The following is a 110090-nucleotide window of genomic DNA, read 5'->3' as shown; positions in this document are numbered from 1 at the left end:
TGTTTCCAAAAAAAAATATTGATACTATACGTAAAACTTCATTTCGGCTCCAATTGTGAAATAAAGCTTCAGTCTGTATTCTGTAACAATCTTTATCGTAATCTATGCTACTCGTAGCTCGATGCTAGTACTTTTTTTATAACAAACCATCCATTTATAAAAAAAGAACGGAAACTAGCAGCGGGAAACGTGGAAATTTTTACATCCGCTTCCGTTAACAGAATCGGGAATGTTTTATATTTAAAATATTTAATTTTATCAAAGTAATGAATTTTACAACATTCTTTTCTAAATTATACATACATTATAAATACTTTTGGTTATTTTTGCGAACAAAAAACGATGAATTTACTGTATAAAATTATTAACAGTACAACATTTCGATATCATTTTCTATATATGTAAGGGAATTCAGCCCTTATTAGATACAACATAAGCATGAGCATATTCGCAAATATCATAATTGTGTCATAATGTTGTTTGTGTGCATAGCAACAATGTCAAAGATAGAACAGAAAATATTATTCTATTTAAGTGCTCTTTGGACTACAATACTGAAATAAAGTATAGAAATAACATCCATCATATTAGACAAATCAAATTATGGTATACTTATCCACTTGGACTTTGCTGTGTAGTAGAGTTGAAAATAATTATAAACTTAACACTTGACTTTTTTAGCTGAATAATCGGGCGCGAAAGCTTCGTCATTAAAATACTGCATTGTGATTGGACGAAAATTTTGTAAGTACCAACATAACGAATATGTACAACGTTTTGGCAATGTTGTCAGATTTATTACCAGTTGTTCTGGGCAGGTAAATATCGTCGCTTTACTGAATGTATTTTATTTTTCTTTAATGGTTTTCAACACGATAGCGATGTTGTAACAGTTCAAGTGATACATGAAGACATTTTCTACATATCGGATAAGAGAAATGTAAGTAATAAGTTACGATTTAGGTGTTTTATGAACTTTTAGTAGAAGGTTGTGGATACGTAAAAGTAGCTGCACAATTGATAGAGTGCGACAGTCTTCGGAAAGAAAAATGTATTCAACGAATTCCATGCAACCAATTCGGATGTGTTTACATTATTTTAAATGGGGCACCGTAGTATGACAGTGGTTGAAAAGTTTTTCACCACAAGGACGTTGCGCACTAATAGTGCGTTGATGATTTTTCACTTGGCGATATTTTATTTTTAAATGCATTGCAGGTCATCAATTATGGATTGTAAAAGATAACCGAGCGTCTGTAATGTACTCGCTGTCGTTGACTGTGCGGAGAAATGGACGCACAGCAATGCAATTCACTTCAAAACTTTGATGATCCGAAAACGGAAATTTTGAAAAAAAGATTATTAAAATCCGTGAACACGTCGCTCGGCGCCAACCTAACGCACAATAACTCGCATCATAATGTGCTGTTGAATACATTACGCGTGAGTTGAGCTGCATTCGTTGTCACGTACGTCGCGTGTGGTTGCGACTGGTGGTGTAACGCGCCGCTGTGTTTCAGGCGCCAATACCGAGCAGCATGATCGTGTCGTCGGTGCAGGCGCCGCAGAGCTCCATGCCCATCACCCACAACTTAGTCACGCACTCCATCGCGCCAGTCAAGATACACACCAACAACGCGCCGTACGCGCCTCTCCAGTTGTCCACTGTTCATGTTCCTGTACAAATTCCCGGCTCTACATCCAATATTAATGTGCCTGTTCAATTATCGGGCCCCACAAATACAGTCCCTCTCCAAATAGCACCTGTTAGTCTCCCCCTTCAGGTTTCAGGAACTACCAGTGTCCCTGTACAGTTATCAGCTGGTGACACAATAAATGTCCCACTTCAGATTCCCACAGCAAGTCAAAATATACAGCTGACTGGTCCAACATTGCCTTCTATGCCATTGATTCAAAACCATAATCAATCTCTCCACAGTTCAATAATTCATGTACACATGGGTTCTAATCCAAGACCACCTAACCTAGATGGGACTTCGGACCTGACAGTGTCCACTTCATCCCAACTCCAACTATCAGATTCATCTGGTGTTCAAGTTAAAATGAACAATGCACCCACAGTGTCACAAGTTCAAATGGGGCCTAACTCCGTGGTGCAAATTCCTAACTCGTCCAATAATTCAATACAACTGCGAGGGGCTGCAAGAGCGATGCAGCACATGGTGTACATACAGACTCCGAACGGGCTGAAACCGGTGACCAGCACAGATGTCATCAGCCAAGCCAGCAGCAGCGGAAACCCACCACAAATCATAGTAAGAAGGCCTGTGAGTAAATAATAGTGTAACAATCCTAATATTAGTGTGTGATCACTAATATTATTGATTATCAGTTCGTCTGTTGCATGATAACATTAACAAATAACCATAGCTAATGTACAGCTTCTGTCTACAAGGTGGATAAAGTCATTTCCAAAGTATATTGCTATTTGTGAGTAAATGTTTATGAAAAAATAGCAAACTAATTTTGATGTGCAGTTTGAAGTTAAAATGCAAAACATTTCCCTATTACATTCATTAACATTAGCATTTTGTTAAAAAAAAAATAGTGTAGTGTTAAATAATAATTGAAAATATCACTTAATATTTTGAAAAATTTATTACATTATTGCATTAGTTTTGTTAATAAATAGCTCTGGTAATTGATGGTGTGTGTAATTTTAAAATTTCAGAGGTTATATTATTCCAATATCGAGAAATATATTAGTAAGCATATTTATAGTATGGTGTATATGTTACATTGATATTTAAATAATTTTATCTTTTCCTATAAAAATAAAATTATATACACAAATAATTTTTCTAAAACTAAGTATAAATCATACAATTTTTTTATTTTCAACCGACTTCGAAAAAAGTAGGAGGTTTTAATTCATGTTTGTATTTTTTTATTGAAATGCAATTGCAACATATTTTGCCAATATTTTTATCTAAAATCGTATAGGTGATAATGTTTGTTTATCTTTGGTATTACTTGCTTCATATGATATTTTAATCAATTTGCTAATGGTAAATAGGACAAATAAACTTATTAAAAACTTTAAAATGCAATTAAAAAATTTCAATAGCCTAATCACAAAACATTATGCATATAATGAGACCTATAAATATTCAATTTAAATTGGTTGCCGATCTGGTTGTTCATTTAAACTTAATTTGGTTACCCAACATGTAGCTTATTGATTATTTGGAAAATATTAATTAAACTTGAGCGACCATTTTTTTGGTTTAACCTGATGATGACACTCAAATAGTTAATATTTAAAGTAACATATTTTCGTAACATGTACTACACTTATGGCAGTAAAAGTATTAATACTACATTTTGATAAACCCACCATGGATTTTTAAATTATCAATATTTTTGACAAATACATATGCGACACAAAATTAAATTATTATTTGTGATCTTTTTTTATGTTTATGATTTTAACAGTCTGTTTGGTTAAGTAAGGCAGCAGTGAGTTGCACAATATATGTGTTCCATTTAAAAGGTAATATTTTTATATGGAAACAGCATAGTGACTCGGTGATATAGCCATTTTAATTTCTGGGCATTATGATCTATGGACACTTCTCAGGTTGTTAAGCTAGAGTAGCGCTGTTAAATGCTTTGTTTTACAATGTTCTGCTTTTTTATTTTACTGGGTATTGGGCATGACGGCTTCAAAGGGCCAAAGAAATAGATAGTGTCTAAAATTATATGAAACACTTCTCGTTTAGTTTTAAAAAGCAGCATATTATATTTCCTCATGCAGCTGCAATTAGTTTTTCCCACGGTAACTCGAAAACAAGCCATAAATTTTCCTGGAATCTTATTAATCAATACGTATCCTTACAAAAATAGTAGCTTTCGCTAGAAGGAGCGTTCGGAACCTATTTTTTCTGATATTAGTCATTCAAAAATAGTACTTGTTTATATTTTGTATATGTTTATATTTTTATTGGTCTCGCCATCAGACTACGTTTATGCAAAATATCATGTCGATCCTTATTTGCTTTTGCTCTGTTGCTGTGTAGAAGTTGGATAGCGACGATTGTATTTACGTTAATGAATAAGAATATTTCTGCCAAATAATTAACAAAGTTAAACTCATAAATTTTTCCCGTAATATTTTTGGCGCGAAAAATAAAATCACAGCAACATGGAGGAGATACACTTTTGCGGCACTTATCGGCCTTCTGATTCAGTAAGCAAAATATTATGTGTAACTGCATTGACTTTATACAAACCTTTGTCAATGTACCAATTTAAATAACCTTTTAGGCTTCTTCAGTGTATGTGTGATCGTTCGAGGGAGTCGTGTATTTATTTGGATATTCCCTGCTACTTATCAGTCAATTCGCTCGTCTACCGGCATCTATCATGTAAAATGAATTGTATTGACAATTCAATAGCCAACTCAGAAGCCTCCAGACAAATTATACCAGCTTCTTACGAGATGAATATTTGCTGACCCGGAACGCTTTCGATTTTAGAAAGTTCCACTATTACAGGTCCCCTAGTATTTCCATCAGTGCAGTACCATGTATATGCATCTCTACCTAAACAAAAACAAAAGGGGAACCCCTCGTTAACAAATCTCGGTAATTTGTGAGTAGTTCAATTGATATAGCATTTTATATGCATACTTATAATTTTAACACCAATTATAAATTAAGGATGCTTGTTGATTCTATTATTAATATCGGTCAGAACTTATTAATTATTTCGAAATATGATAAGAAAATTACCGAGTTATTTTAGTATACATATAATAACATAAATCGACCCATTAGCAGAAGTACCACAAGTGTAGTAGTAAAATGAACTTTACCACTGCTTGACACCGCTCATTATCGAAGTACCCGGACTCTTACTTTGTACTATCGTGTGAACCCCATTTTTATGTTGGCGAAATGATTAGTTGTGTCAATATGCCTATCTAGGCCCTTGTTTCAACCTGCCCTTATCATGTTATACTTTTTTTACGTAAAAAATGTACGCAGAAACGATTAGGTTTTAGAAATGGCTGCTTCCTGGATGTAAAAATTTAAACCACGCAGGGAAATAAAATTGTGCGTTATTCAAATGATGTATCTGGTAACATTATATTGGGTTTTGGGGTTAAAAGATATTTAATAATAACTAAAAATAACAATTCAAATTACATTATTGTATGCAAATTACAGTTCACGAAAACTATGATAAAATAAAATGATCGTAACATTAATTATAATCGTTGAACTGTTTTGTGGACTTCGTATCGTATTTTTATTCGTCTTGTCTTTTTCCTAAGCAAAGTGTTTTATTAAATAATTTACTTCTTGTTTCAGGTAACTAGCAATTCCAACATACATCTCATATCAAATGTGAATAATAAGCCTACGATAGCTCCTAAAATGCCGAATCCGAACAAATCCTCTATTCTGGCTCCAGTGAACACGAGCCAACCCATCGTTATACAGAAACCAAAGACCAACGACAAAATGATGGTGCCAGTGAGCATAGCACCGGGAACACCGTCCAAACAGGCCATAGCTTACCTAGGCCAAGTCAAAAAACCTACCAAAAGTATGTCAGAAAACCAATCAATACTCATATCAAATAACCAGGCAAACATGAATACAAACAATCAAAAGTTGTTTATAACTCCAATGCCAAAAATTCAGAATACAAAGTTTATTCTACCTGTAACTCTACCGGCCACTATGGCGTCGAAAGGACCAATAATAAATCTGCAAATTGCTAACGGGCAGATACAGAACGATCCTCAAGGGAACATCACGGTGATGCGGGATACGGGACCCATGGATGCCAACGAAATGCCTCCCTTACAGCCATTGGCCAAAATTGTCAATATAAATGGCAAAGATAACACAATACCCCAAAGCCCTAAGAATGAGAAGTCATTTACGATATCTATTCCAGGATCAAGAGCAGAACCGACTGGAGAACAAGGAGAATATACTCTGTCAATACCAGAGACAAACGCTTCTATGAACGATGACATATACACGGTGTCCATAGCTAATGAAGATGGCGGACAAGGCAGAGAGAAGTCCTTTACCTTAGCGATCCCAGAGAAAGGCAAAAGCCTTTTAAACAGAAATATGATTGATAGACATGAAATGGGGACGGTCACTATAGCTGCCCCCGCCATTCTAAGACGTTCTAATTCTGATAACAGTGAGAGAAAAACTGCAAACGCAAATATGAAAAGACGTATATCCCTCTGTGCTGAGAATTTTTCGAATAAGAACTCTAGGATTGGTTTCACACAGCACAGAGTCCCTGAGAAATCTGAAGAGGTAGAGAATAACGATGATCATCGCGTGCCGTCTCTGTTTTGCGACGAAAAACTAGAAAAAGATCTAGATCCCAAAAACCTTGGTGATTCAGACCAAGAAGAATATAAAGTCAAGGTGGAATCTGGTAAGAACGACGGGTACTTCCCTTCTATTGACACTAATAGAATAAAAAAAGAGGAACCTTCGGAAGAAGATCCTCCTGGATTGATATGGAGTAATGGAGTCGCACTGTTGCAAGGCAGCGAACTCCAGTTTCAGACAAATGAGTTCGGGCTCATAGACTTAATTGACAGTGTCGACGAGGCGGAGATGTTGATGACTCAGTCATCTAAGTATCACACTCCTCTGAAGCAACGCATGGTCCGGGGTAGAGATAAGAAACCAACTTCCCCCGAAGATATGTACCGGTGCGACGGATGCGGATGTCACGGAATGGCAGCCGAGTTCATCACGCCGAACTTCTGCAGTCTCACGTGTCAAAACGACGTGGAAAAGGTAATGCAGAAGAAGAGAGATCGGGAACGGACTGAACTGATGAAGAAACGGAATAAGATGAAGAAGTTGCTCATGAGGAAACAGCTGTCTGACTCCGACATCAAGCTCGATAGCAAAGAGGAGAAGTTGTTGAAGCATTTTGATACAATGCCGGTGGAGACGCAGCTAACGGAGACAAGTTTACTCAAAATGAGCGAGGATTTGATAGAGAACGAGAAGTACCCGTGGATGTGTGGGAAGAACGGGTTCTCGTGGATGCGGTACCTCGACATCTGCAAGGCTAAGGACGCGCCGGTGAAGCTATTCAAAAACCCGTTCCCTTACAATAAAAATGGGTTCAAAGTGGGCATGCGGTTGGAAGCCATCGACCCGCAGCACCCGTCCCTGTTCTGTGTGGTTTCCGTGGCGGAGGTTCAGGGATACCGAATGAGGTTACACTTTGACGAGCACCCGGATATTTACGATTTCTGGGTGAACGCGGACTCGATCGACATCTTCCCGCCGGGCTGGTGCGAGAAGAACGGGCGCGCGCTGAAGCCGCCCGCGACCTACTCCGCCACCAACTTCACCTGGCCGCTCTATCTCAAGCAGATCAGGGCCGTCGCCGCGCCCAAACATCTCTTCCCGCATGTCACTACCACTGTAAGCAAATTACAAATCATTTAAAATATTAATTAAATTTGTAAACTGCTAATAGGTTGAATTTTCTCATTCTTTTTGTTTATTAATATTTACAAGCAAGTGAAATATGTGGTCAATATCACCAGTGTTGAAAAATACATTTCTATAGAAATTGTTGGGATGACACACGTTTGCCTTTGGACATGCAGATGTTCGAACTGTCATCATTTAAAACCGCACGAGACTCAACATAGTTATTACCTACTATAATGTCGTGTTATTTGTAATTCAAAGTTCTTTATGCCTGTCCGATTGTTTACGAGCACGCGTATCAGTATTCATATTATTTTTTTTTTCTGTATGGACCGCTGTTATGCCTTCCCCCCATACCTGCTAATAATTTACAAATAAATACTCTCCGGTTTAATAACTGCAGGGAGAAAAGTTACGGAGACAAGGGAAGACGAGGATAAAAGAGATATACTATTAGTCCCATATAAATTATACCTGTGTTGATAGGAAGACATTCCATATTGAATAAATAATTAATTCATACGTTTGGTCGTTTTCTAGATATACACTCATTTTGTCAGAGGAAAAGGGAAGGAAAATGTACTTAAGCTGGTCTCCATTGTTAAGACTATAGACTGCATTGTATACGTAGGCTTGCAGTAAATGCAATTTATGGGCATATATAAACTATGTAGAATATACAAATAAATTAACATGTATTTCCAACAGATGTTCAAGCCGATTTGCTTCCGCATCGGCATGAAGTTAGAAGCAGAAGACAGGAACAACGACTTGGTGTGCGTCGCGACCATCGCGGACACGCTCGACAACAGGATGCTGATCAACTTCGACAGCTGGGACGAGATGTACGACTATTGGGTCGACCCCACGTCGCCGTACATACACCCCGTGGGGTGGGCAGAGGAGCACGGACACTCGTTGACACCGCCTAACTGTGAGTGTGGATTTTCATTGTTGATTGTTTTATTACTGCTTTATAGGATATGTTTTATATCCACCCGGATTGCGATCACTGTATACAAGGTGTTAAAATCTGCCATACTGGCGCAGACTGTGTCGCGTTCCGGGATCACACATTCTGACAGTGCGTATCAAGCGTGTAAGGCACTGCGTCGCGTTTAAGACAATAGATATTGGCATACAGAGTACCTTTGCATGCTAATTTCACGAAGATACCGAAACACGGCCGTGTTACGAGTTTTCACTGACATAGAGAAGAAGCCCCTAGATTCAAATAAATATGCTATTGGCTCAGTCTTGCGCGAAAACCGAACTGTAAGTGTCTCGTTCGCCAGCTACTGCACATGGAAATAGTTAAGTTGTGCATATCGAACTATTAAAAAAATATGAAGAGAAATTATAAGGTTTCAAACACAAACCAAGAAATATACTTATGCAGTCCAAATATTTAAACGTGCTGTAGTCAGACGACCCATGTCTACTCTTGGCACGCAAGCATACCGCCAACTACCCTGAAATATCTTTATCTAATTTATTTTTTTAAATCTGGGCCAACCCGAAAAAAACTTATTCATACTTCCTAATAAACACAAAAAGAATCTCAAAATTTCCTGAAAATATTCATTCTGCCACGTGTTTTTAAGCGAAGTTAACTCGGACAATTTTAATTGAGCTTAATTGAGTCTGCATTCATACTTAGCCTTCAAAAGGTGAGACAAGGGCGCGGTGAAAGTGGTACATTCCGAGGCTGGGAGTTATACAGCCTATTTTTAAAACGCCTCATTTGACGGCGCCCTAGTTTCATAGCAAAACACATTTGTCCCCAAACGGTACGTTTTATTATTCACTTATAAAAACTTTGCGGTGGAGATGCGATGCAGTTATCATCATGAAGCTTATGTGGGTTTTAGAAATGTGGTGGTGGTTTGGACTTTGGTAGATATGAGCGTTTATAGAAGCTATTCGTCGAATAATAGATTTTGAAATAATTATAGCAGTTTGCATGTCTGTGCCGTAGTTGTTCATAATTAATTCAGTCCGTCGAGTGGGTTGAGCCGAGATGTAGTGAATAGACATATTACTTAAATTAATTACTCGATTATATTAATTATACAGAGCGGACGTATGGAACGACATGTCGTGAGCATACGACAAAGTGATCCAGTATCAAGAAATACTGGTGGTAGCTCTCTTATATGTGAGAGTTCGCCTGGGTAGGTACAACCGCAATGTCTATTTCTGCTGTCTAGGAGCTGCGTGTAGTCACTGTTGTGTTCCGGTTTGAAAGCCATTGTAACCAGTGTAACTATTGGACATAATAAAACTAAACATCTCATGTCTCATGCGAGCGTAGTGGAATACCAAACAATACTTTGTAATTCAAGGTGTTTTATGGTCTTTCTATTGTTTATGGGCGATCGTATGGCTCACCATCAGGCGAACGGCAAGCTCGTCTCGTCATTCAAAGTAATAAAAAAAAATAGATATGTAATCATTTAAAATTAATAATTAAGTTTTAACATTATTCGTTGTAATAATTGGCTCTAATTTTTGCGCGACTTGGAAATAGATAAATTTTATAACGCAGTACTTGAATTCTTACTAAAGAGAAATACTATTTTATCAGACTTAACAATTAACAATGCATTGAATACTACGCAACAACGATATAATGTCCCTATTTACCGTGTTTGATTAATATCAAAGTATACGTATACAACTAAACCGATTTATTGTATAATTAAAACAAAGTAAACAGTTCGGAATTCGTTCGACACTAACACTGCAGGATAACAGGCGAGTTATCTGTACTGTAATATAAATGCACTGGCAATTAGTCGGTGTCGTCAGTCGATAGCACGGCGGGTGCGCGCGCGCCGATATGACACACGTCAACGGCGGTACGTGTTTATTTATTGCGCTACGAAGGAGCTAGTGGATCATCTGATGGTGAGAGATTTTGAACGCCCGTATCCCCCCTACGACCCCCACAATTCTTTAGGAATTGTTGATATACTACTACTACTGCCTACTGGTCATAGCGGGGTTTGAATTAGAAAGAAAAAAAAGAAGTTATCTTCCACAAGCGATTTTACCGTGTAGTCACGTTAAGCTGGTTTCAACCAATTTTGGACCTTGCATGTTTATAGAATTATTGATTTTTTGAGTAAATGACTGTGCAATAAATTGCTGTATGAATTTGCTAGTCTAAACTAAGTTTTAGGAAATTAATAGGATTAGGGAAGGATGTGGATTTATTTGGGTTCCCAAATACTTACACGAGACGCAAAGAAACTGACTTGATGTCGGTTTTCTGCAAGACAGTGCCACTGTCGCAGTCGAGCTGGCCTGCTCGTGCTGTACACAAATTCATTATGTGTAATGTAGACAAATATGCACATGGTACCCATCTACCATTCTTGTAAAATTTGTTTTACATATATTTTCGTGTTAATATTCTCTACGGCATTATATTTTAGGAGCAAATGAAACAAGTAGCTAAAACCTAAAACTTGTAGTTACATGAAATTCGATATTTTATGTAAGATTTTGTTTTGTTTTTATCTCTATTTATTTAATAACTCTCGTCTACGAATTTTCAAAATTGGGTTGATGTTTGTGAGCAATGCAATAATGTAGTACGTGGTAATTCGGTCAAGTGTCGCCTGAGGTAGATGCCACCACTTCGATTAATATCACTAAGCAGTGTACAAGGACTATTATATTTCAACTAGACATACTGGAACATTATAACATCTAAAACGAAAGTCATTTTTCTGTAGCTTCTTCTGCACCTGATGGTCACGAGACTGTCCTATCTTCATAGTCGCTATTTGGTTATTCCGTATTCAAATAAATGAAAACTGTATTCATAATTAAATCAGTTAACTTTAATTACATTTTGCACATGTCCTACATTGGCAAGTACCGAGAGTTGCATAGAGGAAGTAAGACACAAAAACTGCATCCGGTGCCAAACATAAAAAAAACATAGGCTGTAATGTGACCAGTGTTAAATTGTATAATTTTATGATTTTCTAATAATCTCCACTACAACTCGACTACCTCGGTGGCGTAGTTGTATTGCACGTCCGGTACAATAGCGCTCTGAGGTCCTGGGTTCGAATCCCGGGTCGGGCAAAGTGATATTTGGGTTTTTCTGCTCGGTATCAGCCCGGAGTCTGGAATTTGTGCCCGATATGGCGATAGGCTCGCCCCCTATCACATCATGGGACGGAACATACTTGGCGAAAAGTGGGTGCCCGTTGCGTCTCTGCATACCCCTTCGGGGATAAAATGCGTGATGTTATGTATGTATGTCCACTACAACACCTGAAGGCCTTGATCGGCAGTGGCACGCATGATGACACCAAGCAGTGAAGCTCGGCCGGTGATGGTAAATGGAGTAGGTTCAGATAGTGTCTAATGACGGTGGGTGTTTATCGCTCGCCAGTCGACATAATTATGTTGGCCGGTTTAAGACCTGATTAACCTGATATGGGGGTTTCACTATTTGTAGGCACTGGTAAGTACTATCGGTCAAACAAATAACACTATCGTCATTACAAATGTCTAACAACGCCCGTAAAACCCAAAATTGAAACTGAAGTTACCTATAAAACGCAACAGCAAACCTGTACTTTATCGAGTTTTCACAAGATACATAGGTTAATGTCCTACAGGAGAATCATAAAATTACGAATCGTTTTGTATGAAGACGCAATAAGAATCTAATTTGAATAACGTTTAAAATGTAACTCTACGTGCCTTTATGGATTGGAGGAAACACAAGCTTTGCGTGTTGTGTATTTTTTCCTGGATGACAAAAAGTAAAACTGTGAGATATGTTATTGCGTTGATATGTTTTTGGGAATGTTATCCTTTTTTTTTATTCTGTAGCACCAGCACCCTATTTAAGAGTATAGCGAATATAAAGAGAGACCTGGGAAATGTTAAAATATAACAAAATATGCAAATATAAAATTATCAGAATCCATTATGAACCAGTATTAAAATTTGTAAGATTCTTTTTAAGTTATTGAATCAAGAACTAATATAAACATTAATAAAAGTTATCTTTGAGTAGTGCTGGTTACTTCAACCAATAAACTTACAAATATATTTTTTTATCCGTGTATGGCAGTGACAATCCATGTCGACTGACGAGAGAGATTAACCATCGACAGTCGACACAATTATGCCGGCCTGTTGGAACTGGATATACATAGCCTGATCCCGGAACCAGACATTAAAAATACTTGTTCCCCCGCAGTTTACAAGGACCCCGACTCGTTCTCGTGGGAGAACTACCTGGCGGAGACGGGCGCGTCGGAGGCGCCGCCGCGCGCCTTCAAGCCGCGCCCGCCGATGGGCTTCAAGCCCGGCATGAAGCTCGAAGTGGTTGACAGGAGGGTGAGTAGCATTTCATATTTTGCAAGGTTATGAAATCCTTATCTCAAAAGGAACCCTTATAGGATCGGGACGTCTTTCGTCTGTCAAGACCATCTCAGGAACTCGTAGAGGTATCGAATTATTTCAAATACTCGGTTTATCCCTTTTAGCTGTAAGAGAATCAAACTTCTAACGCAATGGGATCAAAAGATATGACTGTTTATTTCGCAGCAAATTTTGCGATGGCACAAGGGAATCAAAACCTATAGCGTATTTCTCGTTGATCTAGAATGACGAAATTTGGTAAGAAGCAATGTTACAGTACATATAAAGGAAAAAATCTGTAAACCGTAAATAAATGTACTTTAACGAAAATAGGGAATTTATTATTACAAACTTGTTATTTACGATTGCAGTAACCGTGCCTAGGGATGAAATGGCAGTCAAGTTTATCAAGTGTACATGTTTCAAGGGTACCCTGGGATTAGCTTCGACGTACGATATTTTCAGATGTCACTCTGCATAAATCTATAAGAGAGGAACAGACGATAAAGGTCGACAACGTCTCGACTGCGTACTTAATGATTTCCTTCTTAACCAGGGAAGGGTAATTACTAGATTACCTATCTCAAAAAGTTCGATACCTATCTATGACAATATCGGGGGCAATTAATCACATATCAAAGTGATTTTCAGAAGACCTTTACACAAACCCAGAGATCTAGATACCAATTTCATTTATGTTTTACATTCGAAGTGTTGATTTAGATTAAAGAGGAAGTGTATACATATTCACATTTAGTAATTTTCCAAGAGAGGGAGGACTTTACATTTCATTTGACAATTAATCACCACGCACTGAGTATTACTACAGTTGATGACTTTAATCCACAGGTCCCGTTCCTTATAAGAGTGGCGACGATCACCGAGGTGAAGGGGCACCAGGTGCGCGTGTCATTCGACGGGTGGCCGGACGAGTTGTCGTACTGGCTGGAGGACGACTCGCCCGACCTGCACCCCGTCGGCTGGTGTCTGAAGACCGGTCATCCGCTCGAACCGCCGTTGAGTGAGTATCTTCAAGAATACATTATTTTTCTTCTATCCCGGCTCGAACTAAAATATTCGCTCATACTTTTGCCGCGCAATTGAGCTTTGTAGCATTTCAAGGTTCTTCAAGCGGAGCGTGAATAATCAATAGGGTACCGGACTCATTTTTGTTCCCTACTATTATCAAATATTTACATAATATGAATTATAACACAGAAGGAATTATTAAAATCGGGTAAAAAATCAACAAGTTATAAGTCTTTGAATTTCGGTGGAAGGGGTAATTAATAACATGTGACGTCATCGGGAATTACGACGCGTGCGAAAGAAAGAGATGAAGCGATATCGATATCGCGCCCATTTCTGCACATTACAATATTTTAAATATGAATTACTCGCTCATTTTTTAACCAATTTTTATGCAGTTTTCCCAAGAATGCTTGTTTTTTCGTATTATTAACCATTACATATAGAATAATGTACAAAATCAAGCGTAGGCCGGTCCCCTATTGGGCAGGCCGGCATAATTGTGCCGACCGTTCTAGAATGTATTTATCTCTTGCCGGTGGACATTTTCCTTGATTTCACTGGGTTTTTGCTGTGTCTTAATCTGCATCCGTGGTTGCATCAAAATAAGTTATTTGTAGACATGTCAAACAAACATTTTGAATGGGCAAGTTTTGCGATCGATAGAGAAAAAGTATTGGGAGCGTTTATAGAAATCGGTGGTTAGTGGCCATCATTTTAGGTAGGTCACGTTGTAGGATCAGCTTGTGTGTATCTGGGTTCCGAACAGGTTAGCATCGTGTCGACTGGCGAAGGATATTCGTTTCTCATTAGTCTATACTCTAATTAGATTCTATTCCATTTATCTTTGGGTGCAGTGAAGTATCATTGTGGTGCTCACATAAACAATCTTTCCTGCAAAGTTTTGCAAGCCCTCAAGACATCAATATAAGGTTTCATGAACAACAGTTATAAGTTGTCATTTCTTGATTTTCAATAAAATGTTGTCTTACACAATGACAGTCAACAAGGTATTATGAAAGATTCATTAGACGCAATCGTCGTTCCTATAAATAGACTGACTGATATCGAAGTGTGGCCTACGTGGGTGATTCACAATCGTGAGTTTCCTGTATGCTTATGATTTTTTTATAGAGGACCTTACTGTAATTAGTCATCGGGCTTGTTGCTTAGCATAGTGGATGTTCGTGTTTTTGTAGTATTTTTGAATAATTGAATATCGAGATTGTCAAACCATTTATTTTATGGTAAGAATGACGAATGCTTATACCTTGGCTATGTGACATTGAATAAGAATATAAAATTATAAGTGTTTTGGAAATGTTAAACATAACTGTACGCATTACTTAATGTTGTTAAATAACACCATACCAGGTATCATGTCTGATTTGACACCTAAGAGCAGTATATAACTAAGTATGTAATGTGTGGTAGCGGCGGAGGAGCTGCGCGTGCGCGGCCCGTGCGGCGTGGGCGGGTGTCGCGGGCTGGGCTCGCTGCACGGCGGCGCGCACAAGCAGCACGGCGCGGCGAGCGCGTGCCCGTACCGCGCGCGCGCGCCCCCCGCGCGACCGCCTCGCGCCGCACCACCTCGCCGACCGCGCGCCGCCCCGCGAGCGCAGGTACACACTACTCACTACACACTCACGCGCACAAGCAGCACGGCGCGGCGAGCGCGTGCCGCGCGCGCCCGCGACCGCCTCGCGCCGCACCACCTCGCCGACCGCGCGCCGCCCCGCGAGCGCAGGTACACACTACTCACTACACACTCACGCGCACAAGCAGCACGGCGCGGCGAGCGCGTGCCCGCGCCGCGCGCGCGCACCTCGCCGACCGCGCGCCGCCCCGCGAGCGCAGGTACACACTACCACTACACACTCACGCGCACAAGCAGCACGGCGCGGCGAGCGCGTGCCCGTACCGCGCGCGCGCCCGCGCGACCGCCTCGCGCCGCACCACCTCGCCGACCGCGCGCCGCCCCGCGAGCGCAGGTACACACTACCTCACTACACACTCACGCGCACAAGCAGCACGGCGCGGCGAGCGCGTGCCCGTACCGCGCGCGCACGCCCCGCGACCGCCTCGCGCCGCACCACCTCGCCGACCGCGCGCCGCCCCGCGAGCGCAGGTACACACTACTCACTACACACTCACGCGCACAAGCAGCACGGCGCGGCGAGCGCGTGCCCGTACCGCGAGCTCTAGCGCACCCAGCGCGACGGCCTCGCGCCGCACCACCTCGCCGACCGCGCGCCGCCCCGCGAGCGCAGGTACACACTACTCACTACACACTCACGCGCACAAGCAGCACGGCGCGGCGAGCGCGTGCCCGCCGCGCGCGCGCGCCGCGACCGCCTCGCGCCGCACCACCTCGCCGACCGCGCGCCGCCCCGCGAGCGCAGGTACACACTACTCACTACACACTCACGCGCACAAGCAGCACGGCGCGGCGAGCGCGTGCCCGTACCGCGCGCGCGCGCGCCCCCTGCGACCGCGCGCCGCCCCGCGAGCGCAGGTACACACTACTCACTACACACTCGCGCGCGCAAGCAGCACGGCGCGGCGAGCGCGTGCCCGTACCGCGCGCGCGCACACTGCCTCGCGCCGCACCACGCGCACAACTCACGCGCGCAGCGCACGGCGCGGCGAGCCCGTACCGCGCGCGCGCTCCCCTGCGCGACCGCCTCGCGCCGCACCACCTCGCCGACCGCGCGCCGCCCCGCGAGCGCAGGTACACACTACTCACTACACACTCACGCGCACAAGCAGCACGGCGCGGCGAGCGCGTGCCCGTACCGCGCGCGCACCGCGCGACCGCCTCGCGCCGCACCACCTCGCCGACCGCGCGCCGCCCCGCGAGCGCAGGTACACACTACTCACTACACACTCACGCGCACAAGCAGCACGGCGCGGCGAGCGCGTGCCCGTACCGCGCGCGCGCCCTGCGCGACCGCCTCGCGCCGCACCACCTCGCCGACCGCGCGCCGCCCCGCGAGCGCAGGTACACACTACTCACTACACACTCACGCGCACAAGCAGCACGGCGCGGCGAGCGCGTGCCCGTACCGCGCGCGCGCCCTCTGCGCGACCGCCTCGCGCCGCACCACCTCGCCGACCGCGCGCCGCCCCGCGAGCGCAGGTACACACTACTCACTACACACTCACGCGCACAAGCAGCACGGCGCGGCGAGCGCGTGCCCGTACCGCGCGCGCGCGCGCGACCGCGCGACCGCCTCGCGCCGCACCACCTCGCCGACCGCGCGCCGCCCCGCGAGCGCAGGTACACACTACTCACTACACACTCACGCGCACAAGCAGCACGGCGCGGCGAGCGCGTGCCCGTACCGCGCGCGCCCTGCGCGACCGCCTCGCGCCGCACCACCTCGCCGACCGCGCGCCGCCCCGCGAGCGCAGGTACACACTACTCACTACACACTCACGCGCACAAGCAGCACGGCGCGGCGAGCGCGTGCCCGTACCGCGCGCGCGCGCGCCCCCCGCGCGACCGCCTCGCGCCGCACCACCTCGCCGACCGCGCGCCGCCCCGCGAGCGCAGGTACACACTACTCACTACACACTCACGCGCACAAGCAGCACGGCGCGGCGAGCGCGTGCCCGTACCGCGCGCGCGCCCCCTCGCGACCGCCTCGCGCCGCACCACCTCGCCGACCGCGCGCCGCCCCGCGAGCGCAGGTACACACTACTCACTACACACTCACGCGCACAAGCAGCACGGCGCGGCGAGCGCGTGCCCGTACCGCGCGCGCGCGCTCTGCGCGACCGCCTCGCGCCGCACCACCTCGCCGACCGCGCGCCGCCCCGCGAGCGCAGGTACACACTACTCACTACACACTCACGCGCACAAGCAGCACGGCGCGGCGAGCGCGTGCCCGTACCGCGCGCGCGCCCCCCGCGCGACCGCCTCGCGCCGCACCACCTCGCCGACCGCGCGCCGCCCCGCGAGCGCAGGTACACACTACTCACTACACACTCACGCGCACAAGCAGCACGGCGCGGCGAGCGCGTGCCCGTACCGCGCGCGCGCCCCCCGCGCGACCGCCTCGCGCCGCACCACCTCGCCGACCGCGCGCCGCCCCGCGAGCGCAGGTACACACTACTCACTCACACGGGGGCGCACCACCGTACTGTACTCATAGTACAAAATTCTAAATTAAAAAAAAATAGGTGCTCTAAGATCTAACTGGATATATTACACCTAAGAAAAACTAAAATTACTATGGCAACTAATAAACTAAATATCTCTAATGAATCGAAATTACTTGGATTGCACTGGACATCATATCGTTCAAAAAACATTGCTGCAATTGCAGTATATTCGAATTTTAATCCCAAAATACTGTATGTAATAACATGAAACTCATTTAAAATCTTCCCCAATGAATCTTACTGGATAACCAACCTTGTTACAACGAACGCTTTAAACGTTTTACATCGACAGTATCTTAATCAGGCACTCAATTGTCACCTTGAGGCACTGCCGAGGTAACATACCTTATCAAAATATATTCAAACAAATTTATCATCACTCGACATTGTTTTTTCGAACACGCAGCGATGTAAATCATTGTTTACCTTCAATAATTATAATATTTTGACACTTTTATTGCATGTCTATACCACAACAGGTGTCGAGATAAGTTAATACTTGTACACATAGACATAGGGTTTGAAGTCAGTTATGAGTATTGTCGCAATTGTTTATAAAAAACTTAAGTTTGATTGTATCCACACTCATAAGTCGAAAGTTTCAACATCGACACTCGATACTAATAAATCCATACTTTAATAAAAAAAAAATAACGAATTAGGACGAAAGTCTGTATATTGACTGTACTGATTTTTTTACATTCCAGAGTGTTGAGTAAAGCGCCAAAATCTGTGCACACCAGTACGCCTAATAGTGATGCGCCTGCTAAAGACCGGTAAGTTATAAAATACATATATAAAGCTTTTTGTGATCAATTGTTTATTGTATTGTTAATTATAAAAATGCTATATTGTTTCAGTCCATTGCGAGGGAGGCCGCCGAAACATAAGCGAGTTGAAGAGGTTGTGAAAAATGATCCGGTATGTATTACGTTATATTTGTGTACTATGCATATCAAAACTTCGCGGGACGAAAGTTTTTTTATTACTGTAGACTTAATGATAAATGAGTAGATTCTAAGCATGATGTGTATGCACAGGCGTCGGACGAGGAGTCCGTGTGCAGCAGCGCGGGCGGCAAGCGCTGGCGCGGCTCGCAGGAGCCGCAGCTGCGCACCTACTCGCGCGCCTCCGCCGCCGCCGCCTCCTCCACCGCGCCGCCGCCCACCGTCTCCGACGCGCCCGCGCCCGCACTACGGGCGCATCTCGACGCCATCATAGCGGACCTCGACCTGCCTAAAGATCCCACCACTTGGACCCAGGTAAGTCTGTCTATCTCAAACATTTTAGGGGCATCCAGCTACTGCCATGCCAAGTTACTATCTTAAGTTTATTATAGCTTGTAAATTCCTGGTCAAATAACAATTAAAGAAAAATAATGTAATTTACTCTTCAACATTTTATATTTACACCTAATGGCTATTTCAATTGTAGGAAGAAGTAACCGCTCTGGCGAGTCGCGTGGGAGGTGCGACGACGGGCGCAGCGGCGGCGGCAGCTCGGCTCAGTGGCCGGGAGCTGCTGATGGCGTCGCGGGAGGAGCTTGTGGCGTGCCTGCGCCTGCGGCTCGGGCCTGCCGTGAAGCTGTACGCGGCGGTGCGGCGCCTGCGACACCTGTCGCCGCTGCCTGCACCGCCCGCAGCCTCCTGACGGGCCATAGACGTCATCATGTGAATCAAACCAGAGCCGTTGACTGACAGTGACTTGGTGCTTGAAAAGTAAACAGAGGCTAAATGCGTTTAACGCGATTTTGCGGCACGTGTTTACTCGTATTCGAGTGGTGCGCTTTTAAGGCGACAACACATACACTCACCTACATACCATACGGCAAATTCATGTATTAGGTTGTAATGACGTGGGTGCATTGGGATTATACGAGACGACACGCGCTGCAAATAAGGACACCATATATTGCTCTAAATGAAGGCCTGTGACCATCTGCTGATGTTATTAATATTAAATGAACTATATAGTGTACATAGCGAATGGATAGTAAGGAAGTGTGTATGGTGTTAATTTCCTTCCAAAGAACTTATTTATGAACTCATTTCGTTTTTACATGAAGGATTGTTTTCTTAAATGTTGTAGACAATAAAAAGAACAAAGTGCTCAGTGAATTTTCGTTTCCAATAGACCAGGATTATTTGGTGAATCTTCCAGGATGTTTGTGGTGAAATTGCCAGCGTTCCTTTAGTGAAACTGAAGATTTTTTTGATTACACATTTGTGTTGGACAATTTTATTTAGTTTTTACAAATTTATTTTACTTTGATTACCAACTATTCATAGACTGCTTAAGTTTCTTTTAAAATAATATGAACGAGTCATTGTTATTTAAGTTTATGTTCAAAGATTATTAAGAAGAAATGTTTCTTTGTGTATGCAATTGCTTGAAGGCATTATATTTTTTCATAATAAATGACTACAATATAGTTATAAATATTTTATATTCTGTGTCTTGTCTTACAGTATATTAGACAGAAATGTATTATATAGAAACTTCATTTTACCACTTTGTAAGATAGTAGAATGAAATGCTTTCAAAATCAGATGGTGATTTTTCGAAGAGACCAAAGCATTAATATAAAAATTGTATAGAACATCCTAAAGAAATAACATAAAACCCAAACTTTATTTAAAACAGTGAATAATAAAAATCAGCACTATGTATTTAGAAAAACAAATGAAATAAAAATAATTACCATACAGAACAAAAGTTTCGCTTTATCTATTAAGATCTTTTTCGTGGATTTTAGTATTTTTATGTATAAATTGGGAAGCACAAATGGATTGATTGGAAAACACGCTTTAATTGCCGCGGTTGTGAATTATTGTTGTCCAATTTGTGTTTATTGCGCTAATTCATGTCGTGTGGTGTAATGTCACTGATTTAGATAAATATAAATTTGTATTAACATGTTAACTGTTATGATGAGATACTTTACAGTAATTAATTTTATTTTTTAATAATCTGGTAATCTTCTGTGTATTGGAAAAAAGTCAGAAATTTAAATAATAATATTTTATAAAACTTTTTGGCAATGGAGATGTTTAAAACTTAATTTAGTTACATAAATAATTTGATACAAAGTTTAATTTAGATAAAGATTACAGCATAAAGCTTTAGCCACATGTTACAGAATGATTGGACTGTGGCTACAACTGTGTGCCTTTACAGTTAACATGTTACAAACTACACAAAAATATTATTTTCACATATTCTTTATATGTACAGATAATATATTCATATAATATGTAAATAAAGGCCAATGCCACAACTTAGTACCTATATTTGTACAAATAGTTAAATTTACAGGTGTCCATTTTATTGGCATGGTATATGAGTAAGCAACTGACGTCATAACTGTTTTTGTAACTACCCACATTCAAAATTGGAATAGTTAATGTTTTCCTTATTTTAGCTATGTTTCTGCTTGAAATAGGAAATACTTTTAAATTCATAAATAATAGAGAAGTATAAAGATGCTTTCTCTATGTTTGTTACATTTACAATTCCACTGCTGCTATCTATTTCTCTCAGATGGAATATATTCATGGATATTGGGTAGGTATAAAGTAGCTGGTTAGTTTTGTGCCAATGTTTCGACATATTTTTACTAGTATGCCTGCCATAACAATATTTTCCTAATTTCAATGGACACCCTGTTAATATTTAGTGCAATGTAGTTTTGAGGGATTTTGCAAGTCACTTTTTGAATACATCCTCAGATGACTGTTATTTTTTTAAAAGTATAGATGAATGTTAAGGTAGAATAGGTTTGGATAAGTGGCTTCCTATATTTGTATAATTTATGGTTTTTAAAGACTTAGCGTTTCTAACGCTGCAACTACACTGTCGTGCATTATATTTGACAAATATTGCCATAAAAGAAACTGTTCTTAAGACTTTGCTTATGAAATTGCATATCAGTGAATAATTATCTGAAGTCAAGTCTAGGAACAATTGTGGATCCTGCTGAAAGGAAAATATCGATAGTGTAGTTGTTTCGGTGTGCGACATTCGTCGGCAAATGTTTATTTTTAATTAATTTATATTAAAATATATGAACATGTGGTGCACTTTACACATCGGGCAACGTATTCGAAATTAATATTTATTTAAAGGGGAATTTCATAGGGCTCGGCCTCCGAAAGGCCTAAGATCATACAAGTAATGAATACTTAGATAGATTGATTTCTTCAAAATCTTCGACAAACCGATTTACTGTATTTTGCATCTATTGCTTTATGATTTATTAACTCAAAAGGCCAGAATATGATATTTCAGATCCAAGTATAGAGAATGTATAATGTCTTAACAAAATACTTCAAAATTGGGATTTTTTCAACATCAGAACAGTCTGTGTAACATCTAGTGATATATGCGGTATTACATTTGGTTATGAAGCACTGATTTGTATATTTGTGCCGCCAAATAACAGTATAGACGCCAGTGCAATAAATGGGCGTGAGGGAGATCTATAATAAATCTGGGTGACGAGAATGAAATGGTGCCTTGTAGTAACAGTCAAGCTTATCTCATTTATTAAAAAAACTAGATGCCTGGTATTTGTTATATTTTGTTAAGATGTTGTATGAACATTTAATTATTTTCTTACATTGTAAATAAAGGTGTATATGTAGGCTGTCTATATATTTTTACAGCGAACCCCTGTACAGTACATGCTATATGGAGTAAGTTTTTACATGATGCTAGCTATGAAATGTGCCATTGTGTCGGCACAAATACTGTTGTTCGGTAATTTAATAAAAATTTATCTAAAAATATTGTTTATTATTGTCAAAGTATGTCTACATTTATTGCTGGTGGTAGCAGGAGACAGAACGGAGGCTTCAGCTGCAGTGGTTTTGGGTGTTAATCAATTATCACCATTTTCAATAAACGATCCTAATCCCTTTTTCGATCTATCTTAAAATGGACCAATCGGAACAAATGTTTGTTTGACATGCTTATAAGTAAAGTATCTTGATTAGTTCATTCTCGGAATCGGATTGAAGATTGCGATCGGGTTCATTTATTGATAACGGCGGTTACATAGCTGTATTAAATTTTTTTATTTGGCAACAAAAACTTCTTAGCTAAGGTGTCTTAGTCACAACATTAATCCATTGGCACATTTGTGTATAAAAACCTAAATATTTAAAATTTAATATTCAAATAAGAATTCACAATCAACGGAATTAGTTTTTCTTAAAAGATCAAAGTGATCTAAGATAAAGTTTTTTTACTTTTAGTACAATTTTTTGAGTCAATTCAAGAGCTCGTTGAGCCGAATGGGAACACAAGGGAAAGCTCTGCAGGCTACAGTTGAATGAAAGTGACTTATACAATGTTTATAAAGGACGCGGCTTCTATTATCTTTCCTTTCTGCCAAAGTATAAGACCAAATACTCAAGCACACATTCATAAAAATGTTGTAATTGGCAGATTAGATATGCATAAAACAGACAATTTTTTTTTCTGTGCCATCATTACTTCTAAACGATTTAGTGTCTGTTGTTGAATATATGCTGTTGCATTCTATGTACTTGCTTTTAATTTAGTAGTTACATTGAAAGTTATTGATATTTTTGCTGGCGGCGACAAGCTTATAAGGTCAAAAATCTTGATAATTTACATTTTTGTTACCTTCAATCCGTTTCCATCTCACTTTAGCGACATCTGACCTATAAAATTAAATAGAAATTGTGGTAATTTAGAATTGATGCTTAAAAAAGATACAAACTGCTCATGTGCACAAGTCTCCATACAGTGTTGCTTACAATGTAGACTCCACATTGTAAACATGAAGCTAACCTATTTTTGACGTCAAATCAATGCAACGCGATTTTACATTATCTATACATTTGAAACAATTTTTGAGTCTATGGAAAAAATTGTTTGAAGTTTGATTGGTATTCAATGCAATTGCAGTTTTTACGTATTTCTTGCAATTTATATTAATAAAACTGTTCAAAAATGGCTCTGTACTGTGCAAGTAAGTGAGATAATTCATTTTTATGAAATAATATAGTAATATAAACTGTGTATTTCCAAATGACGCGGGTTACTACCGGGCAACAGAGGATCGTTTTGTCGTGAATATATTCTCATTTTTACAATATTCTTTGAGAAACTGTGCATAAATATATCATATTTATATCTTCGTGAAGTGTGTGTGTAGTTTTGTTGCGGAATAAAATCATATTCTTGATATATAACCTAACTTTGATCTTTGTAGTATCGAACGAAGTCCCGGAGGTTCCCGTCGTGTCTCCCACGTCGGGAGCAGTGTTTGAAAAGCGTATCATAGAAAAATATATAATTGAGAATGGCGTGGACCCCATCAACGGCAAGGAGCTGAGGGTTGAGGACCTCATTGAAATAAAAAGTGAGTGTTTTTATAACTCTCTATTGTTGACTGACTGGACCCCTTTATATTTTATTACCCTTAAGAAGACAAAATGTTCCTATCTTTTAATATTTAGTTATAAAATTGAGTTTAAATATTGTTGCTGTTATGAATTGACGGTAACAGAAAGAGTCTGCCAAAATATGCTATTGTCTCTTAAAGTTTTTGCATAGGCATAAAGCATTGCTAGAGTCTCCAACTATAAACAGTATCTTTTATAAACTTTATAAAAAAAAACATTTACACATTGTCTATCCTGTTGCACCTATAATAAAATCCACTTGTGTGATACTATATTCAATAGAAAACATATTTGAAATTTCCAGCTCCAGCAATAGTCAAGCCAAAACCACCGAGTGCCACTTCAATCCCGGCCACTTTGAAGAGCATGCAGGATGAGTGGGATGCCCTGATGCTGCACACCTTCACACAACGGCAGCAGTTGCAGACAGCTAGACAGGTAAAACACTTCTTGGGTTAAGGTTTCTCTTTTTCGCACCACATTGTCATGTCAGCAAAAGAAAAAGGTCAACAAGCACATTTTTAGACAGCATAATTAAAACTACATGCATGTTATATTATGGCATTCTATGTGAGCAATGTTTTAAAGTTGTTTAAATTTTAAAATTAATTTGCAGTTTAAATAAAGCACACAAATATATTATCTCTTATGTTTATGCAAATGTTGGACATTTTATGTCAAATATATTATCATTACTTTTATTTGCATTAAAATTTAATTTTTACACTTTCTTGGGAATGATAAATAATTCGCTTTTCTAGGAAAAGGATAAACATAAAAAAACATGATGAATTGATAACCTCCTCCTTGTTTTGAAGTTGGCTAATTACATAGTATATGTCTAAAATAAATTCATGATGATCTATCCACTAGTCTCAACCCCAGTCTTGTGAAGATTGTGTGAATTGTTCATATTGTTTTTTTTCTCAACTAGGAAATATTAACTTTTATAACACAGTAAAATACACTAAGAAGACAGCTAGAACCTTGGTGGGTGCGAGGTTGTACTAAATATAGTTTTATTTTTAAGCTTTTGATTGTAAATAATTTAATAACTTTCTTTTTCTCTTTAAGATTATTGCCGCATCATTACAGCAGTGATTATGTCAGTACCGAAGAATGACTTAATTTTTTTATTTTCATTACGTGTTTAGGAGCTGAGCCACGCGTTGTACCAACACGACGCGGCGTGTCGAGTAATCGCGCGTCTCACAAAGGAGGTGACGGCCGCGCGTGAGGCCCTCGCTACACTCAAACCGCAGGCCGGCATCGTCGCACCCCAGCCTGCACACCAGGTCACTACAATTCACTCATTTTGTATTAACATATTTGCCTAGTTGAAATGTCCTATGTGCTTACATCATGTTGTGTAACACAGTTTGACCTGTCTTCATTTTGGTGTAGTTGGATTTCTCTGGCCTATAACAAAACTTATTTTAGAATAGTGCTATATTAATAATGAAATCAAATTTGTATATTTTCATATTAGGTCCTTGACCATAGTGCAAACAGAACAGAAAGATTGACAAGCGTTATAATCATCACAAAGTAAAATACTGTTATCTATTTATGTATAATGTTGTGTGTTCTAGGCGGAGGCGGCGTCTGGGTTGTCGTCGGGCGCGGCGCCGGTGGGCATGTCGGCGGAGGTGGTTGCGCGGCTGCAGGATCGCGCCACCGCACTCACGCAAGAGCGCAAGCGGCGCGGCCGCACTGTACCCGAGGGACTCGTCTCTGCCGATCAGATACGAGGCTTCCTCACTCTTGCCTCACATCCTGTTAGTACCATCTCACTTTCATTTGTATTACATATTTTGTGTATTTGGAGTATCACATAATAATAGTAAACTCAGTAGCTTGAAGCTAATCTGTAAAAAAATTCTTTCTTCTTAGGGTCTCCACTCAGCCAGTGTGCCAGGCATTTTATCTCTAGACATCAACCCATCGGACCACAGCAAGCTGCTGACAGGTGGCAACGACCGCAATGCCACTGTCTTCAACAAGGATACAGAGCAAGTGGTAGCCATCCTGAAGGGCCACACCAAGAAGGTGACGCGCGTCATATACCACCCGGACGAGGACACCGTCATCACAGCGTCGCCGGATCACACTATTCGTGTATGGAATGTGCCGACGTGAGTTTTGTGCCTCATTTTAAGGTTTTGATTAAAATTGGCAGAACTTTGTAGAATGTTAAAAGTTGACTTTTTCCAGGAAAATTTACATAAATAATTACTTTGTCATGCTAAGTTAGGCTTTGAGCAACTTTATTAGATGAATAATAATGCTGAAAAACCTACTACAACAATACTCTTTAATGCTTTCTTCTTATCTCACAGATCTCAGACCACGGTGACACTGCGCTCTCACGACGGCCCGGTCACAGGTCTGTCGCTCCATCCAACAGGGGATTATGTGCTGTCCACCTCCACCGACCAACACTGGGCCTTCTCCGACATCCGTACTGGGCAGCTGCTCACTAAGGTCAGCGACTTCTCTGGTGTGAGCCTGACCACAGCGCAGTTCCATCCCGACGGTCTCATCTTCGGTACGGGAACAGAGAACTCGCAAGTGAAGATCTGGGATTTGAAGGAACAAAGCAATGTGGCAAACTTCCCTGGACACGTGGGTCCAGTGACGTCGATATCATTCTCAGAGAACGGTTACTACCTCGCCACTGCGGCTGAGGACGCGTGCGTCAAACTCTGGGACTTGAGGAAACTAAAGAACTTCAAAACAATTCAGCTGGAAGAGAACTACGCCATCAAGGAACTGTGCTTCGACCAGAGCGGCACGTACCTGGCCATCGCGGGTACAGACGTGCGAGTGTACCTGTGCCGCCAGTGGCAGGAGCTGAAGGTGTTCAACGACCACACAGCGTCGGCGACGGGCGTACGGTTCGGCAAAAACGCGCAGTACATCGCCTCTACGAGCATGGACAGGACGCTCAAACTCTACGGCATAGAATAGGAATAGACTTAGGTTTAGGGTTAAGGATGCTCGTGTTTGTGGATGAGTGAGGGACTGCGTGGGTGCTACTAGAAGCTCCCGGAGGATTTTACACGAAATATGTCTATGGCTAGTGGCGTGCTTGCCTCTGAATGTCGATTTATATTGATTTCAGACAGTCAAAATGAATTATAAATATTCTTCATTTTTGCAAAAATAAAAAATAAAAATTATGAGTGAATATTTCATTTGATCATGTATTCTCAATACTTCTCTAGCATATAAGTCGATGCCTATTACAATTGTTGTAAATTTGTAAATCAAGGTGTTTCGATATTTATACATTTCATGACAATTCGACCACGAAAGTGAAGTTTACTCAGAAAATCTGTAGTAACATTTGCATAAAGCATCGGCAAAGTACAATTGAATTAAGATTTTATTTGATATTTAAACTTGGCATTAAAAAAATATTCTCCATATCAGAGTTATCCCATTATCATAATGAGTGTGCCATCCACAGAATTTCATTCATGAACACGAGTAAAATCAAATTTAATAATGACAAAATAATTATAAGCCTAGAGAAGAATAAAAACCCAAGCTAACTTAAGTTGAGGAGATACTGACTCATTCCCGTAATTAAATTTAATAATGCGTCAATTTTAGCGTATTTGCTGGCTTCTATAAACATGTGCTATTACAAATATGATTGTAACTGAATATTCATATCCATTTTGGTCTTATAAAAATTTTGTTTGAGTTATTCTGAGGAGTATACACTTATGTAAAAAAATCTTGATATGCATTCAAAATACTTGGTGCTCTAATAATGTAACTTACATCTACACGTAACGAGACTAACGGTGAATAGAAATATAGTTATGAAAGCTAAGTATAATAGAAAAAAAAAATTAATGTCATGAAATTGGCAAAAAAAAATTGGAGAATTGAATAAATTTAGAATAAATTAATTAAACTTTGGTTAAGACCATATGCGGATTCAGCAAGGTGCCCTTGGGGATATATTATTATAGTTTTAAGTGTGTTTGTATAGGAACCCTTGGCCAATTTTTATATGATTAAATGTGTTTAAATAAAGATATGAACATGCTTGCTATTTTTTTTTAATTATGCTGATATATTATCCCAATCCCTAGTCACGCTATAATGGCAAGAATAAACCAATCAAAATAACTCACCTCTAAAAATGACGAACAAACAATTGTGATTGGTTTATTTTCGCTAAGAAACGGACGGTGGCGGGTAATATTGAGTATATTAGTGTATGTGCAATGAATAGGTATCACTTGCTAACAAATAAGCTATTTATTTGCTCTCATTTATAAAAAAATTCAATAAATTAACAATGATTTCTTATGTTTCGCGAATGATAGACATTAAAATTAAACTATTTTTAGGATTGTACCGCGGTTTTTATATTTTAATTTTCTCCCAATAAAAAAGAAATAAAAAGGGAGAAAATTAAAATATAAAAGCCGCGATAAAACCCAATAAATTCACTTTTTGTCCATATTGGGAGTCCGTATAATTTCCCTCAATTAATTAACTTTGTTAAAAGGTTCTATAAATCTATGAAATAAGACAAGAGTTCAGCGTAACATGTATTTAAATTTACAATTAATCATACCATCCCATCACAATTTATTCCGACGTACAATATATATTATATACACTTATATTAATATTAACAAAATAACGTACCAATTTGTAAGTTCTATATAACGTTACGGCACCGCCGCATTCGGAACAAATAAAATCATGTTTTATTCAGTAATACATGTGAAAAAAAAAAATATTTCGGAGTTGAAACTTCTATTAAATGCTTAACATCATTGGCTCTTTAAGTCTAAGGTGATCCAAGGCTATCAATAGATATTGATACAAGCTGTGACTAGTTGAAGAGACTCTCTACAGACAGAGGTGGCTGTTGGAGGAGGCGAACCGCACAACCGCCTGGGACCGCGCGTTTAAAGAGGCCTCGCGCGCAGCCTTGGAGGACCTTTTTTTACGAGCTTACCGAAGAAACTGTTAAAACCGGAAAACATTTTTTTTGCTCCGCCTGGAGCCTCGCATCATTTTTTTTTGCTTTCGCCTGGATCCTCGCATCGATTAGGGCCGCCATGCCAATGTCCACAGACACTGTATTGTGTAAGATATAATTTAGATGACGTAATTATACATGCCCACAATCTACAACATTCTCCTTCAGCAATATTTTGAATTATGAACAATTAGGTGTTGCCAGCACTTACTGTGTATTTTACAGTACAAAATTTTTCGATGCATGAAGCAATTCCGATCATTTACCGTCTTAATAAATATCTTAAGGAATGAAGGTTATCTCGTGTTTTATTTGTGGTTAGAATTCACATTACCCATTTGTATTGATTCTGTAGGCACAAAATAGGGATGGGATTCGGTCGGTCGAGACTGAACTTTCTCGAAGAAGATTATAAAACAAAGTTACACTTAGAAATTCAGTCAAGAACGTAAAATTTGTTGGCCCTAGCGTGAGATCTTTCAGACTAGATATCCTAGGGACCCGGAAAGTACTTCGTGCCTGCAGAATCAACTTTACTCTCCACGATAGTCTCAAATATATATAATAAAAACATGATCATAAACATTTTTGCATATTTAGTTATGACGACGACGGGTTAAAAGCAGTTATCGGTATGGATGATACGCAGCTCAAGTCTTTATACAAAAACTAAATCCCTATCAAAACCGAGCCATTTAAACAAGTATCTCTAGTTAACATACTTTTAGAATTCTCGGCAGTGGTCGACATAACACTTTCAAGTAAAGTAAAAGTAAAGTATAAGGCGATAATTACACTTCCCAACTAGTTTTTGATTTATTATTCAAATTTGTATACCTGAATTCCTGGATGCAATCGGCAGTTACGGAATAAATTTTAAAAAAATCATAATCTTCTACTCACATATAAATACACCCGCAGTTTGACGGCGAATAAGACAAGGCACAGCTTTGGGGAACCGCGCCCCATTACCTCTAACTGAGTACGTTTTGGCTACGGAAGTAACTCATAAATATTTTAAGGTCAAAAGTGTTGAATACCAATATTTATAACTATTAGTCAATACGGGATTGCATGTTTAATTTGCCTAGACTGAATCGGAACAGACACTTCAGAACTTACGCTGCTTATAACATTTACGTGTTATTTTTTTAACATTATATAATATAAAATTACAGAAGAAAGGTCTAGAAACATAAAGTAAATACTTAGTACAAACAATTATGTAAATGTGATTTTAAGGAGTGGGTTAAATATGTCTTGATATTTTAAAATTATATTAGAACAAGTAGGTATACGTAACGCCAAATTTACAACCGTTCTGAACTTAGTCGTTTTACCCGCCCTATCATCCTATCAGCCGTAGGATTTCTACTGCTGAACATGGGCCTTGCCCTAAAGATTTCCAGATCAACCTATTGGAAGCGACCCCAAAATTAAAGCATTAAAAAAATCCGCCCTCTACCATTATTGAAAATAATGTGTACGCGGCTCGCAACTAACTTCAAATCGGGCACAGAAATTGGCGTCTCGTACTTTACACTCAAACACATCCTGTAACATTAAATATCGGCCCTTGCACCAGTGTTCGTGGCTACTCAACTATACTGAAACTTCATAACACTAAACAAATGTCTTCCTCATAAATAATTTTGGATTCAATACATCGAGGTCACTCCAATATCTCGACTTTTAAATGAGATATTTGAATTACATACAATTTTGACAAAGCTTCATAGTCTCTAATTCTGCCTGTACAGCGACTTTGAGTTTAGACACGAATTTAAAATGGAGGTCATGCTGTATTCAAAATATATGTGTTAGAGAAAACAAAACAATGGATAAAAAGATCTCCTATTGATAACACTAATATATTGTATAATTAATAATACAATTAAAAAAAGATATATTTCCATGACCAATTTAGATATTATTATCAATCAATCGATTGTTGTTTTTCACTCATGGCCATTAATAATTTGGTTATTTGACATAGTTATCTTATTTTCCGTAATGGACATGAACCTGCATAAATCCATGCGCACAAACACTTACATATCAATAAGAAGACAAATTGATAGAAATATACCCCCTTATTCATAGACGTTTTTTATCTAAACATAAGGCCGTTGTAATTGGCTAATATTGTTGTATCTCAATATTAGCCAATCACAACGGCCCTATATCTACGCACTGCGAAGGCTGCCATACCGTCAGCACTAAAAAACTTGTTATCACAGCATTGCTCCGCTCTTAGATAAATAACGTTTATGAATACGGGCGATAATTTCTATTTTGATGGTATTGCATTCTTAAAATAATTTAACGACAAAAACTACATTTCTAAATGATTACAGTTACCGGTAGCAGTAATCAATCAATATTAATAGCAGTAATCAATTAATACTACTAATATTATAAACCTCAGTTTACTATTTCTTACGTTTTATGAACCATCTTGAATACTAATGTATAAAATTAAAAATTTTCAGTATCCTACGTATTTAATGATACTATGTATACTAAATTTGTTTTGTTTTTATTTTGTATTGGCTTGTTAGAGACATTTTTTCAACAGGAGGTATACAAATTTGAAACAAACTAAAACTGCTTTTAAAATACACTGCAGGAAATCTTCGTCGTAATTGATTGAAAACAGATTTTAACACCATCAAAATAGATTTAGTATTCCCCTACAAAGAAAAAAGAAATAGATGTATAAACAATAGTTGCATCAATATTTTACACCCTTAATGTGGTCCAGTGGCAACGTATTTTACTACCCTAAACATATTTTACAGTTGCTCATAAAACCTTTAACTACCGTTAATTATTATAACATTAGGGAAATAGTTAATGTAAACAAAGAATACCTAGTTTTCTAATAAAGTAATTATAAAATGTAGGTAGATATTGTAACTTTGACTTTTCGGACGACCGACACCTTAGCCCCGCATGACCATGAAGGCTGCAGGCTTCGAAACATTGGGAGAAAATAAAAATATTAATAACGGCGAAAAAATCCGTAAATAATTATATTTTTATAAAGTCCTTGTTAGAATCCAACAATAAAATCGAATTCAAAAGACGGTATGATTTGTTTACATTAGTTTATCCCCTGAATCCAATTTACATTTTTTAAGCTATCGAATTATTTATATTAAACAGTGCTGTCTTTAAACAAAATATTTATTATAAGCGAAAGTGCTTTACGTTTTTTATACAAATCAAAATATAATTACACGATATTGTCTTAAAATTTTATTAGGCACATTTAAATAGGGAATAAAAATTGTGAAGCCTGTGCTTGCTTTAGGGGGTCACTGCCCCCGTGACTAATATCTAAGTCCGCTTTTAAACAATTTAGTTTTCGAACTCGCTATCATAATGTGTTATTAAATACAATCTTCCCCAGATATTTGGAAAATGTCCCGGAGTGTTTTGTTGACTCCATTCTACTTGAGAATTCTGCGTCTGCGTTTGTGTATTTTCTGTATCTTGCCCATATTCTTCATCCATAGTACTTAATTAAATTGTACAAATCCAACTTTGATCAACGATGGTAATAACCACTTGCCAGTTACTATGTACTAAAGTTTTTGTAGCGTTATTTTAACCTGTCAGGTGCATTTGCACCGTTTAGAGTTTATAATATGCTCCAGGTAGAATTAGCAGATTACTAGACTCAATAAAGAGGATTTAGAGATTTTGTTATGACCTTTGTTTTTGGAAAATTAAAAGCATTGGAACTGCGTTTCTTATTATTCCTTCAGGGCTTCAGCATTTTTTTTCTGTCGGTAATTCTATTAGGTTTGAGACCATTACAGATTTCTTTTAGAGATACCTCTAATGCCATAATTAAGTGAATTATTAAAATAAATACCTTGTGATAAAACAACGGAGCTAGGAAGTATTTAACATTTTTCAAGCACTAATGGCTGCCATACATGCTACGGTCCATCGGAAAGGTCCACCGGTGCAGGTATGCCTACGCCGGTAGACCGAAATGTGTGTGGGATGGGATGGGATGTGCAGATTTTTGAGCCTGTGCAGGCGACCGGCGTAGGATCGAAAATCAATTCTTTCAATTGATACCTGCGCAGGCATACCTGCACAGATGACCTCTCCGGTAGACCGTAGCGTGTATGGCTTACTATTGTACTTATAAACTAATAATAACTTTTCGCAGTAGTATAACGCTCGTAGATATTATTTTCATTAGTTACAAAAGTCATAGAACAAGTATACACAAGAAATAAAAACTAACCGATTTTAAAGTGGTCTAACGGCAACGAAAAAAAAAGAAACGTACTTCCGATAGGGAGGAAAAAATAGACATCGCGACGTGCCCGCTTTGTCGCGTGCGATAAATATATACAATTTATAGAGACCCGGTGAAGCTCAAACGCCGAACAACACATTTCTATATATTACAAGATTTTGCGGACATTTTAGAATTACCAATGGTTTAGGAAGGCGAAACGTTAATCTGTTGTGACAACTAAGAGTGAAAGAATACGATAAATTTGAGATTGCCGCTGGACTTCATAACTATTCGTTCTCGAATATGGGTACCGCGCCCACAATTCCTCTCATATTTATGGGTATAGGCAATTATATACCATTAGATGATCCAACGTTTTTGTCCAATATTCGACTTATTGGCAAAATTCTGTAATTTTTTTTTATTTTCCCAAAAACCTAGCCACGAAGAAGGCTCACTACCAAACTTATAACATTTTGTACTACATTATAGATGACAGGAAGAGTAACGGTGATTAAATAATCTATGCTGTATTTCAATAATATATGCGGGTAATGAAAAATATTTTGAACCTTAAGAACAGAGTGTTGAATGTTTATAATATTTTAAAATAGCTTTCTATAACAATTGCTAGTCCTAGTTTTTACAAATGGGACCGAAGCTTCCACATTTTATTATCATCCTTAATCTAGTACAAATATCCCTTTACTACAGATTTAATTAAATCTTATTTAAATTCTACATGTATCGTTCTATCTACATTGAAGATGTATAATATGTGCAATGGGCGGACTGTTAGAATCTGTCTCCTGTGAGATACCAGACTATCTGATACATGCAGAGGTTATTGCTATAAGTTACATAAGGCGCTTTTAGGCATTAGCCGTATTTGTTGCGTGTGTAGTCGCATGAGATGTCGTACCAACTAATTTATTCTACACCAGTGCGCATACGATCGGCTCACAAGCGCATATTTGCTACTGCCGGAACGCAGACAAAAAACAGCGCACACGCTCCAGATACGTCGAACTAATAAACGCGGTAATTTAAACAAGATAGAAGAATACAGAAAAAAAATATCCGGTCTAGCCGGCTATGCTATCTTCACCGTCAGTGCTGCAACGCGTGGAGCTTGAACAGTAACACGAGGAACAGGCAGTCGAACAGAGCCAGGTGGGGCAGGCACGGCGGCGCTGCCACGGGTCGAGACAGCTCCACCACCAGTCATGCGAATATCAGCCACAGCACAAACAGGATGGCCACCCACAGGAATATCTTAGATAGGAACTGCTCCTCCTCGTACTGGGCTGTGCCGCGCGGTGCTGAGGACAATATGATAATTTTATATGCATCGCTTGGGCATGGAAAATAAATAAACACCTTTATGCTGAAGAAAAACAACACCATGTTCCTTATGTTTAAGCTTCTATAGTAATTTTATTTAAAATCATTTACTTCACATGTATGTAATTTATTTATTTTGAGAGTTTACAACAGAGAACACACATTACATTATTTTCACATATAGCAGTTTAACGGCAGAAGATAGCTGCGTTTCTCTACTTACAGTAAACTACAGCATGCATCATAACTTACATGATATGTATACGTAATATGTATATCAGTAAAACAAAATATTAAAATTAAATTAGACAAAAAATATTTTTCCACAGAAAAAGTATCTACAAGTTCTTTGTTCAATGCAGATGAAAGAGTTCCCAGTAATTGAATGTGTGGAGAACTGACCTGCGCTTGGTCTCGGATCTCCGAAGTTAAACGTAGACGTGAACACGCCGAAGGGGAAGGCGCCGATACCGAATGACATGTGGAAACCCTCGCCGAATCCGAAGCCCGGGAAACCGCTGTTGTTCTCGGGCTCCGTGCGCTGCCCGGCGGGCCGGGGCGGGACCTGATGGCAAAATATTATAGTATAAACAGAGACACAACGTCACATTATCGCCATTTTCAATAAACGATGCCAATACTTTTTTTTTTCAATTTACCGCAAAAATGTACCAATCAAAATAAAGTTTGTTGACAAATGACTTGTTTTAATTAATTTATTCTCAGGATCGGATCAAAGATTTAAATTGGTATTTTTTATTGAAAACAGCCATTAATGTTTAGTCCAATCAACCAAAAATGTATGTATACTAATTTCAAAATTTATTAAAAGAAGATTAACAATCTTGCATAAATAACTTGATTTAAGGAAAAAGCCATCTGTTAATACAAACTTGAGTAAAATTATGCAGATATTCGCAAACATGTCACATGATGGCAACATTTTTTCATAACATATTTGAACAATAACATGAGCAAGTCATTAACCTAATGTCAACCTCTATTTGGTGCTTGAACTCAAACAGTAGCAACAACATTAAACTACTATGAAGCACAGCACCTTATTATGTCCATCAGACTACAGGCAGTGGTATTGAAAAATTATAGATAGGAAGCAGGAACAAAACTAGCTATCTAGTATTCAACATTCATGAGTAATTTATACAATTGGGATAATTTGAAGTTTTCATAATGCGCATGCTAATGGAGAATCTATAGTTGTTGAACATCATTGTTTGCAGCATTAGATATTAAGATAAAAAATACCTTATTCCTGGGGTCCTCCTGCTTGGTGTTCCCTCGTCCGTAGAGTGGGATCACCTTGTCCCTGCTTATGGCTGCCTTACACACGGGGCACACTTGTCTACTCGGCCGCGTCTCCAGCCATTGGTGAAGGCATGGCCAACTGTTTGCAAAATATTTTATTTAAGACTAACTTCATGTTTATAGAGGTTACAATTGTAATCAAAGGTAACATTGTGGTAAAAAATAATTGATTATAACCCCATTTTGCCAAGAAGAGAACACCATTGTTGTTATTTATAGTATTTCTTTACATTACACCTACTTTCAGTTTCATTGAATCCCAAATTTAACATTTCCTTTCATATGTATAATGTAAACCTACTTACTACACATAGAGATTTGAAATTTATAATAAATAATGAAATTATTATATGCCACAAGTTTAATATCATAGAACTAATACTATCAACTTCTTGTTGTATTCTGCTAACTTTTTGACAAAGACTGCTATTCATTTTAGAAAACTTATAATCACTAAATGTGCAAAACAAGTTAAAAACTTATTTATATATCAACCTTTGTAATGAGGTATAAAACATCACCATTAACCTTGTGGAACAAAAATAAATATAAGTGTTCAAGTATTGTGCTCTGGTAAAAACATGGCTTGTAAGAATCTTATTAAAGGGTATTTATGTATTATACTTTTAATAAAATACATTTTTTAATACAATTTGCTATTTTTTTACAAATAGTTTACCAATACAAAGCCTGTAGAGTTGTGTCTCAAAGGCCAATGACCAATGAGACTTTTTTTTTTTATTTATATAGCATCAAGCAACCAGTTATAAGACACAGATAAATACTTATTATATCATTGGTTTACTGCAAGAACTCACTAATGTCAAAAAATCATAAAACACAGTTTATAACACCCTGAACATAATATAATATTTAACATACTCACTTGATTTTAAGAATAAATATATTCAAGAATATAATTTTTAACATAATTATATCTAAGATGATACAGGGAAAACATTATAACTAAAACTAAAAGTGGCTTAATTCTTACCTTTGTATTTGCCTGTTAATGAGTTCTTGCAGTAAACTGCTGACTGCTGACAATATGCTGTTAATCTATTGGTCTATGCAATATGGGCCTGGAGCCTAGTGAAGTGACCGTCAAACTAATGTAATAATTAAATTGCTGTAATTATTAAGAAATAAGTTGCATATGGCACCATAGATATCATTGTTTGTATTAATCTTTAATTGTTTTTTTGAATTTGTGAACTGAATGTGTGTTATTGAAGTGTGCTTCAACCCCTCTCGAATAGAAATACAATACATTGTATTGTTGGTATTACAATACAGGGATATCATTTATGGTTTAATAACAACAACTTATTTATACTATTGTTTTAATGTTTGACTGACTGACTGCCTCGGTGGCGTAGTTGTATTGCACGTCCGGTACAATAGCGCTCTGAGGTCCTGGGTTCGAATCCCGGGTCGGGCAAAGTGATATTTGGGTTTTTCTGCTCAGTATCAGCCCGGAGTCTGGAATTTGTGCCCGATATGGCGATAGGCTCGCCTCCTATCACATCATGGGACGGAACATACTTGGCGAAAAGTGGGTGCCCTAGTTGCGCCTCTGCATACCCCTTCGGGGATAAAATGCGTGATGTTATGTATGTTATGTTATGTTTTAATGTTTGTAACTTTGTGAATATAATGTTTACATTATACAGTTTTGTTTGTTAAACCATATAGCAGACTAACATAATGTTTGCTACTATTATAGTACACTTTTATTAAGTAGTCTAGGTTAATTGTGGTTTTTAATTAGCAGAAATATTAAACATAATAAATATGTTGTTTTTAGGCAAGAAAACATATTGCAGTCTTAGAAAAATGAATAACAATGACCTTCTCAGTAGTAATACAGTTGTTTAGGTTTTAAATAATGCGTTTTTCAGCAACTTTGTATAATGTTAGCATAAATGAATAGTATTACCATTGGTTTTAATACTATGCTGAAGATATGTAAGCAAGTGGATTTCTCACCAGAAGAGATGTCCGCACATGCTAACGACGGCGTCGCGCGCAGTGTCCAGACAGATGTTACACTCCAGCATTCTCTCATCATGCTTGTCTTCTTCGCCGCCGGCGTCTCCCCCGGGCGCCGACGCGCTTGGTCGCGCTTCGCTCGTCTCTGCCATTACTCCGGCCCTCAAGACACTTTCTTATTTTTAAATTTCTCTACACAAAACACAATTTTTTCACCAAACTTATCACGACAGTCAATGACGTCCGGATTGAAATGACACGACAATAATCCACTTCGTGCGAAACAGTTTCTCAACTTTCTGCGTGTGTAATCAGCGATAAAATCATCTGACACTGTAAATTTTTAATGATAAAGTCTATATTCACGTAGAAATTAGAAAAATAAATAATCACATTCCCAATCCCGTGGTTTGATGAAATGTCAATTTTGTCACCATAGATTATATAGACATGTGCATAAATATAGATTTCGTCTTGCTTACGTGGCTTTAAAATTAAACTTTGTGTCTTATATTTTAAAAACAAGAAATAAATACTTCCTCCACGATAAGGTATGTAGACGTTATTATTTATTTTAGCTTGATACAATTATTATAGACTGGTTTATAAACAAAATATTAATATGTTTTCATTTACAAATCTTGCTTGCCAAAATCGCATTGTGACTGGATGTTTTTTGTATTGCGTCGAGAAACTGAAGTGTGATGGGGGGATTGAAAATGTTCAATATTCGATATCGATTGAAAACGGCAAAGAGAACAATCGCGTTTGTAGATGAATGAAAAATATTTTATCATTTTGTTGTTTCGTGAAATCCTTTGATAAAAGTGATTTTGTGTTACGTATTGATAGTTTGGATTAATAATACGGTGGTGTTGTCGATGCATGTTTGGAGTAATATGTAGAAAAACAACTGTGACGTCACATAACAATCAGCTGAGAAGGCGGCAGGGGGAGGTTGAAGAAGACGATAGAAGAAAACAAACAAAATGGGTGGCGCGGTGAGTTCGGGCCGCGACAACAATGAGTTGATCGACAATCTGATGGGAGGCAATTACATTCGATCATGGTCCGTGGAGCGTGTTTTCCGAGTGCTGGACCGTGCAGACTACATGACGCCCGAGGCACGAGACCAGGCGTACAAAGACATGGCCTGGCGGAACGGCCCACTGCATATGTCTGCGCCATGCATTTACAGGTACTACATTATTTGAGGGTAGATTATAACTTGTGTTGTTGTAAATACATCTAAACGAGTTTGACGATTTTATTGATGTGTAGCGATTTTACACCATATTGTTGGGGTATGACATGTTCAAATGCATTTTGCTCCAAGAAACATCGATGTGGGGTCTGTTCTAGAGTAGAAGACAAGACATAAAAGTTGTTTTATAAAGACATGTAGTAAGGAATACCCTAAAAATAATAAAAAATGGGTCATTTCATTTACTAGGTTGAGGAGTCCACAGGAATATATAAGAATGTGTTTAGACTTATATTTTATTGTAAAATATCCATTTGGTCCTTTATTTACAATCAAAACAGGATACCCGGGATCTTTTATAGATTATCAAAGATTGAATGAAAATTAAAATTACTTTGTGAATTTACTGAGTTTATCTCACCCATTTAGTAAACTGCAAAAATGCTGTATTTTGTAATTGATTTATGATTCTTAAATATGTAAGAAATGGTTAACTAATTAATAATCAGACCACTTTAAAGTCCTGAAATATATCTGCGAATGAAGAGTAATTTCTTTAATTAATCCTGTAATAGAGAATATAAAAAATTAAATACAATGAACTACATACCAATATGTCTAGTCTGTTTAATCAAGAACATAGTTCATCTGTGTGCCAAATTTCACCCAATCTCATTCAGTAGTTTACAAGTTTACTCCTGACATCCAGACCCCATCTCCACACATCTTCACATTTGTAATATAAGTGAATTAAACACTCATAAATTATGATATTGATGAGGAAAAAGATTGTTGTTTTATTATTTGTTTAAAGAATTGATTGTGGTATAAATATTCTCTCAATTCTGTAAAATATGATAATAATTCCTTATTGAAAAGATATTTATACTTATTAAGTTTTCCTTCAGTTAGTATTTATTATAGGACAGCGGGTAGTTATTACCATATTTATTGTACACTAGCTTTTGCCCGCGGCTCCGCCCGCGTTATAAAGTTTTTCAGGCTAAAGTTTTCCGTTATAAAAGTAGTAGTTTCCCGGGAACCTATGTTCTTCCCAAGATCTCAAACTGTCTCCATACCAAAATTCATCTTAATAGGTTGGGTAGTTTTTGAGTGTAACACGTTCAGGCAGACAGATGCAGCGGGGGCCTTTGTTTTATAATATATTTTTTAGAAATTTTTAAGAGGAACAATCCCGTCATACATCGTTGTTGCATAACTTTAACCGTTTACGCAGCGCACGCAACGGAAGCTCTCAAAACTAATAAATTGTCCCCGTTTTTGTAACATGTTTCATTACTGCTCTGCTCCTATTGGTCATAGCGTGATGATATATAGTCTATAGCACTCCAGAAATAAAGGGCTATCCAACACAAAACAATATTTTCAGTTCAAACTGGTAGTTCCTGAGATTAGCCATTACTGCTCCGCTCCTATTGGTCATAGCGTGATGATATATAGCCTATAGCATTCCACGAACAAAGGGCTATCCAACGCAAAAAGAATTTTTCAGTTTGGACCGGTAGTTCCTGAGATTAGCCATTACTGCTCCGCTCCTATTGGGTATAGCGTGATGATATATAGCCTATAGCACTTCACGAACAAAGGGCTATCCAACGCAAAAAAGAAATTTTTCAGTTTGGACCGATAATTCCTGAGATTAGCACGTTCAAACAAACAAACAAACAAACTCTTCAGCTTTATATAATAGTATAGATAACAATGAGATACAATAAAGTAAAACATAACACCTGTTAGTTTTAAAGTAACACCTGTTAAGATGGTCACAACTTACACTATTTGTTAAACATAATCAATTTAATTTTGTAATGGTATCTAACATAAATAAATAATAGAAAATAATATCTAAAATCATTGGAACACAAAATTCTCAGGATAGATAAAACAAACTGTACAAATAATTATAAATCTTAAATACATAATATATAAAAACATAAACTGTGATAAAAAAGAAAAACTAAAAATGCTTACATTGAATCACAAATTTCTTAGGAATAGGTAAAACATAACTGAGATTACTATGGGTAATAAAATACTAATAGTAAAATGTAATACAAATTACTTATAAAATTAGAAAATATTAATATTATGCATTATTTATTTTTTTATTATAGGCAAATTGGCCAAAAACTTAGTACTTAGTATTTTTAATAGCATTAGGAATAAAGTGCAATCTGAATAATAAGCATGGGTAAATACTACATATGTAATGAAAAAAGGTAAATTGAGATTTAAAAAAAATGCAAAGTAAACATTACAATTACTTTCAGTTTTAAGTGTCACCTAAAACAACATATTTTTCACTAGTGCAGCATTTCCCACTGCTGGTTATACAGTGGGAAATGCTGTAAAAATATCCCCAATTATATGTACTGCTAAAGTTTATGAATAAATAAAAAAAAACATGAAAATTAAAGTAAACATTTTGGGGTTTTTATGATTTTTAGAGTTGTTTAAATATGACCATATAATTGAGTCAATTATTTGGTTGTAAAATTCAGATATAGTGATGTCACTACAATTGTATTATTATAATTTATTTACTTTTGAGCATTATGATAATATTATAAATTCCTTAATCCTTATGAGGAATAAAATCATGTTCCTTTTTAAACCAAATATAAATTAAAGAAAGGTATTAGAACACCACATTCACGCCATAATATCAACATCAAGTTACCATGTAGTGTTAATGAGCCCACTTACTGCCATAGTTGGTTAAGGAGACATGTGCTGTATTGCGTGACATAAAGCAGACATTCCAGTTTCAATTGACTACATTTCAAAGATAACACAAATCTTACCATCTCCACAGTGAAGTTATGGAAGGTCTGGAGCTGCGTCCGGGGCTCTCGTTCCTGAACGTAGGCTCGGGCACTGGTTACCTGAGCACGCTGGCCGGGCTGGTGCTTGGCTCCGGCGGGATCAGCCATGGCATAGAGGTCCACCCGATGGTCGTGGAGTACGCCACCAAGAAGCTGGGACAGTTTATCGAGAACTCGCCCACGCTGGACGAGTTTGATTTCTGCGAGCCTAGGTTTTATTGTGGTAAGTTTATGCTTTTTTAACGTTATATAGAATAAAATAAGCAATATTGTCGCGAGATTGACCACGTTCTAGAAAGGGACAAGGCGAAATTGCGGCCAATATATTTTTTTTTATCAATGCCTTTATTAAATGCTTGTACGGATAACAGAACTTATCCTCTTCTGCAAGTCTGTTTCGTGAAGTACTGACAGCATGGTTCTTTTGTCTCATACTCTTACGTCAGTATTGATTTTGCAGTTAGATGGTCAGGAACATTTCATTCTTCATATTATTGTTTCCTAGCTAGTACTTCGAAGTATAGTGATAGAACGATGTGGAAATTAAGCCGTTACTGGATATAGACGGGCTGCAGTCATTTGATACAGCAAGCTTGTATGGCTGCAGCACAATCAGTTCTTGGTATTTATTATTTTATCTCCCTCCCATAAGCTCCTGGTGTTTGTCCCATCAGGTAACGGGCTGTGCCTGGCGCCGCTGCAGGCCGCGTACGACCGCGTGTACTGCGGCGCCGGCTGCCCGGAGGAGTACCAGAACTACTTCAAACAACTCATTAAGGTAACATGTATTTTATTTGGTTAAAAGACATTCCGTCAGTCCGAAGATTTTGTAGGTTGAATATAAATCTATGTGTACGCTGTAGTGTGCTCAAGTTGTTTGCCGACTAATATATTATACAATGTAAGGCGTGTGGCAAACCTCGCATTTTTTATAGCAGTAAGTGGACAATCGAGCAGATCGATCAACTGATGTAAAATCATCATTAACACATATTATAGAATCACTACAATATGATGTTAATTTGCGATCTTTAAGTAAGAGAAATAAGGAATAAAGAACGGCATAAGATTTCTTGAGCTCCAATACTCACGAAGGCTGTAGTATATATGAAAATATTTAACATTTGCTTAGTATCAAAAGCATAACGTTATTTATTTATTTATTTATTTATTTTTAATAAGGTACACCAACAGCACTACATATTACATCAATCAATATTATAAAAAAAAACTATAAGGTACAGCATCTGATATGTGTGCTACTAATAGGTGAACACAGCATTTACCACTAACAACATGTTGAATTAAAATCTAAAACATAATAATAAGAAGTAGAAAATTATACAGTACAAAAAAATATTAAATCAATGAGTAACAATTATATACTAAATAATTTGTCTATAAAAACTATTGTAAACAACGTCATATAATTGGCAACAGAAAAAGTTATTGAGAATATGTAGTTGACAAAATTTATAAAGAGTTACATGTTAATTTTTGAGATATTCCAGCAGTCTTTCTTTGAACACTTTTACAGAATCATTAAATATATCAATATCCACTTTAGTGCCAACTTTATTATATAGAGCACATAATCTAGTTATTGGAGCATTTAGACCTAAGTTAGTTCTGTAAGAAGGTGTTTTAAAAATACTAGTTATTGGGCGTCTGGGTTTGTTGTAAGGAACTGCTATACTGATGTTTTCGAGGAGTTCACTGCATGAAATTTTATTATTAACTAACTTATACAGGAATGACAAGTCCAGAAGCTTTCGACGAATATACAAGCTGTCCATTTCGAAATGGGCCATACGATTTTCATAAGGACACCTGTGCGATATCCCGGGTGAAGTGAAGGCGAGATGACGAGAAAATGATCGCTGTAGATTTTCAATTCGTTGGGAATGCTTGCTGTATAAGGCGTTCCAAACAACACTACCGAATTCCAAATGGCTTCGCACCAAAGAGTTATATAAAATAATTTTAGTGCGGGGCGATTTGAAACCTTTCGAGTTACGTTTAATGAAGCCGACCATACGAGCGGCCTTTTTGATAATCACGTCTACATGAGATGTAAACTTGAGATTACCATCCAGAACTATACCCAGATCACGAACTTCGGTAACTTCCGTTAGGACTTCCGTTCCGAGATTATATTTAGAAGGCAAACATGTTTTCTTTCTGCTAAATTTGATATGGGAACATTTTTTTACATTTAAGCGCATGCCGTTATTCATACACCAACCACTGATACTATCAATATCGTTTTGTAAGAGTACTGAGTCCTCGTCAGTAATAATGACTTTAAATAGTTTTAAATCGTCTGCGAACATAGAAATATTGCTATGCTTGATGGTGCTTGTGATATCGTTAATAAAGACCAAAAAGAGGAGCGGGCCAAGATGGGAACCTTGTGGTACCCCAGATGTCGCGTAGAATACTTTAGATTCGAAACCATTGACTCTAACCAATTGCGACCTGTTTTCTAAATATGATGCAAACCATTTTAATAAGTCACCATTAATACCAGCAATTTCCAGTTTATGCAATAAAATAATATGATTAACTGTATCAAAAGCGCTGGAGAAGTCGGTGTAGACGGCGTCAATTTGTTGGCCCCTATCAATGCACTGAGAGAGGTAGGTAACGTAAGATACCAGATTTGTTTCGACTGAGCGGCCCTGTCTAAAACCATGTTGGAAGTCAGAAATTATGCTGTCAATATGTCTAGAGATTATTGGATGCAATAAGGATTCGAATAACTTTGGTATGCAAGATAAAATTGAAATAGGTCGATAGTTTTTAACATCATCAACATCATTTTTCTTGTGAACAGGTACTATTCTGGCTATCTTCCATTCGCGAGGAAAAGTTCCTTCAATGAGTGATCTATTAAAAATTTTTGTTAAGGGTAATGACAACGCAGCTCCACAACGTTTAATAAATACAGGTGGTATATTGTCAGGTCCAGGCCCTTTTTGACCGCACAACTTTTTAATCTTTTTATGGACCTCTATTTCGGTGAACTGTATTTTAGACAGTGAACTAGATGAGAGACTATGACAATAATTTGGTGAATGATTTGGTGTGTCCATACTGTATACAGAAGAAAAATGACTGGCAAATAAATTTGCAATATCTGGTCCAGCGGTTGCTATTTTGTCGTCTAGTTGCATTTTGTTGGGGATTGTGGAGTAACCCATTTGTTTGTCTTTGATATATTTCCAAAAGGTTTTTGTATTCTTAGGAATAAGTGATTCAATAGTAGATTCATATTCTTTAAAGCATTTATTACTCAGTTTTAAGCACCTACCACGAAGTAACTTATACTCGGATTTATCGCGAGGATTGCCGTATAATTTGTATCTCTGGCGCACTTTGTCTTTTTCTTTTAATCTGTCTATTAATTGTTTAGTAAACCACGGGGGATATAGGTATCTATGTGGCGATCGTATAGGTACATGTTTCTCGATTATAGAATTTAAAATTTTGTAAAATGCTGTTACCATCTCATTTACATTATCACATTTATCTAAGCTATCGTTCCAATCAACATTTTTAAGCTTTCTTATAATACTGTCATAGTCAGCTCTATAAAAGTTATACTGAGTTCTTTTCTTTTCATGGAGGTAGTTGTAAGTATGTAGGGAGGGAAAAGATAATTGCAGATTAGGATGCTTAGTATCTAGTTTACTAATTAAATCTAAGGATTTACTAACTCGTAAACTTGTGATATTACTTAAGACTAAATCAAGCATACGACCATCAATATTAGGAACATTATTAAACTGATGCAGATTATTTAAGGACATGAAATCTGTAAGTGAAAAACCCAGAGGGCAGTTATAGTTATAAGGTGACATATAATCGTTAGTGTCATTCGTCTTCCAATCAATAAAAGGTAAGTTAAAGTCACCCAGTATGATAATGTTCTCTGTTTGTGACATTACAGTATCAACACTATCAAGAAAATTCGTCAGTGTTTCTAGGCGGATAGGAGGTGGGAGGTAGACGGCACATATTGCTAATTTATAATTATTAAATTCAATTACGATCCACAGATCTTCATTCTCACTTTCCCAAGTTTTCATCCGCATAGAAGGTAGGTTACGCGATACAGCAATCATAACACCACCTCCGTCCTTCTTTGAAGCCCTGTCAAACATTCTGTCCCTACGATAAACCGCATATCTAGAATCTATAAATTCATGGTCACTTATATTAGAGTTAAGCCATGTTTCTGTAAAAACAATCACTTGGTAATTACACAATGAAATGTTTTTCAAAACATCATTTGTTTTGGTCCTGAGACCACGGACATTTTGATAATATAAATCGAATGTTTCGACGAAAAATACCATAACTCTTAATGACTAAATGAGGAGTTGTACAGATTATGTAATTAAATTGAGACTGTTGGTATTACGGATAAGCAAGGCTTGTGATGATTCGTTTTTCCTGACATAAATGTGGCCGTTGCGAACCCAAGTAAATTTATAAGACATTTCTTTGGCCTTTATACGTGCTGCAGCATGCAGAGCTTTATTTGATGGCGACAAATGTTCAGAAACGTAGACTGGCGTGCGAGGCCCTCCTATGCCCAGATGTTGTGTATTGAGCTTCTCATGGGAATTGGTTTTGTTGTATTTGATTACAGCATCAAGGACCTCATCTCGTTGTCGAGGACTGCGGAGCTTCACTATGACAGACCGTGGTTTTGGGTTTTCTTTGTTAAATTTGGCAACACGGGATACATATAATATATCATCAGAATTAACTCCACATTTGACCGTTTTTAAAAGTTGACCCATAGTAGTTATTAATTTTTCACTCTTATGTTCCGGTATTCCATTGACTTCTATATTATTTTGCCGCATATGTTGTTCAATCAAATGTAGCTTGCCAGTAAGATCCTTAACTGTTGATTTCAGATTTTCGTTATCTTTTGTAGGTCAGCGATAATTGTATTTGACTGGGTTAAACTGGCTTTTATATCTTCGTAGTGCTGGTTGAAATAGTTCATCGCTTCGCGAAAATCGTGTATTTGGCCTACTATATGTTTCAGTTCATTTGTTACTAATTCTTTAATAGAGACTTTTAGTTCCTGCTTTAAGATTTCCCGTAATCGAGCTTCAGTAACGTAGCCGTCACTTTCAGTAACGGAAGGTCCGAGCTTTTGTTTAGTACGCATAGTAATATTGGCATCAGAATCGTCCTTAATAGTAGGTGTAATAGGTGAAGAGGTGCCGGAACATATAGTTGGATAATCTGTAATTGACTGCTTGTTACGACACTGCATGCATTTCCATGAATTTTTCTGTTGTTTATCCATCAGATGGAATCGCTTAGTAGTTACACTAGCGCAGAGAAGATCATATTTCGCATGACAATTAGAGCACCCCAGCGCGTCTTTTCCTTGTATAGCGAGTTTACATTTCATACATATGCTTGAAGTGGGTGCCATTGTAGAATATACTTTTATTATAAAAATATTCTTAAATTGACTATAAAGGCAGCAGCAAGATGTTTTCGTTGATGAAGAAACTTAGTAATGAGTATTGCGCGCAGCGTTTAGTGCCACGGTAAAGCGATTGAAGCGTTCATGCAGCGATGTATTTTATGGCATGCGCAGTGAGTTGTAGGTGTGTGAGTGAGAAGCGGGCCGCCCGCGGGTTGTCGTAGGTCAGGGAAGCGGCCGTTGCAAAAATATTTTTAAAAGTTTTTCTGTGATTACTCACGATTAGTAGCTTAGTTTGCAAATCCAAAACAACCACTGAATAGCTTGTTCAATTAGCTTTCCTACAGTATAACTCACTTCACTTAAAATTCACTTTTGACGTTATTTTCCTTTAATGTTTACGGAGCAAAATTAAACGGTGTTATTGTCGCCACGGTATTTATATACCTATGACGTTATATAACTGAAAAAACAATCATATTTTCATATTTCTATAGTAGGACCGCTGAAAGCGCAAAGCCGACACGTACCACGCTCAATGCAAAAGAGACAAGTGTCATGTTCCGATTTTCGTAATTGTTATTTGTTACCCGCACTTATGATGAATCCGTTTCTATTAGCTACCCATCCCCTTGCCCTAAAATCGCCTGTCCATGCTTAGTCTCCGGTTAAAATTGTCTAGTTTACCTCCAAGTTTCTTAGTTGTATATCTAGTTTTTGTTTGATATTTAAAGGAGGTCTCAACTCTCATCCTGTGAGACATAGATCTTATCTAGATTTTAATAGTGACATTGCCGGAGCTTCTCCCCTCGCGCCGTGTACCATATTTCTGTAAGTCATTAAGTGTTTGCAGGACTATATTGTGTACACACTATAATTTATCGTTCTTAAAGCTTAAAGTGAATAGAAAAAAGAATATATGCATTCTATGATAATGCGCCGCAGAATTGGCTTGATATTGTTTTTTTTTTGTTTAGAGGCTTTGAATCTCTTGAGAGGCTATGCCAGCCTCATTGTAAAAAAATAGTAGTACAAATAATTTTCACATAAACTACAACTTCGTATATAAAGAATAGCCGCATCAGAGGCTCTGAGAGAATATTTTGGAAGATGCAGATATCCTTAAAGTTTGTTATGAGTTCTCATTGCTTCACAGACATCTCTAAATCTAACACATTCCATCAACAAATGATATACATGTTCAATCAGCTCGATATTTATGTGTACATAAGAATAGTTGTATATATGTGTATACACAAGTACGCCGCGACATAATTGTAGGGTTTACGCGTCGTAGCCGATGTCTGGGTAATCGATCCGCGTATACTACGACGTGGGGTATTGATTTAACTCGTTTTATACGCTCTATACTGCTTTAAACTTACCAAGGGCACGTGCTCCATACAAAAATACTAAATATTTTATGGGTATTAATTAATGGTCTCAGACAACAATGTATGCATTATAAAGTGTCAAAATACCGTATTTTTTTTGTGTATTGGGACTAGGGAATGTAATCTTGTTTACTTGTACGAGACAAGTACAATTTTTGTATGAGATCTTGTGAGGTTATGAGGTTGAGTTGATTTGGAGTCACGTAGCTGATCATTGCCTGTGGTTCATACAAGCGTGGAGGCAAAACGGGCATTTCGGGCGCAGGGTACTTGGCCTACAAAATCAGGACTTATCTAACAGCTGAAACCCTTGATGTGCTGTTATTTGAAAAGGCATTTATAAATATAACTGCTTTCCTTAAAACACATCATTACAAAATTTTCATCATACTTACAAATTTAACCATTTTATTACTTTGATTACTAAAGCAATTCTTATTACTTTCGATTACTTCATTTAAATATTTAATAAATTTTTGACAAAACCAAAACAGGGTTATTGGGTCAAAATATACGTTATTCAACGACGATTTTGGGCATGATGTTAGCAGAGGTGAAAACGACAGAGGTGAAAATGACAATGTCAAAATGACCTTGAAACGTAATGAATCCGTCAACACATCTCAAGTAACAATTGGCATTACACAAAGGTCATATAATTATTTTAAACTTAATTTGAAAGCACTTGTAGTGACTGCCTAAGAGTTATGAATACTTGGTAAGAATGTCTTCCTGTCTTGGCTAAAATCAGGTAGGTATAATAGACTGATTGATAAAGTAATTTAGTGTAAGTGCTAAGCTCAAAAACGGTATCTCAAAAAAATAATAATCCAAATCTTGATTTTTATGTCGTCAGATAGCTTAAAGATATTCCCGTCCAATGAACTGACCTAAACAACGGTATCTTGTTTAGAACTTGTAAAAAAAAATTAAAAGGGTGTCTCTATCTCAGTTTTACATACAAAACTATTAAACTGTATTTTCAAAACTGCCATTACCTCGAAATAAGGTTTCCCTGATATACCGCTTTTGCGCTTAACACGGCAGAATAGGTGTGTAAAATGTAATTCTAAATACAACATTAATGATATATTATTACATCTTTCCCTAATGGTAAGTATCAATAGCGAAGGGGGACATATTCTGAAAAGGAACCCGGCACAACATATAGTTACTATTAATATGCATACATGTGGTTTGCGAATCGTTCCAATGATAGTTATTTTTTATATAAGTTAGGAAAGGCAAGACAGTAGGAATCGGTTTATGTGGACCCTTCGCCACTGGTAAGTATGGTGATCTTGAAAAATAATATCTGTTTATCATATGATAATAATATGCAGTTTTACAGAGTAGAATATTTTTTTATTTTATTTTATTATATTTGGGTAGCTCACAGCTATCGAAAACGAATTTTATCTGTACAATCGGCTTCTCTTTTGTTTTTCACTTAACTCCCTGGCTATGAACAGAATTTTATTTCTATATGCATAATATTTAAAGATGTGTCCGGGGACATAATATATACGGGAAGTTGTGTCTGACCAGCTTATAACACTTCGTCGGTCTTTGTCTCGCTTCAGAGTTCCATAACCGTATTTTCATTTATTAGTGTAGTTTCAAGGCACTTCGTACGATATCTCCAAACCATGATTCGTGTGCAGGTGGGCGGTGTGCTGGTGATGCCGCTGAACGACAACCTGATCCAAGTGCGGCGCATGAGCGAGAACCTGTGGAATTCGCGTAACCTGCTGCACGTGTCCTTCGCCTCGCTGCGAATGCCCACCAAAGAGGAGAGCGCTGACCTGATCAAGCTGGGTGAGTTGATATGGAATACTTGCCAGAACCTAGTCACCAGGCCTAGGAAATAGCTATTTTGAAACCCCTTTATTGGTATAGAAAGTAGCTTATATTTAGATATTTTTGTAAGTAAAAGATCAGAAGAGAATTGGATCGGTGCAGAATGATAATAAAATATATTTATGATACTTTAATCCTTCTAAAGAATGCAGTTTTGATTGATTTCAATATGTTTGTATTGTGTTATAAAATCTTTGAAGTCGCTTCATAGATCCCATTCCAGATGGGCTTGATGGTATACACGCGACTGTTCTTAAAAATTAAAGAAAAAAAGTTTGCGACTTGTGCAGTATACTCGTATTGTTGTTGAGAGTAGTGAGTGTCGTGGGTGTGGCGGTGTGTCGGTGTGTGACGGTGCGGTGGTTGCAGAAGAGCTGGCGCCGCCGCGGCTGCAGGTGCTGGCGCGCGCGGTGGTGCGCGCGGCGATGCGGCGCGGGCTGCAGGACAAGCACCCGTCGCTGCGCGCGCCGCCGCCGCGCACGCCGCCCGCGCGCCCCGCCTGCCCGCGCCGCATCTGCATCCCCATCGAGGACGACAGCGACGTCGGTCAGTACGCGCCACATGGCCTCACGTCATAACATATTGGAACGTTACATCATTATTTAGTCTCATATCTCTATATCCATCTGTCCGTTTGAATGCGATAAACTCAAAAAGTACCGAAAGGATTTCCGTACGGTTTTCACCAATGGCCGGAGTGTAACTACTGAACATAATAAAACTTAACATCTGATGTTAACGTATGGCGAGCGTAGCGGACTACCAAACAATACTTTGTAATTCAAGGTATTGGATGGTGTTTCTGCTGTTTATGCGCGGTCGTATCGCTAAACATCAGGCGAACGACAAGCTCGTCTAGTCATTCAAAGCAATAAAAAAAAATAGATGGAGTAATTCAAGAAGAAGGTTTATGGGTATAATTCTTGTGTTATACTTTACTATGTGTACGGTGCTGGGACTAGTCACTAGTTGGTCTATAATAGTTCTCATAGTTTGAATTTAATTTTATTTGGCAGAAGGTCTTGACGACCTACACGATCTGGACCCCTCAACAGGCGCCAACGAGATGAACGCCCTCCTGAGCCTGGTGCTGAGCATGCGGCAGAACCGCGTCGCCGGCGCACTGCGGTTCGACTCCATGGCCGCGGTGTCTGACTCAGAGTCCTCCTCCTCGGACGACGAGTCTGGAGGCGGCGGGGATGGTGACAATGGCGACGGCGGTGGCGGTAGTGGCGGTAGTGGCGGTAGCGGCCGTGGTAGTGGTATGTCACTTTACATATAATAAATCATGGCGTATTGTGTAAAGAAGTAAAGATAATGATTATAAAATGTGATACTACAAAGCAGCGGCGAAGAGTGAAAGTTTTCAAAAGGTAACCCGGGGCAAAAGAAATTACCTTAATTAACACATCGCGGCCAATTTAACAGAAAACAAAAACTAAGACAAACGTCAGTAAACCTAAAAGGGAAGCCGGTAGGAATCGGGTTGTATGGACGCTTCGCCACTGCTATAAAGTAATTCGGTAATTAAATTTTTTTCCACCGTGGTGAACTAACACTCAAACCCTCTTAGTTGTAAAGAAAACCCATGCTCAGCAGTGCAACACTTTCATCATCTCATTCATATTTTTGAATATAACTCTAAATAATTTCCCACCAGGCGGTGGCGGGGACAACGGTGGCGGTCGCGGCGGCGACGGCAGCGACACGGGCGCCGACGACGCCGGCAGCGCCATCACCATCCCGAGCGGCGCGCTGGCGGCGCACATCCGCTCGCGCCAGCAGGGGCTCGGCGCCGAGCGCACCGGCACGCTCGCGCACTTCTGCCGCGGCATCCTCACGCTCGAGTACCAGAACGACGACCAGCAGCCGGGACACAGTGAGACATTTAAACTAAATTGCACAATATGGAACTTTGTATTCTTACCTTTGTCTCATTTCAATATTGGCGTAAAATACTTTAATATGCTCCAAGAACGAATTGATTTAGTCCTCATCACTCGGCTTCTATCATCCTACTCTAAATAAAATTAATAACGTGTCAATACACTTCAACAGGCAGAACTACATCGACAAGGCCACGCAGCAAGAGGCAGCAGTCGACTGAAACTGTGACACGGATCATGAGCACTCGCAACAGGACCGCCACACAGAGCTCTCAAAACGATGCCACTAGACCCAGGACACAAATCAGCGCTATCAGAGCCAGGATCCGAACTAGAACCGGTACAATGCCCGTGCTCAGGGCCAGGCCGATCACCAGGTCTACTCGCTCCAGGACAGCTGCGTCGAGGTCAAGGACCAGGCCGGCGCCCTCAAAGAGTACTGAAAGGAAGCCGAAGGAAACTAAAAACACAAAAAACAAAAGTACTAAAACTAAGGAAAAAGATGATTCTGAACGAACATTGCCCGCCGAAGTGGAGATCTATCTTGGTTCTGCCAAAAAATCTGCCGGAGGTTCTCAAAGCGGCGGTATGGAGTGGGAGGAAACGGAATCGAAGATTTTGTCCAGTGACGAGGAGAGCAAGGAGGTGAAGAGACAGAAGCTGGACAGCGGCATCGGTGAGGAGACTACTCCCTCGTCGGACTCCTCGCCGGCCAAGACCGAAACCAAGAGCGAGCCATCCGAGGCCGAAGCTGGGCCATCTGATACTATCACTGTCATTGGTAAGACATTTATGTTTATAATAAGTATACAGGGTCATCATGACATTACATTACCAAAAAGTATCTACATGCTCATCTTCTTGAAAGTAAAAACAATATTTTTTTTCGAACTAAATAAATACAAAAAATAAAAATATACGCCATTTTTACAACTCTGAGAGAATTCATCGGAGCGGCAACTCAACACGAACAGTCGGAAATACACCCTAACACACAATATTCGCAATCACAATGTAACAGAAAATCAAGAAACTAAACCGGACTTCTTATCGAAAATATTTGAATAAGTTTTGGCACTATGTTAGCTGAGGTACAAGTATGATGAGTGTGGTATGATTTAGTAACACAATGCTCATCCCCTGCATTTTTGTGTAAGTCGTAAGCCGTGGTTAACATAAGATTATACGCAGGTCGTCGCCGGCTGACGCGCCCCCTGCGCAGCGCGGGCGCGCTGGTGAGCGCGGGCACGAGCACGAGCCCGAGCCCGAGCCCGGCGCGCCGAGTGGCGCCGCGCCGCTCGCGCACGCGCGCGCCGCCGCAGCCGCGCACGCCGCCGGCCGGCCCGGACGCGCGGCGCGTGCGCCTGTCCATCATGATGAAGCGCGGCGTGAAGGAACTGCCGCTGCCCTACGCGCTCAAGAAGTACGTCAACCTGGGCCGCTGCTTCCAGTTCTAAGCGTCAAGAGGCTCGTGTCGGGTGCGTTCGTGTTGCTGTTTTGGCCAACAAGGTTTCTAAAAAAGTTTGTTTAAACATTATTATCAGAACAAACGTACTGGGATATACCATATTTTGATGATAAGTTTAAATGATTTAGGGCCGTGAAGTCTCAGTTCTGTGTTTAATCTCGCGCGATTTCTAAACACAGAATCGGTAATTATACATAGCGTATTAGATTAAGCTATTTCAATTTAGTCACAGTTGTTATGCACGTTATGACACTTAAGAACTTATTGTATGAAATGTATGAACGTTAACACGACGTGGCAACTGTTACATAACACCATACGCGACCTTGACATCTGATTGGCCGAACATATTTAAAAACAAACCCAATACCAAGACGCACCCACTGCATCAAATTATGAAACAATTCAAAGGATCTAGCATAATATACTAGAGTAGGAATATAATTGTCTTACGAATCCCACGAGTACCAACCTTTTAACTATATGCATAACTACTATTTATATAGTAAAATGCTATATACTTCATAAGAGGCCTATGTCCAACAGTGGACTACGTAAAAGTCCATGTAAAAGATCTGGCACCATCCCGGACTCCCGACATCTCATTAAAACCGGGTTCACATAGGATTTAAATTATATGTATTCTTCATAAATAATGCACAAAATTTGATTAATGTGTTATGAGAGAAAAGTCGAATTTTGCAGCGAAAATCATATATTCTTCATTGTTAGTAATCTTTATATTAGTAACAAAATGATACAGATACCTACTGGACTCGGTTTTAAGGCCTTGTCACAACTATAATCTGGCCCTTAAATCTTAGGGCTTGTATGCCTAATTTTACTAGCATTACTTTATCACTTTCAAGATATTTTTGAATATATATTTATGTTGCAATGAAACGCCTTCAAAGCGTGTTTAGGATTCCTTCAATTATGAGAATGTTGGTGATATTAGGGCTTTAAGTCCTTTTACCCGCTGTATCCGTGTTTACCCAAACATACATTATCCCTAAAAGTCTTGGATATCCCTTCTCATCCCCACTGTCATTCTTTCCATGACATCCCATGTTTTAAATCTTTTATTTTCACTTGACATTACTGTCCAGCCTTTTAAATGTTTTTGTTATCGTGGTGACGTCACAATGCGTCACTTTAAGTAATTATGAATGGATTTTTGTTGATATTGATGTGTATTTGTTGATTTCTCGTTATATTTTAACAATGAGTTTATTACGTAAAGATTTTCAGTTTAATTGTCACCGCTGACGGATAGAGTGGACACGCTCGCGACATTTCAAAATCAACTTTATCGACTTTATGTTGTGATTGAGTTTATGATATTTGCATTATGCATGAACACAAGATCTTAAATGTTGTGTATTCAAATTGCATTTTAGTCGTCAGCGCTGACCACAATGTTTCGTCCAATCCGAACGGATTAGACGAATCTCTCTCTTATCTCTATGCATATTTTCTTTATATACCATCATTTCATGATCACTGATTGCAAGGATACGATAAGCCAAGCTGATCTCGATTTTGGAATGACTTAAAATTGTAAATAGGATAGGATTATATAATGATAGTCATCATTTTTATATAAAGGTAGGATGCGTGTATCGGCCGGAGTGCGTCGGTCGCTGATCGCGTCGCCGGCCGGCAATGTACTGCAACTGTAGTTTAGTCACTTTATTATTAAGACTGCAGTGTTGTCGTTTATTGCAGTGGTTGTTTCGATGTGATATAAGAAGTAAATTTAATCCGTTATAAATCGAATACAATGCAATGCACATCTAATTGTCTCCACATAAACATTACTGCGCCTTGAAACACTCTCGGATCATGAACGTTTGTCTTCATACAAAGGTTGTAGTCCTCTCGCCTCGCACGCATCGTCCATAGCGTCACAGAGTGAATGGTTACTAACCGCTAGATTTGGGCACTCTCCTTCGATTTAAATAATTAGGTCTAATTATGTCTTATGAGGCTCTATAAATTTTAGTCGAAATTCTAATGACAAATGAGTGTCCCTTTGCATATTCTAAATAAAAAAGAGGTCTGCTGTATTTTAGGCAAAGAAAAGAAGTCATACTGCCAGATGGGAGACTTTTTAATTAATTTTATGATAAAGATTTTTTTAATAATTTTATAGGCTTTCACGCGCTCTAACATGTTATGGGACGGAATACACACTATGGCGAATAATGGGTCTAGTAAATGCGTAAGTGTCTGTGCTTTTATATAACTTGTATGCGTTGGCCACTATTCATCCGAGTAAACATTGCAACACACGACAACACATATAAAATAATCATATTCATTATGAACACTTGCAATTGAACACCAATAATATTGGCAATGCGTTAGTGCCATTTTTAATAGACGTAAGGTTTATGGCGAAGGATTTTATATTTATAGTGGTAGCTTGTGTGTTGGATTGCATATTACTTACGTGTCCATTATAGAGTTCATCTCATTAGCATTAGAGGATTCAGTCGTCTTCTAACGTCGATGCACAGTGGACAAGTTATACTGGTAAGTTTGGGATCTTTATGTCCATTACCATAATTTTTGAGGTTATGACTGGCATTGGTATTGAGTGCTAAACTTGGTTTCAATGGACAATTTCGAATGCTATGGGTGGTATTTATAGATGTAACCAGTTTCGCTATGAAGTGTGATATAAGCTTAGAGGCTGTCAAATTTAAGTCAACATCTTGTTCACTAAAAAGAGAACATCTCAAAAGATAAGTTAAGTTCAAGCATATTATGACTGATTTGATTTGTGTTTTGGTTATAACAGTGCTATCTTAACTAACAACAGGCGCTTAAGGGGCAGGTCAAGTTGATACGGGTTTATTAACAAACCCTAGGCCCTAAGGATCTTTGAGTAGAGTATTAAGTAGAAGTTTAAGGTGGTGTACTATTTAATAAAAAAAAAAATATTGGTCATTTAAGCACCTGTTTTCAGCTGAGATGGTGCAGTTTAATGAACAAAACTCAATTGCCAAAATCCGATTTTAAAATGTTGACTGTAACTTGACAAAGTCTCGGCTGATATTGCACTTCAAATCAATACTGAGTAGCATCTATTAATACTGCCCTTAACCTTTTGAGAGGTAATAATTTCTGATGCGCACGCGCATCACGCCAAGGATATTAAGTAAGGTGCAAATCAATATCACGTAGTATAACAATATAATCTTAACAATAAGTAGTTCTATATCGTATAACTTTTTACGAGACACTGTTTCGACTTTTAAGGATTTTTAAAACTTTAGCATACCGACGTATACGCAAATGTTTGAATATGTTTCTGATTATGGTAAGATCTTCACTATAACATAAAATAAATGTGCAAGGGCTTCGGCCTCTCGATAAATACCTTTAAAAAGATTGTACCAGAATCCATCGAAATGATATCCATTGCATGATGGTTCATAAACAGTAGCAACAATACAAAATTATTTAGCACTGTACCATGCTCGACACCCTGTAATGGTAAACAGTTACGTTACAAATCGATTTGAATAAACCCAATCGATATAATAATTAAGATATTATATTCAAACATTAACTTGTATTCAGCAATATTAATAACTATCGATATCACTCTAGTTTACCCCCTATCGTAACGTTGCAAGTGTTCGTACTGTGTAAAGCTGGCCGCACACGTCGCGGCGTTGTAGCAACACCGGTGCGTGTGCGGCGAGATTTAGGAGTGTTCCGTAAAATGTGTAATGGATTTAGAGTTTTTTTTTAATGTAAATAATACTGTCATTTGTTTTGTTGCAACAATAGTGATTAATTAAATGATTTATTATGGCATGGTGTTTTATTTGGGTTTGTTTCCTTATGTTATAGTGGGTAATACTTGTTTTGCCTGTAGAATACGACGGAGATAAACCTTAATTATTTTTTTATAGAATTTTACCTACTGTATTTGGCGTATATGACAGGTTTAAAGTAATTGTTTTTGTTTAAAAATAGTATTTATATCATTATGTTTTAAATATCTAGATACATAAAAAGAATCGATAAGTTAATGACAAAAAATCGATAAGTGTGAGTAGAATATTTTTTGCCAACTACTGCCGAATACTCCGTGAGATGTTGCAGCTCCAAGAATATTTTGGCGTTGCGCCATTTTAAAGCATTCATTTTTTAGTTCAATATTTTTGGTTTGTATTTCTTGACTGTTGTAGCAAATTGTGGGATATTTTATGTAAATATAAATACCATGTCCATTATAATTTTTATTCCACTTAAATATCATTATCCTAGTGATACAAACGTCATTATATATTACAATATATAGATGAGTACGGTGGGTGCTTGCAGTGTATCTACAATACTACAGGGTAAACACTGAAGACAAACGAATTGTAGAAAGGTGACGGGTTATAAAACTACATGAAGGTAACATGTAACTATTGTAACCCGCAAATGACAGGAATAAGGTAGTAAGTTATTCTGGTCACATTGTAGGGTAAAGGTCAGGTTGGTTTAGGTGAATCTTGATGAGTTTCTTTCTAATCTAAGACTGGACAAGACCTATTTTCCTTACATTGTGCTAAGAGTCCAATCTTCTCGTATTTCGGGTTGGCTTGTTAACTCACTATGCTAGTCCGATGTAGTCTAACGGGTTCTTGCTGCATGTTTCATTTCTTAGTTACCACGGTGTGATACAAGCAATAATATTTGGGATCAGAGATTGGTTGGAATTCCATACATGACTTCATTCATTGTATAATAAAAGGGTCATCCTGGTTTGAGGAATTTAGCCTCAGTAATTTAAACTTCTTGTTATCAAGGTTTAACATTATTTTTGATACTGACTACATCTTTTTGATCAACAATGCCTCGACTTTCCTCAGTTTTTTTTAAAGAAGAATCACTACTTGAATTACAGGGCTGAGGCTAGTGGCAAGTTTCAGCACCATTTACTACCACGAGTGACCCCGTTTACCCTCAAGGCCATGTGTGAGTCCTCTGGGTACAAGTCATCAGCCGCTGGAGCATCGCGAGCCGTCAGACCATTAAGAATCTTGCGCGTCGGCCTGGGTGTCGCTCGACTGGCATCCCGCATCCTTTCTTTCGCCCATTTATCGCTACCGTATGTTCTCTTTACAGCTCTTTTGTTACACTCCTGGCCGTCCGGTTTGGCTTCCGATGGTGGTCGGCTCGGTGTTTCCGATTCGCTCCCGTTCATTAGGGAGTGAGCGCTACGAGCTTTATGTAGAGACAGGCGCAGCGGCTTCCGCGGAGGTGTCGGTCGTGACTTCACATCGTTCTTAACATCCTCATTTTTCTTGTAGTGGCTCATCCTAGAACAAGTCTCGGAACCACAGTCTATTCGAGGCGAACTACTGTAAATATCTCCGTTGGGAAAATCTGAACATTCTGACTCAAATTCGGAAGATTTGGCGCTCCTCGAGTGCAACTTTGACGTTCTTCTGCTGGATTTATGCGCGTTCTCAAGTATTTTCCCGTCTATTCGATTGTACATGTAGTGCTTCTCGGATTCTAATTGTACATCTTCAGTGCTCTCGTTCTTTTTCATTTTGCGCATGCGTTGTGACCGTTTCAATTGCTCGATGATGGATAAAGTCTTTCTCTCAGCCCAGTTGGTCTTTTTGATGCTTTCCTCTATTCTATCAGCTGCCTTTTTTATATCATAATGCCGAGGGTCACAAGAGGAGTGTGAATCTCTCACGTCCACATCGCTGTCAGATCTGAAGTAGTCTTCCCGGGACCTGCTAAGCCTTTCTGCTTTTATTCGTTGCTTTTCTAAGTGTCTTTGGTTCCTCTCAATCATGCGAATTGCAGCGTCGGTCTCTGCACTGTAATCAATTCCTCCATGGATACAGTGGTGGGAGACAGAGTGGCGCATCCTACCCGCTCTGTGTTCGAGACTGTGGGAGCTGTGTGATCTATGGTTTGGTGGTGGGGATGCTCTGGGGGACAAAGGTGGTCTGGAAGACGCTCCAGAAGCATTTGACCTTGGCCTCATCAACGGCAAGTTAGATTCTGCTCCGTCTAGACCAGGTAATTTAGCGACAATCGCAGTGATATCTGGCCCTTTTTGGAACACCTGCACTTCTGATTTAGGACTTTTACTGTTGCCAGTGGGTTCTGTGGTGATGTTGATGTTGGTTACGTTCTTCTTGGTTTTGTTTACGGTGATACAGCTGTCGTTACTGCTGGCTTGCTGAAGCTATAACAGAAAAGAATATCATTATAATGTAAAATAAAGGTAGTTCAACTTTGTCAGATTAATCGATGCTAGGATAGTTACCGGTGCATGCCTGGCGAGTAATTCAGCGACCTGCTCCTCTAGATAAGATATTCGATGCGTCAGCCTCGTGTTGTCTGTCCTGAGGCCTTCCTTGGCTTTTTCCGCTTCGTCAGCAGCTGACCTTAGCGCTCCAAGTTCTGCTCGTAGTGATGCTGCTTCGTTCTGTATAAGTGATATAAGTGTTGAAACTTTGTAAACAGGACTGATAAAATCTAAGAAAATAATACAATTTCCTTAAAAAAGGAACCTACGGTAGTGAAACTGTCATTGTTGCTTTTTTACGAGTATAAGCCATAAAAACTCAGTAAAATAATTTCTAACAAAAAATATATTTGAAGTCATAATATAAGAAAAAACTTTCTTAAATAACCTGCGTAAAAGTGGAAGGTGGTGCTGGCACCGACTGCTGCGTTTGCGAGGAACTCCGTAACAGCACGAGACGTGCTGGCGACGCCGAGCTGACCGCGCGCTGCAGCTCCTCCTGACTGCGACAGGATACCACCGACGTTCCGTTCACCTCCACCAGCCTGAAATAAGGTGTAACGGTATAAATAATAATTAGAGAAACGAGGGAGATAAGATCAGCGCTGGTTTGTACATACTAGTTATGCAATTTAATGTTATGAGTCTGATATTTTCTTCGTCAAAGATAAAGAGAGAAAGAAAAAGGTACTTAACAATACTTTTCCACAATAGCCAGCGGTTTTTCGGAAAACGTATCTATTTATTCTGATACCCTCCTAAATTATGTTGGTATATAATATATTGTAAAAGTCGTCATATTATATAATATACCTATTACCTAGTGTCTAAAGTCATGCCACATCTCTATTTGCAAAACTAATAATGAACTTAAAATAAAAAGTAGCTATCTATTCAGCACTCGCCTTTTTAAATACATTTCTTAATTCAATATCCGTTTCCCCTAGTCATACCGCAGCGGCCAGTAATTGCGCTATGTCCGATGGGGATGTTTAGCTTTCCTATAAAACGTGGAAGGTATGCGCAGTATGCGAGATTCATTAAGGTAATTGCACTTGATTTTAGCTAGAGCACTCCGCTTGAATAGCTTCAATTGGAGATCGTGAGATCTTTAATTGTGTGTTTTCTGCATTTGTCGGAAGAAAAGAATGTTTATATCTTCCGCGCTGTCACGTCAATTATCATTCTTTACGCACACGGTTACTGTTAATTCGCAATAAGAAATGTGATTTATAAGCTGCTAATTAGGAAATGGTACTATTGACAGCCTTCGTGGTGCAATCTTTTTTGGTTTCATTACTTGGTTAAGGTTTCAAAAAAAATCTTATAATATTAACGAAGTAAGTATTTACTATAACATATCTACATTGCTATAGATTCTTAATTTGTGGAGATAAAATATGTATTTTTCAACTTTATTTTTGTAATACAAGTGAATGAATAAACGAACATGCAGCTCGTTTAAAGGTAAGCGTATCGCTGTGCATTAACAATAGCAGCTCACTTGCCGAACTTTTGATAAATAAAGTTCCAATCATTTTTATTAATTTTTGGTTCTCAAAAGTGAGTCCGTCAATGCACCTATATTTTAAATTTAAAAAAACCATTGCACTAAGGTACGTAAGTATCTACTTATTAGATTTCTGACTTAGATTTAGACGTGTTTTTTCTTTCCTCATTGCGCAATATGGTCTGTACCTTAGAAAGAGTATTCATCTAAGTCGTAAGTAATGATAAAATCGATAAATATCTAAATTAATTGGCCACGTCCATGTCCATTGGGCAGTATCTACCTACGTGAGGCGAGAGAACATGTGGGCCTCATTAGCCGTGCATCGAGTAATGTTGAGTAGGACATACAAGAGGCGGTACATTTGTCCGGGACATGACGTCAAAATGTAAGAGTGGCTCAGAATTATATATTGTACTACTTCAAATTTTATGTCGCGGCAGTCGCGTTACTTATTCTCCGTCTCTGGTAAACTGTTGGACGAAGACAGTGAGGTAGAGAACCGCATGCTACAAATTGCAATAGGACGTTATTTTACAATGGACATTACATTACGGCGTTTCGAGTCGCGAGCGAGAGGGAAATATTTTGAGGGTTAACATTACAAAATACTGTAAGATGCGCATTGAAGCACCGAGCCTCACTACGCCTCGCCTCATTTGAAGTAGGACGTTGTACCGGCTCAATGCTAAAAAGAGGCTACTCTTACAAACTCTTTTTTATGTCATGTCCTACCCAACTCTAGCATCGAGTATCAAGGCGGGCCGCATGCTTTGTGTTGTCCGATACCAAGATTACGTTCCTTTGCATGCAGAATATTAAGGATGTACTATGTTAAGGCTTAAGGATATTTAAGTTCTACTTTGTAATCTTATGTAAGTAGGTAATTATATACTAAGAAATATTTTCATTTAACTTGGTTTTTATTGAATTATCCGATGGAAATGTTCGGTCCCTTAATATATATTTTTAATGGTAGTAGGTCTTAGATCACTTCTGTTATTGCACGTAGGTATTTATGAAAAAAATATATTGTGTGTCCCTGACATAATTCTAATTTTAAAATGTACCTAAGTCGGTTTTAGTACACATGTTGTTTATTGTATTTCCATTTTAGTCTACAGATCGCGTGGAATGTATAATGTGCCCATCGTTATCAGGTGTGCTGTGTTTACATTGTATTGTGCATTTTGGAATATTGTGAGCGACCTTGTATTAAAATAGGAAGAGAATTGTCGCCGCACGCGCTATCGCATCCGATCGCGCGATGTCTTGAAAATATTGAAGCTGGGTACCGGTGAGTCGGCTTAGATTAATTTTCTCATATTAGTAAAATATCTTCAGGAATTCATGTCTAATTATTTTCAAGACAATAATAATACTGTGAAAGACAATTTTAGTTATAAAAAAAGACAATTGGAAAAAAGAACATTAAAAGGAAACGTACAAATAAACCTGCTTGCTTAAAGGCACAATTATATTTTGTTTTTATAATGGTTAAGGATGCAAACTATTCATTTGTGGGATGCACTATTAATCTTAAGTAGTAAAATAAAAATACCCTAACCTAACCATGACTTCATTTAAATCAATTTTATTAAAAAAACTTGCGCTGTGACTATCAAGGAAGGAATTTAATTAACGTATCTCAACATTGTAGGATTGTGATTAAGTTGTTTATTACCAGAGATCGCAGTGGGCGAGGAGTGATACGACAGAGCTCTCTGATATAAATTCAAATCGTGCAAATTACTAGTTTGCACGCGTTAGAAACAGGGCTGGCAATGGTAATTCGATTTTTAAATTATTTAAAAAGTTGTCACCAAAAATTCAGAATATGATATACCTATGTATAACCAATATAGTATGCTAGGGAGTACTTTATACAAATCGCATATTAGATGATAAATCTGTCACAGACGCCTAAGCCGCTATGGCGTTTATGGCAGTGATGTGGGCAGGGGTTTCGGGACAACCAATATTCACATCCATAATTTTTGGTATTTTAACACCGTAACTATAAGTAATTACGTTGTTACGCTATCAGGCGCAGCACAGTCTTTTTGTTGTGCGGGAATAAAAAATTACACTAATCAACAAATATTTGCAACGATATCAAATTGGCAGAGTTATGACCCTAAGCCTTTAATTCTCTGGCAGATGGTGTCAGTTGACTGTGGCATGCCGACCGCGGCCGTCAGATGTGCCAGATAATGGCGGGATGCGACGAGTGCGACCTTTACAACTGCTCAGCGAGGTTTCGTAACGAACCTCTCGTTAACCCACTGCCGTAATCACTATAATTACCGATAATTGTATATTACGGAGACTCATGATTTGTGAGCGTGTGCTAGGTCAATTATACAAGATTTGCGCCGTCGATGAACACTAATGTAAGGTAATAAGGGCTTTAACCAAATAAAAATGTACGCGTAATCTTTATCAATGTGAGACGTTACCAATGAAAATGTTTAATCAGAAAATATCGTTTTATCACTAACTCAAATAAATTATTTATTTAGAGAACGTGACAAAATAGTAATTAGTTAGAATATTGAATAAAACCGTATTTTGTTTAAGAGTTTTGATGTATGGACCTATGGTGCAAACATTCCGTACTTAGGTACTTACAAGTATCTAGTATTAAATTCTAAGCTTAAACAATTTGGAAAAATAGCCCTAATCTCCAATAATGGTGCGTCATAGTGAGATACCTAATAATATTTAGTTTCAATTAACGCTAATGTATTTACTTTAAATTAATCAAAATAGTGTCTGATCATATTAATCAATCATTGTCGTAACAAGCTTACTTTTAAAGGTCAACATTCCAAAATACCTCACAGGCTTTCAATATTATGTTACGCCTCTATTCAGAGTCTTCAATTATAACAGCGAAATTGATATTGTAATAATATATGGTCATACTTTAACTTTTTTCTTAATGTGTAGTAATTTAACAATTCTTTCATATCTAGTATTTTAAGCATTTTCATTACAAATACGTCACTCGTCTTTTCGAGTTATCGAGAAGATTGAAACCAAACATTTACTTTGGCTGGAATTAATCCTCCAAAAATTGCAAAGAACCGTCCTAATATTGCAATTGCAGAAAAGAATCTCCTATACCAAAATTGACTGCAGCTATATCAAAGAGCAACTAAAAAGTGTTAAAGAGCGATAAAGTTTGAAGGTAGGTATTGTAACCAATTGTAACTAGGATAGTGACGGTGAAATGTTGACTGACCTGTCACAAGACCTGATGGCAGGGTTGTCTCCAGTCCACTCGACGGTCATGCCGGCTCCTCTAGGTACTGCGCCCCAGGTACCCTCGCGAGCTTCCGTCGCCACTAACATCGCGCTACCGCCGCATTCTCGCACTGTGCTGTAAAAAAAATACATTGATAAAGTTTTGTCTACCTACTATGTAAAAACAAATTCTATGCTGGGTACACAGTCAAAAATATTATATAACGGGTAAACATAATCTACAAAGCAACACAGAACAAGCCTTCCATAGTGTTCATTTTGCGAATCACAATTATTCGAACTCGAAACCTGAGATTCCAAAGTCGGCTTACAGAACGTTAAGATAATACGTAACGCGGTAACACTGCTATTGTGTATTGATAGTCGTGGCTCCAGCTCATGTCGTCACAAATTTATAAGAACATGTCTGCGCAATTCCCCACACAAAATAATTGATAACATTTGGAATTACCCACCACACTAAAGACATTAAACAGTATAGTTAAAAATTCATTGGCTATTCATAATGCAAATACCTGTAAAATACATAAATAAATTTTATCATCAATAAAAACATCATAAAACCCTCGGAGCCGTCACGCTTGGCTGAACGCGGCTGTATGAACAGAAGCCGTTGCCTTTGCAGGTCCGGGGCACGGCGCGGAGTCACGGCCGAGGGCCTGAGGGCACGCCGCGCCGCGCCGGGGCGGACACTGACCGTGTGGGGAACATGTTGCGATATTTTGCAGGATATGCCAGACTGGAAATATAACTTTTGGATATCCGATCCCTTTGTCTCTGATTATAGGGTCAGTTTAAATTGGTATTGGTTTTGGGAGAGTCATATTAACCGCAAGCGAGAAAGGCTGTTACAAATAAGTATGTATATTATTCGTATTAATAGAATATGTTACGCTATAGATATATCACATTTCCTACAAGACAGGTAGTTGGTTCCCTGAGAAATAAAAAACTTTCGGTCGTTTTTACTATTGTCTGCCTGTTTATCTACCTCCAAATTCCCTGGAAACAATGTTCTTTATCTTTTAAGTACTATTTCCTTTTTACAAGTAGATACCATTACAAGTAGATATCACCTCATATCCACCCTACCGCGAGCCGCGAGGCCTCGCCCGACACCTACGTCCTGCGCCTGCTCCGCACCTTGGCACGGATTGCCCTTTGTTTGTATGGCGAGTGCTCGACGCTTCCTAACTCCCATATACTAGCTTGTATAAAATAAAGTAGTATTGTAATGTTGGTCGTATTTCGAGTTTAATGATAAGTAAGCGAAAACTATATATGGTTAAATATTCTATATGTATGTAAAATGATAGTACATTACAACTCCATAATACTAAACTCCCACACTCCACACACAAATTTAACGCAGTGCAGTCCAAACAAATTCGACTAGTGTGATGTAGCGTATCTGTAATTAATCATAATTATAAAGTTTTGTTTAATTGCTTCTTCATGAACATCTGAATCTATACTACCAGGCTTTCTTATTTTGATCGTTAAAAACCATTTTGAAGGAAGCATTCAGCTCGTTGTCTGATGGTCAAAAATACTTAAAGTGTAGCAATTCAAATCCTCACGAGCATGCCCTATACCGTTAGACGACGTACAAAATACATGTAATTGGACATGAAGATATTGTTTCTCACGGTGCGAGCGTGCATGCAGCGGAGCGAGACTTATACCTAGTGATAGGGGACGGGGAAAAAAACTTCGTTGTGTGGCAGGAAAAAAAGTACTTCCGGTGGGAAAGTGAGAGTCTATTGATGTTCTACATGAGGTTTGCAGTCGGACACCTTCTCCGTGGCAGTGGTGAAGCGTTCATACAACCCGCTTCCTACCGGCTTCCCTTTTAGGTTTCTTTAAGTGTGTCTTCATTTTTGTTTTCTGTTAAATTAGCCGCGATATATTAGCTAAGGCAATTTTTTTTCTCGGGTTACCTTTTGAAGAATATCACTCTTCGCCTCTGCTCCGTCGCATATTATTTACAGAATAGGGGGTAAACAAGCATCTCCAGATGGATCGGTGATCACCCCTACCCATGATCTACGATACAAAAGAATTAAACCTACGTTGCCAACCTATGCTGGAATAAGAATTGGAAAATGGGAATTTATTAGATCTCATTTCATTTTACTGGTGTTCGTAACGTAGCTGCTATATGCCGCTTAAAGTAGTTTTGTTAGAGTTACACGAGCCTTTATTTTTATAGACAAAGAACACGACACTACTTCTATCTAGCATATTCCTAAATCCTTAAGTATTATTCAGAAATACATAACAAATAAAAGCAGACATTTATCGTCAACAATAAGAAATTACGCAGCATTACGCGCTATGTTAATGGAACTATGATGATCCGAGTGCCGCACGCGAGCGGTGACGAGCTAACGCGATAATGACTTGTGAAATGCAATCGCAATGATCTGTACAATAAAAATGAATGATCTATGAATATCGTGCCTTGGTGGCTACCATAAAAAATATATCAATAGATAATAATTTCTTATGTTTACGCGTATGTTATACAAAGAAAAAGACTGGATTTTTATATTACAATTTTCTTTCGACAGTCGACAAAATTATGCCGGCCTGTTGGAACCGGATAGACACTGCGTATTACTTTGAATGTTGCTTTTTCTATCAAGCAGAGTTCAGTCATTTTACGGAGTGATGAAGGTCCTGTGACCCTTAGCACACGTGTTATAATGACTGGTATTACGTTAATTACTATACTATGAGTGTGGAACTGAGAAAGATGCGCCTAATATTACAGAGGAGTTCATAATTCCATTGTTTCGCGCAGTTTCGATGCGGTTCTAACAAAATTTCACTCGCCGTGGGAAATATTAATATCAGATTATTACAATGTGTAGAGCATTATGGAGAAAGTGTATGCCGACGTTTGTGAATGTCGATCGTATCATCCGGTACTACAAATTACAATATTAATGGTCATAATGTTCAGGAAGCGATAAGAGAACGTTGATTCGATTTTGTTCTGAGACAAAACTGTTAATATTTGCTTCTAGGACTATACCGGCGCGGTGTACTTTACTTATATGTTGAGAATATAAGCGGTCGTTGTACTGGCTAAGGCTTCTATGTACAATCGTCGAGTATAATAAACAGATTATATAATTCTATGTTTCAATTAAGACTCACCCCCGCTTACGCCTTCGCTTTGAGTTTGAGTGTTGTGGCAGAGTCTTTTTAGTTGATACTATACAATATAGGTAGATACATTACACTAATAGATCAACGTGAAACTACTTTCTGATGTAAGTAAAATATGGCAATAATAAATGTATTGTTGTTTTAAAAAAATACTCAATATTTGCTCGTTCTAACATGTTCTGTTGTAGGATAATACATTCAAGGAGCCTGGCATTTATATACCCACTAACCAAACATTACAATATATAGATTGCTTTATACTCCTGATTTTGGCAAGCCCAAAAGATAATATTTTAATCGACTTTAAAAAAGAAGGAGGTTATCAATTCGATGTGTATTTTTCATGTTTGTAACCTCAGAACTTAGTTATTTATTAACCAATTTAAAAAGTCTTTTTTATTTCATAGAATATACTTCCAGATTGGTTCCATACATTATTCGATAGCGGAATGCTTGAAGATCCGGCTAATTTTAAAATCGTTTGAAGACAAAATATAAAGAATAATATTTGATTAAATTGCAACTTATCATATTACTAAATTTAATAATAAAAGAACTAAAAAAACTCGTAGTAAGCTAACACAATAATATACCAAGCCTTGTTCGGAACCGAGCTTTCTTCGGCCACACTACCTTATACATACTTCAAACAGCAAAATAATATTCTCAAATCCGCAGCAGAATCTATATCCTGCAAGTGATAAGTGGCCGAGTTAGAAACGTATTTATATCTCAGACGAGGAGGATCGCGTCGTAAATCTAAGTGGTATAAAATTGCGCGGTGCGTGGACGATATAAATCAGTACGAGACGCGATGCCCGAGTTATTGCTGTTGCCGCCCGTAAAGAGCATGCGAGTGAGTAATTTGATATCATAGTGGGGAAAACAATGTGGATTTAGATGTATTTGAAATATGTAGTTGTATCTATTGAGGTCTATTAATAATAAGAACGATAGTAAAGGATGTTATGATTGTATTCGTAGTGGATGTAACGAATCTAATTTATTGGCAACACAAAGGACTCGTTTTTGTCGTTGGCTCCGCCCGCAACAAGGTCCTTCTTAGCACAGATTTTTTTATTAAAGGTAGCCTGTACGTATTTTTGCCGCTTTATCTGTTAATAATACAAGCATGAAATAAATCGGTAATTGGTTCTTTCTCGAGGCGTGCGTAGAGTACACGCATATCACGCACCTTTAGATATGCAAATAAATAACTTTTTTGACTGAAACCATTACTGCAGCAAACAGCACCCACTACAATGCAATATCATGAGAAAATAGATTTGTTCAGCCACACAACACGTATACGCGGCAGTCGGCACTATACCAAACGGTAAAATGTTGAAATATTGCAAAAACAAGCACATCCATAATCGGTTCGCCGCGAGTTAACCGTAACCATAACGCGATACGTACAAACTTTACCTTAGACACGGTGCGTGCTAATTTGGTGCTTTTTACCGATTACATTTCGATTTTTATTTAGTGTCCTCTAAAAGATTCATAGTAAGCTGAAAAAATAATACTCTTTGATTTATAAAAAGTTTATTTTTTAAATACAAATCTTAAGAATGACTCTTTTCATAGATAAAATGAACGTAAAGGTAAAAGTGTCGAAAAATCCCTTATGTACTTATATGGCTATAAAGGTGTTTTTCGATTAAAACGAAATTTAAAAAGATGGATTCATTCACGTAAACGGAATAGAGCCCCCTGATTATGTTTATTTATTACACAGTGCAAGTTTTATAATATGTATTCCATGTTTCGGTGACATAAGTCTACTATTATGAGATATCTAATCGAAAAATAAAAATATACTTGGCGTTGGAATTTTATTATACAGCCATGAAATGTGCGGGTCAATTTGTCACGTGATACGCGTGAACGACACAAAAAGCATCTCGCAGTCGAGAAGTGATGAACGATGGTAAATTACAATATAATTGTCACTTTACAATAAAATCTAATTTAGTCTTAAACATGGATAGTCATTAAGTAGGTAGACAGCTGCAGTAGCGCATCGATCAGTATATCAAATGAATCTCTGATCCCTGCATCAACCTAAATGTCTGAGGGAGAAGTTGCGACCGAATGTCCTCGTAGATATCGGATGCTCTATTATTTAAGTGGATTCAGCAGGTCTTTCTAAGGATATCAGTAAGTTACGATAAATCTAGTGTTATGCGTTACTTTTTTCTAATTCATTATCTACTTCTCATATATCCTTATTTTGCTTTCCGATGTTATGTTGAATACGATGAAAAACATTTACGATCTATTTTTACAATCGAACAAATAGACAACAAACAGACTAATTTTATATTAGTTTCAAGCCCCCTCCCCTTAGTTCCTATCAAAACCGGATCGTATAAAGCGTAGTTTTAGCGCACTCCAGTAGGCGTCGATTAAGCAATTACCTGCGATGTCTCATCTATCATCCACTGATCGTGGGAGCTGGCCCGGCGTCTCCCGTGCGTGTCTCATGCCCTGCTTAGCGTTTAATCTATTATTAATTTGCCTCATGTAGTGAACCGTATATTTTCAACCTTTTTACTAGCAAGGCAAAGGAATACCTAGTTGGTTTTATTAGTTTACTAGGTACTGCGCGGGGCTCCGCCGATGTGAAAAAGTTTTTTCGAGATAAAAGACCGCTTTATAGTTTCTATACTTTAAGTTAAACATCTAGTAATACATCAGTGAAAAGTTTTTAGGTGATGCGTGTACAAACATACAGGCAGACAGACAAAGATCTAAAAACTGTTCTTTTGGCATTTGTGTTCTTGTGAACAATCTTTTTCTTGAGTGAGACCCCGAGAAATATATTAAATTGTGAATGTAATTAGTAAGGTCATTAAGTGACGCCCACACACTGATTTATAATTATTCTAAAGCTATTAAGCAATAGGCTCAGGAAATTTATACACATCATTTAATAAATATACAAATTCTTACAACATTATATGCTTAAGAAATGCTTTATCTCTGCGCAATTTTGAGTTATGTAGTAACTAAATATATATATATGTACATTTTGCTGATTTTTTTATGATTATTTTGTAAAGTTTCTAAAGTCAAAACCAATATATAAAACCCTATATAAAACCTGTCTATCGTTCTAAATAAAATAATTTAAATATTTAACCTATCCTCAAAAACCGTAGAAGGCGTTATGACAAAGCGCGCATCCTTTAAAGGCGATGCGCGAAGATTCCGCGTAAGGAGCGGGGCGTATTTCACGCGATAGCATCTTATCATCGGAGCGTGGCGCGAGCGCATGCGGGATGGCTGATATGCGCGTATTAACCCGCGAACGCAGGGTATGTGGCTTACTTAGCTACCAGAAATCTAATGAATTACTTTTCCTTCTATATTTTTTATTCTTAAAAGTCGGCAACAAATATATTTTCTACATCGTGGGTGTCTATAATACTTTTTGTTATCTCTTAGTGATTTCTCGTAGGTTCAAGAGTGGTAGGTACTATTGGTTACCGCCGGGTAATTTGTTTTTTCAATATAAAAATATTACGTTTTTACACTTTCCTGTCTGGATAAAAATTTTAAAAATATAATATTTATTTTATTAAATGATGTAGTGTGCATTGGCAGGGTTACTTGGCACTTATCTGGTTACAAAATTCCGCAGAAGCTGCATTTTTAAACTACCAGTAGCAGGTGACCTCAGGTGGAATTTGTACAACGTAAAATGTTCCTGATTTATGCTGTAGATAAATATAAAATATTTTATGAATAAAAATTTATAAACAACTCAGTAAGGTTTTTATTTTAAATAGCCACTAATAAGTTCAACAACATTTTCAGGCGCCGGGATCGTTGGCAAAACGATGTTGAATTTATTTGTATTTTTTTTTTCATTTACTTCATCAGAAGGCAGAGGGTGGCAACTGTTTATGAACTTTGACTATGCTACAGGCACCGACTACCACGAAAACCTTATTAAATCTCGCTTGTCCTTTGTTATGTCTTTTATTAAGCTCGTCCTCTGTCTCATTCTGAGTCAATTCAAGTATTAGATAAAATTTTGTTGCAATAGTTATTAGTTACGCTTCTGCCTACCGCTCGTGAATAAAGGCAAGCTTACGTATGTTTTCTATAATCTTATAGTAATCAAGGAAAAGAACGAAGAGTAGGTCAGTATATCACCGTATATATTACCGCGGACCTAACCGCAGACCGCACACCCTACCGACGTTCCACGATTGTTTGCTTTAATGATGTTATTGTTCCACTCCATCGAGGCACCGTGGGAGCCGCAGATTATGCAAATGTGATCGACTTTTTGTTCTACCCGTGGTAGGGGACAAGGGCCCTAATGAACGCCGGGGAAAGTATTGGTATGGCGGAATATCCAGCGATATATTTAGTATTAGTTTATGTTAGAATCTTATAGATGCAGAAACTTAAATTGTCAGGCGAATATTAAATGTAGTTTATTTACTAATATTATTAATGCAAGAGTCTGTAAACATATAAAAAGTGCTAAATGATTCTTAATGAATTTCGTTACATAGACCATGTCCTGAATTATCATGTAGGCCTTTTTTTTTCCAGATTAGTATAAACGGTGTAAGTATATTTTAGGAACTTCTATCAAAAAATTCTTGTTCCAGCTATACATAATTGTGTATTATATTTATTTATTTATTTTATTTATTTATTATTAAAGTTGCATCAACTAAGTAACACCATCAAACCTTAACAAAAGCATAGATTACAACAGCATTTTGTTCAAATGCTACTTATACAATTATAGATGCAAACGACAATTCAAATTATAAGTAACAAAGCATTATTACAATTAAATAAAATGCAACAACATCTAAAAATTAAGCTATACTACAACAAATATAAATAAAAAGAAAAAAATAAATCATTAAAACGAACAAAAATACACTATTAAATTAAATTAAGCCATAATCTATATAAATTACCTTTTTAACATTGTTTTTAAATTTACAAAGGGGATCAGAAAAGATATCAATAAAATAAGGTATATATTATACATACTATACTACAAAGTTTGGAAAAAGTCGTCGAGCGATAAACGTTAACACTCAATGATCGATACAATTATGCCGTGCTATCTAATTGCTCCCGCAGTGGCTTTCCACGCATCTAAAATTGTATCCAATTAAACAGTTAGCGTGATTTACAACAGTTCCGGCTTCCACGACTGCTTAAGTTGTGAGAAACAATTACAAAACACGCGTGTACGCCGCTTGCTTGACGTTTCATATTAAGAAACAAAGATTTGTTGAAGACTATGATTTCGTTTACGATAAGTATTGTTCGCTAATTTGAAATATGTCTTTGTGCAAACGATAAATGTCGAGTAATTCGCCATGTTTGGACAAATTACAATGCGACGTAATTATAATGTTTTTTTTTGTATTTATGTATTAACACAATATTTAGTTTCCTGAACTGAGCATCCTTCACAAGTTCGTTAGCAAGTTGCTAATGAGATGATCTGCATCATCATTATTTTAATGGCTTTTATTCTTGTCTTTTCAACACAAAGAACTAAAAAATATCACATAAAATATATATTTTGAAAGCTATATCAAGAACACATTCTAGCGATACATTCAAGTAACGATCCCAAACAAATTAATGACGACTATCACCGACATAGCGTTTAACAATCGATCGTAAACCACATTAACATGGGAAGATTATCGAAAAAATTACAAACAATATGGTATTAGCCTAGCTTAGCACGTCTAGGTCTAGGCAATATTTAGTCGTAAAAGCTATTAGGAGCGTGCGATCTGTGCCGCGGGAGATCTAGGCGGTAATTCTATGGCAAACTGTGGTTTCCCCGGGGTTTCGAAATAAGGAGTTGCAGACATCAAAGGTGTGGTTTCCTTATTCAGTGTCGTCAGGTATGGACCTATTGCCGCCGAATCACTGGCCCCCCTTTCTCTCCATCACTATACCATTGGTCCTAGAATACGCCTTTTCAAATCTATCGTTGGACCACCCTTTTACACTGTATTTTTGATATGTTATAGTATGTCGGGATAACAATAATTCTTTGTGAATGTATTTTTTTCCATGCGTAAGAGTTGATTGTAGAATCTTCTTTATATAGAATACAGTCTAGAGATCGTTTAGCAACTTATTTAAGCGGAAAGCGGAGGTGCGCTATCAGAGGCGGCCAGACTGCCGGTAATTGTTATGTTTGTTACGCCATGCCCATTGTTCGGCGCTGTCTGCAGCTCTGCCAGCGCTGGTCAATGCTGGCATTATTGCCAAATGGTTCTTACTGTATCCGGGACTTTGTTTTTTAATAGGTTTTGCGTAACGCATTGGAGATGTAGAATTAATGTGTTTTCGGCTTTGGTCTTTTGGTTCTGGTCATTGATTGCTAAACATTTTTATTGATGTTTCGGCAGTCACGAGTGAAATGAAACCCAAGGAAAAGGATAATTAGCAAGGGAATGTCGGTGGTGTAGCTATTGTTCGTGGACAGTTTAGCGCTTGATCAGGCGAACGGATCGCTTCCCTCCACAATCATTAGCATAAAACATTTAACTATAATATGTATAGCGCGCTGAAGTGGCTTGATTTTGGTAACTGTAGTTAGTCGGTAGAACCTAATATAATTAACTAAAGTTTAAACTTCAGTAAAAACAGTTAATTCGTTTTCATTCTCAATTTAAATTATATGAAATATGCAATTTATAGCATTTTAAAGTTCAACTTTTTGTCTAATTTTGGCCAGTATCCGCTACAATTATTATATAAAATATAATCATTAGACTCCTAAAACATAAAATTAACTATCGAATTTTCGAAATAATCGTCCTACGTTACCGCTTAGAATTATACGTTTGATAAATAATAGCATGGGGTTGCAATAATCGGCATTAATATAATGTTAGTGTTTATAGTTTGTAATACTGTGTAATAAGCTGGGCGTAATTACATGAATACATATAAACATTACGAGTAAATAAAGATACCGTTATACTGAACGTAAGGAACACTGTTTCCACAGCATGATATACGGGATTTAATTAATTTCTATAAGACTTCTCTGCGCACAGCAAAGTAACTACACATCTACTGATTGAAAATGTTATATCGTAATTTATGTAAAATTTTGATTTGCGAGGGATGTTGCATGTTATAATAGGTGTTTATGATTGTGGTTGACTAGTTTAATATCAGTTATAAGGAGCAGAAAATTTGGTACAGTTTTCTACTCAACTGTACACTCTTGTTAGGTACTTTTGAGACTATGATATCCCTGCTCGCAATGATAGTAAGTACCTGTAGAGCGTGTACGTGGAGGTTCGGTGTGCGGCGGCGGCTGCGCTGTCGATGAGGTGCTGCAGCGCGCGCGCCTGCTCGCCCAGTGTCAGCAACTCCAGCTCCTCTCGTCCTAGCTTGTACTGCAACTCTGCTTGCTGGATGCGTGTGTCTATGTTGCTGCCGACCGTACAGAAAGTTAACGACCTCGTTCAGATGTTATATTGTTTTGATTAGATGACTAACGAGTTTTACATTTGGATAGATACTATTTAAACCTGGAGTATGAGACTGTTGTCACGACTGATGTCATGTTGCCCGAGAAATTACTGAAGCTTTGAGCTGATTTACTAAAAAGGAAATATATTCTTTCAATGCCAGATTTATGGACTCAAAATTGTAATGAAGAAGGATCGTAAGTCCTTTTAAATTAGTTTTCCTTGCAAAAGACAAAGATAAATATGCTGAGATGACTGCCGTCTTTCACTAGTTAAAGACATATTAGAAAATTGAAGTAGAACTCACTCGGTAACATGCGTGTTATCCAGCCTCCGTCGCAGCTCCTGTATGTTGTTGCGCCTCGTCTCCAGGTCCTTCCTGACGCCCGCGGCTCGCTCCTCGAGTGCGCGCCGCTCGTCCGCCGATAGGGTGGGGCCCTCGTCGTGTGAGCTGGCGCGGGAGGCGGTGGGCGACGCGCTCTGAGCTGCTAGCCTCGCCGCGCTCAACGAAGCGCTCAGCTGTTTCTTGAGGCTAGATAGAAACGAATAATTCTTATTGTAGTTATGTGTTCGGTGTCGAAGTATTGCTTTCTCTATGAATTCGGAATAATAAATAAGATGGTACTGAAGCAATGTTTCGTCTAATGTCTATTTAGAAATATACATAAAGGATGCTAAAATGCATAATAGTTCCACGCTTTGAGTGTTTACAGAGAGAAGCAGACGTTAAGTTTATTATTATTGTTTCTTAAATCATTTATCTACGATATCTTTATTAGGTAAAGGTTAGTCGTACTTCTGTATGAGCGTGTCCTTGTCGCTGAGCGCGCTGCGAAGAGCGTCCAGCTCCCGGGAGACGTCACGTGCGCCTGCGCTGCGTCGGCGAGACCCTGATAGCGACACCTCGATACTCGCCATCTATATACAAAACAAACATGCATTTACATTCTTTATAAACATTAAAATGGCATATTTTGGTTTTCGTTACTAACAAAATTGCCGCTACATTCATTCAGCCTTCGATAACATTATAACATTAAACATTCAGCAACTGAATTTGTAAATATTTCATGTTGGCAGTTGTAGTAATTAATATTTCCCATACTTCACAGTTTATTATATCTTATAAATTTTGAAGAAACTACCCTTTTGACTTGCCTTAACGAGAGCCGTCCGTCAATAATTATTATCATTGGGTTGAGTACTGATAAGGTAACATGTGAGGAATGTCACGTGCAAAATAATATGAAGTTAATATTATATTCTCTATACAATATGCAAATCTTCTTTTAGCAATGCCGCGAACATTGTCTAAAAAAGAAAAAATACGGAATGCCTCAAGTCTTTTTCATTAATTTTCGTTTTACAGTAAATTGATAACTGTCTTGCATTAACGTCAGCCTTAAGGTACAGCTGCAGCATCACCTTGACTATGAGATAAGATTAATGAGACGTCTGATGTACCTTAATATTCCATAGGCGAATAAAAGTGAAGCAATAAACTTTGCGTCTTAATTATTGATGATAGAGAGCAAGTAGTTTCGTTATAGACAACGGGATATAATCGTTTAGAATATAACTTGAGAAATGTAAAACGATAGTTAACTTAGCAATGCAATATACCTGCATAGTTTTATATTCTTGTTATTGCTTTTCGTACTTTTACTAGATTATTTATTATGTAATATATATAGATTTTATAAACTTCTGGGAACTAGTTCTGCTCATGGAAACTGAAAGTTGGTAATTTTAGAGACTATTCATAACAGATAATCATTAAAGTTTTCAAAATAATAAAGAGTCTGATTTATAAAGATTGGTAAATCGTATGGTATTGTTTTGCATCTGTTATGTTGCAAACGCTAACCTTAGAGCTTATATTTTTAAATTACAGCTTAGCATTAACATCCTTGTCTACGACTAATGACATCATTTAATCTGCCGCCACAACGTCACTTGTCAACACATTACCACAGATTAAAAAATCTGCCGCTATTGCCGCGTAATGTGCGCTCACGAGCTGCGCCTGCGCATAAAAACTTAACCATAGACCATGATGCCCGCTGATTTATACGCCACCTGTCGCTCAGTTTCTCACTGGACCCCGCCTCTTATATTCTATTATTTATGATTTAGATAGATTGCTTTCGATCGATTAATTAATGTTGCTATATTACGGGTTGTAAAATTACAGTTTATACGTGATGTTGAGGTAATTACGCGTAATGTAGGTGTTTTAGTTGTTTTAGAGTAATAATGGATTTAGATGTCTGATGGTTTGAGATATGATGGATACGTTAATTTGATATTGTTTATGTAGGTACGTGGGTACTGGTACTGGTAGTTCTCTATAGGAATTTCGAAGGTGTGTGAAGTCTACCAATCCGCACTAGGCCAGCGTGGTGGACTAAGGCCTAATCCCTCTCAGTAGTAGAGGAGGCCCGTGCTCAGCAGTGGGCAATTATATAATACAGGGCTGATATTATTATATTATTATTATTAAAGGGGGGTTCCCTTTACTCTTCAGCAATGGGAATGATTAATACAAGGTTATATTTTTATCTAACGATTTCTACGAGATATTGCAACTTTGATTTTTCGGACGATCAATATCTCAGCTCCCCCCATGACCATGAAAGCTGCAGTCTTCGAAAAGTCGAGAGAAAATTATAATCTAAAAAATCCGCGATAAAATTCGAAAAATAGTTTTATTCCAAGGTTATGTTTTTGGTCTTTGTATCGCTGGCGGTTTATTGGTTAAAGGAAGTAGTTTATGCGCGTTCCTGCGCACGGTCCGTTCCACACCAGTTGTCGCCGCCTTCAACCGTCGGTACCTAGGTTTGACGAAACGACAACCGATTTATGAATTCTTATTACTTTTTACCGGTATGTAGATCCATTGATAACAGGAGTAAAGCGTTGTAATGAAGATTTATATCAGTTTTTTTATATAGAAGGGGAATGACTGCATCACCTGATGGTTAGTTGTCACCGACCTCTTTACACCACCACTATGGTTGGAAGTGTGTTATGCATCGCACCTAAATTATTAAAAATGGTAAGGAACGTTGCACAGAAATGAATATAAAAATTATAAGAGAGCATATTTTGTTAGCGTCTTTAACATTAAATTACTTTTTTATTAAGTGTGGGAAAATAAAAAAAATATTTTATACATTTTTAAAATACATTATAACATACCATAAAAACATAATCAATAAAACACTAATGGCGTAATGTGGGAAATATGTAACGAATTGGAAATTGAATAAATTCTTAAGTCTCGATATAACGCGCGGTACTACGAGCTCGGTTCTCACATGTGTTGCGAACGAAACTCGCATAATCAGCGCCATTATCGAGTTCCCAACTATTGTGTTCTAATTTTTATCTGACGGCTCGGCCCTTTTTTCTCACACACAATCTGATTATAAGAGTGAACATTCAGGAACTTAAAATGGTAGTAACGGCTCGTCCACACTGTAAAGTGGGCAAAGATAAAAGTTTTATCGGGGATTTCTTTTGTCTTTGTGGAGAGTATTCGAGAAAAACAACACGTGTATAAAATATTCAAAGGCGAAGATAATTAGTCGGGATTTCGGAGTGACAACGATAAAAGTGAGAATTTATTTATTTATTACATTTGCAGAAAGGCGAGATTTAAGCTAAAGACATTCTATCGGGCACATTAAGGACAAAGATTCACAGAAATGTATAAGCCGACCAAATATAAAAGTCAGAATAGTATACTCCCTAATAAATCATAATAATATGAGTATTTAATTTTAATATAGTTTAATTGAAACTTGTGAGATTGCTCCTATATCTTATGTTGATTTTACTTGCCATAAGTGCTCATAAGTCAACCTCCGATTATTTTAACGACTAATAAGATATTAATATCATTATACAGGGTCATTTTGAAATTGCGTTAAGTTAAATGAAACCACATACTTAACAACTTGGAAATGACACTTTACAATAAGTTACTTAAGCCGTAGACGTAAAATAAAAAATTGTAAGTTTCAAAAAAAATATATATAATTAAAACGTAGTTTTAATTTTACGCGCTCTAACGCTACTACTACTACTACTCTAAGAGAATTCAACATCATACATTCAGTCAAAAGTACACTCACGCACACGCCATATTCGCATTAAATTACAAAATGATAAAAAAACCAGAAATATAAAACCAGGAATTATGGTGAAAATATTCGTTATTAATGGATGATTTTTGGCAGAATGTCAGCAAAGGTGAAGACGAGTATGTGGTTTTATTTAGTAACGCAATGTCAAAATGACCCTGTATTATACGACACCGACCTAGGAAAATAACTTAAACATTCCGCAATGATAGAGCCATCGGAGTAATATCCATAATGCGATGGCACGACCGTTGACCCTGGCTGCGCGACCTGACCGACAGGTTGCATTCCGCCAATCACTGCGCCTCCAGGAATAGCCACGGACGCCAGATATACATAGCAAATACATTTCATTTTCACACCTCACTGCATTCACTTATTTTTATAGCTATAATAAAATTAATAATATAACTGGCAATACTAAAAATAAAATATAGCTATCTAGCCTCATTCTTTTTTTATACAGGCACGTAATGTGACCCCAGTTCACCTGATAGTAAGTGAAGTGGGGTCTAATTGAATGTTGACTGACGAGCGGTGATTACCCCTCGATAGTCGACATAATTATGCTGGCCTGTTGTAAACGGATACATTCAGGCTGATCCTGGAATGCGACACACTTCGTGGGTCACTAAGTCAGAATTTAAAATCTTGTGTACGTTGGTTGCTGGTCGTGCATTTTATTTAAGGCAGGATATTCTTGAAGTACTAAGTTATATTCCTCGCTATAACTTTCTTGTACAACTGACGGACAAGACGATCAAGCCATTCGCCTGATGAAAAGCGTCACAATGGCTCATAAACAGTAGCAATACAATCTAAATTTTGTATTACGAAGCACTATGTGCATATTACATTGGAATCATTAATGTAAGACGTTAGATGTTAAGTTTAGGACTCGCCCACACATTGCACCAGCTACAATGAAATTTAAATTAAAACACAAAAGCGCTTGGCAGTAAACCTATTTGTATAAAAGTTTATAGTAATCGGACACAGTCCCTTATTGATAAAGTTAAGCATTCTTGTTCAACATGAATTTATAAACAATATTCGTAGAATCGTCTTAAACCGAAGTAATTCAGAGGATTACTTGAAAACGCATAGCAAGTAGTAATTACATGCAGATCCGCCCGACTCTATATTACTTGGCATTAACTTTATCAGATTATTGCAAACTGGTGATGCTCCAGTACGAACGGAGGTAAATTAAATCGAAATTTATTCAAGGTTAATTTAACTCATAGCTTTAACGTAACTCAGATTACTGAGTTATAATTACACTATAGAATTATGTATATATTTGTAGTATGCCATAAGCCAGCTGGTAAGTGACGGACCATATACTTAAAATAACAAAATACTATCCATTGCGTTTACTATTCCGATCCACCCGATGTTACACGCTACGAAGCGCTTACAAGTCCAAAACTTCATAACGTATCAGACCCATTAGTCTAACCGAGTCTTTAAACATAACAGCTATAAATCATAATCTCGAACAACTTAGTGCTCTTTCAAATCATAAGATCAAGTAATTATCCGATATTAGAATCGAATGTTAGATTCCAGTATGCTATTGATGCTAATATCCAGCAATTACAATTACCTACAGAGTCTGACTTGACAGTCGTCCCTTACTTTCTTTACTTCAAACCGCCTTTTATGTAAGTATTTATAAAAAGCTGCACAAGAAGCGCGTCCGATGCGTCGCTGCGAGCGTATAATCGCGCGCTACAAAAAGCAGCAGATCTTGATCATCGCTGCAACAAATTGTATTATTGAAAAGCCACCGCCGGAGCAACGGGTTTGATATACGTAAGTCACAGTGTGGCACTGAGGATGAGTTTCCTTTAAGTATTGCACCGGACTCACATAAAACTAAACACTAGAATTTAATTTTTTATCATTATTTTGGTCACTTGTCTGCCTGATGAATGTAGTTGGGGGCAAGTTATGTTAAAGTGTTAATTTGGATTATAACTCAAAATGTTCATAATATTCGCCGTTGGTCCTGCGCCTGATCTCTCTCCGGTCACGACTGATTGCCGACTCGCCAGACTACGCGAGTGAAGGAACAGAGAGTGCACCAGTGTATTGCGCACACACTTGTACAATTAAAATATCTCCTGCATACCTGGCTGATCTCTGTTTGATTGATTGGTCGCCGTGACTGAAATTCGTCTAGAACGGATTCATTCATCCATTACTTCAATATGCTCACAGAACTAAGAAGACAATTCTACGTTTTAAAAATACTAAACTAAATAACTTGCCATACAATCCTTCTCTATACCACTTACATCATAATATACCTCGGAGATCTCTTATCACTATTGCGACAATTCTCACATCTTCTGTCTCTCTCATACTCTCCTCATACTTCCAAGAGCGAGAAGGACAGGTGAGAGGTACAATCCTCGGGAACTAGCAAAGATACGAGCGAGGGTAGTAAGTCACCCGGTGATTACAGCGAATATAAATATTTTATTTTACGGCGTCCAGTGTGTAAACTATAGGTTGTGTACGACTAAAAATATTCCCGGCACGTAGTATGAACCTTGACGAGGCTGTTATCCTGTGCGAAGCCTTAAAAGGGATTATCGAGCTTTGACTATTATATTTTCAAGCAAAAAGTATGATTTTCTATACGGTTGAATTACGGGACGCGCAGTGCACTTTTCTATAAATAAATAATAACAGAAATTAGATCTTGCAATTACACTGGAAGATTCTTTTTTGTGTTCAAGTTATCCTGTCATATTAGTAAGTCTTATAATACCTTGAATTAAAGATGTTTTTATATTGAGCTACGGGTTTCAAATAAATTAATATTGAGTTAGATTTCTATGCATTTCATGAATGGAGTACAATAAATTCGTTCGTTACATGCTCTTCACAGAGAGAACAAATACACATCTACTCACGATATGAAGAACACTTTCCTGTTTTAAGTTGACCGAATACGGAGGCCATCAACAAACATAAAAACCTCTATTAGACAATTTATTTTCTAACACCTTCAATAGTATTTGCGTTGGTTTTTGACAGAATTTGCTCCAGGGTCAGCCTGCGTATATTTGGTTTAAACAGGCCGGCATAATGGTGTCGACTGGCAAGGGATAATCACCTCTTGTCAGTCGACACGATCAGCATACCATTCCGCTTATCATCAGATGTAGCGGGGTCATTCGCCGGGTCCGTGGCGTAAATATATCGATACTTATTCAGTAGGTTGAAGACGAAAGACCTACCATATAACTTTATACAGTACTTAGTGTATTATAAAACAACATTACCTTATCTTGGTATAAGTAATTAAATTACTATATTCTACAGTTATTAAGATAAGTTTCTCGACCATTATGAGTTTGAATAGATCATGCAATTTATACCTGTCTTGGAGTAGTGAGTATTCGCGCGGAATGACAGTTAACCGTGCGTTGAAATCTTTTGTACGGCGCCACGGTGTTGATAGAGTTATGGCGACAAGGATTATAAAATTACTTATTATATTAAGTGTTATTTATTAAGTAGTTAGATATATTTATGCTTATTGGATAAATTTATTTTATAGTAGAATATAAATGTGATTGCCTATAAATTAACTTATTTATATATTTTTACTAGTTTTTTATTAGTTGGCGTGTGACTAATAAAATTAATCACTGCCGAAATCAACTTATCCTTTTAAATCATTAATTAAGTCATCGTTTCGCTTTTTTTTAATTTAAATATCTTGTATTTTCTGTATGCTTAAAAGTTTTTTTTTTCTTGAAACTGCCTGGGTGGGGTTGTTGTAATGCGTAGGCAGCATGATTACTGCTCTGTCTTGATGTCTCGGGTTCGAATTTGTATTGGGTTTTTCTACTCAGTATCAGCTCGAATCTGGAATTTGTGCCCGATGGGGTGATAGGCTCGGCCCCTTATCATATAATGGGACGGAATACACTCGGCGTAAAGTGGGTGCCCTGGTACCACTGCTAACTACTCCTTCGGACATAAAGACGTGACGGTAGTTTATTTTTGAAAATTTATTTATTACAACCACTTAAGGTAGCATTTTTGAACTTCGTTTAATGCGTTTATTTAGTGCTCTTCATTTCAAATCAATTAATGGTACACCATAATGGTACCATCGCAAAGTAGTAGATTTGTTGTTTTATTTCGTATGCTCAGTAGGGACGCTGGAAACCCAATAATATATTCAAAAGATTTTCTTTCCTTGATTAACACTGCCATGATCACCAAAGAATTACGAGTGGGGAAGTTGTAATAAGGAAATATCTTATTTCCCAAACTTCTTCGAAAAGATCTCGGTACAATCTAAACCGTTTTAATTCGTGCTCTATATTAAGTAATACTTCCTCTGATCTACATATTTGATAAGTTGGTAATGTAAACAGTGTGGCGCGTGCCGGTTCACTGACCTTGGCTTCCAGATTCTCGAGGTTGACGACTCCGCCCCCGCCGCCGCCCGCGCCTCCGCCCGCACCCCCGCCCGCCTCAAGCGTTTGCTGAAACAAAACATCACACTGCAAATATGTTTTGATTATATAATATTATGGTAAGGATAGGCCGTCTACTCTCTGCATAGTAGGGTTCGAAAGATTGTTTTATCAATGTTGTAATGAGTTTAAAACTAGTTCCCAATATTGACTTCAGATAGGTGGATGAAGATAATAACAAAGTCAAATCCTTCCTGCAATATATGGTGAGACACCATTTATCCTTTTGTGGAGATACCGTACAGTTACACTGTATTACAAAATCTAGGGGAAGCGTTGCTCGACCAGGGTACAGAGCTCACTACTTCTAGAGCCACAGTCCCTACTCGTTGCCAATAAGTTCAGCGAAATGCAGTCGCTTCATTTCCATAACTTTACTCAAGAATTATTATAAAACTTGGTTATTCTAATTTCTAATATATCTCATGTTCATACGTCTACTTGAAACTAAATTATATTAATATTTTGTCGGACAAATACTTCCCCACAATTTCTGGTAAAAAGTAAAGTAATTACGTATATATAAATATTCATAAATAAATAATTGGTGTCCCAAAACATAAGGGCCTGAGACCTGAGTGCAAGTCGTAAATGTGAGATAACGGTGTTATTTGCATATAACATGTCCGCAGGGCGCGCGGAGCGGCGCCGTGTCGCGCCCTATCTGATGCGCGTAATTATATGCCTCCAAATATCAGGTTTAAACGGTATTGTGTCATATATAAGCTGTTGTGTACGTGTTCATAGCTTCATTGGTCCAGAGGCGTACTTCAGCTGCGAATTGTGGAGTACAATCTTCGCCTCCTATATCGAGCAATATCAAAGTTGCACGATTTTTTCGATTTATTTTAAGTGGAACGTAAGTAAGATTATAGATATAAGACATATTATGTTTGATAAAATATAGGTTAAACTAGTTGCACCTTTTCTTTGTTAGTTCAGTTGGAATGATAATGTATGTCTTTATACACACATTATCCTCATCACATGTTTCAATTTGATTCTCTGGGACGACCAACTCTTTCACAATTTCGACAAGAGTCATTACTCAAAAGACTCTTTATTAATGTAAAGCGGCATGTCTTCATACCAACAAATCAAACCTTTAATTAAAATCTCTCATTTGTTCGTAAGCTTTTTGCTGTCGCGTGAGCTGCCTCGACGTAAGAAACTAAATATCTGGTAATGAACTAATTTCACATCACACGAATCAACCGATTCTCGCTCCGATGCGCCAACTTTCGACGCAACAAAAACCACGTGCGCGAACACGCTGCGCACGCGCACGCATCAGCTTTCTATACTGATTGTTTATTGAATATGTTTTGATTGGTGACAAAGATAATAACTTAATCTAATAACTCATGTAATAGTTGGCTAAATACCCCTATTTCGAATTCTCTCATGTGATCAGGCTAGCTACCACTATGTCGTCTACTTCTGCAGCCAAGTATGCAAGCATTGTTCTGATCCGAAGACACTCTAGTTGAGCATTATGAGATATAATATTTATAAAATATATTTTCTGTTCGTTATTTTATTACTTACTTTTTATAATTATAGTCCTTAGTTATGAATCAGATTTAAATTGTCGGTTATTACTGTGGTTAGCGGATGTCTGTAATGACATCGTTAGCGTGCATACTCCGTGCGCTTTGTTTATCTACCTCGAGTAATTCTAACAACATATTACAAGTAACTTTGATAAATGTTGTGATTTATAAAGGGGGGACTGTTGAGATGGAACAGAAACTGCAGCTAATGTAACCGTACCTACGCAGCTACAGTTTAACTTTCTTAGGATACAGAAGGGAAATAGGAGGCACATACATTTTTAATTTGAATTACTCATGTTATCATGGTAAATGACGGACACGTTACTAGTCACTATTACAAAAAAAGTCACACTGTTTTACACGCCTAAGGGCCTCTGCCTATTGAAGTGTAAAATAATGATATTCTTGTGAGAATACACTGAAATAGAATATCACGACTATATTCGTGTAAAAAATAGAATATCAATATTCAACTCTTGTAAAAAATAAAGAATCAGTTTTTCAATCTTATAATAAAGAGAACATTACTATTTTACCCTTGAAAAAAAGTAAGGCAGAAATAGATTCTGTGTCCGCTTTGTGCACTAGTTTATTAGACAGTGTCGAGGCGGTAGTCCGTAGAACACGACGAATTTGCACCTTCATGTTCCAATTGTCCCCTTAATCGGCAACCCCGACGAGGACAGTATGAAACATTTTCAGGATAAATATTGCTAGAGTGTACTTTTGCATTGTGTGCTTAACTAACAAGTGACTACAAAAAATGGTAAAAAGCTAGAATGGCTTATTTTGATGGATGTCATGGACAACATTTGTTCATTCATTAACATATTGCCATAATTCTTGCAACCGACAAGGGGTGCCGGTAAACATTGTAATACTTAGACAAACGTCTCTCATTCGTTGATCAGTTTGGCCTACATGTAATACGCATTTAGCCATACCAGGAAAAATAATAACAAAGACGCAAACCAATTATTAATCAATAGTACTCGGATGGTTGTCGATAAATCACAACCCACGAGCGTGTAGGTGCCGGCCCCGCAGCCTCGGAGCACGCCGGTAATAACGCGCTATGACAAGCTTCTTGTTTAGTACATGTTTTAGCATGTAGTTGTTTTAGATATGGGAACAAGTGGTGATGCTGGTCAGGGACTATTGTGAAGGTTGTGACCAAGTGCATCATGCAGATGCTTAGGGCGAGCAGTAAAAAAATCAATAAATACCTATGGAACTGACAATTTGAGTTAAATTCAGAGGCGAATAAAGCCAATTCTTTGTGAGTTGATTTCAGAGGCGAATAAAGCCTTTCTCTAATCACCTGATATTAAAATTGATAGACAACTTAACTTATTTATGTAATAACACATTTCATTATTAATGATCATACATTTCTAAACTACAATGAACCAGATGCAACATCGCTATGCTGTATAATTGCAGTGATAGGACACGGGAGCACCCACCGGGACTCGAACAATGGACCATTACGCATCGCCTTCCGATATTGGCTTTAATTGGGTCGCGCCTACACCAGGATATGTTGGCGTCTTACTGATTTGCAGATACTTATCACTGTCTAGGTGGGTTTGATCGGAGATCGGTTAGTGAATACATTAGTACGAGGATTTGTAAACATCGTCGACTTAGTTATGAATAATTTGTTAGATGTTTCGTTATGTACTTAGTTCAGACTAGGTGCAGCCAATGACGCAATCTATCCGCGAAGAGATAGGCAGAAAGACACCTAGACCGTCTTCAATTCGCAATTATAAACGTACCAAACGTTTTGTAATAGAAATCTTTTGTCAAAACCTGTGTCGGCAACAAATACTTATTTCGGATAAGTTAGGTGCGTTTGTTTAATTCAGTATTATAATTTTAAATTACAGTGGTGAAGGGTCCATATATTGCGATTCTTGCCGGCTTACCTTTCATAATTTATGTAAAATCTTATTAAAATACAACGATTTGCAAATCACTATTGTGCATGTTAGTACCTACATTTATGTTGTTTAGGGTTACCTTTCAGAAAATTTCACTCTTCACGGCTGTTAATTTACCTATCTGGATCAAACCAAGAACGTCACGGTTCGAAGTCCATGTACGCAGCCACTAGACTAATGAGATTGTATGATGTAGTTTAATACGTAGGCCGTGATGTTAGTGTTGCTCACCAGGCTGGCGGAGCGCTGCTGCTTGTTGAGGTCATGGTGCGAGCGCGCGCGGTCCTCGCCCGCGTCCGAGTACTGGCCCGACTTGCGGCTGCTGACAAATAAACTAATTAATATTCATTTGAAATACATATTATATTATACTATACGTATATAAACTCGTATATAAATCTTGTATCGCAGATGCAGGTGATCTAACATATTTAATTAGAAAGGTACCACGAATTCTTCAGCTAATTATAGGATTTAAGCTTTAAGGACATTACAGCATGTTAACATAGTATATTCAGTAAAGTGTAGTGATATGCGACTTTGAATTACGCGGTGATGTTGTTACTGTTAGGTGGGCGCAGAGCTAACCACCAGGCGAACAATGTTAGGTATATGAAATTGTTTAAAAAATATTACTTATATAGATTTTATGTCGAAGATCTTCGTGGTTTTTAATACTATGATACGGGACCACGCTTACTTAAATATTGAGGTATCGGTTACATAGGAATTTGATACAAATACTGTAATGTACACAAAAAAATGCCACCGAGGACCTTGAAACTGACTCGGTGAGTTATTTTGAACAAAGCGGCTCGTGTTACCGACACCCAAGTGCCACCAGCGGTAAAAGACTTTGTCAGAACTCGACACTTACCTCCAGAAACGACCTTGGTAGTTTATTAGAATTCATATACAAAAAATAATGATTTGTCATTTCGTTTCAAAACAACAAAGAATTAAGTGGATATTCGGTGATACTTCAATCGTTTAGTCTCTGTTTATGCTAGCAGTAGGTACTCGCCCTGATATGATGATTTCCTTATTTTATTAATTTCGACTTTAAGATAGGTTTGCCATTGATAGAGAGTAGAGATTAAGCAAGTTTGAGAACCTAATGCCATTAAAATACGTGTTTTTATCGAGGCTAGCTAGCAAGAGTTGTATTAAAGAGCGTGTGGGCAGGATAAACTCTGGGGCTATAAACAAGATGTCTTTCTACAATCGATGACATTAATAGAAAACGAAAAAATGTTTGGGAATGAGATGTTAGCGATGAGTCACGTGGTCGAAAGCGAACGAATAAATAAGAAAAAAACTGTAGATAGAATAGAAACGTGTGCAACGTGTTTGAAGCCTTTAGAATGTTTCGCTTTTAACACATTGTAACAAATATGTATAGATTTGATGAGACTTAGGACCGTATAAATAGATGCAATACAGTTTCACTCTTAAGTCTGATATCAGCTGACACGGTGTAAAATTAAAGGCACCATCTTAACATATGTGGAGTTCAGGGGTTTCCATTTCTTCATAAATTCACGTAAAATGAGTCTTATCTTTACAATAAGGATATAATATTGCCACAGATATATGCTATTTAAGAAACAGATATCAACAAAATCACAAATCTTATCACAAAATACCATCACATTAATTTAGTTAGCTGAATTTCGATTCTAATTGGACAACACAAACTCAGCTGATCACAGACGCTTAAATGACAGCCCAAGTTTAGTTTATTAAATAGTTCAATACTTTAAATGTCTACTTAAGATCCCACTCAAAGGTAATAACGGTTTGTTAATATGGCCCTTAAATGTGTCGAATTGATGCGCTCAGTAGCCCTATAGTACTTTGTTATACAGTTCTGGGTGCGGCGCGGCACACAGCCCTTTAAAAAGATCGGCTACAAAGAATACATGCATTTCGCATCGCTGTTGCATTTATCCCAATAAGGGCTGCACTAGCGTCGATTACAGGTCGACGGTAAGTCGCCAATGGTCGCCACCCACACGCGCTACCAGTATGGTAATCGAGCGAATCTGTCGCTTCGCATACCGAAACGCCACCCAAGTCGCTTAAAATACTGTCACTGTATAATCTGTGGGAATTTTAAATTTTCTCAATAGGATAGCTCAGTGAAGAGTATGATTTATGTCCAAAATATTATGGTGTATACATTAGAGGTGAAAGAATGTGGGTGAAATACGCGTATGTGTAGAGGTATATTGTTATGAAACAAGTCACACTTTAAATAAATAATCGAAATCGATTTAGCCTTTTGACAACTACCAAACTCTCTAAATTATGGTAACTTTCCTTAGTGCTGTCTGTACGATGCGATGCCAGCACCATATTTAAGAAATATGATTATAGAATTCCATTAATTTCCCATATGAGCAAATTACCAAGATGATATACACTACCTGTATGCCAAATCTCATCCGAAAAAATTGTTCAGGTATTACTTCTAACACACATCTAAACATCCATACATTTTCACAAACTTTTGCATTCATAATATTACCAAGATAAGACGGTAAGCAGCACAACGCAGTTTGGAATGGAATGGACTCCCGAGACGAAGGTTTAGAGCCCAAGGCTGAAGCACACATCTCTGACTTGTGTGTAAAGTAAAAAAATGTTATGTTAGATCATGTGAAGAGTATGTGAGGATTGTTACCTGGGCGCGAGCTTGCGGTGTGCGCGCCGCCCGCCGCTTATCATCGACAGCGTGCTCATCACCGCTGACATGGCGCACGCTCCTCCGGCCCATCAAACCTAACAACAAATAAAAGCACACTTCAAATATACGACGAAATATACTGTCTTCAAATATCAATATTATTCAGAGAAGAATTTTGTCTTATATATATTTAACGAGCAAGTGAGTTACTTAAAGAAGCAACACTGCTCATAAAAGAACGTGTTAATAAAGTCCAAAAATCCTAAAATAGAGAAAAATATTTATATTATATAATATTGCCAAAGCCAACGCAGTTTTTATCGCTTCTCTTGACTTTCTTTTAATTAATTAAGAACATTGTAAATTTACATATTTGCGAAATACCTACATCTATACATTTTAAATTTGTTCTTAATTTAAATTTTTTGCCATAATAAAAATGCAAATTTCTTATTAAATCGATATAAATGTCAAATAAAAACAGCGGTAGAATATAATGAATTGAATATAATAAAATGAATAATAAAATATATATAGCGATGTATACAAAGGTTTATAGTTTTAGTTTTAACACGGAACAATCGGAACATCAATAAACTCAAAGTGTTGAGATATTTATGGAACTGGTTTAGAGCTCGTCTTCTAAACGACGTTCGGTAGAATAAAGTAACATTGGTTTGGTATAAAATACGTCCAACATACAATAAGTTTACGCTTTTATCACGAGCTGGAAGAGTCACTTCAACATTGTATTCGTACTTGTGATATTATGAATTCTGTGACTGCTCATGATTAAATCCGTTTTTACCCGAAGGTACAAGGGATGCAAGGCACGGGCGCAGGAATCAAAACCTTGTAAAAATAAACTCTCCAAAAATAAATTACGCAATATCCACGTAAAAAATACAAAAAGCTAATAATGTTAAAATACAATTTACAAGCATCTATTCGTGTCTTCTTCCGTGTTAGTCTTTTCCATACATATTATAAAACAAAGTTTCCCTAAAGCTGTGTCTGTATGTGATTGATTTTCTTAAAATGTACTGATCGGATTTTTGTACGGTTTTTACGAAAAGATAGTGCAATTTTTGAGGAAAGTTAAGATGCTCTCTGACCTCTTATCCTAGAAATCCTGCGGGGTCGGGATTTACGCGGGAAAAACTTTGTGATACACTGATTTAATTCTAGAATAAAATTCTCCCTATACATGTTCCGACCAAAAACATATTTATTAACTCTTACATTTATAATATTGGAGAACAAGGTTTCATCTTCAAATACATATTTTTCAACTTATAATATTAACGGTAAATAAGTTGATGTGCGTTGTTTAGACCACTACATCGCATGTTATCTAAATTGTTAGCAAAATTAGGGCGGTATTAAACGTTTCCTTGAACCGCATTCCGGCTGAACTCGAGTGCGTCCCGGGGCTGGTGATTACGTCGCTGGCGGCTGTTATTACGCCGGCCGGCAATCACGACCACAATTACCGTACACAAGGTTTTGGCGGCCGTTGTTTTCCAATTGTAATCATAATTATGGCGTCGGATGTGAAACTAAAGTTATTATGAACGATTCAATTGTTTAGCTGAAAATATGATTAATTGTCGGACTCAATTTTAAATATGTATAGATCCGAGACTCTCGTGTTCTTTTGACAGTGTGTTTTATAGATAAAATACCCTGAACTTTGACACACATTCGCCGTAATAATGAACATTAACGTTTCAACTGATCACCTTTATCAAACAATTTGATCGATAGAAACAAAAGCACAATTAACTTAACTATTGTTTAGCAGTGATCAAAACTCATTACTGTTTAAAAAGGATCACACATAATTATATCATAATATTTTGTGTTCATTTTGTATTTGTTATTAAAGTCATGTGCAAACCGTTTTAATTAAGTTAAATAAATAAATAAACACTAATAGAAATCAAAAATGTATGGGAATGACACTCAAGCGATAGACTTATCGGTCAGGTACGTCATTGCCATATATTTTTAATTTTTTTTAGCGTTTCTGATTATAGAAAAACGTTTTGGTAAAGGCCTATATAACCACATGAATTATCGTGTACTCCTAACATAATAATTGTCAACATACTTTTTTAATCGTTTGTCAATTCCTTCGGACAGCTAACACCGCGCCTTTGTAATCGGCGGCGTCCATTACACTTCGGTAGTACGTTTAGCAGCCATTAACTGAACAGTTACTATTACAGGCTTAAATGGGTAATCTAAATATCAATTTGAATGGACGTTCATTACGCGAGCTAGCAGGGCTGCACTATTATGAAATGGAATGGGTCTTAATTAGTAGAAAATTGGTCGTTTTGCTTCGATTTACGATAAATTAAGAGAGTTAAATAATGCTAGAGGAATCATCAATATGTTTCTGACATTAATGTATATTCTAAAGACACGAACATCCATATAAACTGTTTGTTCAACATCTGAACTAAAATGGCAACCAAAACGTCACTGTTAAAACTAATTTATCTACTGGAACAACAAATAATTTTACTTATTTAACTAATATTTTTTATTCAAACCCAGGTTTGCACTTAGACTCGCGTTTTTATATTATGAACGCAACTCTGTACACAACCACAAGCGTCAATATTGACACCATACTAATTTTAGTATGGTGTCAAAATTGTCAGTTTGAATGGATGACAGTTCAATTAAGTTGAACACAGTGAATGTTCGTAACGCCAAATCTAGCTCTTGGTCTCTCGTGAATCGCCGGCGAGCCAAGACAGCTACATGACATTTGCGTGTGTCACGGGATTATAACCTTATATACTACATATATACTACATAATAAGGTTATTTTTCCGTCACACGCGTAGCTGTCAATGTTTGCCGGCAAACATTCAGCTACCTCACGGGCTAGTATTTAATACATATATATCGATATACGATATCGATGTACGTATATATAGATGGTTACCGACCGAGGTAAGTGTGAACTCGATCGGACACAAAACTGATCGTTTGAAATGCATAAGTTGGCAAATATGTATTGTGTATACAACAGTATCACCCAGGCCGAGATGACATACAGCTACCGTACATACATACCCGCACTGAGATAAAAATTTATATCGTTGACATCAAAAACAGCACCTACTTTACTATAAACATCAATAACCGGAACATCAACATTTATATCTATGCAAGAATCGAACTATCGTCTGGTCACTTTACAGACGTCTTCAAGATGCTCAACCCTAGAGGTCAGATGAAGTAATAAAGCAGTGGATGATATGCGGCATCAGCTTGAGATAACGGCACCTCGATTACAACCAATTACAGATGAACGCCGGGACAGTAGGTACATCCTCGCTCGGTATCAGGTTAATTCCGTACATTACATGTCTATTATGCTCGCGTTTATAGCTTTGTTTACTGTACTTTGTAAATTGTCTATGATTTTATTAACTAAGTATAGATGGTTTGCTCGCAGCTTCGTTTGTGTAAACTACCTCTTCCGGGATAAAATGTTGGCTGTGGAAGTATGAAGCGCTACCAATGTTATACCTTTCAGCTGTTTAGAAATTTAGGCCGGACGACCAAACAGATAAAAATAATAAAATACACGTAACGTTTACGATTTTACATAGATTTATATGATGTCTTGGTTTAAAAGAAATAAAGAATTTAATTAAGATTACACGCCCAAATATCCCACAAGTTTTCGCAATTATAATTAATATTCGAGATTTAAAGGGCGGTATATCGTAATCTCGCTCCGAGCACAGACTTTAACTACAACGATGACGCAACATCCGACTAACATGTTCATAGTATACAAATAAAATGATAGCAGACGTTAAACGGATCTGTCGTGCACAAAAACCTTGGTTTAGCCGCGTCATGTGCAAGATTGATGGCGGTCCGCCTCCGAGCCGCGCGTCCACCACATGCCTTAACTCGTGCCCGGCATTACACAGGGAGGCATAGTAGGACATGTGGGAAACGAAATGTTTATGTACAAAATGGCGTCGGACTTCAAAAAAAATTATAATTTTAAATAGTTTTTTACGATGATTTTAGGTGATGACAATTGTGTTGACTTGACCTTAAGCATACAAGGTTCTTTGAGATGATGACCTATTGCCAGGAGTCCATTACACAAAATTATAGGAAATTCAAAAGCCAATTTGGGTATCGCAAAAATGATTCTGCATTTTACTTACATGCATAATTAACTGTAAACCAATTTTTAGCACAAAATATCTACATTGGTACCGACATAGAGTTCTATTTTAACAACCTACTATCATATAAAAAGTTCGCATATACTCCAGTGGCGAAAGGTAAAATATTCCGAAAAGCAACTCTACACAGTATAAAGGTAATAATAGGCAGGAATGCGTTCTGCAAATCGTCCTAATAGTAGATTCTACATAAGGGAAGCCAGCAGGATTGGGTTATATAGACCCTTCGCCACTGATATACTCACTAACATTGCCAAGTTTCCTTACCGCTCCTCTTTGTATAACACAAGCAACTGTCTACTGCCGTAATATCTATTGAATAATGCGTGCGAGTATACGCAATAACGAAGGACGACGCTAAGCGTTTTGGCAGTTTGGTAATAATACGCTTAATGCCTATGTTATATGACGAGGACACAACACTTTTAGCAAGAATGAGGGGAGAAATTATGGCTAAACTGATGACGCGTTAAATGATGATGTTTTTCAGACCATGCTGGTGGTAGGATATATTTTATATCCGCACGGATACCGACCACCGTACATAACGTGTTAAAGCCCACGTAAGTGTGTCGTTTCCGGGATCAGCCTGCGTATATCCGGTTCCAACAGGCCGGCATAATTGTGTCGACTGCCGAGTGGTAATCATCCCTCGTCAACCGAAGCTCTATTAGACCTAACTTCAGTTACCATCAGGTGCGGTAGAGTCACTAGGTAGTGTTCGTTTAAAAAAGAAGACCATCAAAATCAAAACCACACGAGGTGCTTTTTATACACATTAAATCTGCACTTAATCAGTTTTTGGCTGTTCTTGTCGGGTTTTTATTTTTTATTACTTAAGTCATTAAACTTAGATGCTACACTTCGGTAATGATAAAACATAATATATTAGTAGAGAATAGAAAACCAATAATGTTTTATAAATAACTTTCTCCACAGAAACAAATAAATACAATTTTAATATTACGTCACAAGTTAAACACACGATTAATGATATTCCCGCGGAAATGTTAATGATGGCGTCGCTCGGCGCTCCATTATGTATATAATATGCAAAACCAAATATCGCTACGTTAAACAGATTTATTTGAAATGTTAATGCTCGCCCATAAATCAACGCATGAGTCTAATGTCCACAGCGATTAGCATGCGTTGCGGAACAAAACATCCGATGGACCATTACAGGGAGCATTTCGAAAGTTCGTTACGTCGGCCTTACGAAATTATTACAATAAATAATGAGTATAATATTCATCAATAAAATCCAACTTATATCATAAAATAAATATAATATATAACAATAAAAAAAATTAAATAACATAAGTATTTTCAATTATTAATCTACCGTGGCAACTCGATAGCAATTACATACAGTATTTTTAATTACGAAGCTCTACTAGGCAATACAGTACGTCTATAACCATACGATATTAGACGTAAAGTCGCATCATTCCCAGGTTTAACTCTAATTAAAATATTCGTTAAAACTTAAAGAAACGCCTTGAAATAGATAGCAGTTGTACCCAGTACCTGTCTAGGTAAATTCAAGCATTCGAGATCATCTGTCAGAATAAATCATCGTTAATATTTATTAGTTTTGTTTACTCTCGCTACATTGTATTCAATTGATGTATCGAGTGGTGAGTGAAAACGCGTGGTGAATTGCAATGACTCGCGCCGAATGTACGCAAAAACTGTGAATGTTGTGAAACATGTGCTGTTTTATAGACGCGAACCCGATACCTTACCTCATTTGGACACTTTTTGTATAAAGCACACGTATACTTGCGTTAAGAGTATTCTTACAAATCTGTCCTTTAAAGACAAATACTTATATCATTACAATTGCATCTTTGAAATACCGACAGAAGTCTTATGCTTCAGCTATATTCAATGTAGTATAGGGCCTTGTAGAGCGACTTAATTCAAACTTTTATGCTGTTGCTACCACACATATAATATGCACAGCGTATAAGAAATCATAATAGTATAAGTTCTGTATTATATACTGACTCACTGCTGGGCACGGGCCTCCTCTACTAACGAGAGGGATTAGGTCTTAGTCCACCAAGCTGGTCTAGTGCGATAGACTTCTCATACTCTCAAAATTCTTGGAGAATTTCTCAAGTATGCAGATTTCCTCACGATGTTTTATTTCACCATTAAAGCAAGCCATAATTCATAAAGTATAACTCATAATTTTTAGAATAATCAAAGGTGCCCTTGGGATTTGAACCAGCAGACATTTGTCCCGGCAGTCCGTTCCACTCTCAACTAGGCTATCGCCGCTCATAAGGAATCATGTGTAAGCAAATTGCGAATATAGTTATTGTTATTAAATCGAATAACATTTCAAGCCATTTAATATGAATGCTTCTAATCGTTTATGGTGTGGGTCAGTCACGAGAACGTTTAACACGGCAACATATAAATATAAAGCGTTGATTAAACACAATATGAATGCTGGGTGCTCCGTGGTCCCGCAGAACAGGCGTAAGTTATGCAGACATGCGCCTTGCATGCATGGTGATTTAACGCTATGGGAACATGTCATGGACTGTCTGGATACAGCGGTGAGCCAGTATGTCTTAAGTCTTTAATAATTTCCTAGTAATAATATAGAGCAAGTGTGTATACGGAATATAGGTCTTGTAGGAGAATCTTAGGGACAAAATAATAATAATAATATACTTAGATATCTATGTATATGAAATCCTTAGGTACCAATATCTTCATGTTATTTATTAATAGTTTCTATAAAACAAAAACATTACACGTCATAGTAACTATGAATATACGATTTGTTTTCTTATTTCATGCATTCTGATAGTTATATCGTAGTATTTAATATTTCTCCTCTATCCTATCTTCACGATAACATGTGACGTTATTCGCCGTGTGTAAAATTGTAGGGCGGGTCCGCCAAACCGGTCGCGTTCCCATCTCCGAGTCTTTAGCCATTTTAAACAATATAAAGACAGAGATAAATTCAGCTTATCTCCTACAGACACGATTAATTACTTAAAATATCCATGAATATTTAAAAAGTTAATAATAAAAAAAGTGTTTTTATAGTTCAGAAGTCGCAATGTAAAAAGCATGATGTTTTTTAATTCATATTTTTATGACATTCCTTTATATGGAACTTGTAGAGAAAATGAAAAAGGCTACTTTTTTGTTTTTCTCATTCATGAAATATTAAATGTGTTTTAATATTTTTTGGATTCCTGGATGATGTTACTTCTTTTTAAATGTTAGTGAAGTGTTTATTACTCTAAATACTTTTCCCCTCATAAGCACATATAAAAACAGGGCAGTAAGTCTAAGTGTCCGCCCAAGAGCCCCAATATTATCGTCCATTTGATCATCCGGTTCAGAATGTATATTCTCAGAAGGACTCTTGGAGACTGATTCATCTGGCACTAAAGCTACCTTGGAAGGACTCTTAGACTCTGGTTTATCAGATGTTACGCTATCCATATCTGCAACATTAGTGTAGTGTACTGGCTGGTACGTTTTTCTTAATATAATGTTTTGTTTCAAAGAAATGTCAGTTTGTAAATAAATGGATTCCGGAGTACAAACTCAGAATATTATTTCCATGTTTTCTGGAATTCTACAGTGGCGACGAGGAAAATTGAGAACATATTGTATGTAAGTTATCTCGGAGGAAGGGTATAGCGTGTTAAAATGTCGATTGGAAAGGTATCAAAATTCGACGTACAAAATGGTACGTGGTCAACATATATAGACCGACTGGAAATGTATTTCAAAGTAAATAATGTGAAAGAAGACATGAGGTTACCAACTTTAATTGCTGTAATGGGCGAAGAGGCCTATGAACTATTAGTCAACTTATCCAGTCCGAAAAAACCCTCAGAATCCGAGTACGAAAAAGTGGTGGAGCAGATGCGGAATCATCTGCAACCCACACCATCGCCTCTAGCGGAGCGCTATAAATTTAGGCAGAGGAGACAAGAAAGCCAAGAAACTGTTGCCGTTTACGTGGCGGAATTAAAAAATGTCACGTTATTGTGAATTTCGAGCAAATTTGAACGAAAATTTAAGAGATCAATTTGTCTGTGGGATTAAAAGCGAGGTGATTCGGCAGCGTCTATTTGCCGAAAACGGTATTCTGTCTTTTCCGGAAGCTGTGATGTTGGCGAGCTCATTAGAAGCGGCGGAGAGAGATGCGGCGGCTGTGATGGTTCTGAGTGCGGAAGTGACGGAATCACCGACGACTGCAGAGGGAAAAGTGCACTTACTCGCGTCGCATGAGCGTGCAAAGAAGGCTCGTGGCGGTCTTTTGTTCACGGAAATAGCGGATCGCGGACAGGGCACAGAGTCCGCAGCACAGGTTGTGGCCGATGCGGTTCTATAGATCATGGTAATGTAGACTGTAGGTACCGCGACTTCGTATGCGGAAGATGCGGAATTGTTGGTCACTTACGGCGAATGTGCCGATTTGTCGCGGCATCGAAGACTCGAGCAAGTGTAATACCAGCGGTGGCAAGATCTCAGGGTCGCACAGGAATACACCACGGCCAAGCCAATCAACGGGAAAATGCCGAAGAGCAGTCGGATGTAGAAGAGAACCTTCACCAGTTATGTTTAAATAATTATAAGGCGGTGAGTTTGCCCATATCCATTGATGGTTGTACTATACAAATGGAAGTAGACACGGGTTCAGCTGTGTCATGCATTAGTAAGAGCACATATGATGCGTATTTTAATCATCTAAAACTGAAGCCGCACAAGATAGTTTTTAATTTTTATAATGGTGTAAGTATAAAACCCATAGGGGTTATTAATCCGCTAGTACGTTACAGGGAACAAACTAAACGATTAGAGTTGTTTGTAGTAAAAGGAGGTACTACCTCACTCTTAGGAAGGCAGTGGTTAACTGAACTACATATCAAAATACCACTATTTACCAATATGAATGTAAACCATTGTAATGTTGATCGGACTCATTTTAATAAAGAAATAAACTTATTATTTGACAGATATAACAAGCTGTTTGATGGACGTTTGGGCCGATTCACTGGCTGTAAGGCGATGTTGAAATTACGGGAATCGGCGGTTCCGGTGTTCCATCGTGCGCGGCCACTGCCTTACGCACTGCGCGACCGTGTTGACGCAGAGTTAGACAGAATGCTGCGCGATGGAATAATCGAGCCAGTCGATTGTTCCGACTGGGCGTCTCCTCTGGTACCGGTAAATAAAGCGGATGGCTCTCTGAGAATCTGTGCGGATTATAAGGCTACTGTTAATCCTATGCTATATGTAGATAGGTTTCCGTTACCGAGAATTGATGACTTATTGGTGCGCCTAGGCGGGGCTAAATATTTTTCTAAGATAGATTTATCCCAGGCCTATAACCAGATAGAGTTAGATGAAACAAAAAATATACTGTGATAAATACTCATCGCGGCTTATTTCAGTATAATAGATTAGTTTATGGTCTAGCGTCTAGTGCGGGCATTTTTCAGCGCATAATGTGTGAATTAGTAAAGGGAATTCCTAATGTAGAGGTATTTTTAGACGATGTGATAATAGGAGGTAGCAATAAGGAGGAGCATTTGGCCGCTTTAGAAGCAGTGCTTGAGAGACTTTATATTAAAGGAATGAAATTGAAAACCGAAAAATGTGTTTTCTTAGTTGATGAAGTAAAGTATTTAGGATACGTTTTACACAAGGACGGCATTAAAACCGACCCAGCGAAATTGGAGGCGATTGATAAAATACCTAGACCGAGTAATGTTACGGAGTTGCGATCTTTTATAGGACTAATTAACTTTTACGCGAGATTCGTAAAGAATATGAGCACTATATTAGTACCGCTCTACGAATTATTCAAAAGGGCAAGGTTTGGGTTTGGTCGGCCGAATGTGAACGTTCTTTTAGTAAAATTAAGCAGTTAATGATGAGTACAGAGGTTTTAGCGCATTACGACCCAAATAAGCCTCTTATTCTGACTTGTGATGCGAGTGCGCGTGGAGTTGGAGCGGTGCTATCGCAACCGGCGGCAAGCGGAACGGGAGAGCGCCCGATAGCTTATGTATCGCGCACTCTTACCGACGCGGAAAAGAATTACTCTCAAATACATCGTGAAGCGTTGGCAATAATATTCGGGGTCAAAAAGTTTCACCAGTATTTGTATGGGCGTCATTTTCTCTTGAGAACGGACCATAAGCCGTTGGTATCGATCTTCGGCCCTCATAAAGGAATTCCAACGATGGTAGCTAGTCGTATGCAAAGGTGGGCTATCATTTTATCTGCTTATGATTTTGAAATAGAATATGTTAGGTCGGAGAGAAATGGTGCCGACGGGTTGTCGCGTTTACCGATAAATAGTAAGCAAGATGTCACTGTGCCGGAACAAACTTATTTGCATTTTGTTCAACAGGCTTTATTGTTAGATTATAAAGAGTTAAAACTACAGACTAGTAAGGATCCGGTTTTATCGAGGATATTGAGTTTTTTGCGCGATGGTTGGCCAAGAGACTGTGATATCGAAGAGTTTAGACCTTATTTTAATCGGAAAGATGAACTCTATGAAGAATTGAGTTGCGTGTTGTGGGGGCATAGATTATTGATTCCGGTGAAGTGTAGGGAAAAAGTTTTGAGGATGCTCCATGAGCCCCATATGGGTATAGTTAAATCCAAGGCTATGGCTCGTAGTTACGTATGGTGGCCCGGACTTGATGAAGAAATAGAGCGCATGTGTCGTAGTTGTGAGATATGTGCTGCTCAGGCGGATGCTCCGCCGCGGCAAACTCCGAGTATGTGGCCGTGGCCGAATCATCCATGGACCAGGCTGCATTTAGATTTCATGGGGCCCGTATTTGGGAAAACATACTTGATCGTAGTGGACGCTACATCTAAATGGACGGAACTTTTCCATATGAGTAATACAACAGGACCGAAGGTCATAGATAAGTTATGTGAACTTTTTAGCAGATGGGGCCTACCCAAGCAGATCGTTACGGATAATGGGCCCCAGTTTACGTGCAATGAGTTTGGTAGTTTCCTTAAATCTAATGGTATAGATCACGTTTTTCGGCGCCATATCATCCTTCCTCAAACGGTCTCGCGGAAAATGCAGTGCGATCCTTAAAGAGGGTTATTAAGAAAGCAGTGCAGGCTAAGGAAGAAGTTGATAAAGCACTTTATACTTATCTTTTACACTATAGAAATACTGCGCATTCGACTACGGGAGAAAGCCCTGCAATGTTAATGTTAGGTAGACGGTTACGGACGAAGTTAGACGTTTTAAGGCCAGACAGGGAGAATTTTGTAAGGAAAGCTCAGCAACGGCAAAGTGGAGCTAGAAAAGGGGTACACAGATCTTTCGATCAGAGTGAAGAGGTATGGTACCGTCAGTATTTGAGTGGAGACAAATGGGTCTCAGGCAAAATTCAGAGATGTTTAGGGAATACTGATTACGAGATTGTAGGCAGCCGGGGAGAGTTAGTTCACAGGCATATAGACCAAATTAAAAGGAAGTATCATAAAAATGAATACCAAATTAGGGAAGGGAGAACGCTAGTTTATCCCTAGCGATTCCAATGAAAAGGGTGTCTCAACTTCCTAATGCAGGATTAAGGTCAGCACTAGGTTCAGAGCCAGCCACTTTATCATCGGTGCAGGGGCAGAGAGTGTGCGATTCCGCAATTCATACTCCGGTCAGTAGACCGATCGCGACGCGGTCTCCGTTAGTGGAACTTCAGGGTAGTGCCACCCCGGTATCACCTGAATTTCAGGACGCCTTACCGTATGAGCCAACGACTCCACGTCCCAGGCAACGCCCTATTAGGCAGTGTAGATTAACAAACGTTCCTGATTATAGAATGTGAGGTATTATCATTTTAAGTTGTAGAGTTGAGTGTTTTGTTAATTTAGTTTGGAGGAGTGTAGTGTACTGGCTGGTACGTTTTTCTTAATATAATGTTTTGTTTCAAAGAAATGTCAGTTTGTAAATAAATGGATTCCGGGTACAAACTCAGAATATTATTTCCATGTTTTCTGGAATTCTACAGTAAATGACCAATTTTAACTTTTCCTTTACATGTCTAGTTGATGTGGCTATTGTTTATGGGTGTTCGTAAAAAATAAATAAATAATAAAATGCTTTATTTATCACATAGGCGAACATAGTTGCACTTATGATAAATCAAGTTACATGAGAATATTTAATTATTACTTAAATAAAGTAACTGATATAAACCATAGACAATTTATATTGAGCAGAAGCCCACCGACCTGGTCATCTCATCAGTAGTATAAAACTCCACGGACTCTGAGTGCAGCCCGCGCCGGGCGACGTGCGCAACGCCCTTGCCGCGTCCGACGCTCCTTCTAATTTATACGCGTTTTATTTTAACTTTCCCTTCACATTTAATCTATCTGCGTGAGAGTTTTAGTATTTTCTCCGTGCCCATGGGATTTTAGTCTTAGCTCATGTGAAGTTTTCTTTTAAGCTTTGTGTAATATTATGCAGTGGATCATTTATGCTGGACTGCCTCGGTGGCGTAGTTGTATTGCATGTCCGGTACAATAGCGCTCTGAGGTCCTTGGTTCGAATCCCGGGTCGGGCAAAGTGATATTTGGGTTTTTCTGCTCAGTATCATCCCGGAGTCTGGAATTTGTGCCCGATATGGCGATAGGCTCGCCCCCTATCACATCATGGGACGGAACATACTTGGCGAAAAGTGGGTGCCCTAGTTGCGCCTCTGCATACTCCTTCGGGGATAAATGCGTGATGTTATGTATGTATCATTTATGCTGAGCAATTAATACAAGAACATTTTTTGATGCGGGCACAGAATGTAACCACACTGCACTTAATAGTAAGTGGAGTCGTTCCAATAGATTGTCGACTAATGAGAGATGATTACCTCTCGACAGTCGATACAACTAGCTTTCTTGTAACTATTTACGACTGCCAATAGCAATAGCAATACATACCCAAACTTTACATTTTGTCAAGCTTTGAAATTAAACTAATTTTCGGATTCTATCGCGGTATTAGTGTTTTATTTTTTCCCGACGTTTCGAAGAATTTGCAGCCTTCATGGTCACGGGGGGGACTTCAATGTCTAACATTCGCGTAAACATAAGAAATCATTTTATCAAGCTCCCCATGCAGGAGTCCGCTAGTCGTTCGACGACATTAGATTTTGTCATATAATGCCCAGTAACTACTCTTTCTATCCCCGCACTTAACAAGAAGTCATCTATAAAAATACCATTACCAAAACAAGACCCTCCTTTTTCTTCGCCGTAGTTGAGTAAATAAAACGACATAGCATTCACATGTGTGCCAACACTAGAATTCCACGCATCGTAGTTACAAAGTACGACATATTTACTTTTATTTAACATTTCTCGTAATCAATCCAGGCTCATGTCGGTTAGATCTTAAATCTAGATCTAGATTAGATTGCCTAAGTATAAGAGAATCATTTATACCAGTATAGGTATTTATTCCATATCGTTTTTAAGCCTACTTCCCGTGGAATGAAGCTTACGTGAAACAAATATTTGCGGATCATATGACCACATAGAATTCCATGCTAGGATTAAATTTTAAATAATTTTATACGAATACGTAATAAACAAGATTCATCTTAGTTTGGGAAGCAGAACTGACCTTTATCGTTTCACAACCACGTACACTTCGCCGCAGAATCTCTCAAAAGATAGTGGACAGTAGTTCGAAAGTAAAAAGCGGTTATGTTAACTCGTAGATAAGGCGAGTGTTCTAATGTAGCTTGTTTTTACGGCCAAACAAGTTTACATACTCGCAGTGTCAAGAAAATCAATCTGCTGTCACTTCTCATTAGGTGAGAGTACGGCGCGGAAGTATCATAGATAAACAATTAAAAATGGAGTCAATGCGTGGTTATTATTTATTAGTTAAAGGAAGATATCGGAGCGGATAAAAAAAGCGGCTGCACGCTAAAAAGTGTGTGAAGTATCAATTAGTAATTATATTTTAGCAATAAGTCCACGGCAACCTAGTTCGGAATGAAACGGTCTGCCAAGACGGATATCCTCAAGTTCAAATGCCAACGCACACATTTGACTTTTCTAAGTAATGTGTATTATATTATTATTATATTATATTATTATTGTATTATTATTATTATTACCTAATGACTACCGTGCCTTAAAACAAGACATCGTGACAAAACCTATATACCTATATTCTAAAACGAATTTATAATGTAATATGTATGTGAAATCTGCCAGCCCGCATTAGACCATCATGATGGACTAAGGCCTAAAACTCTCTCAGTAGTAGACTGTATAAAACGCTACAATGGTACAAGTTTCTCTGTGAGACAGGTGCGCTCGTCTAGCTCATTCTGTTGCATACAAACACGCCTTCACAACTAAATGATTCGTTTTATACACTAATGCACAATTTTATACACTAAATGATTTCTATTCACCCGAAAGATGATCCGCTTGCTTTTATGAATATAATAAGCTGGACTATTAACAATTTCAATAACGGGAGACGTAATAGCGGTGATCTCCTGCTGCGAGTATCTTCCAAGATTGTGTAATTGCGTTACTATCGGATGCTGGGCAATCGTTTATGTGCTATTATATTGCGTAGCATGGAATCCGTTTGTTGTTTCATAAAATATTTAAGATTTTTATTCCTTTACAGTGTATACGATATGCATCCCGTATGTGGACGTATAACCATCTCGTATAATGCTGCTGCCAATATTGTTGTGGATTCTAAAGATGAGCAATTAAAGTGTGTTTTTGGAATTGAAAAAACGCTTGTGTGTATAATAATATTTAAGTTTACGCGCGGTGAGCAATACGCCCACACCTATAATATAGAATGGAATTAGACTTCGCACCAGACTTACTGGAACATAGCATAATGTAACTTGTGTTATATACCAGTGCCATTTTTTCACAGACATAACACATTCTAAAGCGAAGGTGACATTAATAGATATTTCATTTTGATATTTTGAATACATTTTATTAAGTAGATCGTTAAACGTTAGTGAAATTCTCCGTGTTCCCACATACGATGCGTGACTGACAGGTGCGCGCTCAGCCGACGCGCCGCGCCCTGAGGGCAGAGAGCATCATCCGCGGACCGCGACCCGCCCTCTTCAAACACCCATAATGATTCATTGAACTACGCTCAATACGAGTACATAAGGTTTCATTCCAGGTCTATAGACGCAACTAGTGCATGCGGTACGCTGAGATTCTGGTCGTATAAGTTTCTTTATGCAATAGAATTTGAAGCGGTCTTCACCGGTCGATTATGCGTCGAACTGTATATCTTTGGCTAGTCAATATTAAAGAGTAAGTACGTAAGAAAATAAAAGCTATACTACTTCTTCAGCCTTTATATTGAGTGCCTAGGGATACATCAATCCACATGAGACCAGCATTATTGGAAGATACCTGTAGGTACCTAAGTTAACTATATGAAAATGGCAGCATCGTTCTAACATCCAAATACTTATCAATATCGATAAAGACCTCACAACAAGAAAGCAGTTGGCCGGATAACGGTAACAGTCCACAATTTATCGTCTGCCGACCCCGCCTCCGCGGGATTAAGGTCGTGAAGATGTCGTGTCCGCGTTGGGAGGTATTTATTTTTACATTACTAGAGATTGATTATCGTCAGTTGGATGTCTAGTAACGCGAGACGCAGTAATTTATCGTTGATTATTTTTAATAGTAACTGATATTAATTATACACACGCTATATACGTTTACGTATATGTGGATACTACATAAATTCTTAAAGCTGATCTCGCACGCAAGAGTCATTTGGGTTGATATCACCGATATTTTCATGTCAGCCGTTAAGTGCCAGTTTGCAAAAACTTGTAATTCAATTTGAAAAACACTATAGCCAGAGTACTAAATATTATGATACTTAACATGTTGTGTCTCAGTATGATGAGCGCAGTACGAGTAAATTTTGTGATTCGAATTTCTGCATAGGTGCTTTTATTGTTTATTGACGATGATCCTTAACATTAGATTAGAGAAAAACCGTCTTTGGCTCTCATTCCCCTATAACACGGATGTGCGAATTAGCTAACGAATACAGTAGTAATGCTGATGTATTCTTTGATTCTATCCACCGCTTTCAGCGTAATATGCGAAACTGTATATCAAGTTAGATGTGAGACTACTGCCTCACATCTACTTTGTTATACACTTCTTAGTAGAAATATGTTAAGTAAGTTACATTAGATTTTTAAGCGTTCTTCCTGTGCCCAGGTCTCCTGGAATTACGTTGTATTTTCCGTTTTTACCTTAATTTATTTTTTATGTTTTGTATTTCTTGCATTCTGTGTTTGCTTGTAATTAGTTATACAACTTATCCTAACCGTGCGTGTAAGATTTATATTTTTTGTAAAATTGTTACAACCATAAGCAAACTCAAATAAATAAATAAATAAATAGATTAACCAGTAGCCATGATTTTGCTGTCTGTTCCGCCCACGCAGAATCCTTTCGGTAACAATGTCCCACAGAGAATTTTTCTGGGATAAAAATTACCCATATTTTAAATCATATATCTAAACAAATCTAATAGACAATCTAATAGACATGCGCAGTATCTACCTCTTCCTAAAACCGACGCTTAGTGACTCGTAAGTCAGAGCAATAAATAACTTGCCACACACCGTTTAGTTATTTTTCTAACTCCTTTAAAGGCTAACACTTGGAGCTTGTCCGTCCATATAAAAACCCCAGGACAACCACTTCTAAGTGCCGAAAGTGAAGTTATAATAACATGATTTGAACAAGCGTACATTACAATTACAATTAAATAATAAAAGACAGTATACCGGCTGAGAAATAACCGATAGAAATACACAATGCCGTAGTGGTGAGATGAACTATGGTATAACAATGTACCATTAACAAAAAGTAATAAGCAGTGCTAATCACCAACCATGACGAAATCTTCATTCCATAATAAAACTATCTATAATAAAAAACGTATATTAAGAATTCATAAAAAAATACCGGGCAAATATGCATTTTTTTATCCTCTGATTAAAGAGCCATATAACCTGATCCAATAACATTGATCATTTACGCGTCACATCAAACTTACTCAACGGAAAAACGATAGCCCGAAATTATTCTTCGCCCCAACATTTACCAAACAACGGAAGCGACACAATACATTTAAATTAGAGTACCAACCGGTTGTCGTAACCCCGCGCTCGACAATAATATATAGACTCATTAATCTAACGTGCAAGCAACAGTACCGGGGGCAAAGAACATTAATAAACTCATTTGGAAAGTTGTCAAATAATATTTTGGAAGTTTTGCATTTGAATAGATTAGTAAGGGTTGGTGTAACCGTTACATATTCTTTACGTTTTGGTATTTATATCTGAATGAGGCGATGGGCTAGTTGTTTGCTTGATGGTAAACGACTTATCGGTAAATGGTAACTATAATATAGTTCTGCGCTCTTTATAATTTTAACTCAACTTTTATTACACCCGGTAATTACTGCACTGTATTGTACTACATGTTCTTTATACTGGAACATAACAGTTCTTACACATAATGCTTAGACGACAAACTGTTTTAATGTAAACTTAGGTGTCGCATCGACACTGGCAACTAGCTTCTGAGCAACACTACTGTGAAATTTACAGTTGCTACTTGCTATAGTGACTTACAATTTGTAGTATAGTTGTCGTAGCATTTCTCAACAACCAGCTGACGGCGTCTGCGGGATGCCTTAGAGAAGATATAAAAATATTGCAATAAATAAGAATAATATTTGTCAACATAAATAGGAATTATAACGTAGTTTACATTCGTAAGGGATAGAGGCGGAAACGCGCCGCAATGTTGATCAATAATTTAGCAGCCTTCGTTAGCGCCGAGTTATGTACGGGTTATCGCATGCGCATGCAGCGGATATCGCTTAATACTATACTATATACTCTGAAATTTACACTGAAATATGTATCCGGGATTAAAAAAGGATTAGTCTTTTCGTATGATTCAGAACATAACATATGACATTTCATACATACATACATATTCACATACATACCGCAGACTACAAACTTATGGGTTTGATTCTAAAGCCTGGCAACCAAAGACCGGTGTGATTTATGAAAACGCTGTTGAGTTGTTGAAAAAAAATCAGTCAAAAGTATATGCACTAGCTCTTGCTCCTCTCCTTACCTCTTTGAGTAAATAGCAAGATCTTATGAGAACTTTAATAAATTTGTGTATTTCCACCTTTTTGTTCAAATAAGTGAAATTCAAACCTCATTTATCAATACTGTTCCGCTGCGTAAAACGAAAGTGGCAAATTGGTATCTATCGAGCCTCATCTATCTCTATTTAGGCTTAAAGCTTGCACCTGCGTCTACCATCATTCGCTCTACTGATTCTATGAAGCACATTTCACCAACTTGCCAGACTGCAATTACTGAGCCGTAAAACAGCAAATAAGTGCTATTACACACATTAATTGATTCGTTGTTTTGAAGAAAAAAGCAGCTTGTTTTAGCGGTTTTATATATATGTAAATTTCAATAATAATAGCTATGTAATAAATACAATAATATAAAAAATGACATAAATTATTTAGTAGATTACTTTTTGACAAATCAAATAATATGAAATGCGTAACGTTTTGATTTACTTCCCCGCGCACTCATTTTATGGGTGTCGAG

General features: G+C 38.0%; 5 protein-coding genes across 6 annotated transcripts; 3 read left to right on the top strand and 2 right to left on the bottom strand.

Moving 5' to 3' along the window:
• The first annotated feature begins 774 nt into the window (after window positions 1–774).
• Window positions 775–22838, top strand: LOC115450661. The gene is made up of 12 exons (XM_037439600.1): window positions 775–940; window positions 1219–1443; window positions 1521–2288; window positions 5337–7448; window positions 8169–8394; window positions 12694–12833; window positions 13707–13878; window positions 15321–15444; window positions 18770–18829; window positions 18914–18974; window positions 19094–19315; window positions 19488–22838. Exons 2-12 carry the CDS (start codon window positions 1291–1293, stop codon window positions 19701–19703), a joined length of 4254 nt encoding a protein of 1417 aa, XP_037295497.1. The 5' UTR covers window positions 775–940; window positions 1219–1290; the 3' UTR covers window positions 19704–22838.
• A 1024-nt stretch (window positions 22839–23862) lies between these two features.
• Window positions 23863–28554, top strand: LOC115450676 (pre-mRNA-processing factor 19). Its single transcript, XM_030178746.2, has 7 exons — window positions 23863–24051; window positions 24295–24444; window positions 24792–24925; window positions 25642–25782; window positions 26080–26265; window positions 26381–26622; window positions 26827–28554. The coding sequence occupies exons 1-7, from the start codon at window positions 24033–24035 to the stop codon at window positions 27455–27457; spliced, it is 1503 nt and encodes a 500-aa protein (XP_030034606.1). The 5' UTR covers window positions 23863–24032; the 3' UTR covers window positions 27458–28554.
• A 494-nt stretch (window positions 28555–29048) lies between these two features.
• Window positions 29049–38877, bottom strand: LOC115450666 (E3 ubiquitin-protein ligase RNF185-like). The gene is made up of 4 exons (XM_030178736.2): window positions 38425–38877; window positions 36376–36514; window positions 35512–35674; window positions 29049–35087 (listed from the first exon to the last, which is right to left on the bottom strand). The coding sequence occupies exons 1-4, from the start codon at window positions 38577–38579 to the stop codon at window positions 34990–34992; spliced, it is 555 nt and encodes a 184-aa protein (XP_030034596.1). The 5' UTR covers window positions 38580–38877; the 3' UTR covers window positions 29049–34989.
• Window positions 38878–39116: 239 nt separating this feature from the next.
• LOC115450665 lies at window positions 39117–58372 on the top strand. The gene is made up of 9 exons (XM_030178734.2): window positions 39117–39625; window positions 42468–42700; window positions 43152–43255; window positions 50994–51147; window positions 51559–51735; window positions 52206–52451; window positions 52850–53068; window positions 53248–53856; window positions 54267–58372. The coding sequence occupies exons 1-9, from the start codon at window positions 39417–39419 to the stop codon at window positions 54530–54532; spliced, it is 2217 nt and encodes a 738-aa protein (XP_030034594.2). The 5' UTR covers window positions 39117–39416; the 3' UTR covers window positions 54533–58372.
• Window positions 58373–58789: 417 nt separating this feature from the next.
• Window positions 58790–91219, bottom strand: LOC115450664. 2 transcript variants are annotated; one of them, XM_030178731.2, is made up of 10 exons: window positions 91127–91219; window positions 88672–88762; window positions 84861–84947; window positions 77079–77200; window positions 76590–76814; window positions 76086–76244; window positions 65584–65721; window positions 61215–61371; window positions 60845–61006; window positions 58790–60763 (listed from the first exon to the last, which is right to left on the bottom strand). In XM_030178731.2, exons 1-10 carry the CDS (start codon window positions 91195–91197, stop codon window positions 59480–59482), a joined length of 2496 nt encoding a protein of 831 aa, XP_030034591.1. In that variant the 5' UTR covers window positions 91198–91219; the 3' UTR covers window positions 58790–59479. The 2 variants fall into 2 exon arrangements, with proteins under 2 accessions (XP_030034591.1, XP_030034592.1); XM_030178732.2 differs by having other exon boundaries at window positions 88672–88759.
• Between the last annotated feature and the right edge of the window lie 18871 nt (window positions 91220–110090).

This window comes from Manduca sexta, chromosome 17 (assembly GCF_014839805.1).
Source record: "Manduca sexta isolate Smith_Timp_Sample1 chromosome 17, JHU_Msex_v1.0, whole genome shotgun sequence".
Classification (NCBI taxonomy): domain Eukaryota; kingdom Metazoa; phylum Arthropoda; class Insecta; order Lepidoptera; family Sphingidae; genus Manduca; species Manduca sexta.
This window is presented reverse-complemented; position numbering and strand designations above follow the sequence as displayed.

What these genes read in the sequence shown, in the direction of transcription:
- LOC115450661 (XM_037439600.1), top strand. Translation starts at nt 1,291, where the DNA reads ATGGACGCACAGCAATGCAATTCACTTCAAAACTTTGATGATCCGAAA. An exon ending in GATGCGCCTGCTAAAGACCG is followed by an intron (nt 18,830 to 18,913) that starts GTAAGTTATAAA and finishes ATATTGTTTCAG; the next exon opens with TCCATTGCGAGGGAGGCCGC. An exon ending in ATCCCACCACTTGGACCCAG is followed by an intron (nt 19,316 to 19,487) that starts GTAAGTCTGTCT and finishes TTTCAATTGTAG; the next exon opens with GAAGAAGTAACCGCTCTGGC.
- LOC115450665 (XM_030178734.2), top strand. Translation starts at nt 39,417, where the DNA reads ATGGGTGGCGCGGTGAGTTCGGGCCGCGACAACAATGAGTTGATCGAC. An exon ending in CGAGCCTAGGTTTTATTGTG is followed by an intron (nt 42,701 to 43,151) that starts GTAAGTTTATGC and finishes TTGTCCCATCAG; the next exon opens with GTAACGGGCTGTGCCTGGCG. An exon ending in CGCTGACCTGATCAAGCTGG is followed by an intron (nt 51,148 to 51,558) that starts GTGAGTTGATAT and finishes CGGTGGTTGCAG; the next exon opens with AAGAGCTGGCGCCGCCGCGG.
- LOC115450664 (XM_030178731.2), bottom strand. Translation starts at nt 91,197, where the DNA reads ATGTCAGCGGTGATGAGCACGCTGTCGATGATAAGCGGCGGGCGGCGC. An exon ending in TCCACGTACACGCTCTACAG is followed by an intron (nt 65,722 to 76,085) that starts GTACTTACTATC and finishes TTTTTTTTACAG; the next exon opens with CACAGTGCGAGAATGCGGCG. An exon ending in TACTCGCCAGGCATGCACCG is followed by an intron (nt 60,764 to 60,844) that starts GTAACTATCCTA and finishes TTTCTGTTATAG; the next exon opens with CTTCAGCAAGCCAGCAGTAA.
- LOC115450666 (XM_030178736.2), bottom strand. Translation starts at nt 38,579, where the DNA reads ATGGCAGAGACGAGCGAAGCGCGACCAAGCGCGTCGGCGCCCGGGGGA. An exon ending in ATGTGCGGACATCTCTTCTG is followed by an intron (nt 36,515 to 38,424) that starts GTGAGAAATCCA and finishes TTTTGCAAACAG; the next exon opens with TTGGCCATGCCTTCACCAAT. An exon ending in AGGAGGACCCCAGGAATAAG is followed by an intron (nt 35,675 to 36,375) that starts GTATTTTTTATC and finishes TTTTGCCATCAG; the next exon opens with GTCCCGCCCCGGCCCGCCGG.
- LOC115450676 (XM_030178746.2), top strand. An exon ending in CACCCCAGCCTGCACACCAG is followed by an intron (nt 25,783 to 26,079) that starts GTCACTACAATT and finishes TGTGTGTTCTAG; the next exon opens with GCGGAGGCGGCGTCTGGGTT. An exon ending in TCACTCTTGCCTCACATCCT is followed by an intron (nt 26,266 to 26,380) that starts GTTAGTACCATC and finishes CTTTCTTCTTAG; the next exon opens with GGTCTCCACTCAGCCAGTGT.